The sequence below is a fragment of the Ricinus communis genome, chromosome 5 (genome assembly GCF_019578655.1).
Source record: "Ricinus communis isolate WT05 ecotype wild-type chromosome 5, ASM1957865v1, whole genome shotgun sequence".
Lineage (NCBI taxonomy): Eukaryota > Viridiplantae > Streptophyta > Magnoliopsida > Malpighiales > Euphorbiaceae > Ricinus > Ricinus communis.
In genome coordinates this window covers 21722207-21866385 of record NC_063260.1, presented here as the reverse complement: position 1 = coordinate 21866385, position 144179 = coordinate 21722207, and the positions used below count along the sequence as shown (strand labels likewise).

Below are 144179 nucleotides of genomic sequence, written 5' to 3'. Positions count from 1 at the left end.
AAAGAAATTATTGTAAGGCCCACGTTGCTGCTGTTGTGATTGATTTTATCGATTGTTATGCTTTCTTGTGTTGTTGAGGACCCATGTGCCATCTTTATATTTGCAGCGATCCTTTGTATGACCTTTCTTTTCACAAAATTTACAATAGAATTTAAGAGTTATATAATTCTCAATTGTATGGCCATCTTTATTACAGTGATCACAGTACTTATTTTTAGAGTTGTTTGAGTTATTTGTTCGACCTTGAACTGCAGCTGCAATGGAAAAAATTTCAGTTGATTCTGAAGTCATTTGTCATTGTGTTTTAGGATATTTGACGTACATCAGGCAATGGTGACATTATTAGGATATTTGTACGAACAGTGTTGTAAGCATCATTCAGTCCCATAACGAATTGCATTAATCGATCTTCCTCTCTCTGATCATTATGTGCTTTCATCTGGTTGCAGGCGGTAAGCTTTTGGTAAGCCTCCAATTCATCCCAAAGGCCTTTAATTTTTGTGAAATATGCCGAAATTGTCATGGAACCCTGTGAGAGAGAGGCTAAAATTTTTTGGATTTTATATACTGTAGGTGCATTCTTCTGTGAAAATTGATCTTTGAAATCTTCCCATACTTGTTAAGCTGATTTGGCATGAATAATTTCTTTGGCTAGATCAAGTTCAATGGCATGAGTTAACCATGATAAGATCAGGCTATTGCATTGATTCCATATAGCATATTCTGCAGGTTTATCAATTTCTGAGTGTGGTTGAATGGATCCATTAATGAAGCCAAATTTGTTTTCAGTTGTGAGAGCATGAATCATAGATTTACTCCATGATGAATAATTCAAGCCATTTAATTTTTTCGGAACAAGTATATGGCCAGGTTGATCAGATGGATGAATAAAGAATGAGTTTGATGTGTCTATCGTAGAATTCATATTTTTAGTGTTTGGATGGATTTTGGAAGATTCTGATGATGTCTCAAGTCATATTGTCTATTGATATATTAAAGAATGAATAATTAGGTGCTAGAATATTGCTCTGATACCATGCTAAAATAAAGAATTTGAAGAGAGAATGATAGATTGAAGGTTTCTGTATATTGATAACAATGATAATACAAAGAATATATAGAGTTGTACAAGTCTATATAGGAAAAAAAAAACATAGCTAATTCTTAGCCTACTAAAACGAGATTCTCCTATGTTAGAGGGATTACAACATAAGCTATCTAAGGAAAGTCAACTAAATGTTACAACAATATTTCTTAATAGTTATGTCATCTATTATATATGGTTTCTGATATTCTTTATTTTTTTGACTATTATATTAGATTTTCTTTAAAATGTAACATTTAAATGTTATAATTTTATGCGAGATATTTTTAGATAAATTCTAATTTCACTAGTCTAAACCGAGTTTATGCTATTATTGAGTTATTTATCTAATGGCACAACTTAATTAATTCCAGTATCTATTATATTATTGTTCAAGGATAGAAGTTAAAGGAAAAACAGCATTTGGCAATCTAAAGAACCTTAACATTTTCCCTCTTTTTTTTTTGTTCAGTAGAGAACCTTAATTTTGATAACTTATTATAGCCAAAACTATAACTAGCTGGAATATATAGATATGATCTAATATAACTGCCCGATTAATAGGCAAAGAATTTAAGATATATACAAATATAGAACAAGGGATGCTCCAGTTCCCTTTGATGTGCAGAATGATATAACCTTCAGTTTCCTATTCATAATGTCTCTATTATTATTCTAATAAGATTGGTGGCCGTTGCAGCCAAAACCATGCAATTGGAGACAGATTGTATATGCTCCATACATTATACTCTAGAACGTCTCCACTATATATTAATCAATGTTCATTTAGGACAAATATAGAGAAAGAGACAAAAGATTGCTTGTAAGTTGTAATAATCTTTAAAAAATTGAAATTCGATTAAGAAATGAATAATTTCATTAAAAATGCTGGCTTTTGTTATAATATAAAGTTAACAACATAGACAGACTTGTGCTCAAATGCTTGTTAATTAACCATAAGACAACAAAGAGATCCAATATTTTAACTAGAAGTTTAAATCCTTGCTTTTTGGGGACACCAGATTATACCGATCGACATAAAAGTTAAGGGCAAGCATCATTAAATGTAATCTAAAATGAACTATTTTGAGCCACTGGTTTTGGAACTGATTTAAGCTTAGAGCTTGTTTTATGAAAGTTTTGGAAGAAGTTTTTAAGGCCAACAACTTTCTTACAATTGAGAAGACTCAAGTCTTGTTACGAAGTCAGATGGGATTTTGAGTAAGAAATGATTATCTTCTGATCCTTTAAATAGCTAGATATTAACAATGCAAATCAAATATTACACGTTGCATTTTCTCAGGTTTGAAATTGAACCTATAACCTCAAGTCATGGAGCTTCATCACTTAAGTTAATTGGTTTGCGCCTAATTTGCAAATATGAAACTAATAAACTATTCTTCTTTCAAATTTGAAGATGGTATATCTACCCATAGGCAATGCAGCATTAAAAAGGAAAAGGAAAAAACTAAAATTTCAAAGATGGTCTAAAGGGAATTAACTATTTAGGAAGTAAAAACGAGGGAAAAAAGGGGATTTGAATATTGAATTAACAAGGGTTCAAGAAGGTAAAACAAATTCACTGGGAATGGCAGATATTAGTACAAATAAGAGAGTACTAAAGTTCAGGGCAGCTGCATTTGTCTCAAGTGGAAAGGCTGCAAGTGAAGGGAGGGCATATTTTATATCATCATCATATCATATACTGCCACAAGTAGAAAAAGAACCATAAAGAATACATACATACATATATTTATATAGTGTCAGAGCATGTGACCTACGGCCACTAGCAATATGGGAGACAAAGTGAAACCAAACGAGAGGCCCGTGAACACTGCATATGCTATTTTTTTTCCTTGTTTTCTTTTTTACTCAGCATCCCTTCTCCATTTCTCACTAGTGACTGACTCAAACATCACTGTATCCTCTGACTCTGATCACCTTCGCCAACAGCTATCCGTTTCCCACATCCATTCCCATGCAAGAATTTTGCAAACTCTACAATCAATAGGACAACTACTACCAATATCATGATGCACTTCATTTGCAGACTTTTATTTTTGCTTTCTTTGTTTATTTCATTGGCATTTCTCGTTTCAAGTTCATTACGTACGTTCATCCTCTAAACTGAGTTGATAGTTTGTCTCCTAAATCGACGTCTTTGCTCAGGTATTACATTAACAGTTGTTTAAAAATTTACTAAATGTTCATAAAATAAAAATAGGTGTGTCTGAAGTGATAATATATATGATTCACGAGAAAATTAGAATGTACTCTGTATAATAATTATTACACAATTATCATTCTATTTTAATTTCAGAAAGTACCAATAGTGTTACGTCATTTCAGTTCCAAAAAGGAATTTTGTGAAAAAGGAAAATGCCTATGCAGTAAAGGGTAATAGAGCACTAGGCATTCTTGTTTTTTCATTTTTTTTTTTTTTTTAACTTTTACCATTTCCTTTGCTGTTTCAGTTCCCAATTTCGTATGAGACAAGAAGATAGTAGCTTTGTCAATCCAAGATCCCAACACATGACCGCTTAACCCCTCCCATTCCCATGCTATAAAAGGGCCCAACTTCCTCTGTCCTAAATCTCACTAAGCATTTAATAAACAAACACATAGCTAGAGGAAAAGAAAAACAGATAGAAAGAGAGAACAAGAGAAAGATGGTGTCTGGAGTGCAAAGAAGAATGGTATTGCGCAACAAGCTTCACATTCTAAGAACCCTTACATGCTCCAAATCTGTAATATGCAAAAACTGTACTCTCTTCTAATTGCAACAGTAACATGCACCCAAGTTTTTGATACTGATTGACTCCTTCGTTGTTTGTGAAGGTGAAAAGAAATTGTATTATTGCAGATGCTGTTCTATATATTTACAAGCTCAGTCTCAAGGTGGAGGCAATTAAAAGAGAACTTTCAAACTTGAATGCTATCAAAAGTGAATACTTGCGCCTGATGAAGCAAGTCCAGTGCTTGCCCAAGGTATCTACTTTCTTTTTCTCTCTGCGCGCCCTTGTCAAAAATATTTTTCATTTTTCTTCTCCGTGCCCCTATCAAACTTTATATTTTCATTTCTTTCTTTTCTTTTTTTGTGCATGTATAAATGCAGAGGGAAGTGAAGGTAGAGAAAGCAGGGAAAGGGTTTCTTGTGAGGGTGATTTGCGAAAAGGGAGGAGGTAAGCTGGTGCCAATACTAGAGGCTTTTGAGAAAATGGGTTTAATTGTGCTGAATGCTAAAGTGTCATGCAACTTTTATTTTGGCTTGGAAGCCATTGTTGTAGCTGAAGAACAGCATGCTCTAGATGTAAATAATGTTACTCAAGAAATTCTTGAGGCCATAGATAGGTAAAGGGAACATAGAGAGAACCACATAAAGTTTCCTGTGTAGTTAATTAATGACTTTTTCAAGTAATCTTATTGTTCAAGTCATTGATGTTGCCTTGACGCACTTTCTCCTTTGTTTGTCAGTTTCGTTTAAAAAGGAACTGAAGTACTTTCGATGTCTTTTTCTCAAACTTTTTCTTTTCCTAATAGTCTAGTTGAATATTTTCATGTTTCAAGAACTGATCTCTTGAGGGTTGGATATGAATTCTTGTGTGTAAGAGAAAATTTCTGAATATATGGATCGAGTGCGTCCGAGTTTGCTATAAAATTCTCCTGATTACTAAATCATAGGGGGAAAAATGTATCTGGGTTTTGCCCAATTAGGCGAATTTTTTTATTTCTTCGGTTGTCCTTTTCTTTTTCTTCTTTTTTTATTTTAAGTATTTGGTGAAAATGTTAGAACTAAATTGAGATTTTTTTTTTTTTTAAAAGAGAGAAATGGCTATCCTTTATAACCCAATTAAGGTCACAATAAACAAATTAAGTTTTATTGGAAAAGAAGAGCATGAATGCTTAAGCAGTCAAGTCCGAACGATATTTTCAGTCATAACCTAGAAGAACTAATTAAATTGCGTATCTACTGAACAAAAGTGGCAGCAAAAATGTAGAATAATATTAATCTTTTGCAAAATTCTTTGTTTAGTTTTTGTATATATACTATAATTAATAAAAAATAATATTTATAGATGAATATTTTAGATATTAATATTAAATAATTGGCACATCACAAAGAAGCGCAGGAGAAGAGCCCTCCTAACAGACCTGATCAGGCAGAGAAGCATCAACTCGAGCTAGTCTACGAGCTACGTGACTCGCTGATCGACCAACAAAAGAAAACTTACAATTTTATAAATCCATGGCGAGGATTTTACAATCTGAAACAACTAAATTAAAGTATGTTAAATCTGCAACTGGGCTTTGAAGAGCAGCAATCAGTAACTGGGAATCAAATTCAACTTAAATAAAGACAGCAAGAAAATTCTTTAGCCAACTAAAAGCTTCACGCATACTAAGACCTTCAGCAACATGAGGAGGATGCAGACCCTCAAAACTATCATGCATAACAGCCAACATACATCAACTGGAATATCCGAGAACACGTTCATATCTAGTATTATCTATTAGTCTCGTGTATACATTGAGATATACAATAAACTTAGATAAAAATTATTCTAAATTTCTTATCTTTCATTTCAAATGATATATATATATAAAATTTTCATACACGTACTTTGTACATAAAATATTATATTTTGTGGCTCGTTATAATTAAATGTCATTAAAGACCTTTTTTTATTATTTAAACTTATTTTATATTATTATTATTTGTTATTAAATAATAATGTTTCAATCCCTCATTACTTCACATATCATATGAGATTTATTTATTATCTCAGTCCTATAAACGTTATTCTTAGTGATATATATTTCTGTGATATAATAAAATAGATTTTTAATTATATATTAAAAAACATGAATCATTATATATTTACTCATACTAATTTTATTAATAATTTCATATCTTACTCGATTTTTTTTGTATTGATGAATAAATTATCATGTATGCTATTAATAATTTTTAATTATTAATAGTTATTACTGAGTAATCTTTTAATTTTTCTTGTTCTGTTAAATATAATACAAAAGTATAGAAAAGGTAACCAAATCTCAAATTCATATCCATATATTCTTGACTAATCAAGTTATTTTAATTAATATACTTGCATTATTAAATTTTTTGCAAAATAAAAAAAAAAGGATATAAGAATCATGTATTATACCCTAATCCAAGAATTTCAAGTACATTGTGATTATTATTATTATTAACTACCTGAATTTATAAATTGATTAATTAGGTAGAGTTAATCATGATATAAAATTCATATGTAACATTTTCATTTTGTTATTCTAACTAAATCTTTTTTTTTTAATCTTAATTGCAGTATATAGCAGTTAAATATATTTAAAACATGTGAAGATTCTATTTGAAATGAATAATTAGTAAGAGCTTGTTATTAAATGAAATATCCATATTTTTCCTCTTTATGCGTATATTCAAATATATGAGAGTTTGGATACCACAGCATGCACTAACTGAAGAATGGCCATCAAGAAACCAAGTTAGAAGAGTTGTTTCTGTTGGGTATATGTCAACTAAATTAGAAACACAAGAAACTGGAAAATGTTTTCCATGAAAGTTTATTTACAATGGTCGACATTGGGCCTTATTGTCAGCCTGAATAGGGCTACACTTGCTACCATCCGACATCCATAGAGTGAAACAGAAGGGAAGAGAAAAATGACTTTTGGTGGGTTTCTGCTGCGACAGAATGACATTCTATTATATGATCATCTAATTTTATTTTATTTTTAACTGGCATTATACAGTTAAATGTGTGTCGTACCTGCCCTAGACTCTTTAAATGCCAGTTAACTTTAGATATAGCTCCCAAGTTTTAATTAAAATTAGACCCCTTTTGTTTTTCTCCAAAAAAATAGAAAAAATAAATAGACCCTTTATGTGACAAAATTGAAAATTGAAATTAAACAAAGGATAGTATAACATTTTTAAATATGATATTCATTTTCTGGATTGGTTTGATTAACTGCAAATACTGAAATAAGTATTACATATAAAGTAAAATCAGGTAAATACTGTGAGAGTGTATTGGATTGAGAAAATTAAAGACTTTATGAAATTTAAAAGTTATGGTGTATTTAATAATAATTTTAAAATATTTTTTATGAGTTATGGAGTGTTCAATATTAATTTTTAAAGATCTTAGAAAAGTTTATCGAAATTAGAGGTATTTAATTACGACTTTTATAAAGTTTATGAAAATAAATTAGTATTTAAAAAGTTATTGAATTTAATTACGACTTTTATAAAGTCTATGAAAATAAATTAGTATTTAAAAAGTTATTATTTTTTATAGACATAAACTTTTATATATTTTGAATAATTATTTATGCATTGGTATAAATAAAAAAAATTTAAAATTATTTTCTTTACTTTTCCTCAATATCTCAATAGACTTTTTATTTAAAAAAAAAATTAATTTTTCTTCCTTTCAAATTCTCCCATATTATTGTCAAGAGATTATATGCAACTCAAAAGTTAAAAATTATTTATTAATAATATTCTTTTATACTCATAAATAAATAAATAAAACTAATCAAATTTTTTTAGTTTAATTCTAAGACGATCCCTTATAAAATATGTAAATTTCAAATGAATAGTGGTGATTTTTGAAGGATTGTTTCGTGCAAACAACTTCACCACAAACTTCTAGATTTTATTAAGAATATCATTTTGATAATTGTTTCAATTTGTAAGCATGATTTATGTACTTATCAAATAGATAAGGAGCAAAATATAGCAAGTTGACATGAGTTTAGTGGTTTGATTAGAGAAAATCATGATATGATAATATTTTTGAAAAGAAAATTATTGTCTTGAAAAAAATAGTGTTCATATTGTGAGATAGAAAATTTAGTATGAAAACACAACAATGAAATGAAATACTTAAAAATAATATTATATGGAATAATACTTGAAGTAAATGTATAAAAAGAAGAAGAAGAAGAAAATAATAAAAAATTAAATTAAATAATTAATTTTATTTTTAAATAATGAACATTTTTTTTTTTGGGAAATTAAATAATGAACAATAGAGAATAATAATGTGTGAACATCAATAAAATAAAAGTCCAATCAGTGTCTAAATTTTTATAAATAAAATCGGTAAAAATCATTTATAAATTCATTAACTCTATAAGATTTATTAAAATATCCTATATGTTCTTTAAAAAATAATTGACTTAAAAAAATTTAAAAAATTCTTTAAAAATCTTAATTAAATACTCTTCAAACCCTTGGATTAAAGATTTTACAATTCATATATAAGCAATTTTTTCTTTCTAGAATTTCAATTCGAATTTTACAGCTCATATATACAGTAACAAAAGACTCATACCACTTGATTTTTTTATTGAAAAGTCAAACGTAATTAGGAATTCAAATTAAACTTTTTGAACTAGCTTAAGTTTGAATACGAATTGAAATCTTATAATAATAATTTTTAAAATAAATAGTCCAATTTGTAAAATATCGGAATTAAATATTGCAATACTTCAGTGCTATACAATTCAATATTAAATCACTTAGAACTAATAAAGCTTTTAAACGAAATCGAAGTATTAGTCATAATAATGAATATTTAATTATTAACAGAGGAGATAATAGCATATAGCCTGGGGCTAGATGATTAATTAAGAAGTGGTCCAATGCATCAAAAATATCATGAAGAAAAATTATTTTCCAAAATTAAAAGTCTATTTTTAGATGATCTTTACCGTCCATTATTATAGTTTAAACCTTAATCTGATAAGGAAATTATGAATTTCGTTTTCCTATGAGAAAAATGGGATTGAAGGGGACCCATAATCTATAATCTAACATTAAACATTCACCACCGACTTCTAATATATAAACTCAATTATTCTTACGCATGTATCAGATAAACGACCTCAATAAATTATGTATCTTAATTAAATTTGTTATATTATTATAGCATAGTTTTTATTATATTTCAGATTTTTTTTACTATTGCAGAAAATTTAAATTTTAAAAATAATTCTCATTTTATAGTAACTGTCAGTTTTTAATTAAAAAAAAAATTATTATTTATCATTTTTATATATTCAATGTTGCATTAATTTTTTTTATTTTATTATTCTATTAAAATGATTATAATAAATTTTAAAATATTTATAGAAGGATAAATTAGTCTAATTCAACTAATTAAATATAAAATCTTTAATTTTTTCTTAAACAACTTCTTTTTTTTTTTTTCTTTCAGGAGGGTAAGTGAGTCCTTTAAGGAATAAAGAAAAAGTTAAAAGCATTGCCTTCAACACCGTCGAAACCCATTTCTTCTGATTCTATTTCATTATTTTCAGATTAAATAAAAAAGAAAAAAGAAAAAAAGAGTAAGAAGATTGGAAAAGAAAAAAAGAAAGAGAGAATTTTTTGTTTTTGCTTAATCTATGGAAGCACCTCACTACGAGCGCCACTATCTTTTCCATCACTAGCATCACCAATTACGGTGAGTATAGGATCAACGGGCTAGAACTATACAGCTTCATTGTCAGTACAATCAAAAATAATCTTTGATTTTCAAATGACATTGCATGTATGGTAATGGTGGTCAGATAATGGTTATGATGACAGTGGCGGTGATTTTCTAATTTGATTAAGAAGGAGGATGATAAAGAGGGGGTTAAGAGGAATTTACTTTGAATTTGAATTTGACGTAGTTTGAGCTTGACGAAAATAAGGAGAAGACAAAGGAATATAATACCCAGGGATAAAAAAAAAAAAAAAATAGAGAAAAGAAAGAAAGAAAAGTTAAGAAGGTAGTTTATTTGATGTGCAATAATCTGCTTTTATTATATATGTTTTAGTTAAAATACAATGCTTTGAGTAATTAAAATTAAAATTTACTCTTACATTACTATTTTTTTAATTATTTGTATATAAGGTTTTTATAAAAAAAAAGAATAAAATTTGTCTTTTTAAATAAAACAGATAAACAATTGACCTATATTTATGGATGACGGTCATTTCCTAAAATGGAGACTATATTAATACATAATTGTCCTTTTCTATGATGGGAGGTGGAAGTATCATGAATGATATTTGATAATCATTTGTAATACAACGAGGGACTTTTAATTTAGGAACCGTTCCAACTTTTGCCTAATCTAATTTTTTAATAATTTAAAAATGGTAAAAATTAGAAGAGTAGAGAATAGATGATAGCCATGGAGCTGTTAAGAGTATATATTTTAAGGAATCAACACATTTTATTAAACCTGATATATGCAGGTGATGTATGTATGTGATGCTTTGGCCTCTAACTCATAAGAAAGGTGTACTTCGTTTATTCTGAATATAAGAAGTGGAATGTGATTTATATATACAAACTAATTTCATATTATATATATAGTTCTTTTCATTTGTATATTACAGTTGCTAAAATGGCAGTTCTCGAATAACATTTATTTGGCAGCCAAGTAGAAGCGGCAACAACTAGCCAGTCACTAGAGATATTTGGCCACCCAAAGTTGAATTTTTCCTTGGATTTTATTTTCCTTCCTCTTCTCATCATATGTATTTGAATAATACGATAGAAGAAAATGAGCAAATAAACAATTCTTCTAGAAATCTGACAAATTCCATAATATTTCACATCACATATAGTCTAAGAATACCAACTCATGCGAATCATAACTTGGGAATACTTGAATCTAGGGGAATGCAATTAATCAAGAAAACTCTCATTGCATACACATACATTTAGCGAATGAACAGTCCACTCCTACAACATGCTACACAAGCTCTTCATTTGAGCTTTTGGAGGATTATAGCACATTAGCCATATATATGTTTTGCACTATTTAATTCGATTTTTTTTAGTTAAAGATTTTCACATATTTCTTTCCGTTCTAAAAATAATATTTTCTATGTCTTAAAAAAATAGTTCACTTTTAATCTACACACAGATTAAGATTTATTGGTTTGTTTAGTTAATAACATTAATTTAGTAATTATTTACTAAATTAACAGTTAAAATATGTAATTTTCATAATTCGTTAGCCAAGGTGAAACTAATTCTAGAACCACGGTTATCTTTCAAGAATAAGATTTTATTGACAGTTTTCTTGGTAGAAATTAAAAAGAAAAAACACTCATTTTGCAGAGACCCATATCAGAATTTTCACATTTGTTCTTTCTAAGAAACTCAATGTATTTGTATTATTGTTGTTTTTGTACTTCTTTTATTTTTCTACCTGGTTCTATGATTGAAGGAAATGTCGATAAAGGATATCCATTTTAACAATATCCATGACTTTGCATAAATTGATGATATAAGAATTTGGTGGTGTAGGTGGGTTTTGTTTTTGGATGCATTTAGAAGAGCGTAAACAGAAAAAGAAAGTTAAAACGGTGTGTTTTAAGGTAATAAAATAAAGAGTTTTAGTTCTAGATTAGTAAAATATATAGTTTCTGACTATATCCTACATAAAGCCTATGCGTTTAAATAAACTCAGCTTCGGTTGCCATCTTAGATTAATTGCACTACAGTCTAGCTATCTATATTGAATTATTAAATTCTAAGAGTTTTAAAAACAGTGTATGAAATTGCTACCATTAAAATGACATTATGATCAAATTAAAAAATTATTAACGAGTTTCTTTTATTAAGTCAGTCCAAAAAAACAATATAACCATAATAAATGAGTTGATAAATCTAATAAAATTAATGAAAATAGTTGTCACCTAAAATATCTAATAAAATATTTAAAGATGAATAAAAATTAGTTATATCAAAAGTATTTTTGAATTTATGTCTAAATTGAAAAAGGAGTATTTTTTAAACGAAATGAGTACTACATTTTCATAATTTATTTTCGTGACGGTGGTTTATCATTTTATTCCGCACACTTCCAATATTTTAGCGCACACTGTGGCTAAACAAATGTTCTCCTTCTTCTTCCCTCTGTAATTCTCCTGTTTGCTTCCTTTCTATGTGGAAAGGAAAATATTTATGTTTCACATAATTTAATTATATATATATATAAAAGAGTAATGATAACAAGTAATAAGAGAATCATCAGTGATTCATGTCTTATATAAAAAGCATACCTAGCTATTGGAGGGAGGGAGTTTCAAGATATATATATATATATATATATTCTATAATATATAAATAGTGAAACAGGAAGCCATGAGGAAGTTCCAGTTCCTTGCAAATGCAGTAGTAAGGATATATTTGTTTAGAAAAGAAAAGGATTAAATATACAAATATATAGAGAAAGGCCATGAAAGTTGCCGTGGTTAATGGAAAGTCAGAGATGGAAACAATTTTTATAGACTTTGATTATTATTAATTAATGAAAGCCTCAGTAGCAGTAGAGAAATTGTCGTAATCACATTACTTCACGCACCAATTATTTAATTAATTAATGTAATCTATAGAATATTGAATTTCAGATTTTATTTTGATATTTTTGATGTAACAAACTCGCCAATCAGCTATTGTCCATCATTTTCCCATTGGCGGGAGACATAAACAGTAATAACGGACTGAGTCAACAATGGAGGATAACATTCCACTTGTTATATCATACAATAATATCTAGAATCATGCCACAAGTTCAAGAATTTTGAAACCAATTTTGATAAATTAATCTGTGGTGATTATTTTTATTAGAATATCAAGTCAAAACATAAAGTCCCTGCAAATATTTTAGGGTGTTCTAATCTTAGGCATCATCATTATCATCGTTAAACAAGTGATTCCAACAAACTATATAATATGTGAATTTTTCTGTCAATTTTATCAAGAAAAAAGATAATTAAATCTAGCCATAATTGTGCTTTTAAATCTTCCAATTTATTGATGGAATAAGAACCACGCCCACTACAGCCATAATAAACTTACTGCAATTTTTGTTTTCTTTGATAAAAGATTGCTAAGGCACTTTAATTGAACTTTAAGTATATCGCCTAAATTATGTTATAGTGGTTCTTGGAAATTCTCATGAAAGGAACTGCATTGATGCAAATCAGTTCGATCAAAAGGGAGATTAAGATAGGTTGTATTTTATTTTTATTCTTTTTAAAAAGAAATAAGAGTATTATATATTAATGAGAAATAATAAATATATATATATATATATATATATATATAAACATATTAAATATTAAAAAATATTTATAAAAGTATTTATTTCAATAATTATCAACGGTGTTAATAGAATGTAAATTATAAATTTACGAAAAATATGATGCAGACAAAAAGTTAATCTTATAAATATCAAATTTCATTATTTAATGGTCGGATATAATTTTTATATTTTTTTCACCACTTTCATAGACAAAAAGCCTAACGTCCATATCATTATTTTCATAAAAAAGAATTTCACGTCTCATAGTAAAGTAACTTTATAGTTTTTTACAAAATACTAATATTTAAAAATTTTTAATATAAAATTAAAGGAAAAAAAAACTACCCAATTTGAAAGGTAATCAATATTAGGTCAAAAGACGAATTTTTAATGAAAACAGGAAAAAAAAAAAGGGAGAGAAAAGCGGCTAGGGATTTTAGATTTGTCACTTTTGACTTTTATGTTGGTTAAATTAGAAAGAGGAGTAGTTAATTATCAAAGATGGAAAAGCCATGGGGAGTAAAGTGGAATTGAATGAAGGCAAAAACAAGGACAAGGCCAAATTAGATATATCCTATTAGGATGTAATCTGTCTACTAAATGTTTAATTAAGGAATCGGATAAAACCTTACCATATCTTTCTTTTTCCGCTTCATGAAGCAAAATATCATGTGCACTAACATCAAAAATACTTCTTCTTGAACAGAAGGCACATATTGCGTTGGTTTCTTTTATTTGAAACATGAATTGAACTATATTAATTTGTTAATAAGGTTTTCTTTAAGCATTTATAAAATTCTAGTGTTATGTTTGATTAAAATCCTTTAAGAAATTTATTTCATTTGAAGAAAATATATGAGAGAAATAATAAAGTTGAAGGAGGTATTTTGATGTTACAGAATAAACTAATATGAAATTTATTTAAATATTTTATATATTTTTAGTAGAATTTAGTTTAGTTATAACCAATCTCACACAAACTTGAATGTTTTGATTCAAAGCACGTGACCTTTGAATTTGTAAATAAATTTTATAAATTTATAAATTTCAACCAAACATAATGACGAGAATTAAATTTTCGCCGGCTGCTATAATTTAATGATAACATTTTGAATATTTAGATAGCAATTTTGAAAATTTATAAAAGGAGAGATTGTCTTATATATGTAAGAACTGATCATTATAAAAAACGTTATAATTTAATCATAACATATCGAATATTTAGATAGTAAGCTTGGAAAATTCTTTAACATTTATAAAAAGAGAGATTGTCTTATATATTACAAAAAATGTAAAAACTATTTAAAATCATTGTTGAATGTTAAAATATTAGGTTTATATTTTTTTTGTCAAATTTATTCTTAAAAAATTAATGATTTAATCCTTTTTCAAATATTTTTCAGAAAACAATTAAATAGGTAGCGCAAATCAGTCTAAAGCCTCAGTCAAATGTTAGTGATTTTGCTCTTTAGCATATTGATTATTTTTATGTTTCAATTCTAAAAACACATTATAGAAAGACATTGTTTTTCTTTGTCTTTTTGGTTATGTGAATTCTTTACTCATGGTATGAATGACCTATTTTAAACCTATTGAAAAAAGATTCCATAAAATACACGAAAATTAACTCATTGTACACATCATCAACTGCTAAAAGAACTTGTAATAAAAATTAAACTGCTAAAGCCAATTTAATTATTTAGGAAATCAATCGGTGGGCTTAGGATAATTAATATAAAAAATAAATTGAGGAGGTCGTTTTCAAATTGCAATATATTAAAACTTGTTTGGGATTATATTCACATTAGCTTGCACGTCCTCAATAAACTAACAACAAAAGCTCATCTGTCAACATGGCGGCCAATTTTTAAAGGACCACCCCTCTCTTTCTCCACCTTCTCCCATCTCTTCCTCTTCTTCTTCTTCTCACATCACCAACCTAATCCTCCATTTTTATCTCCCTCTCTTCTCTTTTTCTACCCTATTATCGACGTCGTCGTCATCTCCGCCGGCAACACTGATCAAGAGGGACGGACTGTCATCCTCCATCAATATTATTAGCTTCGGATTTTTGCAGACCCTAAGTTTTTAGGCAAGTATAAATAGTAATTATGGACGGTAAGTACAATAACAGCGCACTAATCACTGATCAAGAAGAGAACGATAATAGTACAGAAAGTGGTCCTGAATCACCCCATTCTTCTAGCTTGCTTAACGATATGAAGATGAGTTCTACTTCTTCCCCTAAAAGAAGGTATAATTAGGCTCTTCTATTGTTTTTTCCTTTTCTTCCCGCAATTACAGAACATAGAGCTGGGTAAAGATTACAGAATTTTATAAGCTTTCCTTCACAAATAACCCTATTGTTAAATTATCAGCAAACGAGCAACACAAAAAAGAGTAATATCAGTGCCAATCAAAGACATAGAAGGCTCAAGGCTGAAGGGAGAAAATGCTCCTCCACCATCCGATTCTTGGGCCTGGAGAAAATATGGCCAGAAACCCATCAAAGGCTCACCTTACCCCAGGTAATTGTCTAACCTTCTAAATGCATTTCATTATCAACAATTTAATTAACATAGAATTCAAGTAACCTATTAATGAGATTGTTGTATTAAACTATTAGTCTTTTCTTTCCTTTTGAAGTTCTTACTCCAAATACTATATATAGCATGCCTAATAACAAAAACACGTTTCATGTGTGAACTGTTACATAAACAAGAAAGACAAACATAAGCTATAGATCAAAGACAGTTACTGATATCAGTTGTTGTTTTCGTCTATATATGTATACAGAGGATACTACAGGTGTAGCAGTTCAAAGGGCTGTCCAGCAAGAAAACAAGTAGAAAGAAGCCGTGTGGACCCCTCAATGTTGGTGGTCACTTATTCTTGTGAACACAACCACCCTTGGCCACCACCTTCAAAGAATCACCATCACCACCACCACAATAACACCAAACCCAACTCTACATTAATCAAGCCCGAAATATCCACACCCAGAAAAGAACCAGAAAACCCAGAACAACCCGAGCCTGAAGAGAGGTTCACTGATCTCGGAGACGGGTCACTTATAAGTACAGATGAGTTCAGCTGGTTTGGAGAAATGCAAACAACTTCTTCTACCATTCTTGAAAGCCCGATTTTTGCGGACGACAGGAGTAGGGCAGAAGAAGTTGAGCCGGCAATTTCTTACCCTATAAAAGAAGAAGACGAGTCACTTTTTGCCGATCTTGGCGAGTTGCCGGAGTGCTCGTCGGTGTTCAGGCACCACCGTGGAGTGGGGCCACAAGTCCAGATCTGTTGATGGGTCATCAAAGGTGGGCGTATCATATGCACCATAAGATAACAAAACAAGAAATTACAAGCATTTTTATTTTATTTTATAATTTTGAATTTCTGTTTAAAATTTTAATTTTTATTCTTGTTTTTAGCTTTAATTTTGCCTTGATTTCAGTGTAGTAATAAGTGAATAAATAGGAAAGGGTCCATTTCTGAAGTCTGTCGCGATCTTGTTGTAATTATGAAGAATTTGCCGTCTCAGAATGGATTATTTTCATTCAATTTAAATATCCAAGAAAAAGAAAAATAACAAATCGCATTTTCAGATTTTTCCGTTGATAACAAGGTAACTTCTGATTGTGCATTTTCTCAGCAATTAAAATTAATCTTATCCTTTTCATTCCATATTAAAAATTACCCCTTTCCATGTGAAATACATATATTTATTATTTATTATATACTTTAATATTTTCATGCAACAATGCTCGGATAAAATTAAGTTAAAAATTAAATAAATTATATTTTTAATTAGAGAAAAGGGAAATCTTAGCAGAAGGTGAGTGAAGCAATAGCTGAAATTAATTGCTCAACGTGAGAATGGGATTGTATTATTAGTTAGACATCTGTATTTAATTGGTCAATGATAGAGACAACTTTCTTGTCACCAATAATGCACTGAAAAAAAAAAAAGAAAAAAAAAAAGAACAGTTGCCTTGCCTTTGTTATAGCAGTGGTATTTATTTGATATTGAGAAGAGATGGACAATAATTTAAGGCATAGTAGGCTTTCTCATAGTATTTCTTATGTGGAAAACGTGTATTCCATATCAATGCTGTGCATGTGAAAGCAAAGCAGCCACAAATTGAGGTGCTTTCTTATTTCACCCGGAAAATGTGCATCCATTTTCTAAAGCAGCAGCCGCAGGGCAATGCATGCTTTTGGCTTTTGTTTTGCGACCAATTTATCATTAAAGTGAAAATAAAATTGGTAAAAATCTATTCTAGTTTATTATTATTATTATGCTTCTTCTCTTTTGGACGAAATAACTTTATTTCAAAGATTTATATATATAAAAAAAAAAAAAAACTTTATGAATACACTAAATATTAAAAATATTTTCCTAGAAAAGTAAAAAATAAAAAAGACTTTACATCAAATAAATTAAACACATTAAATACAGTGTTTCTAGTTGCGAGAATCTTTGAAAGATGACTTTTAGGCTTTATCATTTGCTCTAATACAAATAGATAAAGTATTATAGAAGAGATACAACTTATATATATGCACAATGTAATTTCACAGAGAGAGACCAAAAATAGAAGAAAAAGAAAACAATTCTTTCAATCTAATGGACTGAAGAAACTCAATGTAATTAGTTATAAATGATTGGAAGCTTGCCTGCCACTTATACAATAAATTGCATAAGACTGTGGTGCCAGTTTGGTATGGCAGTGGATGAAAGCACCTTTGAAAAAATTATAATTTTAGAATTTGAGACTTACTTTTAAATTAAGTAGATTTATACTTTTTTAAAAAAGAAATTTACAAAATATTTTTAAAAAATAATATACTTGATTGAAATTTATTCTTTTAACTCCCAATAATTCTTCTAAATATGCAATTAATATCTTAACAAAACCCTAATTTGGTAGGTACTTTTCCAGGCAAAGTTTTGTGTTTTCTAATTAGAAAGACATCAAATCAGAAAAGGATACATAGAACAATTGGTGAGGCTGGCTTTGGCAATTGCTTTTATTTCATGTCATGCACGTTGAAACAACTCTTCCCCTATTAACAGCTTACTTACAACTTGGGAGGGCAACCCTGATTCTGATTTTTCTTTTTGTTTTTTGGATTAGATCCAAATGATTGGCTCTTGAAAGCTAAGATTTCAAATGCAAGTATCAAAAAAGTTTTGACTTTTAGGTGAATCATATAGCTGGATAATATTCCACAAGCTGCACCTCTATGTTAGTCCTTTGATTTTTATTTATGTTCAATCAAAGGCAACTTAATTAATATTATATTATTATTCGTTCGCACATGATTTGATTTAAATTGCTTATTTTTATATCGGCTTAAAACAAGACATTAAGAGAAAAATAAAATATGCAGAATATTAGGAGTGGGTAAGGATTAGTCGAATGTGGGACCAACTGGACATTTAATTACGAAACCTGTCATAAATAAATTATTAATGCTCCCTTTGACGATCACACAAGAAAAAATATTAAATTATCAGAAACTGTCCTAATTTTGTTAAAGGGAAAAGCGAGATTACTTGTTTAATTAGTTTATACACAATAATCAGTAAAGGATGATAAATATAAATATTGCTAATGTGTATTATGGTAAATTTATTATTTTAGAGATTTTGTTTATTTGCGATGATTGACACGTGCACGGCACAGCGTCACCGTAACGTCATTTAAAATGAGAGGCTGGCGTTGTTAAATTAAATTAAAGGGAAATGATCCATAACACCATGAGCATGACATAGGGATGCGTGATTACAGCTTAGCTTAGAGATTAAGATTTTTTTTAAAAGATTTTACTACTAACATTTAACGGAAGCAAGCAACCCTCCAAGCTCTAATATTATGCTTTCAATTAAAATATTAAACCAACACCAACACATTTTCGTGTCTGTCTGTATCTGCAATTGTATATTTCAGGAATCTCTCTCTCTCTCTCTTTTTTCTTTTACAGCCTGAAGCTGCTATTATTATTCTCGAATCAAACAAATTAAACCGCGGAGCTTCCAAGAGGCCATCCTACGGAAGAACTACCCACCAATCATTGCACTCAGAACTTAAACTCCATAATCAACAAAACAGATGGATCGGAATCACAAAGTTGCATAAGATCTGGACCATTCTTATTTGTTTCTTCTAATTTACAGAAAGTAGATACCAAAGCAAGCAGAAGAAACGACCTTGTGGTATCAGAATCACTAGATTTTCATTTGCTTTAAATATATATGTGGATGCCAAATATTCTGCTCAAAAATCTAAACTTCCGATCTTATTTTAGTCTCCCAATGAAACAAACACCATGCTAACAGCTGAAAAAATGAGAAGCCCACATCATCGACCTCAAAATGATAGATAGCTCCAGTGCATGAGATAAATTGATTTTTTTCTTTTTTCGAAAGAGAGTTGAATTACCTATCAATCTGATGCAGGACATATAATCCCAAACATGAATACAACTGAATAGATATAACTTGATGGACACTTGGACTTCACCCAGAACCATTTTAAAAGCAATAGTGTAATACCTTGTTCCTAATTAAGCTCTCTGTCGGCTAAAATAGCAGTCGATGGAAAAGAAAACTTTAAAAATCAATCCCCACCTCTCCTACTGTTGGCATCTTTAAGAAAATTTTACACAATAATGGTGTACATAAAGATAGATGCAGCAAAACAAACTGGCTCCATCCTCTGCGTCAATTCTGACTAAACTCCTAGCTAGAGCAGCATCCTACTCTCTTCATTGCAGAAACATCTTTACTGACATCAATTTTCTCTCCCTTGGAAGGAACAGCCGAGGCAGCACCTTCATCGCCAGTCTCCATAGCCTTCTTGCTTACAATTCGGTAGATCTGTGTAAGCACTTCAGCAAATGCATTGTCTACATTAGTAGCTTCCAGAGCAGAAGTTTCCATGAAGTAGAGAGACTCCCTCTCGGCAAATGACTTGCCATCCTCAGTTGAGACAGCCACAAGGTGGCGAAGATCTGATTTGTTGCCTATGAGCATGACCACAATGTTGGGATCTGTGTGGTCCCTCAATTCCCTTAACCACCTTTCGACGTTTTCAAATGTTGAGTGGCGGGTGACATCGTAGACAAGCAGGGCACCTACTGCTCCTCGGTAGTATGCACTAGTAATGGCACGGTACCTAAAGAACAGAAAAGAAAGTTCAAATAACAATTCAGAACATTGAGAAATAAAATTGCAAATGGATGATTGAGTACAATTTGAGTATACAGAGTTGCAAAAGCAACGGCATATGTAAATGAACAACACCGTAAATTCAAATGGTGACATAAAATCAGTAAATCAGCTAAAATAATTCTGCACCATATAGCAAATATATCTAAATATACAGTTAGAACAGCCAGCGCTTCCGTTGTCTTGCTGTATATCAGTCAATTAAGTATCAGTAGTCCGCAAAAGATTGTTCCCCATGACGGCAGCACATTTTCAGCTTTCCGGGCCACAAAAGTTGATACTCAGAGAGTATATAAAATGACAATGTTAATTTGCTAAATCATCCAGTAACCTTCTGTCAAGTCATGCCAGGTCCCACGCCTTGTGCTCTTCAGTTGAATTATTTACCAAGAACCCAATAAATCATCCTTAACAGAACAAATTTTTGGCTTTGTAAAGAGCCCAGTTACTGTGAGAGCACCATACTGTACAATTATCCTTAAAACAGTCCATTAGGACATAAATCATGCACATGAATTATGAATGCCATTGAAAAGAAAGTACGAGCTGATTTCAGTGACTTCTCATTCAGATACCTGTTCCCAACCCCCTGTGAATCTATGCATCTGCAATCTAATGAGCCTGCCAAATCAAATAACCTACTGAGCCATCTTAGGTTCTGACATGCACAATTTGGCATCAAAATCATGTGTCAGCAAAATCTACCGCAGTTTAATCCAATGGTAATACCAGCAAGAAATTAAGAAATCGTACTTGCTATATGAATAAAAGGCATGGTATTGAATAATTGTGACAAATTATATTGAGAGACCGCTGTAGATTAGAAGCTCAACAACCAATTATGTAAGCCTACTCTCAAAGATTTTGATAACAGACCCATAAATTGTCTTAAAATTTAATTGGTAGAAGAAACCCATCATCAGATAAAAGAAAAAGTTTTCAGATGATTAGCATACTAAGTCTACAAGCAGGAGGAGGAAAGAGGATAGAGAGAGAGAGAGAGAGAGAGAGAGAGAGAGAAGACAGGTTGCCGTGCAACAGTCCTTCCTGGGATTTCTGTGTAGGTTAACCCCTTCCAAAGTATAAAACTACAGGCAGAAGCTGTAGATTTCAAAGTGTATATTGAAAATAGAGTTTACAGGTAGGTGACCAGGTATCTGCAAGATTTTCCACCTCCCATTTCCCCACAATAATCGTCTTAGTAGCATCCAACCACTCCAAACTCACTAACTTCAAAATAGTATTAAAGACGATTAGATACCAAGGAACTCTCCTGCATTAATACTTCCAGAGATCAAGATTCACACTGTCAAAAAGTTGGGAAGCAAATGGAAAACTAAACCAGGTTAAAATGAAAATATAGCTTCAACCTCGAAGCCATAGATGTCAAAGTCTTAAATGTGCATCAATTCAAAGTATATATAAATGTATATACACAATATCTGATTCCCCAAACTAAATACTTGACAGTCTAGCTAAAGGAGAAATTTGAAACCAGCTCGGAATTTCTTTCCAACAGATCATATCCAAAAGTGTAATCTACCATCTTCAGTATAAAATGAGCAGCAGTAGTGAAAGTATGAAAATTTACCACCATAATTTTCTACTTGGCCACATTCTGATAGTACCAGCCCTCTATCACTAGTACTCTTGTAGACTTTCATTTCTTTGATACTCTTTTTGGTCTTCCAATGTTACCACCAAAGCATCACCGGCAAAATTCAGTATAATAATGACAATATTGCCTCAAAGACAACTCAATCTGTGCTTCCTCGTCTAGTATTTGAGTGCATCATTACCACCGTTGCATTAATAGTCAATATCTTCTGATTAACAAATGCAAAAGTAGGATTGCAATTGGAGCAGATAAAGAGAAATGAAACTGGTTAGCTAAAACTGCTGGAGCTGATTTTTGAATATAGGCAGGTAGCTGAATTGGGCTGACAAGCAAGTTGGGACCTACTAATCTGTGATAGTTAAGGAAAAGGTAAGCTGAGCTAACAAGCTGGGAAATAAATGCTGTTAGGCTTTAGTAGAAAGTTAGAGGAGGCCTATGAGCTATTGCTGTATTAAAGAAAAAAATTCCATAACAAATCCATTAATTCCTCAACTACTCTCTCTTACTCTCTGCTTCTATATTCTTCTATCTCTTCCCTCAGCTCATTTTTTCTCCACCTCTCTCTTCCCTAACAGCCTATTAATCTTCAATAAATGCAGGCCATGAACACAGCAGCGAACCAGCTTCACCAGTTGCTCTGATCTCACTAATGTATTGCACAAAGGCATCACATGCATGCTGGCCATGGATATGCCAAAGAAAGTATAGCTTGGGGATCTTGATGTATGTAAGGCGATGTGTGATAAAAGAATTCACAGAAATGAAAAATTGAAGCAATGATGACATAACATATCATAAATTCTATTTTATCGAAGATCACCAACACCAGGGGGATGATAAATGTGTATCATCTCTATATCTCTGTTAACCCGGCTACTAAACATGGACCAGCAGAGAGGATATTGCATATTGGGTTTTCAGCAAAATCTAAAGGCTGGACCTGTCAAAAATTATATGAAAAGATTCATGTCTTATAATCTTCAGAAGTCAAATAGGCTGAAAGAAAACTTATAGCAGCAATGAGTTACTGTCAGCTAGTTAGTGGTTGGGATGCAAAGATAATACTAAAGATCCTAGAAAATCTTGAACATCTTGAACTAAGGTCTATAGTTCCACCTCTACTAAACTGTACAAGCAACTCATCATCATCTTCCAAAGACTCATTTGGTTTCCCTTTCTTGTTCGCACTTGCAATGAGAAGCATATGAAGTTGTGAACTTGACCAGAATCACTAGATTCTCTGTACCCTTAAACCTAGGCTTCATGTCTAAAACGATCTATAATAATCATCACAAACGATCCATATAAGCGCCCCCAATATTATAAATAACTTCCTCTGGTAATGAGATTACCTCAAAATTGATGGGCTGAAATTTCAGCCTGACATGAAGGAAAACATTCTAAAGAGTGAAAGCTAAAAGCTATTCTTATAACTGCAAGAGGTAAACCATATGAGTACTATACTTAAGACTGCATAAGGAAAATAAAATAGTTCTAACTAAATCAATTAATGTGATCAAGTATATGATAATATTTAACAGGGGGTATATATGCCAGGAAATAAGTCCAGATACCAAAAGAGAAAAGTACATCCATTATTTTTGTAGAAAAATCAATATTGATGATCCATATAAACTAATTCTTTTAAGTAAAAAAGCAAAAGAATGGAAGAAAAGTTATGACTATATTGCAAATATCCTAGATGAAATCAACTGTATGTTTTATACAGAACGATACAAGGTATAAGAAACGGGAAAGGAAGGAGTCATGTCCAAATATTAACAATCTTACATAAATAACCAGAAACGAACTAGCAGGGATTGGAGAAAAGGTGCTGATGATGACCTAGATGTAGCGTCATCTGGTGACAAATCAGACGATATTATTCAATGATGCATAAGAAACTATCAGCTAAACCAATTAATTGTAATTATGCAGTAAGATGCATGCTAACATAACAATAGGAAGTATCTGTATTAAGAACTCTATAAGCTGCAAGCAAGAAGTTATAACCACTGGTAAGGCTAAAGATATATAGACACTGCTAAAATAGTTTAACTTAAAACACATACAATAGCTAATTCATGAAGATACTAGAACCCACCAACCATATGATAGTTGTACGTAAAATATAAGAAAATACAGATAAATTCAACAGCAAGGGTGATGCATTCAATTCATACCCCCCACACCTTGAATCACATGCCGCAGAAAAGAGCAGCAAGTTTACACACATACATACACGCAAAAACCCACATTTGTAAAGATATAAAGCGTCTATACATAAAAGTGTACCTAAGTAAGACCAAAGGATCCTCCCAACTCTAACCCTCCCATCTATTTCCTACTTGGCAGTTTGCACACTAATTTTAGAAGAAAAGTGCTAGAAAGCTCAGAAAGCACGATCCAACACTAAATTCAGAAATCCTACCATCGATTTATTTAACATCGAGGCTATATGCTGTGAATCTAATTTATCTTAGCATTTCTAATGCCAAATGAAAGTTAAATTCGAAATGAAGGAGATCCTATTTTTACAGCATTTATGGATTACAAAATGATAGTAGTCAGTTGAATGGATGGGCTACATAATGAAGATGGGTGCCTGTGATAAACCCTCAAGGCACCATGCATTGTTTGAACAAGATACCCATCCATGGCACAAGACCAGGAGAGTATATAGCTGGCACCCACATAATTTAGCACAAATAACATAATGCAAAAGCAACTCCACCTAAAACTTAAGACCTCAGCCTATGTATTAGCAAACAAAATCCAAAGTGCAACAGCTATAACAATTAACAAGTCCAATCCAGCTTTGCAGGCACCTGCTGACATTCATTACCAAAATTCCAGAAACCTAAGTACCTGAAAGAAATTCAATAATTTTACTTCATCCCCAACTCAGTGCGGAACTAGTCATACAGCAAGCAACATAGACATGCAAACTGCATATACAAACTAGAGAATGTCAAGATCTACCAGTTTCTGTAATAAATCTTAATCCGGACCTCCTAAACCCAAGAAAATTATAGTAAAACCTACTGAATACACAAATCTACAACCTCAGCATCAACCCAGAGCATCCAAGATCCAATTTTCTTAAATTATCCCCAGTTTCCGCCTCAAGCAACCAATCAAACTCTTAATTAATTATGACTCAGATCAAAAAAGGATAATACTGTGCCAAATAAGTAGAAAAAAAAAAAAAAGACCAGGGAGCAATTTGAAAGCTCAAGAAAGATCTCAATGAACAAGAAGCGCCCAGATCATATCTTTCAGAACCAATGAAAACCCAGATCACAAAACCCAAAAAAAATATAAGAATAAAAAAGACATAGCAGAAACACAGACCTTTCTTGACCAGCAGTATCCCAAATCTGGGCCTTGATAACCTTGCCATCGACGTTTAAGCTACGAGTAGCGAACTCAACTCCAATAGTGGACTTAGACTCCAAGCTAAACTCATTACGAGTAAACCTAGAAAGCAGATTAGACTTGCCTACACCTGAATCACCGATCAGGACCACCTTGAATAGGTAATCGTAGTCATCTTCTGCTCTATACCCTGCCATTTTTCACTTCTCTTATTTCTTGCTTTCAAACAAAGTAAGAGAAGTTCGAATCCAAAAGCTTTAATATAGTAATGTGTTCTTTTGACCCTTTTGCTAGGGGAGTGAGCTGGAAATGGGCGAGACCGCTGTCTGCACTCCAGTGAAAGAGAAAACAATTAGAGAAAAGTGGGAGTGATCTTTTCGAAGGGAAGTGTGAATCACTTTAATGCCCTTGAGTCTTTAGGTGCTGCGAGTGTTGTCTTTTAAGGGTAGATTAGTCTTTGTAGTAAATTAATTGGTTTGTTCGAACCCGCTAATGAAATTAGTAAAGAAAATACGATATGCCGAATAGTTTTATGAATTATGCATTTTTTTTTTACCATTTGTATTATGTTCCAAGTAATGAGGAGCAAGCTATTCAAAAAAATATATACTATATCCGCAGGAAGTAAGTATAGCAATGTAATAAATATACTTTGGTTTGGTTTACATCAAAGATCAAATGGCCTGTATGTTAGCTTCATGCAAACTTTGATTTATATATTATTTTGTATTAATTGTATTTACATATTTAGAAATTATATTTTTCATGTTGGTTATAATAACAAATAAAGAATAACTAATTTACCTATTATTTTCTAATAAAGCTAATATTTTCTATTAGATATATTTTACTCATTAGTTCTTTTTATTTCTGAATGAGTAGAAAATGACTTATAATTAAAAAAATTATTTAATTAAATTAAATTTTTATTTAAAAATAATAAAATTCTCATAAAAGAATATATTAGTACAATCCATTTAATAACAACTAAAATAAACATAGGCTGAATATAGATAATTTAAAATTATAAGAATAAAAAATAAATTAAACACAAATGAGATAAAATGATAACTCTTGGTCTAGCTACCTAAAAGGCATAACTACTTTATTGTTGATATTTAGGGATTTGTGTCTCTCCCACATTGTTAAGTTATTAATTTTTGAGGAGTATTTCTCCCACATTACTAAGTTAACAATCTTGATGTACCTTCCAAGCCTATATAATAAAAGTCTCAACTTGTTATTCAATCATCCGAAAAATAAGAGAAAAATATTAGAGAGTTAAGCAATTATTTTTCTCCTATTATAAAGAGAGAATTTTAATGTTTTCTCCTTTATAAATAGAGAGTTTGTAACTCATATTATTTTCTTTTCTTGTAGTAAAATTCTTTTATTCTTACATGTGGTTTTTACCTTAATTTGTTTAAGGGTTTTCTACGTAAATCTGTGTGTTCTATTGTGTATTTTGTCTTACTTTATCTTTATTTTTTCAAATTATTAAGTGCCGTTGAATTTTTAATGAAAAATTGGGTTGTTAGATCCAACTAAATTTTATCATTGTCGATTTTCCAGTGTTGTTGGTCCTTGTTCTGGATTGATCTCGATCTGTTCATAAATCAGACATCGCAAGTCCTCTGAACAATGAATGGGCCATCTTCCAACCAGTGTTTGGTTGGATCTCATGTTAAGAGAAATAAATCATATTAACATAAATTAATTTTGTTGGGTCACACCTCTCAATGCTTACGATCAAACAAATCCCTAGCATTTTTCTATCTATTTTGAAAATTGACGTGGCAAAACCATTAAGAAACAAATATTATAAAAAATTAAAATTTAATCTTCTATTAATTTATTAGTTTACATATGGGTGTTATATAAATAGAAATCAAAATTCAATTGAATTAAAAGAATATTAAAGAATTAGAGAATAAAAATTTTAAAATATCCTATTCTTGCTTACATAGTCATTTATAGAATTCATAATATAACTTATAAATTTATTTATAGAATTCATAGTGTAAAATTAATTTAATAAAATTTAAAAGTCTTAGATGATATTTTATCAAATTTAATAATCTTAAGATGTAACTTTTATCGTTAATGTCTCTTACATCATCGTTTTAAAAATTTCAAAGTTTGCTACTCTGCATCAGTCTCTATGGAGCAGATAAATTTCAACCTCAAATTACCAACTGTATTATTATTTAAAGAATCGCCATGAAAGGAAATTAAATATTTCACGTTAAACTATCTGCAATGCCAATATGTCTATGACTAGCCAGCTTAAGTCGATAAATATTGGAATTGATTTTTTCAGTAACCTCCGTAGGGCCAATCTTTATTGCTGACAATTTATTATAATCTCCAACTAAAAAGCAATCATTGGTCAGAACTGCCCACACCAAATCACCTATCTCAATTTCCACATGCCTACATAACTCCTCATCAAACTAAGCTAAAGATAACATAATAGAATTAGTCTCTGCAGGTGTAGCCTTTCCTATTGATTTGCTAGATATTAACACAATGTTGACACCATCAACCACAAATAACTATATGGCTCGCCCTTCATAAACCACTCTTTTATCTACTCCGAAGGTTTGCCCAAAAGCATATGATATATATATCCATGGCCACCACATTACATTAGACAACATCTCTATATTTCATACTAATAAAAAATAAAATAAAAACGTTTTTTGAAACTGTTACTTCACCACATTTTTTAAGCCATCCTAGATAAGGTCTGTCTTAATATTTAATTTATGTATTGCCTCCTATGAAATTATATTCTAACAGCTGCATATATCAATCACAAAAGGATAGACCTTATCTAGGATGGTGCATGTAGATTGAAAAATATTGCTCATAGGCTAGTCTTTTTCATTTATAGTTTTAGTGTCAAGCAGGATCTTCTAATAATTAATACAGTCCCAATATTTTCTTCAATAACCTTCTTGTTGACTGCTTCTTTATCATCAAAATTGGTTGACAATTAATTATTACATCATTCTCATGACCATCATATGTATCAGCGAACAAAGCTCTCTTGCCAATCTTTTTACCTTTAGACTGTTTGTATTGGCAATCTCACTACACCTAAAGCACTTTAAGGTGTGATTGCTACTACTAGCCCCTTTAATAAATTAAGTACTAATCGCATTATTACCATTCCCTCTTGCATAATCCATATTGCTACCAACATAATTGGTATTATCGCATGCATTAAAGCAATTACCAAAAACACTACCACTTGTACTATGTGTCAGTTTTTCAACTAGCAAAGCTCTCGGATGAGCAGCTGAAATAGATACATGATCAAATAGGTTGACAGTCTCTTGAATTTGATCCCGACTGCCACCTATGCATTATGCCACCAGTTGATCTTTTATCTCATGAATCTCATTCATTGCTATCGACTGGTAGAATTTAGTTGTATATTTGTCAACAGATTTGGTTCTTTGCCTTAGATTCTGTAAATGTTGGACTGATGCAGTTTGACAAAAAAGTAGTTGATGGACTAATACCAAACAATAAGTCTTGGAGTTTTTGAAACGATGAGATAGGAGACATTAATGACAAATGTTAGATTTTAATGGTCATTAGTGTTGGAGGTTATTAAACTTGATAAAATATCATAAAATACTTTAGATTTTATTAAGTTAACTTATGATGTTAATATTGTATTTATCTTATAACTTTTACTTTTATTTATTAAGTCTAAAGATTAAAATTATATTATAAATCCTATAAATACCTATGTAAGTAAAGCTAATAGGATTAAGTTATTATTAAATAAAATTATTTAAGAGATAGATTTGTCTTTATTCTCCAATTTTTGTATTCTTTTGAATAAATGAATTTTGATATTTATTTATCCAGCATCCATGTGTGAATCAATAGACTAACAGAAAATTGAATTGTAACTTTCCATGATATCTTTTTCATTACTTGTTCCATCCTTAATATATGTTTTGAGTTTAATAAGCCATCTTAAGCATTTCTATTCGTATAAATCATATCAATATGAATTGTTAACTTAATTAATAATAAACTATATATATGCTGTTAAGATTGAAACTATAAATTTTTGAAAAAAATTCAAATTAACATGAGATATAGAGAAAACTCTTAATATTATTATATGAAAATTTCATATAAGTCGCATAAAAAAACAATGAAAGTAGCATAAAAAGAAATTTACTTATTCAAGAGATTTGAAGAATGTGAATTTGAGTATAAATACACGAAATATAATAATACAACATATAAGAGTATTTTTAGAATTTTCTAAAATATTTTGAATAAAAAAATACTATACAAGTAAAATATAGTTCTCTTATTTAGAAATATTTTAAAATATATGAGAAGAAAAAGAAGATTATACAATAAAAATATAATTCTTTTATAAGAGTTGAAATTCTTTATATTTAATCAATTTTAACTTATAAAAGGGAACTGCGATTGAATTATTCTTCTCCTATTCCGTAAACAGAATAGGTAATAATTTCTATATTGTATTCGTTATAATAATATATATCACATGCATAGAATATCACACATATATAAATTTGATCGGATATTGTCTCATGTAAATATAAATTATAAATTATAGGCATTTGCATTCTCTATTTCTTTATTTGTAATAGAAAATGACTTGTTTGATCTAACATAAGTATACTTCATTAATTTTCCTAAAGACCCTTTCTCTCTCTATTTTTCTCTTTCTAAAATTCCCTGTCCATTCAGTACCCTTATCTAGAGTTTCAATTTGAGGGAAAGAGCCTCCAATGGCTTTGGCCATTGGAGGTTTATCCTCTTTTTGCTTCTATTTTGCTATCTATTTGTAAATATTTGGCATGCATATGTGCTTCTTGAGTTTCTCTTTCTTGTTTTGTTGTTTAACTATGGTCGATATGTTGGCTTTTTGGTGTTGTTTTTTATGGTTGTTTATCAGTCCCCCTCTTATACGGCGACGTCCCGCTTTTCCATATCCTTGGTCCTATGGGATTTTGTTGTTTGACAAAAGTTGATAAGGGAGGGGAACGTTGGTTGGTGGTGATGATACATCTATGGTGTTTGGATCTTGTTTATGTGTTTTGTATCTTCAAAGGTAAAAGCGGTGATTTTTGGATAATGATCCTATGCCTTTGTATTTGGATTCCTTCTTGTTGGGTGTGGATAATAGTTCTTCAATACAAGATTATTTGTGTGGGCTTGGTCTTTCTTCTTCTACTATTTATGTTGAATCTACGGTTGAAATCCTTGATATTGGTGGCAGCAGTAGGGTTGAGGAGAAAAGAAATGCAGAAGGAGTTTGATAGTAATTTTAACTTTGCTGTAGGCCTTTGGGCCGAGTCATTGATGGACTCTTAAGTTCATTGTTTGGGTTTGATGGATTATATTCCATCTTTATAAACCCTTTTAAAATTGTAATTTATTAGGGCTTTTAGCTCAGTTTGTGGGTTGTAGATTATGCCTACCTTTGATTTTTTTTTGGTACTGTTTGGGCTTTTGCCTCAATTAATAGAATAATAATAATAATAAAAATACTAATAATTTTTCTTTTCATTTTTAATGTATGAAAATATTAAAAATATAAATTTTTTTATTTTTTTAGAAATATAATTTTGGTTGTTTTTTAGTTTTTCTTTGCATTAAAAAAAAGATTAAAAAAAACTTACACAATAAAAATGAAGATTTTAAAATATTTCTAAAAAATTTCCTAATTAATGCCGGTCAGTCATTGTAATTATTAAAAAAAAAATAAAAAAATCTAACATGAGTAATAATAGTGAAGTCAAATTGATAGTTTGATTCCATGCTTCCAGAAAAAGGTACTCTGCTTCGTGTTGCTATATTGCAAAATATAGGAAATCTCGCACAAGCATCCGCCCCATAATTGATCCATCATAATAATTTCTTGGATTCTCTTTGACAGACTTTAGATATAGGAATGAATATCGTCCGCCAAAATTAAATGTGTAACGCCAAGATCCCTCCCTCTCTTGATACAGGGGATACAGTGATGTCACTTCCGGTTTCTGGTGTGAACTGTTGATTTTATTAGATGCTGCAGCAGCCTACGACTTTCACTCACGTAACGTTGAGTCATGTGCAGCTTTGGCCCTATAAATAAGAATTTAATGGCTTTGGTACCAATTGTTGCAGCTGATGCCGACAATTTGCTGCTGTTTCTCCCTTTTTCTGTTTTCCCCGCCTCATGCTTTTAACCTTAGCTTATGATGGGTTTATCCATGAAAATCAGCTTACCATGTGAGCACATAATTACCAGAACAAAGTGCTTTTTATCTTTGCAATGTCTACCTTAAATTATCACCACCCAGAGGAGATTTAAAATTTTGAGCTGTATTGCACAGTTTCATGCTAAAGTTATGAAATCATTGCTGGTGAGAGTGGTTATGATTTTCAAATCAAATTCGAATTTCAGTGAAAAAGAGATTCAGTTTTTCTTTTTTCTAGTAATGACCAAAAATGAGAAGAAAGAATTCAAGTACAGGCAACGTCCATTTTAGGCGAATTAAATTAACAACTAAAATAAACTTAATGACTTTTGTCTTTGTCCTGTAATGGTGTCATATATGCAAATGCCAATAAGATTTGATATAATTTTCTAGAATAAACAGCAGCGAAAAGGAAAGGAAGATTGGGTAATTTATATAGACGATGAAAATGACGTGACCCAGGAATTTTCATCAACTGTTGAGCTATACCCTATAAAAAAGAAATAGAAAAAGCCATAATATTGGAGATATGTCTACATTACATTTAATTAGAAAGTTTAATATATAAATATATATATATATATAGCTGTAGAGCCTAAGAAACAGATAGTCAGATGGGATAACATACAAAGACAATTTATGTTTGCATCCCTAAACACCAATAGAATCTGCCAACACCAGCCAGCAACTAGCTTAAGTAGCTGCTAACATCAAAAAAACCTGGTTAAAATTGTAGTTGCCATGTGCATGGCCAGCTCAATAATGAAAAACTTATATGATCACGTTCAAGTCATCAATTCTTCAATGCTCTTTTATAAATAATATTTATATGAAGTCAAAGCAAGCCCAAACAATGGTATATATGTTTTGAAGTGGAGGGTGAGTGGATAGTCTGTAGTGGTGGAGACGCCATAGCTTAGGTGGTACTGCCAGCCAACAACCAGCCTAATGCATCCAAAGAATATAACATTTGTAGCCAGAGGTACCCAAATGATCTTTGGGTGATATAATAGTAAGAAACTGCCCATGCCAAATCATTATCGTTCTTAAACGTTGGTTTTGGGTGAGTTTTACATGATTACGAACTAATCATTTTCTTTGAAGAATTAATTCAAAAACTTGGGTCTGTGTTTTCCAAAAACTATATGGGGATCGAATCCCGAATAATAGACCACTAGAAATACACATAATACTCTAATCCAATCAATTGTATGTTGGGATCTTCTGCACCAACCATTGACCTGAATCCTATATCAAAAATGATTGCAATAGGGTCCACGGAAACAATTTCTACCTCATGCCCACAAAATAAATTTATCGCTTATGTGTTTGGCTTCTATTGGGTAAAGCATTTTTTTAAAAACAAAATATATATGTAATAATTTCTTTAAATTATTAGAACTGTTTTGGAGATAACCGCATATAATAAACTATATAAACAATTTTAAATTATTAAATTTTAAACTGGTGTTTATTTTAATAATGCTAAACCAGTTTTTTTAACATCCACCTTAGCAGTCTCCAACAACCTAAACTAATAAGCCTTTTTTTTTTTTTTAATGTTTTTGCATCAAAATGTAACCAATCCAAGATAGTTGACGTTGCTCTTTTAAAGACTTAAAGAATCTAAATATACTTAAGGCACAAAAATATGAAACACCTTTAGTTATGCTAGCCCATGACCTTTCTCTATGATTGCATACAGCCATACACGTCTTTATCATAGTTCCCACCTTCACTATCACTGGCCTCTCTAAAAATGGTGTCTCCTTCTAATCAGCTTCATCAATCTAAAACATACTTCTTCTATTATCTTGTTTCTCTTTCTTGAGCATCTGTATCTTCTTCAACTTAAACCTTTTTTTTTTTTTTTTTTTCTTCTCTTCGATGTCAGCCTCTGAAGCCTCATCTTCGTTCTCTCCACAAAAAATTCAACTAGTTTCTAAGTCTGTATCGGACCGACTTCTTGATAAATTCTTCGATGTTAGTGAATTTGATTTTGATTATCAACAAAGTGGAATATGGTCTCCTCCGATAAAAAGAAGTGCGTACTTGAGCTCGCCTGGTCAGATTTTCACCGAAGAAGAAATGCTCAAAAAGCTTAGAAATATAATGGATGAACGTCGTGGTAGAAGACATAAAGCTTTCCGCAATGTATGGTAACCATTCTTGAATTTCTTTCCTTACAGTTTCATTAATTTTTCTTGGAGGAATGAACTTTATATTGTCCCGTGGTGTTTTCTTCAGGCAGTGTGTTGCTTTTGAAGAGAAATAGTAAATGTTGAGTCTCCATACACAACTTTACCTTATCTTCATGAAGAAGGGGTCGGTTATATTTCAAGGTTATGCAGGGAGACAAGAAGCAGCAGAAGAACTCGTAACTTTTCTTTTCTTTTTTTGTTCCGAGTAAAGGCTTCTCTTCAAGATGTAAATGCCTTAATCTAAAGATTAATAATTTAAAACAGAATACCAATATTTGCATGCAAATTTTCTTTTTCTTCTTTACTTAATTTTTTTTTAAAATTTTCTTCTAATTCTAAGTAAATTACTTCTCAGCAATTGTCGCAAGAAGACCTGCAACCAAATTCATCGCTCGTATTGCCCTGTCATTTGTCACTTTAATGGACTATCCGGAATCCAATGAAAGTGATGCAAATTTAATTCTGAGTTCTTTTGGAGGGAGTAGCTGCGGGTGGGGTTTCAAAAAATTAAAAAACTGAAGAAAAAATATGATATATTTAGCACGTGAGTTACTGTATAGAGCACAAGTGACTCATAGGGATATATAAAACTCACTGATAGTTTTATGGAGTAAAAGTATTAGTTTAATTTTTAGAGTGTCACTATCTAGAATTAAATGCAAACACAAACTTACAAGTTTTGTTTTAAATATGTATATAAATATATACCTTTTGTAGCAAAATTGTACTACCATAAACAGAGTAGAGCAGGTAAAATGGTAAAAATATTCATGCCTTTCAAGAATAGAAAAAATTGTTTTATATAAATATATGGTGTGATGCTTCAAAATGGTGGGATGATCCATGAATCATTACAAAGCATGCATAAACCATAATACAATTTATTGGACATTTTTCTCCCTCATCACAAGCCTATCACGTTCCCATAACGTGCTAATCACGTGACAGGAAGAAAAGGAGCCGCCAGTCACGTGGATATCACGTGAAAATCTAGGTTAGAACCAAAAAAAAGAAAAACAACATAAATACCCAAAAAGAAAAATAAATAAATATCACTGCATGCAATGCTAAATAGACAAAGTGGGTCCAAGGAGTGGAACCTTTTCATGCAATGAGTATAACAGGCTGACGTAAAACTGATACAGATTGAAAGATCTGCAATCTTTAAATGCTTATATAATCTGCCAATATTCAACAACTCTGCTATTTCATATTCACTTGGCAGGTTTTTCAAGTTTTCTACTTCATCCAAACCTTCACATTTTAATTTAAAAGAATGGAGCTTCTAGTTTGTAATAGTTCAGCTGAATTGAATATCTATGCTCATAATACATCTCTTCCCACTGGCAGAAAAAGCAGGAAAAGATTCTCCTGATTAAGTAAACTTTGATGAGATTAAAAAGCTTGTATTTTACAATCTCTTTTTTCTTTCCCGTTTGGTTATCCTTACAAACTGTTGCTTTCTTTCCCATTGGAATTCTATAGTGTAAGAATTCTATCAAAGATGCTCTATCCTGTGTCGTTTCCCGTCTTCCTTTGTTTTTATCTTTGTCACTTGCATACTGTATGCTGCTCTTTAAAATTCTTGTTGTAACGTATGTTGTACTTGTACAGATTCCTTTCCATGAAAAAACATACTTTCAGAACACGTCATTGTACATAGGAAAAGGAATTAACATTAGCATACCAAAGAAGGATAACTTTATTGATAACTGTTGACAAGATTTTCAGTAAAAGCAGTAAGCTGAGGCCAGCAAGTTTGAAAACACTTGCTCCCTGATTAACATAAACTCCTTTGTCATCAATTTTTCAAACATCCATGTCCAATCAATCTGTCATGTTAAGCATGCCAATCAATAGAAAGAACAGAAGACAAAAAGAACCATTTGGCTTACCAAAAAACAAACAAGTGCAGAGAGGAAACAGACTTGCCCGAAAGATTACATTGTGAGGTTAAATGGTGCAAGAAATTTGTTTTATATATGCAGCTTACAGTGTGAAGAAACTGTGTTTTCTTTTTTTCTTTTTTTAAAGCTTTTGCAGGTAGTTTAAATCCATTAGCCACTATAGAATTTACATATTTAAATAGCTCGAACTTCTATTCCTTGCATCAGTATATCTTTCGTTGCTAGGTCTCCTAATGATATCTCTACAAGCATCTGCTTCATTGTTTTGTAGACTATCATCTGCAAGAACAAAATACATAAAATATATTTTGTAGGAAGGATCAAGGTTGATGCAAAATTTTAGTTCTTAAAATTATTTTTATTTGATTAATTAACACTGTAAGCTTTTACTTCCTAACTTTACTTATCATTGTAATTTCTCAGCAAGGAGACCATCTTTGGGAAGTTCGGACTTTGGACTACTTAACTAGGTAATTCAGCAACTTTATAGGAAAATGGGGGACTTAAGGAGTAGATATAATTTTCTGTTCAAGTTTTCAGGACTGTTTCTAGATTAGCAGGTTAGGAGAATATCTTGTCAAAGAGTAGTCTTTTATTCTGTTTTTTCAGCGACTGCTCGTTGCTGTCATCTTATGTTCATATATGTAGGTGAAACCAAAGTATGATAATCTGATCACATCTATCAGACTAGCAGCGCCAATACAAGAATCACACACCTGTTATCTTGGGGCATTAGACTGAAACAGGACTACGTTCTAGGTATTCTTTCCCTGTAATGCCATCCTTCAAAGTTTTAAAATACTCATTATAATCCTTCTCTGGAGGTGGATTCTCTGGGTCAATTGTAAATGGCTCACTGAATGGAATCACACTTTTAACCTGCAAAAGAAACTCTAATACATAATGTTGTACAATCTGAAATCTGGTAAGAATACGCCTGCATATTGAGGTGAATCATTCACGTATAAAATAAATATATGAATTCACGAGGCCGCTGAGAAATCAAGTGAATGCATATCAATTTCCATTGCATATTTGAAAGAACCTTCGTCTCATTTTCAAAACTTATTCAAAATTCTTTTCTCCATCCTTTTCTGAAGTGCAATTGGGATCCATTCATAACCAAATTGGAGGATTTCTCTTTATCCCAACTCCAGCAGCTTGCTACTGGAGGAATAGGGGAGAAACTACAAAAAGATAATTCCAAAAATCTTCTATGCTAGAAAGAAGTTGCTAGAGCATTATTTTAACACGGGTCAAAATTTCTGCATGATTTCTGATATACATCATTATTTGCTCAATTGTGATGCTAATACTTGTTAAAATATTTATGTTGTATGAACCAGTGATGGAGGAACTGTGACAATACTGACACTACATTTTTCATTTGGTAATTTTCCCATTTATATTAATAGAACTACTAAACTTAAGTCTAATAAAAAACCACAACAGATGCAACATCAAAAATTAATACCTCAAATGTCCTGTCATGTGCATATGGACTTTCTAGAGCAGAAATACAAATCCGAGCAACCTCTTCCCTTGAAATTTTACCCTGCATATATCAAACAATGGTTAGGGATAATGGATTATAACATTCAACTGTCCTAAACTAAATTTCATAGAGAGAATTCCAGCCAACAAAGAATATGCACTGTGACATCTACTAGATCCTATTCAATTTTAGACATATATAAACAAGAACAAACAGGAAGAGAAATGTTAAAACTTCCATATAGTGCTAACCGTTATATTGTCTCCTTGGTCAAAAATCAGATCGGCTCCTGCAGGCTCCTCAGTTAAAGCACAAGGCCTTACAATCGCATATGGAATACCACTTTCACGTATCAAATCTTCTCCCTGTCATAAAGCTAGCAAGTCAAAACAAAATCTGAAATAGTCCAGAACCAGCTAGATGATAGGACAAAGAGTGAAATTATTTATTGACATTCTATTGTCTGAGGCATTTACTCAATTTTGAAGTCTATCAGTTCAACCATTCCTTGGTCATATTCAGCAAAGAGAGCTGACTAAATCCAACCAACCAATAAATAGGTTAGGAAACCTGCAATCTACTGCATATTGATATCTGTGATTGTTTTGTTTCGTGTGTGCCTATATTGTCCACACATGGTGGTTTAGCGGGCAAGTAAGATGTTAAAAGTTCCACTTGCACTTGCACTTCATAAACTGCAGGCCAGTCCTAAATATCACAGGAATACTAAGATTTGTCAAGTTAAAGGAATTTATTGACTGATATAAATGGCTTGTAAATAAATATTAACCGACCTTTAACTTAAATGTGAGGATAAAATCCAATTCCTTGTTCAAGCGTACAGCAGGAGGTTGTTTACTGAGATCAAGGCCAGGCCTGTCTGGTCGGGTTACTCCTGCAGAGCTCACATGTACAAGCCTACAAGAGAGATAACCCGAAGCCAGAATGGAATTTTTTTTCCATCAGATCAACTAAATTCAGAAAGTTAAACAAAACAAACCAAATAATTGCTGAACCTGGGAGTTATAGGATCCTTTATGAATGCCTTTATGCTTGATACTGGAAGCTGAAATGGACCCTCCACAAAAGTTGGATTCAGTTTTCCATCATACTCAAACTTGCTGAACATGAGCTGAAAGTATGTTGGGTTAATAAGTCAGAAGCAAGAAGCTAGTGAAGCAGAACATAAACAATAGTTGGCAGAGATGGCATGCCTGCAATGAGATAATATTGCTTGGATCAAATGCAGGAGCATCTGATACAGTCCGAGCTCGAAATATTGGCCTAAGCGTAGAAAATGGCAAACGTATCTGGAAAAAGTAGTTCCGCTTTTAGAATATGAATCTTCACCACAGCCAACAAAATGGAGGTTATACTATAACTTACTGATTGCCATTGCCCTGCAACAGTGTCAAAGCTTGCTGTATAGCCAACAGTGTCCCAGTCACTGCTAGTACGAACAATAAGTTTATACCTACGACCATCACCTTTCAGGCGCAGTTCTAAACCATCATACGCAGAAAGGTCCTCAGGCACTGAAAAATTCTGAAAACAAATTTAAGTGGATTTACATTATTTAGTAGGATTTGCAAAATTTAAGCAGTACTTCCACTATAATTTCCATACTGATGTAGTCAGTTTAATTATGATTGATTTTAGTGAATAGCTAGAAGGCAGAACGATATTGGTGCTTCGTATAGACAAAACATCTAAGTTTTGAAACATTTCAAGGCTGCACCTTCCAAACACATTCTGACCCTAAAAATATTTGTTAATTGACTATATTCAATATAATACAATTTTCGTATTCCACCTCATGCAACAATGAGTAAAATATTAGAGGCTGTTTACGAACAGCAAACCATGTCTTGCACAAGCAAAGTAAGTCGAGCTAAAATACTGCAAATTACCCTAGTTCTGACACTAGTGAAGCCACCATTATTTGCAGTGGAAACAACACCTGACAAGAATCAAACACACAAAAGACAAGCACATAAACAGAAAGTACATTTGATTAAGGAAACTACATATACAACAGATTCTGAATGGAATGAACCTTTGAAAATCCCAGCTGGTCCACTATTTTCCCCACCGGTTGTGTCAATTTGAAACGTGCTTGCACTAACACCTCCCATTACAACATCATCTAAAGCACCCCATGGTAGATCTTTAAAACTATTGTCTGTAAGATGCATGTTGGAGAAAGTCATTTAATTGGACTGAATTTCATCTCAGTAAAGGTTATAGTTGGCAGAAGAAATCCAGCTTTTCTTTTCATAAATTCAAAGTTGTTAAGCGTTCTGCAGAAACAACTTTCTGAGCACTTAATTTCTTTTGCTGTTTATATAATCAAATATGGATTATAAAGTTTTTGTTTGTTTCAAAAAAGTTGTACCTTCACATCCAAATAAGAGCTTCCCATTTTCAAGTCCAACACTCCCCTTCACAGCATTAATCAAATTTTTCATCCCAATGTATTCCACCATTTCAGGTGAATCACCTTTAATCTGCCTCCATCAATCAAACAAACCTCACATTCATTAACAACTAAGTTCGATGTTTCCAAAGAGTTAAAGACAAGTAAATAGAAGTCTAAATGAACTTAGTAGGAAAGTCTAATTTAACTCAAAAATCACAAGACAAACAATCATTTGCATACCTCTGGTTCAAAGAACTTGATTCCCTGCACATCATAATTAAAATTCAGATGCCTAACGTAGAAAGAAATAGAATCTAAAGGGACAATAAATTCAGGAATAATTTAGTTATAGACATTCATGTAAATGATGTGTTCAACCCTACTTGGCTATACTTCGCCCTCTCCGGAGTATCACCTTCCTTGGGACCAACAATGACAGAAGCAGCATTTATAACTTTTCTCACCCCCTTGAAGTACTCAGGGACCAACGTGTTTTCTTTAGTGATATCTCCAACTACCTGACAAGTAAACGATGAGAAAGAGAATCCATGTACTGAAACATGCTTAGACTTTTACAAACTAAATCTGATTATTTGCATTTCAATAGTGAAAATACTCTGACTTGATGATAAGGAAAATTAGTGAAATCTTCCATAACAGGTAAAAGAAAGCACCACATAGATACACAATGTCTTCACCATAAAACAAACATGCGTCAAATAAACAGAATGCGAAATCCCATGGAATTTTACTTGATGCTGCCACCATCGGATGCTTATGCAAAGCAATTATTTTCTTAGAAGAAAAATTGCCAAGACGAGGAAAATAAACTACTTTCACAGATGTATGCACGACTTGCTAGAACTCAAATATCAGTTTCCCTCCAAAGTTGAGGGTAAATGTCTAAAACAACAGATCAGAACTCAGATTTCATGTTGTGAAAATCAAGAACAAAGCCGAGCACCATTTTCTGAAGCAACACTATATGAAAGGAGCAGAAAGCTTCGTGAACTAGAAAACAAAGGAAGCATTGTAGCATAATTCTATTATTGTACTTATCACTATTTTGTGAATGCAAAATGGCGGCCAGCTTACCAAGTCAATATCTGAGCCCAACAGTTTTCTTGCCTTCTCAGCATTTCTGACCTGAGAAATGTTTAATAAAAAACACAATTAAGTGAAGGAAGCAAGCAGTGTTTCTTCTCCTTAAATATTAACATATCTCTTCAACATATTGCCATTAGTTACAAGAGAGGTAAACAATGCTTGAAGAAGGTAAGAGAATATACCAATACTCGAACTGGTGATCCTTTCTTCCTTAAGATGTCAACCACTCTTTTGCCAACTCCACCTGTAGCTCCAACTACCAGAACAATACCAGAACCTTCCATTGCGTTTTTTGGCTCGCTAGGTGATGAACTGGATAGTTTCTCAATTAAAAACTCAAAGAACTACATGAATAGTAACTTACAGTCAGTTAGATATTTAAACAATTTTCTGGTTGATGAGGTAACAGTCCATTGCAAACTATGTCCCACCTTGGCAGGAGATGGTGGTCCATTGAAGAAATATAATGTTTTCACAAATCTGCCAAAATCCCAACCTTGCTTTCCAGCTTCTGCTAATATAGGCCCTCTGTATGTTTTCAAAGCAAAAGGAGCTGATTTTTCTTGATATTGCAGTTTTTGCGTGTCATTAATTTGAAGAAATGGTTTTGGAAGTGGAGGGGACAACAGCCGACGATGATTTGAATTTCTGAATAATCTACTGCCAACAGGGGATGAAGAAACCTGCATTGGTAGTTGATTCACTTACAAAGATCATACTAATTAAACCAGGAAATTGTATCGTTTCTTATGCATCAAGTTCCAGTTCAATAGTTATGAAATAGATGTCTAATATAAAGTTACAGGCTTTCAAATTGAATACCAATTTCACATTAACAATATGGAAAATGACTTCAAGCATTAACTAATTCAGCAAGAGAATGAACAGTGGAATACATTTCAGTAATAACCAAACTAATTAATAACTGTTTGGTGTTTAAAAACCTTACTGTGCCGCAGACATCATAAGCTCAAAAATTGGCAGTATAAATTAGATCGGTATTGCCATTTCAAGAGCACGTCTGTCAATTAAGTTCAGTCTCAGTGCTTCTGCTGGATTATTGAATATGCAATAACCATTGATGACCCATGCAAAGACAAAATATTTAATCCCAAAATAAAATAAAAAATCAGAAACCCAAATTGCTAACAGCTTCAAACAATAAATCCCAACTTGAAAAAGAATGTATCACAAGCAGTTTACTAAGAGTAGTTACTCTTCTGTATATACCTTCAAAAGGCATGCCAACAAGAAGTGATGAAAAATAAAACAGTGGAGTAAAACAACATCATCAATAGAATATGAAGTGGCAGAAAAGAGACGCATGCATACATGCATGCAAATATATTAACATACCTGAAGATTTAGGATAAAAGAGGGATATGGTGATGATAATTTAGAAGAGTAATAACAACACTCCATTTCTTTCTTTCTTTTTTCTTTTTTAATCTCACCAGATAGTTATTTTATTAATGGAGAGAAAGATATGGCAGCAGTAACTATAAAGACATGGTGTTGTTGATATTATGTTTTACAGGTCTTAACACTGGCCACACACGTACTCTCAGTCTGACCCCAGAAGAATTTCTATTGTCAGCTCTGCGAGTAGTGAATTTTATGCCCATGGGCTGGACTCTTGACTTATGACCTGTGATTAAGATTGGGCTAAAACTGATAGATTAGATTCTTTAAAACATCCTCTGTTATGACTTGCGACCCAAATGTATTGACTAATTATTTTTTATTAATTTTAGAATATTTCTGCAAAATTTTCTAAAACAAATATAATAATTAATAGGAAGTCCTTTACAAAACGTAAAATAAATTAAATAAAAACACTACAGGAAGTCATTTCAAAAGTTGCCATTAGTTCAAGATTTCCACAGTATTAAATCTAACATTATAAAATTTTGGCAAAAATCTTTTGATAATTATGCATAATTAAACAGTAGTTTGTTAAGAGAATTGAGAATTTTTTAATTTTATTTTTCTTAATAGATATGTTTTTTAAATTAATTATATGCACAATGATGTGAATCATTCTTATTATGTAAAAATTGGTTTTTCTTAATTTTAACCTCGAACTTAATATAATATGCAAAAATTAAAATTCTTGAAAATAAGTTTGCTTCGAGCTTCTTTAGGTTAATAGTCAAGTGAAGAACCATATATTTTAGTACACATAAGTATTTGTGTGTTGTGGTAATTATAAGGGCAGGGACAAGAGTTAAATCATGTTCCATGGCAGATGGTGAACGAAACCAGTCAAAAGTATCTAGCAGACATAAATTTTGCCCATGAAAGCTTTCTTCTTTACTGTTGGACCATCGCGCACCGACAAGGTTACACAGTGCCCTCTCTTTTCCTTTGCACTAAAAATAGTAATTTAATTTTATATTGGCATTTACTATGTTCAGTAATGTGTGAATATCAAGTCAACAATGTCGACCGATGTTTTAGCTTTTATCATGTGAAGCTTCCAAAGTTGTTAGCGATTAGCAGTCGGCATATACCAATAATATATAGTTTTCTCCGGTACAGACAAAATACAAAGTCACAAGCCAAACACTTTAATATATCTTCTTTTTTTGTAAATAAAAAAAAAGAATAAAAATTCTTGGTGCTTTTCTTTTTCTTTCTTTAGATTTTGACTTATTATTAAACAATAATTTATTTCTTGCTCTCCAAAGGCCCCTCATGTATAGATGAAATGAGGTAAAGAATTATGAAACCAATCCAGGCTACTTAAATCGTGAAACATATCTTGTAATCCTAAATATTACAGATTGAAAGAGATAAGGAATCAAAGCCCAAATGAGAGAGTCTCCAAATCATATGGGCAAAGATCACAATGAAAGAAAAGGTGAACAAAGGTCCCAGATTGTCCACACCGAGGGCATAGCTCAAATTTTCCTAACAACCTACCATTAGGGATCTAACAGAAAGCGTATTGAAAAGAAGCTTCCACTTGGAGACTGAGTAGTATTTCTGAATTGTGAAATAAGATATTCAAAACTAATAGTATAGCCACCTGGATGATGAAAATGCCCAATTTATTCGTCCGTATTAGTAACATTTAGATGTATTTGAAGAATCGCTTTGGCTTGATTTGGTGAAAAGGTATGTTATGCTAAGGGCAGTCTTCATTCTTTTAGAACAGGGTCAATGTAATTTGCAACTGAATGATCCGAAACATATGGACCTCTAGAGAAAATAGCTCTAAAAGGAGCTTGGGTAGGGGTTCAAGAATTTTGAACTGTTGACATTGAGCGACCGTTCTCAATGTGCCAGCGAAGACCATGAAGAAGAAGAGGTTTTCTTGTCATTGAACTTCTTCATGCCCAAGAAGGATTAGAGCCTAAGGTGCCTTGCCGAATATATGATCTAACAGAGTACTTTCCACGAAGCACTGGAGCTAATAAAGAGTCTGGTCTGGAATAGATACTCCAATTGCTTCGCCAGCAAAGCGAAGTTGAAACCATGGAGATTTTTGAAACCTAGATCATCGATCAAACTACTACAAATAAAGATTAGACTAGGAAGTCTAATGCATCTGTTGCTTTGAGTTCTTTTGCCTACACCAAGAGTTGGACAAGGGACTACTAATTGCCTGACATACACTTAACAAAGGGAATAGAATACAACCTATCAAGAAAACTAGAAGTGCACATGCTACTGCTTTAACTAATATCTCCTTGCCAACTGGTGACAGAAGTCGTTCTTTCCAACCTTGAACTTCCGGTCACTTTTTGCAATCAGGTTTAAAAATAGTTATCTCTTGGAACGACCTATAATAGTTGGCAAACCAAGATATCAGTCTTGTCTACCAATATAAATAGCATAAAAAGTACATGCAATATGAGTAGTGGGACTAAAGAAAGAGCTGACTTCAATGGGTCAACTAGGCTTATTGCTAATAGAAGCATAAATATGGAGAATATGTTGAAGATGAGTGACTGCCTCATAGGTGCCTTTACATAAGAAAAGTGAGTCATCTGCAAATAGGAGATGGTTGAGATAATGATATCTGAAGCCTTTTTAAAAATCTCAACATTTGAGCTTTAGTATAAAGATTAGGCAATTCTTATGCACATAAAAGAAAATTCATATCCGATAAGGGATTCCCATGTTGCAATCCACAATTAAGCTTAAAGAATTCAAGGCAGAGCTATTTAGATTGATTGAATAGGAAACAATGGAGGTGCATTCCATAACGAGAAAATCCATACTATCAAATGTAAAAGATATATAGGATATAAACCCATTCAATCTTATCACAAACCTTTGCTATATCAACTTTAAGAGCTAAACCACCATTTTATCGTGACTTATGAAATTTAAATAAGTGCATTATTTTATGACCAATTAATGTATTATGAGCTATAGATCGCCTTTTTGCAAAGGCACTTTGAGTTTGACCAATGATAACTAGCATGAATTACTGAAGCTGACAAAACTAAATCTTTCAAAATGAATTTATAGGATATTGTACATAAACTGAGTAGTGCCACTGTTGCATTGAGGATGGATCTTGGATTTTTTTGAATAAGAAAGATAATATTATGATTAGCACCAGGGAGTAAATGACCTCCCTCAAGAAACCGAGAAATTTAATGGCATATGTCCTGCTGAATGGCTTCCCAGTGCTAATGAAAGAAACGGCTAAGTCCATCCCAAACAAGGGTGGATCGGAAAAGATGATGATCTAGTTTTTGAATTAATAACTAGTTTGATAAGGGCTTGATTAATATTCTCATCTATGTAATTTGTGACTGCTTCAAAGTTGATTGAAAAGAGTAGTAAACAGAGACTAAAAATATGAAATTGCAATGTTAGCAATCTTCTCTGGATTAGTTTGTCGAGCCCCTTGAGAATCATCTAATTCTAGAATAAGATTAGGCTTGCGTCCCTGAATAGTGGATGTATGAAAGAATCCGGTAATTGAGTTTTAGAAAGAAAAGGGAGCAAAAAGTAGTAATTAAAAACAAGTAAATTAGACCTACAAGGAAAAGGAGGCAACAGGGTCCTACAGAAGCACACGATACAGTCACATGAAAAGGGAAATCTCAGAAGAAAGGCAGACCATAAGAATTGATTTTGTCACAAGAAATCAGATACAATTCTTTTTGTTATCTTTTAATTGATTTGGTTGAAGGGAGCAATAAGTGGTTGATGACTTTCTCTATAAAATTACAAAATCTTACATTTTGAGCTCAAATTAATTAACAAATATATCATTGTGCAATTCGTGACCAAACATGTTCGGCGTGGGAGACAAATTAATTATTCTCAAGAAAACAAAATTTTATTTATTTTACAAGCCAGACATTCAAGTCTGGGTTCCATGCCTTTAAATTTTTTCTTTCTTTCTTTTTTCTTCTTCTAATTCTATATTACTAATTTGTTATCAAGAGTTTATGGTAGCATGAAATCCATGTCTTTTAATTAACTTTTCTGATTTTCAAACAGAAAAGGGAAAATTTTCAGATTTCAATTTTTTTTTATTTTCTTAAATTAAACAAGAAATACTTAATTAGGGGACTAATAATCGATTCGACAGCAGAAAACTGTCGATTACCAATCCTCCAATACCATGCCTGCATAAGTTAAAGTAATAAGGGAATGCTCTTGTAATACCCTCTATTTTGTGGAAAGAACATGAAGCGAAGAGAATCCTCAAGTCAAATAGTTCTTTTAATTCTTTCACTACATTTTAACAATCTTTAATATCTAAAATAATTATCCAAGTTCGTCACAAGTAATCATAATATAACCCAATTCTAATCCGAATACTTCATAAAAAAAAGACTAACCTAAACTGAGTAAAATATTTTTATAGTAATATATTTTGGACTAAATAAAAATTTATGACTATAAAAAAAAGAAATTTGAATACTAATTTTTTTAACTTAATTTTATTAATAAAATGATAACAATCAAAAATAAGATGAATTAATATATTGTTATATCATACAAGTAAGATTACTAAGATAACACAATCATACAATAGAAAAAACATAGTGTATATATATAAATATATTATTATATAAGGAAATATTTTCTTAAGACAGAATTTAAAAATTACATAACTTATTACAATAGAGTTTATTCTTATTTACAACTGGCTTAAATTAGAACCAAAGTTTTTAAAACTATGTAGAGATTATCCCTGCATACAGTATCACTCGTGAGAAGTTCTATTATGTATTCTAATAAAACAAATGCTTTTGACTTAATTTATAGATTAAGGCTTAGGCTTTAGTTGCTTTATATAGTTAAGTACGACAGTCAACATTCATGCATACGGTTCATATTGACTTTTGGATATTATGAATTAGGAAAACTCAACAAGGGTCCATTGTTCCTTTAAATTAATAGTTTTTAGTATTATTTAAATTGGCCGTTGCAATAATCCGTGTAAACTATGGTAAGAACAGTAAGACAAACATTAGAAGAAGAAAACAACATGCATAATTTCTCAATAATGCATTGTATTTCAAGTGTTAGAAGAGTTGGTAGATGTATTTTGTTTCTGTATACGCGTTTAAGAAAACAATATATATTTGCACATTGTGCCTCTTACCAATTGTAATTATGAAACGCTGGCTGTTGGGCTAAGAAATTCATAGTTTATATATAATTATATATGTATGACTAATGCTAATTAATTAGTAATAGCATATTTGAAGTTGACATTGCTATTTGACTTTAATATGATATTTGTCTGTTATTATATTAGCAAGTATATATTATATGATGCATATTCAATCAAGTATAGGAAAAAGTGTTAAACACATTAAAAAAAAAAAGTTAAACTAAATTACAGTGTAACATTTACGTGGTTCACCATCTATCTAGGATGATATCCATGATAACACACTATCAATTAATGAACTGCATCAACTAAGAATTAATTAAACCAATTCTATCTTTGGATCTTTCATGAAACTTACAAATATATAGAATAAATGATGCAGTCGTAATTAAATTATGTTTTACAGTCATCAATTTATTGTACAACTACTAACAAACAGGATAATCTGTAAGGACGAGGATATTCTCGAATAGTTTGAGTTCAAAACTTCTCTATTGAACTTCGAGAATATTGCCAAGCCAATATATACATACATAGAAGGGGAAAAATTGTTTGGTTTATTGAATAGTTAATGAATAGAAAATGTGTTGATGTCAATTAGATTAAAAAGGCAAGAATATTAAGAATGCAAGGCATGAAGACACATGAAGCAAATACCAAGTCGAAAGTGGCTAGTTGTTTCCAGAAGTGTAAAATTTTATATTAGGCAATTTTGGGTAATTGAGCAGTGACGGCAGCGTATGGACTCCTATAACGTGCTAAATGCTAACAACAAATTGCGAGAGATCCGACCACTCCCTGTCTATATGGGCTTTTCTTGTTTATGTTATCATTAAGTTAATCGCATAATATTCTCCTTTTCTGAAGACATAATCCCATAAGATTTTCAACGTCTTCTCTTTGCTCCAACTCACAAATATGTCTACATCTCCAAACTTAACAAACAAAATTATTGTACTAGTGAATTTTATGTTTTGCAAGTTTATAATTTGAACGCAAGTTAAACAATGTAATAAAACCAATTTCGTTCATATTATGAAACTAATTAATTACAGATCAAACTGTTATTTTAATCTAATAATAAAGTGAGGTTACTTAAAATGGATGTAAATAGAATTATAAATTGAATATACATTTTATGATTACCTTTATTTTTGTTTCGATTTTATTGTATGACAATATGAAATTAAATCTCAACATCCTGCGGTGGTTACTTGAAAAGTAAGATTTACTTTATAAATGCAAATTGCAATTGAATTTTTTTGAAGTTTACCAGCAAAGTAACTAAGAGGAATGGGAACCTAATATTGCTCGAAAGAAAAAAAGAAAAGAAAACAACACCGAAAACAATGCCATGTGACAGTGTTCGACACCACTAAATATGATAAGTCACATCTCCATTGTTGTTCGAGATTGAAATAAGAACTTGGCTTTATCGGAATACCTTCCGTTGCCATAAAAGAACATAAAATTCGATATTTAACAAATGTCAGGGACCCATCATAGCCATATTCTTCATTACAAGTTTTGACTCTGTTGAGTGCCGATACCCATTCACAGCTTATTTGGCTTAGAACAACCCACCAAAGCTTGGCTTCTCAAGGAAGTGTCAGATTGAAAAGCACACCTTATCTGACCCAGCAACTGAAGGGAGAGATTGCTCCAGCAAACCTTAGCTAATTGAATGGAAAAGAAAAAGAAAACTAATCCCATCAGCACATTCCAAAAACTCTCTTCAAAATCTATGTTACAGTTGTAGATCACCCGTGCCTCCCTGATACTAACTGATTTTTCAAATTAAAGTTTAGATAAAATTCTGCAAAACATGGAATAGGAGAAACCCCCATCTCTCTTCTCAATGAGTAAAAAGAAATCAAAGTACCAATTACAAGCAAAAGGAAGCTCCAAATAGTCCAAAAGAAACAAAGTAGATGTAAATTATATGTAATGTTATGTTTAGTTGAAATTTATAAAAAAATTCATTTCATTTAAGAAAAAGACATTAAAAATAAGATAAAATAAAAATAATAAAATTGAAAGAAATATTTTAATGTTATAAGATGTATTGACTTATTAATATAGAATTCATTTGAAAATTCTATCTATTTTATTAGAATTTAGTTTAGCTATAATCAATTTCATCTAAATTTAATTATGTATAATATTAAATTAATTTTTACTTCATTTAGAGCACATAAATTTTAAATTTATAAATGAGTTTCATAAATTTTATAAATTACAATTAAATACTGTGTAAAAGAGAAAAAGAAAAAGAAAAAAAAAAGTTAGTGGTGTCATCGGCTAAAAATGGCCGACAACATTCTTAGCTGATCTTCAGATGTGAGTCGATACTTCGTAGCTTAATTATGTGGAAAATAAAGCCCTATAAAAATTCTTTTTTTTTTTGGTAAGACGGCAGCTCATTTGCCACTTGATAGGCTGAAAGACTTTAGCTACTACATTTCTTTCTTTTTTCTTTTTTCATTTTAGCATGTTTGAGATCACATAAGAAGCCATTTGGCAACGAGTCATTACCATACCAAAACTTGACTTTTGAGGGTCCACCATTATTCCTTCATTCAGAGAGAAAAATGGAAAATACTGAATCTTGTGACCAGGAAAAAAAAAAAAAAGAGATTGAATCAGTTGAATATAGAGCAAACGCACCTACCAATTTCTGCCTAATTCTTGCCAGCTATTGATGCTACTGAATTGACATCTTACGCATATACCGTGTATGCAAAGAACAAATGAAGAATCTTAGAATTCTTATTTACTATGATTTTGAACTGAATAGAAATATTGAGATATATATATTAAAATTTCATATGATATATACTTTGAAAAACCAAGACTGAGTAAGCGGTGGTGCTTGTAAATTACCAAGAAATGGTAGCCGGCAGCTCTTTTGATCCCTTTCAGATCTCACTTAATCTAATATGTTTGCCTCCACGCGGTGTTTTTTTTTTCTCTTTGATATCTTTCACTTCTAAATTCAAGAAAATATAAAACCCAAATAAATAAATAAAGAAACACAACAATCACTAACATGACTTAATTACTTGCATGACTCTCTCACTCTCTTAATCTTTGACTTGGCCCATCCCTAACTCTCTCTCTCTCTCGCCGTCACAAGGTAGCATTAGTGCATGAATTTCTCTCTCTATAACTCTGTATATAAAAACACACCAAACCCTCCAAAAGCAACACTCTAAAATCAACAAAGCCATCTCCTTTTTGCATTATCTCTCCAACAACAAAACCCATATACAATTCTCTCTCTTTTCAATCTTTCCGCAAAATCTATGGCTCGTTCTACTGCTCTGGCTCTCATATTCTTACTGGCTTTTACTACATTTGTTTCTAATATACAGGGAAGGAAGTTGTTGATGATGACTAGTGATGCAGAAGGTACTAGCAGTACAAGTACCGTCCCCTCTATGTTTGCGAGTCTGGTTTTCAGTGCCCTTCCAAAAAGTACAGTGCGATCTTCTTCTCCTAGCAGGAAGGGTCATGCTACCCTAGATAACGAGGAGCTCTTTCGAAGACATCTTGCTAGCATTGATCGGATTCTACAGTCTGTTCCAAGCCCTGGCGTTGGCCATTAGAATTTCTCAACATATCTTGTTCTTGGATACTATTTGTTTAATTAGTTATAATTTTGTCCATACAATTTTGATAAAAAAAATTTATTTTTATTTTTCTTTTACGGTGGGTTAGTTGCATACAGAAGTGTATGCTGTATAGATACGTACTAAGGATGTAGTTCTCTTTCATTTCCCTTTTTCTGTTAAAAGGAATTAATTTACATGCATCCTCTTCATATGAATCAAAGAGAAATTTCTTGGAAATAGAAACAATTAATTTAATTATGACCAGAGGAAAACGTATGTGATAATGTTTATTTTTCTTTTTAATCCTTTTTCTTTTCACTGTTCTTGGAAAGGACATTGATCATTACTAATAAAAAGATTTGAGATTCATTTCTCGGCAATGTACTTGGAGATCTTTCTACATTCCATGCCTTTTTCCTTTTTACCATTTTGAGACGCCATGTAAAGAGCCTTTCGCTCAAATTTTTAAATAGAGAAATCTTAAAAGTGCATACAAATGATGAAGGAAATGGTCCAGTTGATGAAGTCTACTTTGTCAAGAAATGGAATACCACTAGGCTCTGCTCAAGAGAAGAAAAAACTTTTAGAACAGTAAAGCTCAGACTCATTAAAGATATGTAATCTTATTATATGAATAGTAATGTAATAGCTATTTAAATAATTACTTATTTTTGTTTTTGATCTTTACATAAAATTGAAAAAGAAAGCAAAAGTTTTCAGTATTTGACTTGAGTATTGATGAATTTAATTTAAAAAAATTATATAAATAATTATGTAATAATTAATTAAATCATTATTATTTCATAAATTATGCTATCATTATCTCGCTCACTTTTTGTACAAAACAAAAAAGAATATATATTATTTATCGTGGAGATGATTCACCGTGTGCATCTCTATGAAGTAAATTTCTCGGTGTTTTTATATAAAACTGTAACTAAAGCAAATTAATTTAGAGGTGCTTGTGATTCTTTCATTTCTTTAGATATTCTTTTAATAATAATATTTTAAGGATTAAGTGATTAAAAAGATTATGATAGCGTAATGCATCATCTATGCAAAATTTTCTAGAGACATTATTGTCGTTGAGGCTCACTTTACCATATAGATTTATGGAGTATTATTCTTGGCAACGACTTATCGTATCAAATGTTTTATTTTTAATTATTTGATAAGTTGATATATATTATAAGTATTTCAATTATATTTTAATAATAAACATTCATTTAAAGATTAGATGTACTGTAGATGATAATACTTTTATGATAATTCATCTAAGATGATTGTTTCCTTTTGATGAATTACTAATTACTAATTAACTTCAGTCATTTATTAATTAATTAATTAATTAAACATAAAATCTAATGGATATTTGCTTAACTATTTGTTATTATATTATATTCTATGAATGAATGATAAAAATAAAAAAGTTACAAAAGACGAAATATTTGAAAAGCTTAGTCATAGTCTAACTGTAAGAAGAACAAAAAAGAAATGACAAAACTCTCAACCAACATTTTAATAGCAAACAGAGAAAAGAGAAAAATAAAAAATGTCCGGTCTCTGGATTTATATAGAAACCTAATGAATAGAACCGTCTCATGATTATTTCTTTTCACAACTTGTTAGACTTTACACTGTTAAATATGCAATTCCCCTTCCCCATTACATGGCAAGCTAGTAACACCAGGCCTGTGGAAAGGAAATCACGGGTGCCCGTTTGGGTTTCAGATGAAAACTAAGCATCATTAGGTAAATCATCAGATAGATAGAGAGTAAAAGTAGTAAGAGATATGAATGAAGAAACAAAATGGGAGCAAATTAAAGAGGAAAGGCAGCTAAGCCATAGATATATGCCTTATCTCAGGCAACACAAGGGCTCCACAAACCGCCCCATAGCTTTGCGGAAATCTTCAACCAAGAAACATTTTGCATGTGTTGGTGGTTCCGTCGGTATAAATGGCACATTGCATCTCTTTATCCATGACATTAGCATTGTTGACAATTACACCATTATAATTCCCTCTTTAGACCAGCGATTTATTGTTATTATTATTATTATTGATTTGCAAAAAAACTAGTAGGGTCTTCATGTGCCCGTACTCATATGTGATAAACAAGAACCGGATATGTCAGCATCAACAAAGATACATTTCTGTTTTCCTATTCGTTAATGGGCACTCAATTTACATCCCTTAGTTGTTTATCCAAGTAACTTCTCAAATATAAATATCATAACAAGGGGACGCTGGATATGGCACATTCTTTTTTTATCAAAAGGAGGTCTTTGCTTTCAGCCTCTCCCTCTATAATTATGAAAAAAGAAAAATCTTTATCAATCTTTTTTTTTCTAAATTAATTAATATTATGACGTCGGATAAAATTTATATAGACGATAAAATATTCTTTTTAAATTTTTTAATACACCTATATAATTCAAAAGTTTAATTAAATTAAAAAAAAATAGTTTTATGTTATTAAATTATTATATTTAATTTAATAAAATATAAAATGAGAAGATGGAAAACACAGGTCAAAGGTATCACGTGGGTAGTGTACTACAAATCTTTGACAGTTTGACTAGGGGGTAATGAGGTAGGACCACACGTGTGTCATTTTGATCCCAAAAAGTTTCCACACGTGCTTATCATAACTTCTTTGTCTAATTTCAGACCCAAATAAGAAAAAGTAAACTGAAGGATTTGAATTGCGTACTATTCCATTCGCCTAAGACGTGAAGAAACTACATATGCATATGTAAACGCTGATAGAGATATTATTAATTAATTGAATCCAAGGAAAAAGAGAAATCCCATGGGAAGCTGCCTTTTCGAATTCACAGACGCTTTCTACGGACACCAACAATTTTATTCTGTCAATTTAATTTGTTACCCAATTAATGAAAGAGAGGCAAAATTGTCTACAATAATTTCTTCCAACAAATGAAACCAGAAAATGTTTGTGTCCGACTCGTTGAATCGGTCACCCAATCCTTATCTGATTTAATTACTTATTATTTTATCTGAATTTATTCTTAAAAATTGAAATATTTTAAATTTTTGTTTAGTAGGTGTGTATGTTGCGTAATAAAAGAAAAATGTTAATATATAATTCACCCATTACAGTGTAGTTTCAAAAGAATTGGAAATTAGAGAAATTTAAAATTTAAATAAATAAAACTTAATGAAGATATAAATGTCAAAACTATAAAGATAAATATTAAAATCACAGGAATATATATATATATATATATAAATAGTAATTTTACATATATACATCTATAAATATCATCTATTAAACTATAATAATGTATCATCAACAAATATTATATATTACATCTTAAAGAATAAAAAAGAAGTGTAAGGCAAAGAATGAAAAGGAAAAAAAAAAGGTGCAACTCATCGACTTTTTTAAGCTGAGAAAGGGATTTTCAATTTTAATAAATTATAGGGATGGATCCAAAATGTTTGAGAGACATTACGTTTTGGTGAAGTTTTTGTGCGTCACAGTCACAGATTCAGCAATGGCGAAGGTTTGGACTAATTGTTGGATCTAATAACTTAATCTGGTCTCCCCTTGTATGGTTAAGTTTTGATCACTTTCTTTATTTTTAAAGCCCTAAAGTAATCACAGAGGTCAAATCTTTTCTCTTCAATAAAACGCGATCGCATTCGAGTACCAAGAGAAGAATACACTACGTAAAAGAGATGTTTACGATGAAGAAACTAAGGGTATTCATTAATAAATAGTTTCCAGGGCTTGCAACTGAACAAAGGTGATCATTGATTATAGATCTCTTCTCTTGTGATGAAGAGAAAAAGGCCAATTATATCGTCTTCACTATTGATTGATTGCGCAGTGGTCTTTTTAATATATCAGGAATTCGTACAGAATTAAATTAGTTGTCATGCACAAGGAAACCATAAAATGCTTTTGCATTATTTATATCTTCAATGCTTATATGTTTGTCGTAGAGAAACCAAAACACATCTCAGAATTACTAATCAACATATTTGCTTACATATATAATCTTTTTTTAAAGAATTGCTTGTAATGTAAACCCTGTAAGTATATATATATATATTACAATTGTTTTCACATGAGTTTTTCTTTTTTCAATAAAGTAATATAGCTACTGGGACACAGGTAACTTGGACTCGTCCATAATATGAAGTCCAAACTCAATACAAGAAAAAAATGAAAATTCTATGCTGTTTTTCTTGTGTCTTGCAGGAAAAAAAAGAAAAAAAGCTGAATATGTCATGAACTGAACAAATTAGTTACCAATTCCAGGGCTTGGAACTGAGTAGAACTTGTGGAAATTAGGCGTAATATTACCTCTGTGACTTGGACCAGAAGGTATAATCTTACGACCCTTCAATAATGCTACATAAAAAGCATTCAAGTTTAGCTGCCTGTCCGATGCAATGGTGTCAAATGCTGCTTCTCCACCGCCCTGAGTTAATAGCCTCGGCCGCAAAGATGAGTAGATTCGGGCTGCAGAGTTTGTGTCTGCCATGAACATAAGAATCAAGATCGAAAGGGTGTAGAAGAAAGTGATCTTTTGATTCAACGAAACCATGATACTTTTGTAAGTTGTGCCTGATCGACAGTTGAGAGAAGTCTTGACAAATAAATGTCTTTCTTCTTATGTTTCTTTGTCACTGAGTACCATACACAGAGTCTGGTGGTGGCCTTTTATATCTGAAACCCAAAGCAGGATTAATATTAAGTGATACATTTTTACTTTTCCTTAACTCGTGCCGCGTATTTATGGGCAATAGACAAAGCTCACGGAATTAGATGAAACTGACTAAAAACCAGAGAGTGGTTGGTGGGGCGATAGATCATAGAAAAATATAATTAACTCATTACTTACATAATTAAAAAAAAAGTATATAACATGAAAAATTATTACTCTATTTATCTCACACCACTGTGCAGATTATAATTTCAACAAAGAAAGACACAAAATAATATTTAAAAAGCAAAAAGTTTTATAAGTAAACTCAGTCTACTATATCCATAGACTAAATCAATTGCATAATAATATGTAATTTTATTTATTAATTATTACATTTCTATTGAATTTTAATTATGATTTGTTAATGGTAATAAATAACTCAACCAATGAAAATGCGATAATAATAAATAAAATTACATATTATCATATAATTGATTTAGTCTACGAATGACGTGATAGACTAAGTCTATCTAAAATGCACCCAAAAAAGAAAAATAACATGACACGCCTTTGCACTTCACCATTTATATATTTATATATAATAGAATAAATATAATTTAAAAGGTCTCATATAACTCTTTAAGTTTAAAAAAATCGAAAATTTAATTTAATGGGCTAGGGAGGAGAAGAGTTATAAATTGTCGTAGCTATTAAATTCTATAAATAATATAAAACTTAAAATATTAAAATATTGTTTTCTTCTTGGCAAATTCTTTCACATAGATAGGTATATAAATCAATATATATTTATTATTTGAGATATAAAATGTTAAAGATAATTCTTTTTTATATATTTCTAAGTATATAATTTAGTTTTATCAATTCATTATTTTTTAAAAAATTTAATAATAATAATAATAATAATAATAATAATAATAGAAACAACAAAAAAAAACCGACTACGTCCCTCTTAAACTCTTAAATTAATATTGTTTTGATCTCAAATTGTTTACTCTGCAGGATACATGCATGTATATAAGAATAAAATAAGAATGTTTGCTATTAATAATCATACTGCGGATATGAAGAATTAAGATAATTAGTGTATACTTGTGATACGCGTTTTAAGACATAACTGATATGACGTATGTGCCTGATTCGTTTGTTGACTTTTAGCATATGTATTGAGTTTAATTAATTGACTTTCTGCTAAAGAAAGATGATCATTTTAGTAGAGGATAGAAAGAACAAATAGAGAGAATAAAACAATATACATGGCACTTGCAAGCATATGATATATTATACAAGCAAGAAGACAAAGACTTTTTGTGAAATAAGGGTTTTGAGAAACCTCACTGACCCACATTCTAAACGTTTCTTTATTTATTAGTCCAGTTACATTTATCACCATGATGCAGTAGCAGATTCTGAATGGCCCTTTCAATTTTGAGATTCTTCCTGATATAAAAAACTCACTCATTAGCACGACCATGTTTAACTAAACCCATGACATTCACGAAAATGTAAAGGTAGCGTTTTAATCATAAAAAACAAGCTCATCCTAATATATATATTTATATAAATTTTATAGCACAATTCGTTTAATTATAAAATATAATCCACGAAGAGCATCCAAAAAAATATTGAGTGCTGAAGTTTGAAAGGTACCTGACGTCGACAGCATAGTATTATGTGGGTTGGTGGGGCTTTTAATTGAATTCTGTGCTAATCTCAAATCTGATCCAATCTCAAAGCAACTATGTACCTGACTGAGGTAAGAAGGGATAGCCGAGGTAACAGGGCTAATTCTTTTTACAAGTTTTGATGTCTTTTAATCTCTGTACTCTGTTCTCTCTCAACTCTCAAATATTTTATCTGTTACTGTAATTATGATGTCAAAATTGGAAGATCAAGGCACTACATAGGATGGTGAGTGTATGGAAGCAGAGAAGATCACATAAGCAATTCCACAACAAAATACTATGGTTAGCATCCATCCACAAATGAACTTCATTAGAAGTTTCCAATTCACGTTCTGCATCAAGAAATAGAAATTAGCCTCGACAAAAGATAAAAACAGGACATTTAGCGTCCTATGGTACATAAATTTGTAAGAATATCTTACCCGAAGGTCATCAGCCATTCCAACTCCTAATAAAGACCCAATAAAAGCATGGACACTTGAAACAGGAAGATTCAATTTAGTGACTATGATGATTGCCGCCACTGAGGAAAGCTGTGACACCAAACCTCTTGAGTTACTTATGTAGGTGAACTTCCCACCTAGGCAATTAGTCAGTCGCCACCCGCATAGAAAAAATCCCATTGCAGTAACAAATCCACCAATTGCCCTGAACCACCATTTCACATGTACATTATCCTGATAGTATCATATGCAAGGTCAGTGTTGGATAAAGAACAAGAAATTACAGGTACTAGCTCGAACTATGGCTAAAATATTAAGAATCGTTATTTCTGGATTTGAGTGTCACTGTTATAGACCATGGAGAAATTATTGTGCTAATCTTACCACATTTTGTCCATTTCCGGAATATTTAGCTCTATGCTCAAACACATCAAGAATGGCTCCGTATGGACTCACCACAGCTGAAACCTCAGTAACAGATTGGATGAACCTGCAATTGTATCAAAGAAAAATGATGAGTTTCATAAAAGACATGGCGCAAATATAAATATGAGATCCGAGGATTTTAGATACAAGAATCAGCATACACGAATAGACACGAAGCAAGAAGATGTGGAAAACTGAAGTAGTCTTCTATCTCATCATATTTTTCAGCTAAAGCGTGTCGAATTAGAGTTAGTCTGTCATACTCCAAGTCCTATATTCCATTTTGAAAATAAAAAACTCAGATCGACTTCAAGCTTACGTACCATTGCAACTTATAACTCAAATGTCATATAAAAGAAATAATCTGAAGAATGCATGATAGCAGACTTACTGGCCATACAATGGATTTTGCCAGTTCTCTGATGCACCTAGAGGCATTTGCAACTAAAGATGGTTTTTCAATTCTTTGAAAGTTTCTTGTCTGAACCAATCTATTTGGTGTAGACTCAAGCAGCTGCTTGAATGGTGCTGATTGACTTGTAGTTGCGGTGGTAAATTCAGAAAGTGATTGTGTCTGCTCAGAGTTTTGGGCTATATCCGGCGAGGCCCAGCTTCTCTCTTCCTCTTCATAGACTGTCTCAAGAATTCTCATCTGCATAAACTCTTTCAATACATCTTCAGGATCTTCTTCTGTCTTTTCTTCTTCTTTTCCGACGTTTCTTTGGTCCTGATTTTCTTTGTACTGTTGATCCATGGATCCATTTTGTTTTTCGGACTTGTAATTTGGGACGGTATTGAGCTTTTTCATTGCTAGAGGAACCATCAGAACCTATTGTCAAGCCACAATTCACTCTTAGACAAATAGAATGGAGAAAGAAAGATAATAGTAATAATAAAAGATTGCTTCAGGAAACATGAATTATGACTAACTAAGAATTTAGTGTACATAAGTTTACCGAAGACAAGACCACTCCAATGCATACGGCCACTGAAACAGAAATTATCGCAACCCATCTATTGACAGATACAATCTTTCCTATGATCTGTTGTTCAATTAAAAGAGCCAAGCAAGTAATTAGGGGAATCAAAATCAAATTGGAATTAATACCTAAAGGCATGAGAGAATTAAACCTGAAACATTACAAAAAGGCAAAGGAGTCCTGCTGATATTCCATAGTCAATAAGAAGGAAAATGAAAATCCTTTTCTCTGCATTTTCCTGACGAAGCAGAAATGCCTTCAAGAGAGTGAAGAAAAGGTATGAACATAAGCAGGCTACCAATGGGGCAACAGTCCATTCAAGTAATACCCAGACCAGTCCGCCACCATTAAAACTGTGTCTGCCATTCTGCATTAGACTATCACTTAAATTGTTAAGTAGAACAAAAAAGGGGAAAACAATTCCATCAGTTCATTCATTTGACAGAAATTTGTTAGGTGTTTGATCTTATATTGAGAGATAAATGTTCATGTTCTCTTACCTTATTCCACATTGGAACGTAGCTAAATCCTTCGTTAACTAGAAGGATACCTAACAGAGCACCATGTATCGACTGCAGAGATGAGACTGGCAGCTCCAAATATGTTGATAGTGCAAGCCAGATTGCTGCACAATTCAGAGGCTAATAGAAGTCAGATAAGATAAACAAATGTATGAGATGTAACCTTAATCTATTTGAAACTGGCCTAACCATTTTTCTTCATTGCTACATCAACGTAGGATATTGACGTGATAAAACTGAACTAGGGTTGGGACTTGGGTACTCACCTGTAGTGGCAAGAACAACTACCATACTCCACATAAGAAAACCTTCATTTGGTTGATTTTCTTTAACAAACTGCATTGAAACAATTTATTTTTGGCGCGAATAGACATAACAGCAAGAATGACGACAAGTAATATATAGGAAAGGAAAGCCGGTTACTAAATCTTGTGTAGGGAATATCAAGTACATCAGAGATTAAGGCATTAACAATGTGGTTGCCTGCAAATGCTGCCGCAGGGGCATAAATTAGACAAGCCATAATTAAGGCCTTGAAAAGGCTCAGTGCTCCTGATCCTATCGGTGTCGAGAACTGCAAGTTCAAACAAGATGAATTTTCATAAGTGGGGATGTGAATTCTTACAAACGAACCAAGTGCATCTTTGGTATAACATGATTGAGTTTAATTACAGAAAAATTCAAGCAGAACAATTAACTGAAACACCACTAGAGCTTTAACCAAACAGACTCTTATCAACTATCAAGCATAAAGATCACATATAAATACAGACCGGCGCAGGCAGATTGTTGGCACCAGTCGAAAATGCCACAGCAACTGCAGCAAACGCTCCGAATATTGGTATCCATGAATATGTCTCTTTCCACTTTCCGATGACTCGGATGGCCAATTCTATCGGAATTTTATCATTGTTTGAAGGCATCATATAATGCTGAAGTCTATGTTAGTTCTATAACTAGAGTTTATAAGTACGAGGAACAATAAATAATTAGAAGGGACTAACAATTAAAAACTTGCATTGTTCGTAACTAATGAACATTTTCAGGTTTTTGTTTGTACTAATTCATTCCTTGTCTCTTGTTTTGTGCATTTGGCGATATTATTAACTGAGTACATGATTCATTGTTTTCCCCGTAAATTCGGTTATATAATATATATATATACACACACACACTTTTCTTGTACATACTTCTTGGTCATTGAGAACTACAAAATTTAGGTTTGGACAAGAATGATTGCAGAAAGAAGATTAGTTAGCTGATTCATAACTTTGTTGATTATAGTTTTTCACATACTTCCCATGTTAAAAAATGCACATTGGCTGACCCAAAAATCGTCGTTCTTGAAGGTGATGAGCTATCAACCATTAATTAAAAAGACAAAAGAAAAAGATGCGATTCAATTATTTTAGCTGGTAAACATAACAGTCGGCCATCTGCATAGGTACTTACAATTAGCTGTCCAGAAAAGCTATGAAATGTAATATTGTACTGTATGATATGATAACTATATATAACTATATATGTATTGAAGAGTCATTTTTATACCGTACAACTCAGGGGATAAAAGTTATTAGATACATTTAAGAATGCACATGATGAATATTAAATAAAATATTAATTTTTGATACATCAGAGTGTGCTGAATAATTTCTTACAACAGAATCTATATAAACTTTTTTCTTTTTAATTTTTTGAGTTATAATCTTAAGACTTCACTTCTAATCACGATCTCATCTCATCTTACTATTACATTAAGACACAATTACTATTAGACTAAGACACAAGACAATTTTGTATAGCCCTGTTTGGTTTCACATGTTGGCAACATTAAATGGCATGTATGCATATGAAGAGTGTTTGGTAGAATTTATGTTCTTCTCCCTCTCGGGGTGCATTATAAGGCAAAACTTATTTCCCAAAGGACGAAAAGACTGTTTGCCTGAAGGATAGGCAGTGGGGGACCAAACCCTAAATGTACAATAGTTTTTGTAATGTCTCTGTTACTCCGGACACCAAGACATGCATGCCATAATTTATACTCACTTATAATCATGCCACTGAAATTGTACTAGCTCATTCCATTTTATATAAAAATAAAAATCATAAAGCTGTCACATTTTTGTGAAAATCGAGCTACCATTGATCCATTCTGCATATCTTTATATAACTCAAACGATATCATTACATAATAAAGGATAGATTTTATGGGTTTTTTCTAAGAAAAGCTTGAATAGGTTAATAATAAATTAATTTTAATTTGGATTTTATAATTAAATATAATTTAAATTAAATTAATAAATTTTTATTTTTTATATTATAAATTCATTTATATTTTTATATATATTCGACATGGAAGAATTTTGAGGCCTCAACCATGAAAAAACAAGAAAGCATAAATAAAATAATATGGGACCAACTAATCCATTTTATACGTGGAAAGGAGACGTAGATGGCTAAGCATAAAAGAAGATTCCATCACTACCAAACCAGACGGCTGCAACTTGGAGATTCTTTAATGTGTAAATTAACTATGCTTAAAACTTAATTCAACCGAACATTTCATCTTTTTGGCATATTAATCGTATATATTATGTTTATCATATTGCTTTCTGACTCATTAGGAAAAGAAAACTTTTATATCTTCTTGGTTTGTCAATTTAGTGTATCATATACATCCATAAATCACTGATATGGAATTACCGCGCATTAGCAACTTTATTCGATTATATAACTACTCGTTGTTGTAACAATATCGATTCATCTTTTTATTTTTCTCAAATAAAGCCTCCTTTCATATATCATAATAAAAAGAAGACAAATCAATCTATGCACATGCAAAATATTATCTATTGTATATTCATATAAATAGAGATATTTATCATATATCTAAATAAAAATATATTATAAAAATAATAATGAAAAAAGTATTATTATAATTGTAGAATTATTTTTCGTTCTAAATTATTTTAACTTGGTTGACTCGTTATTATTATTACGATTATAAACTCAAGTTGATAGATATAATTTAATAAAAATTTAAAATTTAATATAATTAAAAATATTTTAAAAATAATAATAAATTAACTATTATTAAATTTTTTTTGATTTTTTTAAAATTTTAAAATTTTATTAATATAATAACATTTTAAACATATTTATTAATTAATTAATTTTAGTATTATATGAATTAAGACTATCAATATAATTAATATCTTTAATTTTATTTTATAATAAAAATTAATTTATTATTGAATAATAATATTAAAAATATTATTTTAAATATTATTCTCTAGAATTAAAATTATTATTTGATTAAAAATGAATTTATTAGTTAATATAATATTAAAATATAATTAATATACTAATTTTTAAAATAAAATAAATATTATTATCTAATTAAAATTATTTATTAGTTAATATAATATTAAAATAAAATTAGTATTTTATTTTTTAAGATTAGACTAAGTATTAATTAAAAATGTTACTTATTAATCAATAAATTAATAAAAAATTATAAAATCACATATCAGTTTGAATCTCGAATGTCAAAAATAAATATACATATTAAAATAAAAAATTTATCTAACATACATTAAATAGATATACATTAAAAAAAATTATAATTTTAAAAATTAGTATATATATTAATATTATATATATAAATTAATTCTAGGTATTATATATTAATAAAAAATCTATAAATAAAGAAAAAGCCCTAATGGACACCATCTTCTTCAACGCAGCTCCAGCGTCGGATAAATTAGGTAAGGAAGAGAGCATCATTAGTCAAACTACGCGCGCCAATCTGGTCACAGGCAAAACAATTCTAATTACCATTAAACCTTCAAGCCTCCAAAATAACTACAAAATCGCCCACTTAAAAATAAAATCTAGTAGTACTGCTACAAGGCCCATAACCATAAAGGATGAAAATGACATTTCCTTGTATGTGTGTGTGGTAAATCCCCAGCCAAAGAATGCGCACATGCTGCCACTGCCACCAACACACTAACCCATTACCCACAGCTTGGAGCACACCGTGTCCCTCCACGTGCCACCTTGCTGATCTCATTGATGACGTCATCATCAGGCCATGTCATCATCAACTGTTTTGCCTTATCCGCAAAAGAAACTCTCAATTCCACGTGGCAAAATCATGTAGAGGGGTGTGGTTGCTTCCTGGTCCCACCTTGGGTATATTCATGCACCGCTTGGACCACAATAACGCACAGGGGATATGCTTTTTTTTTTTTTTTCCCTTTTCTTCTTCTATTATTATTGTTATTTTTATTATTATTATAAAAAAATTAAGAAAGGAATTTCGAATTTAAGGGATATACTTGTTTATCCTTCCATTTCTTTTCCTTTACCAATCTTTTCTATTTATTTGTACATCAAAAATATTAATTTTATAAATTGACCTATTATTAAGATTCAAAATAAAAATTTCCATCTTTTTTTAGATCACTATAAATTTAATATTATTTTCTATGTTGATTCCTTAATTATATAATAAAATAATAATAAATTTAAAAATCTCAAAATAATATTAATATATCTTTCTCAGTAAAATGATAAAATTTACTGAAAATATAGAATTTTAATTATATGACATTTTATTATTATAAAAATTATTGGTTAGTTTTTATTATTTATTATTTTTTAATATAAAAATTATTTATGAATATTAACTTTTATTGATCTGATTGATAATTATTTTAGTTCTAATATTTTTAAAGTATTTGAATCTTCAAATATATTGCTAGCTTGAGATATTTTTACTTATGTGTATAGTGATATACTTCAAATAAAAAATTAATTTATATTTATTAATATTATTATAAATAATTAATTATGCATTATAAAGAGTTTATCAAAGAAAATATATCAATTATTAAAAAATATAATCATTTAATATTAACTAATGAATTTTATCTTTTGTGAAGGAAAATGATTAGGAACATCTAGCATAAAAGAATAAAAATTATTATTATATAATTTCTTGAAATGTCACTAAATAAGTTTTCATTAATAATTAGACAATTTGTTTCATTACTTGGAGGGACATAAAACCTCGTAAAGCTCTAAAAACCGGTATATATATAATATAATCAAGTAATCAATGAAACAAAAATATGAAAAAGAAAACTTTAATATACGGTTTTATTGGTGAAAATTGAAGACTAATAATCTAATGTTGGTACGACAAAAACATGATTGGTTAAATGTAACGAGCCTACGAAAAGAAGCATGTGATCTTTTCGCTGAATGACGTGTGGGACCAGAAGACACCTGGTTTATCGACACGTGTCAAAACTGACTTACTTACACATACGCACCTGCCTCAGCAGAAGGGAGTAGCGGCGCGTGACACAAAAGACTCAACAACGCCAGCTGGCATTGCTGGGTAGTCTACTGGCCGACCTTATCGTCTTATTTTTTTAGATAAAAATAAACATTTTTATTCTATGGTTTTTGAAAAAATAAAAAGGAAACGAATTGTATGGAAAGAGAAATTGTTATTGCGACTCTTGAGAAATAGAGAGGACCAAAACCTAAAAAGTGAAACCCTAGATTTCTTTCTTGTGCAGATAGAGAATTACCCAATTCTTTTATTTGATTTTTTTATTTTTCAGATCCAAAGAGAAAGACACAAGCTTCCTTTCATTTCCAAGCTGAGGTTAGTTCTTTTTTTTTCTCTTTTTAATTGGGTTCTCAATATTTTTTAATCTGTTTCTGTTTCATTTGATGTCATATATTATTTGCAGTTTGTGTTGATTCAGTTTTTAATGTTAAGCTATGGTTTTTTCCTTCTATTTTCTTTATTTTCCTTTTTAAAGATTTTGCGTGTATCATTTGGATCTTATTTCTTGATCGGATATTGTCTTATTGGAGATAGTCATTGATTATTGTGTGATATTTTAATTTTCTTTCACATGATGACGTTTATTTTTATACCCTTTTCAGATCCTGCCCTGTTATTGTTATTTCAAGGGGAAAGCAATATTCAGTTCTGTTTGTAAGCTTGCGATCTTGTGATAGATTTTGCGAGCGAGTTGTAAAGGGTTGTTTTAAAATAAGATTGTGAAAATGATGTCAAGATCATATACCAATCTCTTAGATCTAGCCTCCGGAAACTTTCCCGTAATGGGTCAACCCCGTGAAAAGAAGAGATTACCTCGTGTGATGACTGTTCCTGGGGTCATTTCTGAGCTTGATGATGATCAGGCCAATAGCGTGGCCTCAGATGTACCCTCTTCGTTGGTTCAGGACCGTATAATCATTGTGGCTAATCAGCTACCGGTAAAAGCTAAGCGCAGACCGGATAATAAAGGATGGAGTTTTAGCTGGGATGATGACTCTTTGTTATTGCAGTTAAAAGATGGTTTGCCTGAAGATATGGAGGTTATATATGTTGGTTCTTTGCGAGTTGAAGTTGATATGAGTGAACAAGATGATGTGTCGCAGCTATTGCTGGATAGATTTAAGTGTGTCCCAGCATTTTTGCCTCCTGATATTTTGTCCAAGTTTTATCATGGGTTCTGTAAGCAACATTTATGGCCACTTTTTCATTACATGCTTCCATTTTCGGCTAACCATGGTGGAAGGTTCGATCGATCTTTGTGGGAGGCATATGTGGCGGCAAATAAGATCTTTTCACAAAGGGTCATTGAGGTTATAAACCCAGAGGATGACTATGTCTGGATTCACGACTATCATTTAATGGTGCTGCCGACATTTTTGAGAAGAAGATTTAATAGATTGAGAATGGGTTTCTTTCTTCATAGTCCATTCCCTTCATCTGAGATATATAGGACGTTACCTGTGAGGGAAGAGATCCTTAAGGCACTACTGAATTCAGATCTTATTGGTTTTCACACTTTTGATTATGCACGTCATTTCCTCTCTTGCTGCAGTCGAATGTTAGGTTTAGAGTATCAGTCAAAGAGAGGTTATATAGGGTTGGAGTATTATGGAAGGACGGTGGGAATAAAGATCATGCCTGTGGGGATTCACATGGGTCAGATTCAGTCTGTGTTGAAACTTGCAGATAAGGAATGGAGAGTAGGAGAGCTTAAACAGCAGTTTGAAGGGAAGACTGTTTTACTTGGGGTTGATGATATGGACATTTTTAAAGGTGTCAATTTGAAGCTTTTGGCAATGGAACAGATGCTGAAGCAGCATCCAAAGTGGCAGGGCAGGGCAGTTTTGGTACAGATTGCTAACCCTGCAAGAGGAAAAGGGAAAGATTTGTTGGAGATACAGGCTGAGATACAGGCAAGCTGCAAGAGGATTAATGAGTCCTTCGGTCAACCTGGCTATGAACCAATTGTGTTCATTGATAGGCCAGTCTCTCTGAGTGAAAGAGCTGCGTATTACACCATTGCTGAGTGTGTTGTAGTGGCTGCTGTGAGGGATGGGATGAATCTTACTCCTTATGAGTACATAGTGTGCAGACAAGGCGTCTCTGGGTCAGAATCTAGTTCAGAATCCAATGGACCTAAGAAGAGCATGCTGGCAGTATCAGAGTTCATTGGTTGTTCTCCTTCACTCAGTGGTGCGATTCGTGTCAATCCATGGAACATTGAAGCAACTGCTGAGGCAATGAATGAGGCTATTTCAATGTCTGATTCGGAGAAGCAATTGCGCCATGAGAAACATTACAGGTATGTTAGCACACATGATGTTGCGTACTGGGCAAGAAGCTTCTTCCAAGACATGGAAAGGACCTGCAGAGACCATTTCAGAAGACGCTGTTGGGGGATTGGCTTAAGCTTTGGTTTCAGAGTTGTTGCACTTGATCCCAATTTCCGAAAGTTGTCAATTGATGCCATTGTCTCTGCATATTTAAGGTCCAAAAACAGGGCTATATTATTGGACTATGATGGAACTGTAATGCCTCAAACATCCATCAACAAGAGCCCGAGTCAAGAGGTCATTTCTATTATAGATACTCTCTGCAGTGATGCAAAAAACACTGTGTTTGTTGTCAGTGGAAGAGGTAGGGACAGTTTAGGCAAGTGGTTTTCTCCTTGCAGGAAGCTTGGAATTGCAGCTGAGCATGGGTATTTCATGAGGTATGGTATTTAATCCTGTTACAGCCTCAATTTGATACTAGTTTACTCTTTCCACTTTTGTCTCAATAGCATGATGTGCCAGGTGGTCTGCGGATCGGCAGTGGGAGACTTGTGGGCAGACGACTGATTTTGGATGGATACAGATGGCAGAGCCTGTCATGAAATTGTATACAGAGTCAACTGATGGCTCTTCTATTGAGACCAAAGAGAGTGCCTTAGTATGGCATCATAGGGATGCTGATCCAGGTTTTGGTGCCAGCCAGGCCAAGGAGATGTTGGACCATCTCGAAAGTGTGCTAGCAAATGAACCTGTTGCTGTAAAAAGTGGTCAGTTTATCGTGGAAGTGAAGCCACAGGTAAATATATCTGCTCCACTTGCAATTAGCAAACTGCATCTGACTTTGTCTATATCAAGTCTCTGGTGGTAACATATAGTTCTAGCTGCAAACTTCTAATTCTGTAAAAGAATTACATTTGCTTTTTCTTTTTTTAAACTGCATTTTTGCACAATAGCAATGTATTTACTGCCAAATCAAAGATTTCAATCTCATCTTTCTATGGTCAAATAAATGAATTTGCTTGTTTGCCCCATGTAGTAAAGGGATGGAATTGGGTTATGTGCATAGACAGTTTTTGGGGTGCATGGGGTTGGAGAAAGTCAGGAAGTGAGAAACCAATGAATGTGGCATGATTATTTGCTGTCAGTGTTTATAGAAAATATGCATTAACTAAGTAACCCAGATTAATAGATTGTTTATGAAAATGGTTAAAATTCTGTGCCTCTAATTTTAGATTACGCTGTATTTCAAAATGCGATCAATTTTAACATCTTTAGATTCACATATTATGGGTTAGTTAGTTGAATAGTTGAAAATCTGCATAGGTTCAAATCCTGTTCCTTAAACATGCTTTCTTATTTATTTAGATTAAACTATTGTTTTACTGTGAATATTAATGTTTGTAAAATTCCTGTTCTATAGTTTGATTAGTTAAACGATAAGAGCTTCAATAAGAAAGCGTGCTTATGTCCACTCAATTGAGGAAGCTCATAGATTATATGACATCTTGCTTGCCATGACTGACAGACAGCTGGTCTTTCCAAACAGTCTGCCATCAGCTTGAAAATAAATGAATTACTAATCAAAGAATGTCATTTTCATAAGCTCTTTTTGCAACTAATACCACAAGGGTTTGGATAATTTTGCCGTGTTGCCTAAGAGACCCACATGCTGCTTTTCTATGCAGTTATATCAATTTTAACTTCCCTTGAATAAAGGGTCAACCTAATTGTTGACATCTAGGTGTGGATATATATTTCATAGGTCCTATTTTAAGTACTTCAATGTGGCTTGAATTAGGAGTAGATAATTGAAGGGGACGTTTTGATTATGGTATTTAATGCAGGGAATTTTAGTTTCTGTATCTGACACAATTGGACTTTTTTTTTTTTTCAGGGAATCAGTAAAGGTTTTGTTGCAGAAAAGATCTTTACATCGATGGCTGAAAATGGAAGGCAAGCTGATTTTGTGTTGTGCATCGGTGACGACAGATCAGATGAGGACATGTTTGAAATAATTGGCAATGCAATATCAAGTGGGGTCCTTTCTTCAAGCACGTCTGTTTTTGCCTGTACTGTTGGACAAAAACCAAGCAAAGCCAAGTACTATGTGGATGACACAGGTGAGGTTATAAACATGCTTGAAGCTCTTGCTGAAGCTTCGAGTCCATCCCCCTCTCCACCAAATTCCCCTTGAGATCTTCTTTGCCGCGGTATAAGGTCGCAGCTCCCTTAGCCAATCGGGGAAAGTAAACCAAGCTGGCGTGTGATTAAGGTGACGAATCATTTTGTGCTCTTGTTGGAAGCGACATTGCATGGCCTTCTGGTTAATTATCGAGGCCAGTTGATAGAGATGGGGTTTGCTTGGATTGTGAATGACATAAACAGTGAATAGTTGGAAACAGCATTGTTGCCTTAGAAAAGAAAGAAATATTATTTTTTTGAACTCGAGCAACTGGGGTTGAGGAGACGGTGAATTCATATGTGAAGACTGACTTGGAAATGAAACAAAATTCAAAATAAAGGAGCATGTCTGGAGGCCACCTTTTGTAGGATGACATACGCGGTGGGGCATGAAAATTCAATTGCAATCTTGCCAGGAAGTAATTCTGATGGTGGGAAGTTGAACTTTTGGTGGTAGCATAAGCAGAATATCAGCTGGTTTTAAGTTGCCCTGTTGAACAAATGATATACTGGTACCAATTTTATTTTATTTTTCTTTCTTAAAAAAAAAAAAGGGAACTTCGGAGTGAATTTTTTTTTCTTACCTTTTTCTTTTTACTTCTATTAATTGCATTGCTAGTTAAATCTGTAAATCTATAGTAAAATTGGCAATTTTAGTGGTCTTTTTGCAACCACTGTTCTGAACGATCGTACTGTGATAATTTGTGTTCAAAGTTATCAGCATATGTTGGCATTGTTTGTTGGAGAATTGTAAAGAGTAGTTAATGCAGTACGGAAGAAATGTATTTTACGAGTTATTATCAGCATTAATTTGTGTAATCCTAATGTGGTGGTCGTGGCAGAGACTTTTAAAGGGAAGAATCCCTCGTTCTACCAAAAAGCATTTCCAAGATAATATTTTCCATAGAGTCTTTGAACTGAAGAAAGAAAGGAGAGGGAATCGGACAGCTAAACATATAAATATATTACAGTAGGCGACCAAAGTGAACTGAAGAAAGTAAGGAGAGCAACTAAAATGTTGGAGCCATGGGGTAGGAATGAGCCTTCCTTTAATCTTATTTATAATGGCATATTAATTTTGTTACATGAATGTATGACATGTAGTTGCAGTTGTCCAGATTGGAATTATTGATTGGAATTCTAATTCTAATGTGGCCCTGCCCAAGTAATTTAAGACTTTGTCTCATTCATGTGTCAATTCCCCTTGTCTGCGACTGTGTCAGCCATATCTCCCATGTGGTTCTTCTGTAAAATCTTGTTCCCAAAAACACATAATATTTAACATCGCCAATAAATGTATCTCTCAATTTAGACACCTCCTTCCAAAGTAACAACACAAATATCTTCCGAGGAAATACAGTGTCACTAAATAACTGAGTTACAAATATAAAACCTAAAGCGTATGTATGATCACACTATAATACAAAACGACAATCATGTTTGATCGACACTTTTTATTTATTTAATATTGGACCTTGATTGCGATGTAGGTTTTGATGAGTTAATTTGTATACTCTAATCGCACTAACCATCTATTCCAATAAGAATTATTTGGATCATATGCATTAAATAAATAAAGGAAAACTAGAAATTTGTAGCATGTATTAAGTAAAATTGAAATCCCATAAATGTTGGGCAAAAAACTAAAACTTGTGCAGCATGCAGGCATCTAGCTCGTGATAAATGCCAGGAATTTCCAGATACTGCCTAAACCCACCTTATTCAAAAAACTATATTTGCATGGTACAATTTCAATAATGATATCTACTAGAATGCTCCCTTTGCCAGTTTCTCCCAAGCTGTAACCCAAATTACAACATATACGACATCAGTACCTTATACACCACTGTCACGCACTTTTACATATCAATATTCTTCAATGAAAACCACAAAAAAAAAAAGATAAAAATAAAACACTTTTCTCTTTTGTTTTGAATAATTGAACTGAAGGTCAAACTTCAATTCAAGCTAATATATATTATAGAGGAAAAATACACATTATTTAATATTCTGCAATTCATTATGCACATTTTGATATTTAAATTTACTTAATTAATTATTTTAACACCTTCATTTTTCTTTATATAATCCAACAAACACCTTACCTTATTTCTTCATGATACTTGAATACTTTTTTATAATATTTACGTTTATTATACAGAATGATTTAAATATTAATACAATATAAGATCTAATTATTTATTAAAAGAAATTAAGAGTTAAATGTGATTATTTATTTACTAAAACGCAAGTGTATATATGCAATTTGCCAATTGTTTGTCTGTGTAAAACGTTCAAATCTCTTTGCAGTTTCTTTTGGTTATGAATGTCCTTCGAAACACTTAAAATTAATTACTATAAGAAAAATATCATTAAATTTACTCTCTTGTAAAACATTAATTGATCAGTGAATTACTTTTTTTACCTTAAGTTATAACTTTTAGCTTTACCTTTGTTTATATTGTATATTGCGATTTTCAATTTGTGTAGGTAATATCTTACAAATTAATCATTAATTCTTTTTTGTTAATTAAAGCCGATGGATCATAAAAAAGGAATCATAAAAATTCTAGCTTGCATAAAAATAAATAAATGAAAGATGTAATAGATGTGAAAGAATATAACTTATAAAAAATTTCAGTAAATTATAATGCAATTTAACATATTTTCACACTAGGATTTATAGTTTATTTTTATCATTTTTTATTTTATTATATTTATATCAAATTGTATAATATAATTAGCAAGTGCTCACGTTTTAACAGTTAAATTTACAAGATATTAAAATAAATAAATAAATAAAAATTTTAAAATAAAAATACGATAAATCACAAATTAATTTAATAAAATCTTTTCTAAAATTTACATTATGAAAAGTACTTCCTTCAAAATATATTTTGAATGCAATAATAATAATAATAATAACAAAAGGGTAAAATTAAATAAAAAAATTTGATGATATTACAATTATATAATTAAACAATTTCTTTTGCTTCTTTATTCAATCACATGCAATTATTTTTATTCCTTTTAAAAATAATATTTTTCTACTTTTAATAGATTATATCATCATTCTATTTATTGCAATGATATTGCTCTTACTTTAGCAATATTTGGAATAAAATTCAAGAGAAAAAAGCAAATGACCAAAATATTATATGATAAAATTTTTCCCTCCACACCATTTCTTTTTGTGTGATAATACAAAGACACCAGCTTCTGTCCCCACTGCCTGGTCACCCTCTGCCCACTTTCACGTGTGGGTCCTGCCGCCAGTGCCAGTATTCCTCCCATATATCAAAGTACATTCATCATCCTACAGTCTCACGCTCCACCCCACGCGCCACCGCATACTAACCAACTGCACCTTTCAAGTGCAAAAATTTAACCATCCCACCCCACTTGAAAACCGCAGTTAGCTACTTTGCCTACTCATTGAGCGCGAGCATATTACTTCATTTTTCTCAATCTACTATTAATATTATTTTTAATATATTACAAGATTATACAAAAACAAAAGTTCAAGAACATTTAAAACGAAAAAGAAAAATCAAGAACTCACCGGAGAAACTGCCGGTGATAAATAAACCTGACTTTGTATCACAGTTTTGCCAATCTTAAACCCTGGAACCACCGTGAAACCCACCCGAAGGTCAGCATCAACACCGTCTGTATCTAGTACAGATTCATGAGTTACACTCTCCATGTAAACCTCTGAGAATCTTGAATTCTTGCTCACTTGAAAAATGCTAACACTTTCACTAAACGAAAATGCTAAAAGATTTAAACACCATACTCTCCTGGCCATCTCAAGAAATGCTGTAAAGAAAGCAGATTCTGGTAAACCACCGGAATTCACTAGCTTCCTCTGGTTCAAGTTGCCAAATAAAGAACACTCCATCTTTGCATGGACAAGTTGGAGATACTTGGCTCTAGTAAATCTTGCAAAAGACGAGGTTGGGTTTTGGGTCAAGTAAGGTTTTGGGTTTGCTGATTTTAGTTTCTTGAACTTATTGAAGTAGTGTTCGCTGTGGTAATGGTTGTTCTGTGGTGGAGTTTCATTTGGAAGCATAAAGTTAGGATGATTGAAGCCTTCAAACATTGTTTTGCTAACGAATGACTCGAACACAAAACAACGATGTGTTGGTTTTGAGAATGAAGAATCAGGTTCGATTGCATTTGTAGCAGCTTCAATATCCCAACGCGCTATCTCCATTTCACGGACCATCATTTTAACAAAACTCCTCATGGATCTTAGAGCAGAATGCAAGAATTGAACAAAATGAGTTGGGTTTAGAACCGAGAATTGAATATTATCAAACATTGATAACGGTCCACTTGCATTTAGTGTCTTCTCTAAAGACTTGTTGTATGCAATGGACTCGTCAAGCTTTTTCTTGAGTAAAGAAATGTCTGAAACTTTAACCTCTGTTTCAGATTCCAGTTTCTTGATTGTTATCTCATAAGTCTTCATCATGCTCTGCTGTTCTTGAATCTCTGCTAGCATAACAGTAACCTGTGGAGAAAGATGATCTAGGTCATTCTTGAAAAAGCTTCGTTTAAGTTCTGACAGTAACTTGAGCTCCTCCACAACAGCCCGATCTGCAGCTTGTATAGCATCACTGCTATAAGGATTCTGAGCCATTTGTAGCTCAGCATAAGCTGCTTTAATGGTGGTGATACCTGCAAAGAGCTTGGCAACTAAAGCATCCAAAACTGCTCTGCGCTTGGCTTTAGCATCATCTTTGTGCTTGTCACTATTATGGGTTTTGTAGATAGTGGCAGGATCATGATCTTGATCAAATTTGTTCTGTGAAGTGAGCATGCAAATCCCAATTCCATTATTAGAAGCAATTTTTGTTGCAGTCTTGAGATTGATCACTTTCTGAAATGTTCTTGCTATCTTGCTCTTGTTGCTTGGGATTGATCTACATTTGATTGACTCCATCGAATCAAGAATCTTTAAGATGTGGAAATGAAGATGATGTCTGTGGTTTTGATCATAAAAGAAAAAAAGAAAACTTATTGAAAAAAATTGTAAGCGACTTTTTCTTTTGGGGGTTAAGAAGAGAGGTTTTGTTTAAGAAGAAAGATTTTGGAGATAGAAAGTGACTGTTATGTGATGAGAAAAAGCAGAGACAAATTTTGACTGGCAGATTGGAGCCGGAGATAGAGGCAGGATAAAGAAGACAAATTTAATTCTTTTTTTTTTTTTTTCTTAATGAACACACAGAAAAAGAAGAAAAGGTTAGATTTAAAGCGCGGGAAAGCAAAAAAAAAAAAAAAAAGAGAAAGAGGATTAAGATTTTTCTCTTTCCTCCCCCTCTTTATTTTTCTCCTATAGGCGGTGGAGATAATACTATTTTCTTCCATTATTTCAGGCCTTATGGAGATGGACCGTCTTGTTAGAAACAATTTTTAAAAAATTGTGAACAACTCTTGGTTCTACTAAAACTAGCAATTTCATTGTCCTATTGCACGAGTATTTTATTTTATTTTATATATTACATATGACTTAATTTATAATTATATTAATATTAGTATTTTTATAATACACTTTATAGAATTTATATATTTATTAAATATTAAAATAAATATACATGAAAAGTATATATATTTATCAATTTTTATTTTTTAGTAAATTTTTATGTATATGATAATTATTTTTAATAAATCATATGTTAAAATTTCTATTTATTGTTGTTTTTGATATTATATATATATTTTTAAATTTTATTTATTTATTTTATTATTATTTTTGATATTATTTATATTTTTTAAATTTTTTTATCCATTTTATTATACCAATAAATTTTCTAACATGTCAAACATTTTTATTAACTATTTTTATATTTTAAATCTAATACTTTTATATTTTTACTATTTTATTATTATTATTATTATTTACATATATGAATTTAAATATATACTTTTTATTATAAAAAAAAAACTTATTATTAAGATGTAGTAGTTAAAACAATTACTATACTTATTGTAATATTTTATAATAGTATAACAGTTTTATATTTAAATAAATCATAATTTTTATTATATTTATTATTAGTATCTAAGATTATATTTAACTTCTTATAAATATTTATAATTGACATTTTTATGAATATTTCATATTTTCTTATTGAAAACGACATAATATAGTTTTATAAAAGAATTTCAAATAGAAACTTATGAGAAAATCTGACATTATATATATATATATATGCATATATTATTAATAAATAAATATTTAAATTTAATTATATTAATAATTGATGCATATTTAATATGTAAGTCAAGATATAGATGTAGAATAAATAAAATCCCTTCCAGATTTTTAATAATATTTATAAAAGATAGTAAAAACCAAAAAATATAGAACTTTCTAAAATAAAAGTGAGAATACAAATGAAGTTACTCCATAATTTACAGATAGAATTCGTGATAATATATATAGATATATGATTTGCCTTAAAAGGACTTATATCCTATGGTCTTAGTATTACTATAATTGGTATCATGTTTATAGAATTCAGGATTCTTTTTTATGAATTGACATATCATAGCAGTGTCTATTTTAATTAATAAAAGAGAATAAGAATCCTAACTAATTATTTAATTAAAAAAAAGAGAATAAGAATCCTAAAGTTTGAAATATTCGTATAAACTTATGAAGTATTGACTCTCTTTTTTTTTATATAGGGAATCATATAATCTTTAATGATAAAATTAAAATGTCCGTGATGTTTTTACAGACTTTAAAATCGGCTAGTAGATGAAAATTGTATTTCAAAGATATTTATAATGGTTAGATCAAAAGGGTTAGTATCATTATGAATGCTAACTAATTATATTTCATATATATAAAATGTATAAGAAATTAAGATAAAGCAGGGTCAGGAATAACAAATCTGAAAAATAAGTAATTCAACTTTGGTTATATATCGGATGTACCTCCAGTGAAGTATTGCAAAAAAGAATGTATAAACTTACTGCAATGGTGTCAATTTCGAAGATTTATATTTACAATCGAAGCTAGAGATTTTTACAAAGAAATTATTTTGGTACCTGTTAATAATGATTGTGTATATGACTTACGAGTCCCAGCATCAAATCCTTAGAGTGCAGGAACCAAGAACTAGAAACAATAGCCTCAATTGTTGATGTTTGAATATCTGAATACATGACTAACGACCCATGATGCATCATAGTCTATGTATTTATATAATTCAAGTGGCCAACAAAAATAATCCGATAGGCAGCATGCCAGATTTGTACTGTATAAAATAATACAGAGTTTGTGAAATAAATAAACAAACATTATGTAATCATATAATTATAAAACAAACACTATATACATGTAAAACATTAAATTTGAATGAAAGAAGTAATAATTACAATGTAGATAGATTGGTGGGGCAACTTGACAGAACATTGCGATCCTAAGCATCACAGTCAAAGGTCGAGTGATTTGTCATATTTAGAATCTTAATATAAAGCATCATCAATTGAAGCTGCCGGTGAGAATTGAGCTGTGAGGCAAACTGATCACTGCTGACTGTAACTATAAGCTTTATGTTGTTGGCATATTCCTTCAACGAGGTTCTTTGTTAGAATGTTCCCTACTCTTTTTGCTTAATTAGTACAAAGTCCTTGCTTAATGCGAAACACATATGATTTTATATAGCCTTTTTCGAGCTATCATAAATAGGGTAATTAAGTCAATTTATTTGCTTCACTATCAAGAAATATACCTTAAATAATCAAGTTTTACACTACAATTATTTATATAAGTCTGAACAGACAGTTTCCCCATTAACTTTATTCAAATAACCTCTATAACCATTGAACTTTTATTTTTAACGCGTAGCACACTTCAACTTTTACATTTTGATCTTTTCACCCTTATAACTTTTTATTATTATTACTATACTACTGTTATTATGATTATTATTGTTATAATTGTGACAAGCATTTTCAAAGTGGCCGGCAGTGCATGTGTTACTATCATGCATAAGTACGTGAGAAGCCAAAATCAAGCTAATACAACATATTAAGTTAAAGATTTCAATACTTTTAACGTCTTTTTTTTTCTCTCTCTATATATATAGTATTCAATTTGATTTTTTTCCCTCTCTAATTTCACTCTTCTTTCTCCTTTTATCTTTCTATTTTTTTTATTTAACCTTCTTTATAGTCTTTCAAAACCAATTTTGATTATACTGTCATTCATTATCGACTTATCTATTCCATTGTCTTATAAATTAAAATGTTTATACTGTAGATAACTTTTGATGCTATATATAAAATAAAGTTCGAAATTTGCAAGATAAGAAATATGAGATCAGCAAAGACAAAAGAATTGAAGTTTGCAATGGGTTAAGCAAAAATCACGAGGGTGTAAAAGGTAAAAAGAAAAAGAAATACTATAGGATGTAATGGGCTAAAATAAAAGTTTAGGAATGCAATAGACAATTTAAATAGAGTTCAGGGGTGAAATGATATATATTTTCTGAGAGGAAAACACCATGAAAGCTCATCCGTAGCTGGCAATTATCATGCACTGAGAAGTAGCAGACTTAAAGCTATTCAGTTTTTGGAATTATGCAAAACCAGCAATGAATAGTAACCCGAACCCAAATAAGCAATTTATTTTATGGGGCATTGAATAGAAAAATAAATAATTGCTGCAGGAAGAAGCTAAATATTTATAATTGTACAAATAATAAAGAATGAAGGGAAACACGTACATACAGCTAACCTCATTAAGATCATGTACCATATATACATACATGCCTTCCTTGTGAAATTATTTAATTCGCTGTCAGAAATCTTGGATTTTAAAACTCTTTGCATGTACAGTTTTAGAGACATTCAGTATCTATTAATAATATATTAAATTTAACTTTTTTATAGAGTGCACATTGGGCTTTTTTTAATATTATTATTTCTTTATTAAATTAATTACTGGAAATCATCAAATAGAGAGGTTTCATATAGAAGTGTGCTGTTCATGAAAGAAAAGAATTACTAGCAAAATAAAATGAAACTCTACGGAGAAGATGCATGCATAAATTGTATACAATAGAAAAGTGAAGGACAGAAGAAAATGGTGCAATAAGAGACAAGACCGAAAGAAGAAAGTGACGAAATATAGTTTTGAAATGCGGGACAACCTCACAACCACGTCTGTATTCAAACTGGAAGTGGAACAAAATATAATATTATTTATTTATATCAATAGCATGAGAAAAATAAAAATAAAAATAAAAATAATTGTATCTTACACAGCTATCATATTATATATTATTGTCAACCGCTCCCAATCCTTCCTTTATGTATAATTATAATTAATTTCTCTTAGAACACATTTATTGCAATAGATTCTTCTGGTTGTTTAAAATTCATCTTTCACTAGAATAAACTGTCTTGCTTAGACTACGATTGGGTTAAATTATTTTTATTTTTAAGTTAGTAGTGGTTAAAATTAAAAAAAATTCAAATAATTAAAAATTTAAGAGTTGGAAGACCAAAATGAGAAAAAAGAATCTAAAATATACATAAATAATTTTACAATATTGAAATTCATGTAAAAGAATTTTTTTTTTTAAAAAGCAGAAGTTGTTGAGGTCAGAATAAAAAACAAATAAATGGTGGCAACTAATGTTTTTTCTTATATATAAAACAAACTAAATTTTGGTTCGGGAGGGGGAACGACAGTGCCAGCTCAGTTCCAGATTTTATCGTGTATTTATTACATAATAAATAATAACTTTATTTACTCCAGCATGGCTTATACTCTTTTCATTTAAAAAAAGAAGAAGAAAAAAGCAGTTCATTTCCAATTAATATACAGATTAAAAAAGAAAAAATAGTATCTTTTCTAAAATGAAGAATTTTAATTGCTGTATATTCTTATTAAACTTTCTATAAAAACTGCAATTTCAAAATATAAAATGTAAAAACTAATGGCCGTGTGATATCATTTACATTGACTAACGAAAGACATATTTGACAATTATTTAGTAAACTGATATTTAAAGAAAACGTGGAGGACAAAAAAAGAAAAGACATTATCTTCTTAAAAGGGATGGATTAGATTATAAGCAAATACAATACTTAAAGGCAAGAAAATGTAAGACCTCATATTGGTGAGTAGGATTTTGGAATTGGGAGACAAGCTACTTTGGTAGTCTTAGGTTAAGATAATTGACCAGGCATTACTGGATAAAGACTCAACCTTAGGATATAAAAAAGGTGGTGGAGATCATTAGGCCTCATAATTAATAGTTGTCATGTTTCTTATGGGCATAAAACAAAATTAGGGGTCGATGGTGTGGCTCGTTATCATCATATTGGCAGACAATAAGACATTAAAATAGATGCGGGCAGGGCCATTAGAAAGGTGGCTTAATTATTGGGAATCAATAAATGTGACTCTTAAGCCAATCCCATATTGTTAAGGATCATCAATTTGTCTGCTATACGTTTCATTCTCTCCACTTTTCTCTGTCTGCTGCAACATATCAGGAAGATAAGTGAACTTTTTAGTTAAGGATCGTCACTCACAGCAATATCTAAATTTAGCAAAAATATTTGGGATTGTAAATCTAATTAAGAAATTAGACCAAACCTACTATAATATCATATTAGAAATTAAATTGATAAAGTGAAATTAAGTTAATGAGCGCTCTAGAAATAATTGGAGTTGGATCCACCCAATATCAATATATAATTCGATGTAAATTATGCTAACTACCATCAAATCTGGCTGAACACTGTTTAAGCTCTATTACTAGATCCTAACTAGATGAGACCTAGCTAGGTAAATCTCTGAACTAAGAGAACCGCAAGCACTATGTTCATGGTTTGCTTCAGTTGAATTCTCATATAACCTGTAAACTACACTAAACACCATAAGAAGCCAATCACAACAAGAAAGTAGATGCATATGTATGTGTCAACCTTTCTTTCTATTTCACGCAATTAATTTATTTCGCTTTCTGAAGTATTATTCGAACGAGACACTTAGCTAGGTACTTGCTTCATCTCCAAACTTTGGTATAACTACATGCAATTATTACCAACTACATCCAACATTACATTTACATTGATTATTTGGTCGTTAAACAAGTGATGATGATCCCCTCCAAAAAACAACTGTTCAACTGCTCAATTATTCAGTATTTTGCATTTCGTACAAGGCATGAACTTCTACCATCCAGCTACATGGCAAAGGCAAGTTTCGTATATTTGGAGAACGTAATTATATACCAGCAATGATTTATTATAATAATTTCCTCACTCGATCTTTCAGCTATAAGTAACCATCGGGGGAGCTTCTCGTTTGTATGGAGGAATGTTAGAGTTCAATAAATAAATTTAGAGTTTGGGTTCAATTGATACCAAAATAATTAGAATTAACCATTTGATTTATTAGTGTTTTTTTATTTTTTAACAATGTGAAATCTCTAATACACCAAAAGATAAATTCCATAATAATCTTTTTGAATGTACTAGGTCATATTCTGACAAATGTATTTCTTCTCTAATCAGGACTTGTGGCTGAATTGATCTAGAAAATAAAATACTTGATGATAAAGTTGCATGCGAGAAAAGAAAGGGAAAACATATGCTTAATACTATATATTTATTTCTATGTGCATGGATTGAATGTATCATTATTTTTGAAGGAATGAATGTTTAACAATACATATCACTGAATCTCTCCCAATTATGTTGGAAATTTGCGGTAGATGTGGTTTTAGTGGTCCCCCACTTTGATGTAAATAATTGCGGCAAAGCCCTTCATAAAGAATCATTGTTTCAATTTCTATTCACTTCACTACCATAATTTAGTTTTATTTATATATTATATATATATATATATATATATATTTCCCTTCATGTGTGCATGGTGTTCTCTCTTATCAATAGACCCATAATCAATTCTAAAGCCAGAGGTTGAAAAGATGGGTGTATTCTTATTTTTTATTTTTCAAGTTAAGAATGATAAATTCTAAAAAGGAAAAGTTAAAAGTAAATAGAAAAAAATGTAACTTTTTCTATAAAGAAAAATTAAGGGCTAAAGTAAAAGAAAATTAAAATACATCAAAACGATTGTACAAATTTAGAAATTTTACAGTGTGGTTGTTGTATTTCAGTTCAATTTTAAATTTCAGAGGAAGTTATTAATTTTAAATAACAATAAAACGTCATTAATAAATTTCAATAGTCCTCGAGAAAGAATGTTAGAGATTTTATATTGTTAAAAAGCAAAAAACATAACTATCTTATAACTAATCAAAGGGATAGTCTAGTTATTTTAGGATTTAATTAAATCAAATTGAATTTTTTCAATGAGCTTTACAATTTATTATTCACTTAATTCTCACGTAATCGGCATGCGATTATATTGGAGCGTGTCTTCTGAGCTTTTTTTATTAAATCAACTGGAGTAGAAATAAGTAAACATAGACTTGCGAAAGCAATCACTTGTTGGATCAACAATTTGTAATTAACAAGCTTTATAAGGTTCTTTCCTGCTATAGGAAAGTGACAAATGTATTCCTTCAGAAGTTAAAAAGAAAAGTTGGGAGCATTGGGGAAACTCTATCCTACATTGAAAATAGGGTAAATTTTTAATATACATTTTGGGTTTTACTACTATTTTTAATCTATTTTGTATCAGGATGTGTTCGAGTATAGTATAGATAGGACTTGCACTGTACTCTGGGAGCAGGACAACAATTTCCGTCAGCTCAGTAGTTCACACTTTCTATCTTTTCTGAGATTACCCTACCACTACAAAAATGAGGAAACACTGAGCAAAAGGAGAAAGATTCAACTCCTTCATGAAAGAAATCTACTGTATCCATGAGAGGAGAGCCAGTGTATATATAATTGATAGTGGAACTGCAAACTCGCAATTGGGAAATTAAAACTGAAAGCACATTATAGTATAGCATCCAAGGCACAGGCGAGTGGGACTTACTGTGGAGCCTTCAACAATCAATCTACCCTTTAAAAGATACAATCAATAACCACATCTATGAAATTTAAATCTGCAATTGATGTAAGAGGACCATCTTTGTTTTTACTAGCTATCTACTTTGTTGGTACCACCAGCTTTTTCAGCTTTGGCATTGGCAAGCACAAAGGTCTAATCACGGATCGATAATTCAATCCAACGGCTATTATGGATCGTGGGACCCAACTGGGCGGCTGCGGTGTCTGTCTAGTGGTCTAAATTTGTGCTGAGAAATTCGTATAATCGTACGATTTATTGCTGGTCATTAATAAGGTCACGCAGGACATAATTTTAATATAGAGCCACGAGTCAACACACTATCCTGACTCTAATTGTTTGTTTGAAATTCTCTATTCTATCTTTATATATCAAAAGATTAAGTACAGTGCCGAAAATAGGGAAGATTTTCTTTCTTTTTTGTTTTTTCCTTTTTCTCTCGTTAGGAGGTTCAGAAATGCTTGAGCTGGCATTGCATATGTGGTCAAACAACACAGCATGACTTTGATTATAAACTCTAATAACTACTCTTTACTTTCGATGCAATTGGCAAAAGCTCGATTCCCATTTTATGGTCTACTGCAAACTGCATTTTACAAGAGCTAACATGCTGCAAGACTCGTAGAGCAGTATATTTGTATACGTATATGAATACAATATGGCTACAGCTTCCAAAGCCCAAATGCCCAGAACAGTAAATGACAATATTGAAGGGAGCCCACCTCCTGAGAGAATATTAGACTTTCTTCTGCGCTCTTAAAATATTCAAGTATCTCATCTGGTAGATGCTCTGAACAAACACAAAGAATAAAGGTCCGGTCACATCTATATATATATATATATATATATATGTACCAAGATCAAGGAAATAAAGAGAAGAAAAAATGATATATCATGGTAATTGCTATTAAAGAGAGTTTCGAATCAAGTTATCTTAAGAACTTACTAAGCAGGCACTTTTAGACCATCTATAATTATTAATTATTCTTTACCACTTTCACTTTTCTAAATGCGCCTTGTTTCTTTGACTTAAATTAAGTAACAGAATAGTTGTTGGACTAAAATAACTAAGAAACATCTGATGATATTGCTAGAAAATATCACCACATCCCCAAAAATATAATAATTCTGTTTTATTTGTGAAAATAAAAACTATATATTATTCGTAGACCGAAAATATAGAAGCTGGCAATAATTATCAAGAGTTCCTTAGCGGGGCCACTACTTTGAGTCCAACAGTATGCATTGAGGTTTGATTTCTAAATGTATAATTTCTTCTTACATAATCTATATGGTGAGACGGTTCCCTACAGAAAATCCATCTATCTATGAATGAATTCATACACCGAAAGCCTTTGGAATTTTTTTTGTATGGCCCCTAATTGGCCTTATGAGGTTTGTTGAGTTGGTTTTGAATTGAATAAAGACTTAGTAAAACAGTAGACGTTAACAAAACGTTTTTACCTATTCTATAGGTGCTGAGGTATCGTAGAGAACTGTTAGGATTTGTATTTGAATTTTTCTTGCTGTAAACTTGGCTATATATTAGTCAATCATTCACATGAATAATTGTGTGGTTATTTGCTCATCTGTTAGCTGTATTTGTCTGCAAATATTCTAACATTTGGTATCAAAGCACTTTTCTTTCGAAGGCCTGACCAAGTTCAAGTTACAAATTTGAGTGTGAGTGAAACACTACAGGTTAAGCATCTTCAGTTATTCATAGAGTCCAACTCAAACAAGGAGAACAACTGGAGATGCAGAATGAAGGAGGGAGTAGTTTTGCTCAGCCGTGTATTCCACGGTTTAATAGTGACTATGAACACTAGAGTCTCCTCATGGTGAACTTGCTGCGATCGAAGGAGTATTGTTGTGTCGTGGAAATTGAGATTCCATCCGACAACGACGAAGTACTGTCAGCAACCAATCGTAAAGCAGTGGAGGAATTGCGTCTAAAGGACTTGAAGGCCAAAAATTACCTATTCTCGGCCATTGACAAGTCCACCTTGAAGACTATCACCAAACGTGATACTGCCAAGCAGCTTTGGGATACTATGAAGATTAAGTTTCAGGGAGATGAACGAGTAAGAAGGGCTCAGCTGAATCGTCTCAAAGGTTCGTTTGAAATGCTGGCGATGAAACTCGGTGAGAGCATTACTGACTACTTCACTCAAACTATGGTAATTGCTAATGAAATGCGTAGTTATGGTGAGGACATGGAAGTTGTGAAGATTGTAGAGAAGATACTACGGTCTCTTACCGAGAAGTGGAACTATATAGTGTGTTCCATTGGAGAGTCTAAAAACACTTCTTGTCTATCGGTGGACTCACTTCAAAGTTCTTTGCTTGTACATGAGCAAAAGTTCAAGAAAGAGAAGGATGGAGATGATGAGCAGGCACTCAAGGCCACACACGATGACAAGGCAGGAGGCAGAGGTCGAGGACGATTTGCAGCCAAAGGCAGAGGCCGTGGCCAAAGTAGAATAAGCCATTACAAAGAGAATATTGAGTGCTACAAGTGTCACAAGTTTGGTCGCTTTCAATCTGAATGTCTTGATTGGAAACATGAATCAAATTATGTTGAAGAAGAGGTGGAAGAACTGCTACTTATGGCTATTACTGATCAGCAGAAAATAGCAAAAGAAGAAAAGCTACTGTCGATAGCTCCAGCAGTAGCAGATTCAACAGAAGCAATGGTTTCAACCATCATACACTGTGGTTCAACACAATATGATTCTGGGATGATGCTCATGACACTTACTCAAGCTGGCAGAAAGGATGATGCATGGTTTCTAGACTCAGGCTGCTCTAATAATATGTATGGGGATAGAAAATGGTTTTCAAGGCTGGATACCACCTTCAACACATCTGTTAAGCTTGGGAACAATACACGAAAGAGAGTTATAGGCAAAGGTAACATTCGTGTTAAACTCAATGGTAAGCTGTATACAATCTGTGATGTTTACTTTATTCCTGAGCTTAGAAATAACCTCTGAAGTCTTGGTCAATTTCAAGAGCGAGGACTCACTGTATTGATTAAGGAAGGTTCTTGCAAGATTTTCCATCCAATAAGGGTGCTAATAGTTGAAACTTCCATGAGTGCAAACATGATGTTTCTTATATTTCCAGAAGTGCTTAATGCTAAAGAAGGTGAAAGATGTTTCTTTACTACAAACAATATGTCTGTTACTTCATTATGGCATAAGAGGTATGGACATCTCAACCATGCAACACTTAAGGCTTTAGAAGCAAAGAAAATGGTGCATGGCTTACCTATGCTGGAGCAAACCTCGGTGACGTGCAAAAAATGTCTTTTGGGAAAGCACCACAGACAAGCATTTCCTCAGAAAAGTACATGGAGGGCTGCACAAGTACTAGAACTAGTCCATGCCAATTTATGTGGAGCAATCAAACCTGTAAGTACTAGTGGTAAGAAGTATATATTATGCTTGATTGATGACTATAGTAGGAAGTCATGGGTATATTTTTTAGTAGAAAAGTCAGAAACATTACACTATTTCAAATGCTTTTTAAGAATGGTGGAAAAAGAAACAGGTAAAGGTGTTAAATGCTTGAGAACCGATCGTGGTGGTGAGTTCAATTCCAACGAGTTTTGATAATTTTGTGAAGAACAAGGAGTGAGACGTCAACTCACCACTGCATATACCCCTCAGCAAAATGGCGTAACTGAATGCAAGAATCGTACTATCCTTAATATGGTGCGATCCATACTCTTAGAAAAGAAGATGCCAAAGATGTTTTAGGCCGAAGCAGTCAATTGGAGCAATCATGTGCTCAATCGATGTCCCAGCACTGCCCTCAAGCATGTTACACCTGAGCAAGCATAGTGTGGACGAGTTCTATCTGTTGCATATTTCAGAGTTTTTGGCTGCATTGCCTATGCCCATATACCTAAAGAGAAACGCACAAAGCTTGATGAACGCAGCACAGAGTATGTATTCATTGGCTTCAGCGATGAGTCAAAGGGGTACAAATTGTTCAATCCAACCACCAATAAAACCATACTGAGCAGAGATGTTGTGTTTGACGAAGATCGACATTGGGATTGGACAACAACACATGCAATAGAGGACTTGATGCAGTTCGACTGGGAGACAACTGATACAATTGATGATGTATTGTCTGAAAAAACTTCAAAGCAAGGGAGGGAAGAAAGAGAAGTTAGTAGAAGTACTACAGTCGAAGAAAGCATCAATGGAACAAGTCTGGGTAGTACCACTACTTTGGGCAGTGCTAGTGTGGCTGATTTGGGCAGTTCTGCCTCATCCGCTGCCTTGAATGAAGCTGCAGCAACCCACTCCCTTGTTGCCCTAAATGCTCCTACAGCAAGCACAATTACTGCTGCCTCACAGAGTGAACTCCAAACCAGAAGTGGTAGAATCAGTCGCACTCCAGCATGGCTTGGTGATTATATGAGTGGAGAAGAGATGAATGTGACAACTGCAGACATGGTCATGATGGTCATATCCAACGACCCTAACAGTTTTGAGGAAGCTGTAAAGGAAAAACATTGGATCAATGCAATGCAGAAAGAGATTGAATCCATTGAGAAGAACAAAACATGGAGCCTAGTTGACTTGCCGAATGGAGCAAAGGTGATAGGTGTCAAGTGGATTTATAAAATAAAACTTGATGCAGGTGGTGCCTTAGAGAAACACAAGGCAAGGTTGGTGGCAAAAGGATATTCACAGAATTATGGAGTTGACTATGGTGAAGTGTATGCACCAGTTGCAAGGATTGAAACAGTGAGAACCATAGTGGCGTTAGCAGCCCCAAGGAGGTGGAAAATTCTTCAATTAGATGTTAAATCTGCGTTCCTTCATGAGAAATCCGAAGAAGATGTCTATGTAGAGTAACCACAGGGATTTAAGGCGAAAGGCTCATATAGGAAGGTACTCAAGCTACATAAAGCACTTTATGGATTAAAGCAGGCACCAAGGGCTTGGTTTAGCAGAATGAAGAGATACTTTATTAAAAAAGGCTTCGACAAATGCCAAAATGAACAAACTCTCTTCACAAAGTGGAGCAGCTCAGGTAACTTACTTATTGTAAGTGTATATGTTGATGATCTAATTTATACAAGTGAGAGTGAGTACATGTTGGAAGAATTCAAAGAATCCATGATGAAGACATTCGAGATGACGGACCTGGGACTCATGAAATACTTTCTTGGGATAGAAGTGACGCAAACATTGCATGGGAACTTCATATGCTAAAAGAAGTATGCTAAGGAGATTCTGCAGAGATTTGGCATGGAAGGATGCCAATCGGTAATGACACCGATTGTTCCTGGAACTAGGCTACACAAAGACACGAAGGGAGTTGCAGTATGCGAGACAAACTTCAAACAGATTATAGGTAGTCTCATGTACCTTACTGTTATAAGACCTGACTTAATGTTTGGTGTAAGTCTTATTAGCATATACATGATTAAACCAACAACTCTACATCTTCAAGCAACAAAGAGGATACTAAGGTACATAAAAGGCACAATTGATTATGGCATTATGTACAAGAGGTATGGTGGAGGACTTGTTGGCTTCACCGACAGTGATTATGTCGGTGATTTAGATGATCGACGAAGCACCTCGGGGTATGTCTTTACGATTGGTGGAGGGGTAGTTTCTTGGTTGTCCAAAAGCAACCGATTGTTACACTATCAAGCACTGAAGCGGAATTTGTAGCAGCTGCTGGATGCTCAAGCCAAGCAGTCTGGTTTAGGAGAATATGCGAGCAGCTTGGTTGTACACATGAAGAAGGAATAGTCATATTTTGTGACAACAGTTCAACTATCAAGCTCTCTAAGAATCCAGTAATGCAAGAAAGAAGTCGGCACATCGATGTTCGTTATTACTTTTTAAGGGAGCTAGTTCAAAATGGAATAATTAAACTGGAATTCTGTGGCACCAAGGATCAAATTGCAGATTTGATGATTAAACCTTTGCAGACAGAAGCCTTCATCAAGTTCAGGAGTCAGCTGGAAGTTCAAAAGGAAGTTGATAAAGCTAACTTGTGTTCCACAGTTAGCTTAAGGGAGGGATTATTGAGTTAGTTTTGAATTGAATAAAGACTTAGTAAAACAGTAGACGTTGACAAAATGTCTTTACCTATTCTATAAGTGCTGAGATATCGCAGGGAACTGTTAGGATTTGTATTTGAATTTTTCTTGCTGTAAACTTGGCTGTATATTAGTCAATCATTCACATGAATAATTGTGTGGTTATTTGCTCATCTGTTAGCTGTGTTTGTCTACAAATATTCTAACAAGGTTGAGACGTTGGATCCTCCCTAAAGTCTTGACCTCAGCTAAGAATTCCTTCTTCCTGTCTACGCGCTCCACTGCAATTTTCTCTCTAATATCTATGTTTGTAATTTGTTTCCTTCATAAACTGACCCAAATACCGAATTGCTATTTCCAGCTCCTGGCAAGAGAATCTTGAAATCTGGGTAATATTCCATTCTTTCTTATTCATTCAATGCTTAATTATAAAGTAATAAATTATTAGAAACACATAAAGAAGGCTTCAATTGTTGGTCCTGCTAAAAGAATTATGATATTGGAAGGAGTAACACTCGAATAATGCTCTTTAGTATTCAGATCGTCAGCTTTTGACATTTTGATGAAGGCCTCTGATTTAAACCTATTCGTTCCGTCAGTTGACAGTGAAAGGACTTGTGACCGTATTTAGCATTTCCCCTCCAAATTAGAGCCAACATTATACCGAAATAGAGCAGCTTTAAAAACAAAAAAAAAAGTAGTTGGCGCACAAATTCATGCAGCTATCCACCTCTGTAATGCTTCACTAGGATTTAGAAATTTGAAATTACAGGTGTCTTTAAAGGGAGGAAGAAAAACGGTTAGCTCAGAATATTCACATGGGTTTAGACCTGGATTAATCTCTGAACTACTGAATGCAACATCTGAATCTTTTCCAAATCCTGATGGACGAGCATTTTCCATCTGCGCAAAGTCCATAATTACGACGAGTAGTTGGATGATCACATTCCTCCAAATAATTTTTCAACACATCAACTGCCTTTATTCCTATCGTCATAAAACCTGAGATGCCCGCGGTGATCAATCTCATTATAAAGAGTGCTTCGCAGCTAGAAGGACTAGTGAAAAATGACAAGGAAAGATTACACTCTGACAATACATTCAAAGAGAAATACATGATGGCTCCAATCCAGTCCAGGTCTGTCTAGAGGGTGTGCGGTCCTGAAATGCAAAGCAAAGGGTCAAGATGGCCCATGGACTTTGTGTCTAAAGGCTCTCCAAGGGTCAAAATTAGTGGTCTAATTATACTTAACCGTGGGAGAGAAGATGACATTTAGAGGGAAAAAATTATCCTTCACGCCCAAGAAGAAGGCAAACTAAACAATTCTGTTATACCTGTGTTGTAATTTAGCGTAGATATTCCTCGTAGATTTGGTGATATCCTTTAAGATCTTAATGAAGTTTTACATTATTTTATTTTGATGTCTTAAGAGGCTAAATGGCAATACTGAAACTAATTAAACCTGCAAAAGACACTTCGTCTGTATGGGTAGACCAAACTAAAGTTTCATCCCCATGTCTCAGCAACAAATTCCCATCACCAATAGGCCTATTTCTGTTTGCTTGCCATGTTTACATTGCTGTGATGGCTTTATAGTACTGTGGTGAATTACATATATCTTCCAATATTAAGTGTTTAAAATGTTTGGATACTGTTTTCAATTTGCAGCAAAATAAAATCTTCTCCCGTAATTCGTAAAATTACATTACCAATTTAATGGCTGAATAAAAGAACTCACATTATTCTTGGGAAAAAATTCAAAAACTCTTAAGAGGAGGTTTTGTAGATGACTAGAATTCCGATGCCAATATTTTGATGTTTCTTGGAATAGAATAGTGAGGAAATAATTTTATGACCAAAGATTTACTGACTGAAGAAGAAAATTTGCCACGAAAGACTGGAGGCGAAGAGATTCTTGATGAGGAAAACTTCGTCAGGAATGGAATTAATGAGACATTTTGGTTTTGTGTAGTGATGAAGGGCAGCTAGTCTCCAAGAGTTACAATGATAGATTGTGTTTCGTCAAAAAAGGTTTCCTGATAACTTAAATTTGGAGAGGATGAATATCATTGCTAAAATCTGCTGATAATTGCTATATTATTTTCTTTATTGTTCGGGAACATTTCCCTTTTGACTATTTCCTTTTTTCCCGTATCGGCTTCATCCATTAAAAAGACCTGACCATTTTAAATCGCTTCCAGAAAAAAAAATCTTCCTTGCCAACTGAACGTGTTAATATTATTAGTATCAGAAGTCCCTCGTCTTTCCCGCTCTCTACCTCTCTCGCGCTTAGCCTCATCAATTCTTGCTCACGAATCTCGCCACCTTCTACAAGCTCAATAAAATCGGAATAATCTGCAATCAAAATAAAAAAAATCACAGCCATGGCCGCCTCTAAGCTGCTGACTAAAATTCGAGCAATTCAAAATCTTCAAATCGGACCAAACCCTAACCAACGACTGCTCAATGCCACCATAAGGCATTTCTCTCACCAGCCAATTTCTGCTCCTCCTCCTCCATATGACAACAATAATAGGAAGACTGCTGACAATAAACATCAAAAGGCGTCGTCTCTGAAGGATATCGAACTTGCTAAATTCTCAGCCATTGCTGATACTTGGTTAGTTTTGGCTTTTCTTTTACTTAATTTTCTGTTGCTTTTATTCTAATATTCTTGAATTTTTAGTGAACATATCCAATGGGGTAAAATTACTAGATTAAGATAATTTAGTTAGGCGGTATTAATGATATCTGCAATAGTTCTCCTCCGTATTTATCAAAATCTGATATATACTGGATTGTACTTAACTTTAATGTTAAGAGTAAGATATGGAACTTGAATATTATTGTTGGTTGTTTCCAAGTCTGCTATGGAGTATCAAATAACAAAATTACAGAATACAATTTGATATATGGGAATGGTTTTGCGATTTATTAATTTTCTTAAATCATTAGGTGGGATTCCGAAGGGCCATTTAAACCATTGCATGCGATGAATCCCACAAGACTCGCTTTCATTCGCTCCACACTTTGTCGACATTTCCGGTATGTTGTTTTTATTGTATATTTGCTCCTTTCCTTCTTGCTTCATATTCTGTTACTTCTTGCGTGGCTTGAATCTTGAGCGTGATTTCCTTTGACATTGCAGTTGTATAGTGGGTAACCATGCTTGTGTTATCATGTTTTTGGGAATTGCTAGGCATCATGTGGTATTTGTCTTGCAATACAGTGTATGACTTTGTTCCTATAAAATGATGGTTTTAAGAGTAGTACTGCCATGCTTCTTTTAGATAATAGATCTTCAAAAACCTGAGATTTTGATAGGCTTGTTTCCTGATTTTTACTTCTATTTGGTTTACGCTTGAAAAGATGTTAGACTTGTTTCTAAGTTATTCAGGAAGCTCAGCAATTTCAATGAAGTTTTTTCTGTTTGTCTTTTTGACATGCAAGATCTGATAATAACAACACAATTTCCGATATTTAATGTGGTTATAGTTTCTAACTTGATGCACTGCTTCATTTTCCATTCTGCATACAAGATTGCTACATGTTACAACGTAATATCTTTTCATATATCCTTCCCAAAATCTTTTTCTTGGTTGTGCAATTATCATGAATGTAATCCTTTGTCACTGCTCAACACTGACAAGAATAAAGCATAAAGGCATTGTAAGAGTTTCAAATTAGTAACCCTTCAGCTTAGTTAACTTTACAATTGCATTGTGCTTGTAGTCCTGCATCTCTATCTCTACCACCTTGCTTCTGTTTATGGGCAATTCCCTATTTTCGTATCACCTAATTTCAAATATCACCAAGTGTAGGTTAATTTATTTCTATTTTATGAACACCACCTTGAGAAGAAGGCTACAATTTAGCAAGAGATTCTATATCTTTTATTGGAATAACCAGTAACAGTGTTTGGGAAAATAAATTTGAAATTTTGGGCTTTTGGCAATGTGCTGTTGGCCTGTTTTTTATGTGAGACAACACATTTTTCTGGCTCCTCCGTGCATTCTTACTAGTTTTTATTATTTCAGAAAGAATCAAAGCTCAGCTAGGCCTTTTGACGGATTAAAAATTATTGACGTTGGTTGTGGTGGAGGAATTCTTTCTGAGGTATCTTATTCTTCTAAGTTAGATAATTATCAAGTTTCTACTCTGTTCTGCAGCCAGATATCTAGTTTGCCAGAAGGATTTCTTTTGCTCAGTCAATGATTCCGTGAAGTTTACACTGTGATGCCTTTTCAAGATGCACTCGCTCAAAGCAGCACGGCCTACTATTTATGGTCTAATTTCAAAATTTAAAAGATAGCTACCTGGATTATGCATTAATTCTTTGATTTCTGAAGCCCTTCATCTTCAAATGTTACCAAACATGAAAATTCCAACTAGCTGGACCATTTCTTCCAGCCTTGATTCTCCATGTCTTGGCCTCGTCTTTTACTTGTGGTGCTTCTAGTTTTTATCAAATTACTCTTTTGTCTATATCTCTGTGGAGAATTCTATAATAATGGTTGACAAATCCTTATAGAATGTATCAGCGTTTTTTGATGGGTAAAATCATCTAAATATCCTGCTTACAGCTATACAATATATTGGCTCAAGAATTAACAAGTGCAATCATATTTACATGAATTGGAATTAGTGCATGTAGATGCACTTCTCAGTTGGCAGTAAATAAATTAAATTGTTTCAATATGAAATTTATGGTGATACATAATAGCTGTTTGTTGCTTCCGAACCTTGCTAATATCTAACTATTATTCTTCTTTCTTGTGCTTCTTCAGCCTTTAGCTCGAATGGGAGCAACTGTAACAGGAGTTGATGCTGTGGAGAAAAATATCAAGATTGCATGCCTTCATGCCGTATGGTTATTTTGTATTTTAAGCTAAACTGCATCAGTATATGTGTGTCTATTTCTGCTAGAGTTTACACCAGACACAACTCCTGACATAACTAGCTGGTAGGAAGAATCCAGGTTAAGGTTGTGTCATTTACTGGAGTTTCCATGTGCCAACACCTTTAGAAAGAGACCTACAGTTTCCTCTTTAATTGAGAAACTAGGGAAAAAACATCTTCTGTTTTTGTCTTGCATTCTGTGTTCTCTTTTCATATATACTGACAATTCAATTACTAATTTATTGATCATGAGTTACTGGTTGGCTAGTAATTTTTGAATTCCAAGCTTGTCATTCCATTTATCAGATTTATGCTATTGATTCAAGTGAATCATTTGTGATCAAGCATATTCATAGTGAAGCTGCTCATGTACTTTATCAGATTTATTTTGTACTTTTTTTTTTTTTCAGTTTAGAAACTTGGATTTTAACTCCTCAACTCTTTTTCTGTTTTCACAGGATTTGGACCCATTGACTTCAACAATTGAATACTGTTGCACAACAGCTGGTACATGTAATTTTTGCTCATCCCTAGTGTATGTTAAGCTTTCCAATAATCTTGCTCCTGCTATACGTTGAAGTTGGCATTCTATCTCGTGACTATGTTTCATCTGTAAGAATCAATGGTGGCATCCTCTTGACAATTAGAGTCAGTAGTCAACTCCAATTGTTTTGCTCCGCATATGTTTAGTTTGCTTGAGAGAGATGCACCTAAATTGCCACCACTTAGAGCAGCTGTTTGTTTTTGTGTCATCTCTACTTGATGCATCTGCTGATTCTATTGTGGTTATTATAAGTTAGAGTGGTTGCTTGTGTGTGCATATGCAATTAATAGATGGCATAACTTTCTTGGAAGTTCCTTACGGTGATCAACATTTCCTATGTGTGAAGATGAGTTACTTTTCCATTTTGTTCAAACCTTTGATATGATTTAATGTTATGTGAATTCTTCTATTCTTTGCCTGCTGCATTTATTTCCTCCTTGATGATCTCAGTAATTTTTATGTTCCCAGCAGTGTTTCTTTCCTATGACTTTTAAAAACCTTGGAAAGATTTTACTTGAATGCAATTTTATGCACAGAAAAGCTAGTTGAGGAGCAGAGGAAGTTTGATGCTGTGATTGCACTTGAGGTAAACATGCGGATCATGATCAACTTACTCTATTGATTCTTTCACATTGTTTTGCATGTTTGTCTTGGGATTGTCAGTTGTGATGATTTGTCTAGGTTAGCAATTGATCAGCCTGCCCGAAATGCATGAGATGTGAGATAAGTTAAATTGTAGGGCTTCAGCTTTGAAATGGTTTAATAAAACTACTTTAACTCTATAAAAGAACATATACTTGGGTGCTGAATATGTGTTTTTGTCCTTGCCATTAGAGCATATCCAATTTGTTTGTTAATTGATTACTTTCCACTTAAGGTAATTGAGCATGTAGCGGATCCTGCTGAATTTTGCAAGTCTCTGGCAGCGTTAACTTGTCCTGGTGGAGCTATTGTTGTTTCAACAGTTAATCGATCCTTGAGATCTTATGCGACTGCCATTGTTGCCGCAGAATATCTTCTCCATTGGGTATGATTCCTTCTTGTAATTCTGCAGTTGGTTATGTCAATTTCTTCTCTGTGGGGACTTGGCTTACCTATAGATCATTTTCCTTACCAGTGTGTTTATTACTGCTTCAGAATGTCTCTTATGTAAGAACTCCAGTATCTCTTAGATACTTCGATAATCTCCTCCATCTGTTTGCTATCCTCAAATTCACTACTGTACAGTTGCTTGCACTCATTTTTGATACTCCAGGCTTGCTACTGGAAGGACATTTTTTTCCTGGTATAATGCTTGTTAATATTTAATATTAGATTACCTCAAAAACTTTCCAGGACATAGTTGTTGTCGCATTGGTTGGTCCTTGTAGCTCTGGTGTATTCACTTGACACAAACTTGATCCGCTTTGTGTTGGGTTAATGCTTTCGCACACTAGCAGGCTGTTTATGAAATGTATCAGATTCATGTAGGACAGACTTGCATTAGAAGTTTTATACAGATATGAGAAACCTAATTTGGAAAAACACAAAATAAGCAAAAATAGCTCTGCACTCTTGAAATCTGTTCGTTGCCATTTTCTCTCCCTTTCCTTTTGCCCACTTTTCTGGAGTATATAACACTGTTATTTCTGAGGTTAACAATATCCAAATATCTTTTGGCATTCATGTTTAGTAAATTATAGTGATACATTGTCACTGTTGAGGCTACAGGGCTGCATATCTGCTTAGATATTGGAAAGAGTAAAGTTTGAACATGTTGCTTTGCATATCTTACAGCTTCCAAAAGGTACCCACCAATGGTCAAGTTTCCTCACTCCCGAAGAGCTGGTACTGATCCTTAAGCGTGGCTCTATCGATGTAAGAGAGATGTTCTCTTTTTGTTCATTTCTCGTGCCACTGATCCATCTTTTAATTTTAATTTTGTTTTGCGATTGGGTCTTTCCAGGTTAAAGAAATGGCTGGATTTGTGTACAATCCCCTGACTGCGCGGTGGTCATTATCAGACGACATAAGTGTGAACTTCATCATCTTCGGTACTAAAAATGGCCAATAAAGACACGATTGATGTAGGAATTTATGGTGGTAATTAGAGCAAAAATTTCATTCACCATGACAAATGTGTACATTTTCTAATTCATATATTCATGGCAAGCAAACGACAATGATTATGATTAGTTTTTGAAAGTTTAATTTTCCCACATGTTTTAGCGACAAAATGATTAAATTGCTACCAAATCTATGAACCAGTTTTAATGATCACAAGTAAGCAAGACACTATTGATTTGCAAACACCGTAGAATACTTTAAAGATGTAAGATTAGTAATGAAATAGAGGCCTAAAACTATCAAAAAAATATAATTAATTAACATCTGTAGCCAAAATAAAAATCGCTCCTCACTATCTATCTAAAATTAAAATACTTTTGGATCATGTCTTCTCTTTCTTGTAGATTTTAGGAGATACAAGACTCTCTGCATACGTCGCCACACTGAACTCCTGATCAGAAATCAAAACATTCTTATATTCCTTTCTACTAGGGGAATATATAACTAGAGTCATCCAATCTATACTCATTACGACTCGATCCTTGTTTATAAATTCATGTGGTATTAAGCGATACAGAAATGGCATTTCAGGTGGTTCAGGAAAAGAGATGTTCAATTTAATCCAAGATTTTCCCACACCATATTCTCTCATTATCCACACCATCCATATTTCTCGAGAATCGGCATCTCCCATACAAAGGTACCCATATAGAGTAGAAATATAAGTTGAAGCTTTTATGGCCGCAGGTAGAGGTACCTCCTTGAATTTCTCTTCCACCACATCAAACGATAACAGAACCACACTTGCGTAATTAACCCGCCTTAGCACAAGCCAATGGGGGATTCCATTCGCTAGAGTAGTCCCTGGTTGATAATAATATACCTTGTAGGGGAAGTCATAGTTTTTTATCTCCCAGCAGCGCTCCTTGAGGTTATAGACATTAATGACGGCTTCTCCTGGTCTTTTAAAAGACACATCTACAATCTTGTAATTATCATTAAACTCGTCGTAACCAAGCCCGACAATATTGGTAAGAGGACTGTAATAATTGCAGCTAATCTTTTCATGCTCTCTAGTAGAAGGATTCCACAATAAAAATTCCCTTGACCTCCTATCACGATGAATGAGACATACAAGTAACAATCCATTACAAGAACCAAGGACCTCAGCACGAATATAGGTGCTGTGATACACTTCACCAAAAGGATTTTGAATGTCGACTAGATCATGATCGCGATCGACATCTTCTGCTGCGGTGTCGAAGCTGCTTCGAAGTGAAAGGCATGGGTATGCGGTGTGTCTGTTGCGAATTTGTATAACTCCGTGTTTATGGAAGCATGCTCTTTCATGATGGAGATGTCTAAAAGAAAACTCGGGACTTGAAATCAAAGAAAGCCAGGAGCTATGCACGGCTTTGAATCTTATGATTGACTTTACGGGTAGTCTTAAAAGAATGCTGAGTATTATATCATGTGGAATGTACGGCCTTCCGGCAGCTTCCCTCTTTGTTTTACCCTTCAACAACCTGTTGAATAGAGATATCGTCATGGTTGCCTCAAAACTTTGGAAAAACCTTTAAATCTACCAATGCTACTTGTATCTATATATATATGTTTTCTCTTTGCAGAAAATTAAGAAGCTTCATGTATGCTTCTTCTTTTAGTTGGATTAGGAACACGTCTGAGACTGAGATTGTGCAATTTCGTTCTTTTTTTTAACATGGATTAGGAGACTTTTAACTTAAACGTACTGCTATTGTGTATTTTACATACATGTAGGTACTTAATCCTAAACAAAATATAATAGCTTATATGTTTTTGTATGCTTTATAATACCCTTTTTGGAATTCATAGGTCTCCTCTTCTTCTTCTTCTTTTTTTCTTTTTTTAAAAAGGGGATTTTATAAGTCTCTTAGATTCATTAATATATATTTGCTTCAAAGCATGTAATTTAAATAAAACTAATACAACCTAAAATCTTATATTGACACATAATATTGGACCTTTCAGAAAAATGTATGAAATCTCTTAAAACATATAATTCAAAAATGAAATTATAATTGATTTGAAATTTAATGTTTAAATGCGGCCAAATAATTTGAAGTTTTAAAAAAATGTATCCCAATTAAATAATAATTTCCTTTTTTAAGAAAATAACATCCGACTAAATGATGATTTTTTCTTAAAGAAATAATAGATTTTAATTAAATAATTAGGAAAATGACAATAATATTCTTTAAGATAAGCCAGATAATGAAAATGTGATGTCTTAAATTTAGTATTCGTAAGTGTACGAATCGAATGTTAGTATGAAAAAGTTCACTACGGCATCAATTTCACAAGAAACTAGAGAACATATATTATAAAAACCAACTATCACATAAAAATACTAAAATAAATCTAAATGCTCTAAGTCAATATTTAAGAATAGTTTTAAAGTTTATAAAAGAAATTAAATAAACTAGAAAATAAATCTGTAAATGAAATATTTAATGTAAACTATATGAGAAATAGCTTTTAGCCTAGCTTATACTTAGTAGTCCCCTTATTTTTCTTTAAGTCTAAATCTAATAAACGAGACGGTGATGTGTCTTTTTTCTAAGTCACTCAAACTAATGATGCAACCTAAGTTTCTTATACCAACATAGATTAAAATAAAGATGTTGTTTCTAATATTTTTAACTTAAAGATTTTCATAACAAATATTATTATTAAATTAATATGATGGTCAATCAACAATAATAAATGAAACTAATACATGTATGAAGGTAAAGAAATCATTCATTAAACTCATAATAAATAAGATTTATACATAAGTAAAAAAGTCAAACTAAACACTTATGAAACTTAGATTGATATATTTAATCCAACAGTCATTGTAATTAAATAGAAAGACATAAGAAATATAAAATAAAAAATTAAAGCTCTCTCAAAATCCAGAAGTTCTTCAAGGGACAAATATGATTAGTTATCACTCTCCACGTCTTAAAAATCATCTTTTATCTTTGATAGAATAATGCAAAATTAAGTGTTTGTAGAAGATGAACTCTAGAAAATTCACAGAGAGAAGAATAATAGATCCCCTATTTTAATTGATCTCCACTGCTTATAGAAATTTCTTTTTCAAAATCTTTCTCTAAGCACAATACTGTTATAGTTATACTCTTAATTATCCTAAACAAAATAAACAACTTAAAAGATAATTATCTTTAATTATATTATAACTATTTTTTTTTGTGGGCTTTTATAAATTCGGTTAGGCCTGCAATACTGATAATCCACTTGTGCAACAATAGTTCAATTAAAATTCATTTATGTATTTTTGGCTCTTATTCTCTTTCTTTGGCCAATATCATATGAAATTAGATAATAAGGCTGAATTAAGATAATAAACACATATTTCTACATATTATGTATATAAAATACACCAATAAATCACTAAAATACCTTAATTATATATATATATATATAAATGAAGCTATCACAACGCTCGTCTTAAAATGTTATATATTTTTGAATGAAGAATGATAATGTTACAAATTTTCTCCAAATTTTAGTCCATCTAAGTAACACATAAACGACCATTCAATAACCTTGTCACTTTAACATTCTATTAATCTTCTTCAACGAAATTCTTAATCCCTAATTTTCAATTAACCAATTTTTCTCAATCTACAATTTTAACTTCAAATTAGTGTTTCACTCTCAATTCTTAATATTTGCTTTAAAAGAATTTCTGAATATCTTTCCTTTCCTATAAAGATTTCATCGGAGAAAAATGATTAAAAAGAATAGACGAAGAATGAAAAGCGAAGGAAAAAGAAAACAAAAACAATCAATCACATTCGCTCTTAGTTAATTATACTGCAATATCCAACACCTGTAACTCGTACATGTTTGAGTCAATGGTTCATGAGTTGTGGCCTTAATTTTGTAAAAGAAGAAGAAGAAGAAGAAGAACAAGTTATTTTGGATTCCCAATTTAATTGGTAAATCATGACTTCCGGATCTTAGCTGTGAATATCATTATTGCTTTCCGAATTGTGAGGCATCATTACCCTTAAAACTCCGCAGTTGCCCAACCTCAAAAAGGCGTCAATTTACTTTATACTACAACACCTTGGAACATTTTAATTTTTGTAATTAAAAAAGTATAATTTTAAAATTATAATAATAATATAGTGTTTTTTAATAATTTCTATGTAAAAATCATCTTAAAAAATATTTAAATATAAAGAATAAAGTACTTTATTCAAATGTATGTGTATTTTTTATATTTTTAGTTTTACTTATAGAAAAAATAAGAATTAGAAATATAAATTCATCAAGTACATATAAATTTATAGTGTATTTATTAAATAAAAAATAGAAAATAAAGTTTGACTCTTCGTGTATGTCGAGAGTCAAATCAACTTTCTATTGTATATCTAAAGAATTAAAAATACATTCAAGAGTAAATTTTAATTTCTATCAAATCTGATGACTATAAATTTTATTTCAAATTTTTCTTTTATAATTTTATATCATCTCTTATTCATTAAATAACTATATATTTCAATTTATTATTAGTTATATGTTTTAATTCACTATCTAATTATTATAAAAATCTCCTTTTCTATTAGATATATAATTTATTCTAATATTATAAATATAAAAAAAATAAAAAAAATCAATACGAGGAAATTTAAACTTGAGCGATAATATTTTCAACAGTAAAAAATAACAGCAATGTTCAAAATGTCAATGTTTTACGGACAAGATTTTTAATATTATATATATATATATATATATATATATATATATATATATTAATTTCCATGTTCTCTGTTGTTCTTGTTTTGTCATTATTTCTTCTGTCATTTATTATTGTTTTAAAATTTAGTTTCTTTCTTTTTTCCCTTTTATATGGTTTCTTTCTTTTCCTCTTTTTTTTGTTATTTTTTATCAATAGTGATTGGTTGCTTTTATTTAGTTAATAGATCTTTCTTTCCTTAGAAGAGAAGAATTTCTGCTGTTATCTTTTAAGTTTGCTTTTATGTTTTACTGTAGGAAATGTTATCGCTCAACCTTAAATTTTCTCATATAGATTTTCTTAGGTTTTTTTCAATATTTATAATATTAGGATAAATTGTATATTTGATAGATGGAAAGTGAATTAAAATATATAATTATTTAATGAATAAGAGAGAATATAAAATTTAAAAAGATAAATATGAAACAAAATATATATCAGATTTGATGGAAATCATTGGTGGAGAGATTATGTAAAATTAAATAATTTTACACATATATAAGTGGATCTCATCACAAATTAATTAAGTGTATAAGAATTTATAATATAATTATTAAATATAAAATAGAGAGTGAAATTTAATTTTTTTTATATGTAGAGAGTCAAATTAACTCTATACTTTATATTTAGAAAATAAATAATGCATTAAAATATTATATTATTATGTGACTTTTTATTAAAATAAAAAAAGTTACATATATAAGAATGTATTAGAAACGTTATAATATATAGGTAGACTACGTTTTTCTATAAAGAAGATGGAAGTAAATAGGTAAATGTGCTCATTGGTAAGCCATGATAAAATAAATTCTTGATACTTGGTTGATAATATTTCTACTAAGCAATTAGCTTTTAAATGAATTTTTTAGTACTTTTTAATTATTTTGTGTAGATTTAGACTATGAAGGATATTGTATGATAAATTGCTAGCAAAAATTCCAAAAGAGCTATTTAAAATTAACCTTTTAATTCATAAAAATATTACATTCACAAAAATAAATTAAATAATTGGAAGATATCAATTGACACAAATGTTAAATAACAACTGATCAATGCCCCCCAAAAATGGCAGGATGAAGCTACCATCGATCTAAACAACTAACAGAAAAGAAAAGATAGTAGATAAATTTTATAACAAATGCATGCCTATCAAAACGATAATAATTAACATCCATAGCCAGAAAAAAGAAACTCATTAACTATATAAACTAAAATATCAATGGGTTCTATCTTCTCTTTTGTTGTAGGTTTTAGGAGATACAAGACTCTCCACATAAGTAGCCACACTCCATCCCTTTGGACCACCAGAAAGCAAAACAGGCTTATATGTATTTTTACTGGGGCAATATGTAGCTATGCCCTTGTGGTCTAAACTCATTATAAATTCATCCTTTTTGGTAAATTCAAGGGGTGTAAATTGACAAAGAAGTCCCATTTTGGGTGCTGTTTCAGGAAAAGAGATGTTCAATTTAATCCAAGATTCTTCCGCTCCATATTCTCTCATCACGCATACCTTCCATTCGAATATCTTTTGAGAATTAAGGCTGCCCACACAAAGGTACCCATGTAGATTAGAAATAAAAACTGGATCATTTAAGGATGCAGGTAGAGGCACTTCCTTGAATTTCTCTTCTCCCAAATCAAAAGAAATAACTACTTTCTCGTTATTAACCCGTCTTCGGACAATCCAATGTGGCACACCATTCGCTAGAGTAGTCCCTGGTCGATGCCAAAGAAATTTGTAGGGGAATTGACTGTCTTTTCTCTCCCAGCAACGCTCCTTAAGATTATAAACATCAACTGAAGTCTCTTCTGATGCTAGCGATGAAGACACTTCCACGAGTTTGTAATTATCATTAAAGTGGTCGTAGCCAAACCCAAATATATAGGTAAAAGGTTGGTCCGAAAGCCTATCTTTTCTAATCTTCTCATGCTCTCTAGTAGACGGATTCCATAAGATGAATTCTCTTATTAACCCCTTGTTATATCTAAAGACAGATATAAGTAACAATCCATTACATGAACCAATGATCTCCGTACGAATATATGGTTTGTGATTCACTTTGCCGAAAGGATTCTGAATGTCTATTACTTCATGATCAGCATCTTCAGCTACCGGCTTCTTCAAACTGCAAAGTGAGAGGCATGGATTTCCGAAGTGTATATTACGAACCTCTACAATTCCGTGTTTAAGAGAGCGCGCTCTAGCATGATTGAGATGTTTAAGAGTAAACTCAGGACTTGAAGTCAAAGAAAACCAGGAGCTGTGCACGGCTCTGAATCTTATGATCGACTTCACCGGTAATCTTAAGAGGATGTCAAGTAATATATCTTGTGACATAGACAGCCTTCCGGCAGCTTCTTTTTTTCCCTTATCCTTAAACAAGCTGCTGAATACAGACATCATCATGTTCGCTTCAAAACTTTACAGTTCCTAGTGCTGCAGTTTGTATTGTAGAGACAGAAGAAAACTTACTTATCCTTATAATTAATCAGTTATCCTATTCTAATTCTATACAAATTAGTTCAACTTCCCAATCCTTATAAAATTAAATAGTCATTAATCTCCTAATCCTAATAGAATTAATCTAATTTAATTCTAATTTTTTTATAAATATATAAGAAATTAATGACTTAGTATATATATATATATATATATTTATAATAGAATTTAAAATTTTAATACAGATTTTTATAAAAATTGAAAATAAAAAGTCATAAAACAATATATGATATTCTTAATTTTAATTTATTGACAAACATTAATTTATGTCGTTTTATTATTATAATTCTTATAAGTTATACTAATTTATGTAGTAATAGAGCAATGCTAATATTATATTAAGGAATTTGAGATAGATTTCTTCTTCTAATTGGATTAGGAACATGCTGAGTCGGAGATATGCGATAGGATACGTATTCCTATGGGTCTAAGAAATCTTAACGAATTGGGAAAGAATAAACATAAAAACATAGAAAATTGAATTAACATGACAGAACAAAAATGCAACAAAGGGATTCGATCAGCCAATTGTTATACTTAATGATTCGCCATTAACCGGGACTATGGATCATAGTTGGGGCTACAATAATTTAAAGTTAATTGATTAATTAAAAAGGTAAAAGAGTTATGAATTTAAAATCATTGCAAGGTAGATGATTATTATACTACTTTTACGTTCTTGTTTTAATTCTTTATTTTGTATTATATTATCACTAATAATTTATTACTATATACTTTTTATATTTTTGGTATTTTTTTTTTACTACAATAGTAAATTTATTTTTTAATAATATATCATTTTATAGTATATCCTTGTTTATTTTTGTACAAAATGAAATGTTAACTTGTTAATAATTAATTTGTTCAACTGTCACTGTAAATATGTATGCAATTATATTCAGTAAATTATTTATATCGAAGGTGAATGTTTTATTTTTAGCAAATGAATACTAATAAATTCTTTTGAATACTAGTTTAAAAATGTGATGATACTTTTTGAATTTTTTAAATACTGATTTATTTGTTTTATACACATTATTATTTATTTTGTATATATATTGGATATCATAAACACATCCGAGTACATTTTAATTATTGAAGATGAATAAATTATATTTAACTAATACACATTTTAACCAAATGCTTATTGGATGATATATATTTTTTAATTATAATAATGAAATATTCATTGTTAAATTGTATGTTCAATTATTCTATTGTTATTCATGCAACTATATAATATTTGTTTCATGCAATGAACGTTACAATTTTGCATAATCAACATTTACATTTAACCAATGAATATTAGTTAGATCTTTTACATAAAGGAATATCCTATATTATTCTTTGTTCTATATTCCATAATCCAAATTTTCTCTTCATCAATATCAATATGAAACTCTATAAAAGCTTACAAACCAGTTCACATTTCAAGTTTTGAGTACCATTTATTTTCTTCCCCTATATTTTCTTTTAATTCAACCTTGGAACAAATGAGTTTTTGTCAACCATTATCCATCTTGCTTTATACATTTCCTTACTCTCTTCCCAAAAGTTCATTCCGAATCCATAATTATTATATGGATCGTAAATTTCATTACTAGATTTCATAAATGGACAAAAGTATATTTTTAGAGTATTAACTACTAAAAAAGTAAAAGTAATGAATATTATAGCAAGACTTAATGACGCTAAAATCCAGTCCTTTACATACAATTGTAAATTTAGTCAATCTTTTTAATTTTCATTTAAATGATCAGATTTTAATAGTTGATTGCAATTATAACTAAATTAAAATTTTAATCAAAATAGAGTGACTTGGCAAATGACGTGTCATTATTATCAACAACTTATACATCATTGCCACATATATTTACACATCGCATATGAGTTACTAATATTAAGTTACAAATGAATAAGAAAGTGAATGATAAGTGAAAATCATAGATCAAGAAAAAAAATAAATAGTGAAGTCATTTCTCTCTCCACTCTCGTCGTGATTTTATATATTTTCTAAAAGAGACAAACAAGATTGGTAAAATAAAAAGATATTAGTATCTAAGATTAAGAGGGTAGTATCTAATTTTGACCAAGATTTTAATTTGATTATAATTACAATAAATTAGCCAAATTGGACCATTTAAATAAAAATTTAAAAAATGGGTCAAATTTATAAAAAAAGATAAATTTTTAAAATTTTTTATATCATTAAGCCTTATAACAACATTATATGAATATTAAACGTACATGTAATAAACATTTTGACTATAAGTGATAAACATAAAACCATAATGAAATATTTTTACTAATAATGAAAAAGTTGATATGTATGAATTTTTAAAAAGTAATTAAAAAATAATTATAGAATCAAATTAAATCAGAATTTTGAATATTTAGAGAGAATAAAAGTAGGAAGTAAAAAGAATTAAGGATCTGAAAGATTTTTTGAATTAATTCCTTATTTTGAAATCCAATCCCGCATTTGTGAAATATAAATAACCATTCTAAGGGTGTCTTTGGATTCGGTTGACTGTTGAAAACACATATTTATATGTTTCTTAATTTAATATTTTAATTTTCTTAATCTTTTTTATGAATCACTTTTCTCAAATTTACCTTTGGAAAAAAAATATTAATTCACCTATTTTTTTGTAAAAATAATTTTTAAAAAAAATAATATAAAATAAGAATTGAGGTTAGAAAAGTATTTTTTTTTTTTTTTAATTTCAATATCAAACACACCCTATAGCACATAACAAAGTTGCATTTTGAACCTTTAGACCATATTGCTACACAATTCGGGTCCATGGACCAAAATTATAGATGGCAACTGCAAAATTAAATTACCTTGATTCATCATTATTTTGGTAACACGATGAATCAATTTTAGTTTGTTGAACATAGATTCGATATGAAGAATTGTACATTTACCACTTCTCACTGTCATAATACTTTTTTATCCATGCATATCTCTGCCAGTTGCATAAAGGGGAAAAAAACTGGTAATATGTGAAGGGGCATTTAAAGCGATCCACTAACACGTACTTGTAAGAGCAACAAGTCTAAAATCAGTAAGCTTATGTTTGGAATTGAAGGATGTAATGAAGTCATTATATAATAATAAATACATCAGTAATTAATTATTTTTAATTTGATATAATGTTTCATGTACTAAAAAACTTATGTAATTATGATTTTTTAATTTTTTATCTTTTATTTTCTTATTCATATAATTTAAACACCTTTAACCACTAACAATTATAGTTATCCGGTAATCCACAACCAGATTTCGACGACCTACAAACAAATTTATGATTGGATTCGGCGACTGACGATTAAATTCTGGCAATGTATAACCGAATTCCAGTGATTGGCGGTGAGATTTCGACGACTGATATTATTTTTTAAATTAATTTTATATTATTTTTAAATAGTTTATTTTAATATTTTATTTTTATAAAAATTATTATAAAATAAATTAAATATTAATAAAGTATGTTGAACAAAAAATTATTCATTAAATATAAAAATAGCAATGTTCATACATAAGTAAAAATGCTAACTAAATATTAAAGAAAAACTAACTTAACATCTCTAATCCTATAGTTATGGTAATTAAATAGTTAAACATGAAACGAAATAAGAAAATAAGAACTCCTATGGATCCATAATATCTTTAGGACAAGAAGATGATTGATCCTCACTCTTCTATTACTAAAAGCTTTCTTAATCTTGAAAGAATAATTAAAAACTAAAAACTAAATGTTTATAATGAAGAACAGTAAAGAAAACTACAGAAGTAAGAATTATGGATAGATACTAATGGAAGAAGTGTAGTTGAGATCTGCCTCTAAATTTCTTAAAATCTAAATCTGTAGAGATTTTTTCTTTTGGGAGTCCTCCTCCAAGAATAAATCTTTCTAAAGACTATTTTTATCATAACTCTTAATTATCCTCAAATAAATAACTAATAAAATTTATAAATAATAGAAAGACTAATTTGCCCTCAGGTCATGTAATTTTCGGTTAGCCCTTGAAAAAATAAGTTCACGCGCCTCTATATCAAGTCTCGATACAAAGACATCCTATCAAGCTCATTTTTTAATATTTTGCTCCATAATTTATTTTTTGGTTAATATTATCTAAAAAAAGACAATTAAGTTTAAATAAAGTTTAAACACTTTTACTTTATTATTATATATAAAAAAAATTATCATTAATGTTCTAAAATATCCTAAATAATATATATAATATCGACCTATACTAAGATGCTTGCAATTATATTATGCAATATTGAAAGCAAGTTTCTTTAAACTGAATTTATACTCTTAAATTTATTAGAGAACTCTGCAAACTCAAATTTTATTTCCAAGCACTTCATGCATTTTTAACACAATCGACACTAATCCATTTAAACATTTACTTCACACATTCGTATTTTCATTTTTAAACATTAAAAATCTCAAATTGATATCAACATGTAAAATTTGAGCTAGACATACATGGAAATCATTACAATTTAGCATCTAAAATTGAATATTATTAATATTTAATATACAGAACCAGTCACCTATATAAAGAAGGCGTAGTCCGTAGTTAGTCATCCTACTTCATTGTGGGCTAAGATTGTAAAGGCAGTTCATTTTCCATATGGTACTTTCTGGGAAGCTAAGGAGGGGTACAAGCCTTCATGGGGGTGGAGAAGTATCCTAACGGCTATTAAAGTGCTTGAACTGGAGACTCTTAGGATGATTGGAAATGGGGAGTCAACATACATATATGGGAAGATCCTTGGATTGTCAACCTGCCAAACTGTAAGCCTTTCTCACCCAAGCCAACGAACTGTGCCTTGCATAGAGTTTCTGAACTGAATAGAAATGGTAGCTAGGATACAAACTTACTTTCAATTGTGTTGACTAACTATGAAATCAATACTATCAAGAGGATACAAGTGGGGCCTATAGCTAAATAGGATAAGTGGATATGGAGGTTCAATCGTAATGGGAAGTGTACAATCAAGTCTGTTTATTGGATATTGCAACAACACAGCTCTAATACATGATCTTTGGCTTCCTCGTCATATGGGCCTAGCAATTCTTTGTTCTATAAGGCATTATGAAAAGTCAACCTTCCTCCAAAAATTAATGATTTTGTATGGCATGCCACTAAACAAATTCTCCATGTTGGAACCATACTAGCTAAGAGGTTGATAGATAGGGATAAGATCTGCGCTTTATGCTTCTAGAAGGAATAGTCAATTGAGCACATCTTTCTATTATGCCCTAGGGCTAGACAAGTTTGGTTTGCCTCTTGTTTATCCTATAGCCCTCAAATAAATGAAAATTCAACCTTTGCAGATTGATGGGAGATCATGATGAGAACATGGCAATGAGTTAAAGGCTGAAGACATTCTTATTCAGCTAGAATTTATATTATGGGCCATTTGGAGAGAAAGAAATGAGCTAATTTTTGAAAGAAAATCCTTTGAACCTGTTAGGATTGCTACAATTAGAGATCTCCTTACTGAAAAGTACTTAAAAATCCCAAAAATAAAATATAATTTGTTGTACAGCTTATTGATAATATACATATTAATAATACACATGTAAACCAGAAGCATAATAGAAAAACGTGTTTTATCTAATTGTTTTTAAAATCAGTTGTATTGTTTATGCTTTTATCTAATTGTTTTCAGGTTGATTACTTGATTGGGAGATAGCTAATGCCGTGGACCAAGCAAGGGAGAAACTCCAATCCTTTAAGTTGGTCAGGTGGTTTGTTGTCTCTAAGTCTAGAGAAGCAAACCGGCTAGATGGTTAGCAAAGAGTCTGTTAAAGGGAGTCTCCCTCGTGCTTCCGTGTCTTGCCCTCCCCCTGAGTTATCCTTTCTGCTTGCGATCTGACCTTTTCTTCCATTAATGGATTTATCTTTTCGACCAAAAAACAGAAAAAAAATTGGTATTCCAAGCTTGAATGAATTCTTGACAGCTACTTGATAACATTTCCAGTGCCAATTATCTTGTCAGACGTACATACTTAAAATATAAACGTACTGAAAATTCAAGAAATAACATATTTGTAACTAAGCAAAAATTGTCATTCATCTGACTCACTACGCTTTTTAACACAATTCTACAATCAAGTAAAAGATGTAAGAAGCCATAGGGTGTGTTAACAAGGTGGTGGCGCCTCGAGCCTTTCGCAAGAGCAGCTGCTAGTGATATCCATGACCACCTACCATATCCTAAAACAGGCTACTGGACTTAAAAGCCAAAGAAGCCAAGTTCACTGGCTCTTTCCTTCTCAAATGTCTCGAAGTATTGATAGATGATGGTAACAGCAAGCAAAATTCCGGTTCCTGAGCCGATTGCTCCCATGAAATCTGCCAGTACTGTCAGTGCACCAATGCATATTCCTCCAAAGGCAGCTGCTGTCGGTATGTAACGGTTCAATTCTTTCTGTAAATTTGAATCACGATGTCCTGGCATCACCATTTGTTGTTCCTGCATAACCAGAATAGAATATGTTTACCACTGTGCGAACAAATACAATTTATTACTAATCACTGCATCAAAATCAACAACAGAACTCCATTACTCATTAAAGAACTTGTTTCAACAGAATTCATTAATTACACATGCCACCCATATGTTGCCTTTTGGTGCAAACACTTTAGAATAAGTTTACGGATCACAAGCAAGCAAAATACTTGATTTGGAAAAACACAAGAAGAATATTAAAGTAACAAGACCAATTCATAAAAGAATAAATTAAGAGAACAAAAAAAAAAAAACATTCTTATTGATATACCTTAAGCTGCTTAGCAACATCTCTGGCAGAAGACCCTGAAACCTCAATCCAAGTTTTTGAAAAGAGTGCACATGCAGAAAGCATGAAAACCAAATAGAAGAGAGCATGGAAAGGATTGGCTGCCATATCCGCCAAACTGCATTTAAGAAGATCAATAGACACAGCATCAGTGCGAGAAAAAAAATAACTGTAGCCAAAAAAGATGCAATCCCAAAAACTATGACAACATAAGATACATAAAGAACATCGAAGAAATGAATGCTTTGCTTCACCTTGCTGGAGCAGTGACATAGTAAGCAAGACCACCAACTGGAATAAACTGACCACCTGAATATTCAGACTCCTTCCATTTACCCAACAGATTGACAAGGAAATTTCCACTGTATTTCCTGTATAGCAACTGCACATAGATGCAATGTTACTCTCTTAGCAACATTAAAACGGGCATTGAATCAATGCATAAGTAACTCATTATGTACCTGAGAGATGAAGTATAGATTGGAAACAAGTGCAGATTGCAGAATAATTGGCATATTAGAGGTGTAAAAAAGCTTGATAGGATAAGAGCCTTGTTGTCCACGGGCATTCTTGGACCTCACAGGCAAAACCACACGGAAACCTTGGAAATAAATCACGATAAGGAAGATCAAGACAGTAGCAAGTAAATTGGTGACATTTGGAAGGTTCTGCCGATAAAAAGCTTCGCGAAGAGCACGAACTTTGTCTGATCTAGTGATTAGTAGATGGAACAGAGCAATAACAGCACCTTCAAATTCAGCTCCTCTACCGCTGTTAATTGTTGTGGGGCTAAAAGCTTTCCATATGATATTTTCACTGCATGCACACCAAGAGGAAATTAAAAATTGAAAGATACCAGCAGTTGCTAGATGACTTGTGAGGGAATATAAAGGAAGTATGTACTCTTACCAGATATTGGTAGCAATAAATAGGGAGATGCCAGAGCCGAGACCATATCCTTTTTGGAGAAGCTCATCAAGGCAAATAACAATAATACCAGCAAAACAGAGTTGAATGATGATAAGTATAGCATTCCCAGCTCCAAGTTGGCTAACGCTACCATACATCCCAGAGAGCACATAAGCAACAGCTTCACCAACGGCAATCAGAATCCCCAGCAGTTTTTGTGCTCCATTGCTGCGAAAATAGGCCAAAGAAAATACAACCACATAAAAGCTTTAAAACAGCACCCAAAGCTATTATAAACTAATTTATAGTAGAAAGGCACCACATGCCACCTAAACTGTAGACCAACTGCTAATGCACACGTAATAATGTTTCGAAAGGCTTCTACTGGCTAATGACCATTCTAACTTCATATCAACAAACATCACAACCTTTCAACCATGAGCTCACAGGCCTTGTTTGGATTAGATCATGTGCAGGAGTTCATTTCTTCCAAAAACATGTTATAGCAGGATCATTTCTTCCAGAATACCTAGGTTCTTTTTCTAGCAACTAACAGATTTCAAAACCTGAGGATTGACTAACTAGAACAGAATCCTTGCTAATTAAAAATCAGGCTGAGAACTAATAAGAAATCTAAAACACAACATAAATTATAGTTTCGAAAATCCAAAGTTATGCTAATAAATAATGGAAATAAAAATCGTGAAGGAGGGACTTACAGAAGGGCACGATCCTCTCGGACATTATTATCGACTTCAATAATTTTAGAACCAGCCAACAATTGCATAACCAAACCAGAGGTTACGATTGGAGTAATACCAAGTTCCATAACAGTACCACGATTAGATGCCAGAATTACACGCATCCAATAAAACGGATCTGCACCTGTTGTTGAATGTATACCATATAGGGGTAGCTGACTGCATACCAGAAATATAAAGAGAGATATCACAGTATATATCACTTTCTCTCTAAATGGAATCTTTCGGTCCGCATTTTGAACTTCTGGGAGAACCGACAGGAACGGTTTCACCAGATGTAAAACTCTAAATCCTCCGCCCATCTCTCAAAATTCAAACGACCTGCAAATGATCATTATATGAAATAAAACTCTGAGGTCCGATCTAATTAAATCTAACTCAAATCTATAAAAGAAACAGGAAGATCTAGATCTAAGATCGTCAATCGTAAAGCCAAAAAAAAAAAATTTAAAAAAAAAAAGAAAAAGAAATTGAGAGATGGAGACTTACAAGTTTATATGAGATAAATGGAATTAGGGTTGAAATTGAAATCTTGATTTTATTTAAAGGGGGCGAAAAGATCGAGAGACCACCCACTTGTTGAAGGAGCGTTCAAAAGAAGGAGATGGCTTATTTTGGATTTTGTACTCTGAAAATATAACTGATATTTTGGCCTGTGTGTCGTGGCATAGAGTGGTAGGGGCTGCCACGATGATCCAGCTAATGGAATATCGACGCGTGTGCGAGAAGTCCGGGTTGTGGTAGAGAGTGGTACGATAGATGGGTTTGGGCCGGTAAAAAGAGACTGTTCCATACATTACACGTTTTGTTCAACTTGAATTGGGAAGTATTATAACATGTGGCCCACTAAACGCAAGGTAGATAAGCAACAATCAGCATTCAAGCACTTGTTCTTAAAAGCTCTGGTGAGCTAATTTAATTTAACTGTCTAATTATGTGATATTAACCGATAATGATTACTGTACGCGTTAAAATTCTTGTCTGCAATAACAATAACATAGACTTGGTCATTTTTATAGACTTGGTCATTTTTACATGATAGTAAAAGACCTAATCAACCATCATCAAAGTGTTGCTTTTACCTTGAAGAATAATAGCTAATGAACTCCATTTTCTTGCAAGCTGTATAATCGGAAATGAAGCAAGCATTCTATCAGTGGTTAAGATAAAGCTTTTGTTTTGTTTTATCAATAAAGCATTCAACAAGGAAGAAGGAAACTACTTTGCAAGAATAAAGAAATGTAACTAATTACTCTAGGAACACTGGTGAATTTGAGACTCTATCTGCAGTGCATCTAAGTATCATGTTGGTCAAAATCTACATTTTCACCGCCCAAATAGCATTCTTGACACATACAGATTAATCTGAAGGCTTCTGGTACAATTAAAATTAGCACCTCATAACGACATGGGCAGCGATAAATGCCTATGACATTGCGAACCCTAAGACAACCGATCTTATCAACATTTATGGGAATTGATCCCAACTCAAAACTATTGTAAAATATCCTCTTTTCATCCAATCAAAATCAGCCGGACCAAAGGGTATACTAGCCGCCTTTATACAACCTTAGCTTAAGCATGAAACTTTAATATACTGGTGCCGGGCTCAAGCTGGCAGCTGAAGCTTTGCATTGTTTTTCCAGCTGGGAGGAAAAAAGAAAAAGAAAAGAACATAATCATCATACTACGAAGAGAAGAAAGCAAGCACGAGGGACAAAGACGAAGTTTACTAGGAGTGTTCTTCTACCTGATAAAGTAGTAGTAGAAGAAATCTGCATACAGAGCTGTCTGGACAAGACCAGAGATGCAAGCTGAGAAATTATCAAAAGTCGATGAAAGTCAGAATAGATCTATCCAAAGCATTAACTCAGTCAAAAAAAATATCCTAATAAACTTACATATCCATCGACTGAAATGTGTCTCTGTAAAATAACGGTAAATCCAGTTGAGGATGTAGAGAGCACGATACGCCCTGTAGATTCAATATCTTGGCTAAGTACATTGCATAATGGAACCAAATGAACAGACAAAATGATACACAGGTTAAAGAAATAATAGTTCAAGTATATCAAGAAGTTTAATTCCACTGAGCCACATGCATATGACATTCTTGCTCATTTATCATACAGTGCCGACTGAAGCCAAGTGAGATTCAATTCTACATTACATGCATCTTAAAGACATTTTCCCACACAACTTGTGTTAAAGGATGTTATTACACTTCTATACTAGGTATCAACATACCAAAACCCTCCATTATCTGGATTTTGAAGTGACCAGAGATGGATACGTATACTAAGCACAGTGCATGCTGAGTGAAGATAAATTTCCAAATCATCTTTAAAAAGAATGGAAGAGTCCTCTTCCAATTCGAAGGGATTAGTTCAATAACCACACCCAGCTCCTGCCGTTAACAAAGCTAAGAGGTTCTCCCTAAATATTCTCCCACATAAAAGAGTTTTAACTTATTGATAGTTTATAAGCCCAGCATAACATCCAAGCTATAAAGCTAAATAATTCATTGTATGCAATATGGGATTGTAAAAGAAAACGAATTTTTGTGGAAGTTCGCCTCGCGGCTCAAGAAAAGGTCCTTACTACAGAATTACAACATTTGCTGATGCCAAGGACAGAAAAAGGGAAAAAGGAAAAAGAAAACGAGAGAGAACTTGAGCATGCACCACATTTTCCAAGATGTAACAAAACTCAAGATGAGAAACATGATCTAACCACGTTACACAAAAAGAATTGAAGACATGAGCACTTTAAATAAGACAGAGTCAACATGTTTATGCATTTATCGGTACAAAAATAAAAACTGTATCAAGCATAAAATCTAATACAAAAGCATTGATATCGAAGGCTTCAAAATCTGTGATAACAATACTTCAAATGAGTCAGATCTTCATGTTAACATATTACTATTTTCCATGATTGATCAGCAACCATATAGACAAGTTTACAATTCAAAAGGAAACAAGATGTAGCACGATATTTAATAGACAATAGATACAGTACATATAGAACTTCTTGCATCAAAAAAATAATAAAAAATAAAAACCTTGAGCATCCAGCTGCTACATGATAAATTATGTATATACATACCCAAGAAAGAAAACATATTGCCCTGTCAAATTATCCACATTCCCACTTCGCTGGAGCAGCACTAACTGCGGAAGAATAGCCACTGCCTCCAAGTAAATAGAAAACGCCCAAAAGATCTGCAACAACTTAGATGACAGCAAGAAAAAGTAAGGCAGGTGATAAATGTGATTTAAGAATGCAGGAGAGAAATAGAACAGTAGAGTACTTAATGTTATAGAGTCGGTGAAAAATGAAAAGAATATGCATTAAAAATTACAGAAGCATGACTGACAAGTTATTGATCCTATTGTTACAGCCACTTTTCCAACGAAGCATGGAACTGGTAAAGCTACTTCACCCATAAAGTTTTTAATCATCTAAATGAAGTATAACTAGTTAGATTGTGTAGCTCTGGAAAAAATTATACTAGTTAGATTATATAGACATTTTTCTTGATACATAACTCTGCAAACAATTTCATTTATTTGGTTTAGTTTCCTGATTTCAAGATTTCATAGTATTAATTATAATAACTGAACAACGACAAAACCATAACTAATTAATTATCTCATTACTCCAAAAAACAAAAAAGAAAAAGAAATAAGTAGAAGTTAGATAGAGAAAAGTTGACCTCGCGAAAAGTGAACTTCTCGTGAACAAAAAGAGCCAGAACAAAGCAAGCAGCAACAAGGAAGTAATGTCGAAACGTATCGAGCTCTTTATCATAAGAGCGTTTGACAACACGGTGCCGTCTCATACACCAAACAATTGCAAGAGAGCTTGCAATGAACACCACTTTCATTACATAATTATACAGAGATATAAAGTCCGTGAACAGATCCAAGTATCGCGTTAAAAACACCAAAGCATATAGCTCTTGCGTCTTCAGCGAAATCCCTAAAAAAGAAAAGAACGCATCACACAAAAACAAAACAAAACAAACAAATTCAATACTAAAACTGTTGAAATGCGAAAATGAAGGGTTTATTTTTTACCTGAGCAAGATTTGGTGGCGTAGATTTTGAGAAGGAGAATGAGTATACTGATTAAATGAGTCATATCGCCGAAGAATCTGAAGATATTCATTGTGAGAGTGTGAAAGTGAGAGCCTAGATTTTGGTGCCCTAATTTAGTACAGAGTATTCAATTGGAATGGGAGAGGTTTTGATTTGTGGTTTTATTTTTTGACTTAATTTTCGTGAAAGTGTGTAATAAAAGAGAAAGGGAGCTGACGTGGCACTTGGAAATGGCTTTTGTCATTTAGAAAGCCATGTGGAAGGAAACGGTGTTTAGAAAGCCATTAGAGGTTTACGGTTTTTTTTTTTTTTGGGGGGGCTAATTAGAGGTTAATGTTACTCGCTGTAGTCTGTAGACTCTTGAGCACTTATCAGATCCGTCCCTTTTGTATTTCTGATCAGAAATAATTCCAAATTTAGTTTTTAATGTTTTAAATTTTTTATTTTAATATTCGAATTATTTGATTAAATATTAAATTTATTAATTTATATATATTATAGTACTTTTTATAAATCTTAAAAGTTAAAATAATAATATAACTCATCTTACATTTTTTATTTTTTATAATTTTTATTTTTATTTTTTCTAATTTCATAATTTTATTCTACTTTTTATTAAATTTTGAGCACTAAAGAAAATATCAGACTAAATAATTTAATATATATTTTTAGAAAATAAATTTATATTATCTTTTTATTTTCAAAAGTTATTATTTTTAAAATATTTAATATTTTTTATTTTTTGAGATGAAAAAGATATAATTTATTTTTATTTTTTAAAAATAAATAGATGAAAATATAAGAATAAGAAATAATTTTAATTTATAAATTTTTATCTAGATAAATAAAAAAATAAATTTTTTAATTTTTTAAGAATATATGAAATCTAAAATTTAGTGCTGAAAATAAATAAAAATTTAATATTATTTAAAAAATATTTAAATCAATTTATTATCAACATAAGATAAATAAGAATTTTAATCTTTAAGTCGGCTAAAATAATTATATTAAATATTTTTAATAAATATAATATTTAATTAAAAATCAGACAATTTAAATATTAAAATAAAAAATAAAAATAGTTACACAATTTAATAATTTTATTTTTTAGTTATTTCGAAAAATAAATATCCATTAATTAGTTGTGAGTTTAATTTGAACTTACCATACTTAACTTTAGGATGAATAAAAAAATTGGAACTAATTATTAATTACTCTTATACTCAATGGTTATGCAACTATTTTTATTATCTTAATTATAATAATAATATAAAGGTATCACTAAAATTTTAACAGATATTTTAATATAGTCAACTTAATAAATAATAATAATTTAAAATTGTCATAAATATTTTTATTGGTAAGACTTTCAACAGTCCTACTAATATAATAAATATAAAATTTATATTAAAATATTAATAATTTATCAATTTTATATATTAATATATACTAAAAAATATAATTTTAATATTGCAAATTATTTTATAATTAGGAATAATTTATTAATTACTAAATAATAAATATAATTAATATTACCTTCCAAAATTGGATATTATTTACGAAAAAGTATAATTTTTGTTTATAAAATATTTATATATCAAATTTATAAACACATGTCATAATTATTTTTTTCTATCATTATCATTATTTTGATGTGTCAAATCATTAATATATACTAAAAGAATTTTATATTTCAATATATTATATTTGTCAACAACTTCACGTACTGTTGATATAACTTTAATTATAAATATAAATATATTTAATTCATAAAATTTAGACTGAATTTTTAAGAAAAATATGTATGTGTATGAAATTTAAATAATAGTAAATTGAATTTATATAATCAAAATCCAACAAAATACATAATTGATGATAATAACATATAAATGAGAGATTTTGTTAATTTATTAAATTAATATATTAATTACATCTATTTAAAATTATATGCAAATATGATTATTATACTATTTTAAGACTAGGAATCATTATTAATTAAGAAAGTTATTTAATCAAGTTTCACGTAAAATGCAAGTACATTAGTTATTATATGAATTCTATTCGTAAAACAATTACAAAATTCTCATTATATTATTTTTTTAATTTATTATATTTATATTGACTAGTATTTTAATTATAGTTGCCAATGATAATCAACTAATATAATATAATATATGTTACATATTATCATTACAGTCGAAAGCTTATAATTATATGTGGTTAATTTATAATTCATTATTTTATGAAAACCGGCTACCCACTATTGTAATAATTAATAAAAGTATATTCTAAAATTATATACTTTTAAAAAAAATTAAATATTTATAAAAGTTTTTTTTTTAATAGATGACCATATTATATTATGGATGAATCTATTTCTATGATCTAAAATAGTCCTAATAAGATATGTGTAAAAATAGCATCTACCTTTATTATTTTTAATAAATAAAAAAATATTTACATCCTTTTCATTTTAAAATTTTAAAATAAGTTTTATATTACTTTTATATTTTTACATAAAATGTCATTATTAAATTATTAATTTATAGATGGAGGATGTAAATTGTAACGAGATTGATAGATTAGAATTTGAGATTCATACTAAACCAAGATTATTTAGGATTTGTATAATTAGAAATGAGAGAATATATTTGAGAATTTTTTAATTATCTCTTACATACCGTAACACCCTTAGTTGTAATAATAATAATTTTATATATATATATAAAAAAAAAAAACTCTCTCTTTTTCCCCTCCCCCTCCTCCTTTTCCTTCCTCCCTTCCTTCTCCCTCTCCCGATTGCCTTCTTCCCCGACCGCCACGTGCCGCCGCCGCCTTCCTCCCTTTCCGCCCTACAGCTCTCCTTCCCTTTCCTCCTTTCCGTCGGCGTTGTCAAGAACAAGGGGCCGCCGCCTTCTTGGCGTGTTTTCGGAGATCTGGCATCGGAAACGAGTTCCTCACCCCCGAAAACCCCGGAAGCAACCCTCCTCCGTCGGAAAATCCTTGCCGGCAGCCTTGGAAAGTGTCGCGTGAGCAGCGACTTTCCGGCCCCGATCCGGCCGCCCTTCCCGGCCAAAACTCTTGTACTTCCGGACTCCCATAACTTGAAGCTTGGCGTAGGCGCTTCCAGATTTGAATTTCGACATTGGCGGGGCCCGGACCCCGGTGTTTTCCGGACGCTGGAATATTTTAATTTTTAACTCGGTATAATTTTATTAGACTCTGAAAAATTTTGTTATAATATTAGAAAGTTATTGTGGTTTGGAGTCGGGAAAATATTAGTGCAGTTCTTGTGGCCCGGCTCCTGTTATTAAATTCCAGCATGTCTGATATGTTTTTGGCAGGTCCCGGACCCGTTTACGGGGGTAAATATCCGTAATTTAGGGAGGTTCACAAATTTTCAGTAATCCTCGAGTCCAATTTAATTCTAGGTAGTCGACCTTCGGGTCTAAGTTTAGGAAAATTTTTCGAATGTCTATTAATTGTATGTCTTTTGTTATTAGATAATTCAGCCTTCCCGCCAGCTCCACCCGAGGCGTAGGAGCGGATCGCGAACGCGTTAGATCAGTGAGTTAAAGTCATTTAATCATTGCACTATTGCTAAGTCTGATTTAATATGCTATTTTGAAAGTTCATGCATAATATGATTATTAGTATCGCAAAATAAATGATTTCACTTGATTATTAATATTTGAAGTAATATAAATATTATTATTAGTATGTTATAATAAGATAAACGTTATTATTTTTCCCTCACAAATTTCACGTTGTTTTACCTTAAATCTTTAATCTTTATTTCCGATATGTGTTGGTTGAGTTCATCGGATAATAATATTTATTATATGTGATGATTGCGAATTGGGAAATGTGGCTTGTAGAACATGCCACTTTGATGGGTTACATCGGGACGCGTCGCACCGGTAATGATCATGGATATAAGGTTATTATGAATTTGTCCGCCTGATTGAGCTTGCTCTGGCCGAGTTCGATTGATTCACGGAGTTAAGGTCCCCGATCGAGCAATGCTCTCCGGGCGGCTTATTTGGAATTCAAGTGTTCAGTCGGAAGTAAGGACCCCCGATCGAGCTTGCTCTCTGGGGCGCCAGACTGTTGGATTAAGAGAGCCGAAAGGCTACTAGAATTTGGGGTTTAGGGTTCTACCGAGCCACTCGTCCTGAATAGAAAAGAAACAAAGATATTTTTTATTTATTTATTTATTTACTTATTTATTTCATTATGGTATGATGACATCATGATTTCTGTTTATGTTCAGGGTTTGATATATGGATTCGAATAATTAATATTTCCTGTGAAGACTGCAATAGTCTCTGGATTATTTGATTTTATCTCACTCTAGACCGATACCCCGCTTGTAATTTTTTTCAGGTGATAGTTAAAGACCTTCGCCATCGCACATTCGACAGTCCGACTTCTTCTTCTTCGGACTTTTGTAATTATCTTGTACTTATATACTTGTCATTTTTACTCTAGAGTATCCGCAGTAGGAAATTTTAAAATTTATATAACTATTCTGACTCCTGTTGGTAGTATGATGATGTATTATGCAAGATAATTATGACTACTTTATATTTGGTTAATTGTATATATGGATTTGCGGGTTGGTAAGGCTTACTACGGGTTTCGGTGGCCTTAAGCCTACCCATTCCCTAGTGCCGGTCACGGGCCCCAAAGTGGGTCGTGACACATACTATTTGGTTAAAATTTATAAAATTTATTTGTAAATCTAAAGTTTTATGTATTTTAAATAATGTGAAATTTAGTTTAAGATTCTATATAATTAAATTTATATAGAATTAATTACAACTAAACTAAGTTCTAACAAAATATATAGAATTTTAAAATGATTTACATATTAGTTTGTCAATATATTCCATAACATTATTTTTTTCAATTTTATTATTTATATTTTACTTTATCTCTCGTGTATTCTTTTCAAACGAAATACATTTCTTAATGTATTTTAACTAAACATAGATAGCATTAAATTATTTTGCTAAGGGATAATTGCAAATTCAGTGTCTTAATTTTTCAATTATTTTAGTTTTTAAATTATTTTTTATTGAATCAAGTGTCTGAACCTGTTAATTTATATATATTGTGATGTCTTTTACAAGTTTTATGGGTTTACTTAATAATGTAACTCATTTTATATATGAAATGACACAAATATCCTTATTCTTCCTTACAATTTTTGTATTTATTTCTTGATTTTTTTAACCTTTGTTTTATTTTTTATTAAATTTTCTTTTAGGACTAAAGAAAATATTGAGTTAAATTATTTTAATTTTTATTCATTTAAGAAAAATAAATTTACTCATAATCGTTTTATTTCTAAAAATTATCTTTTAGAACATTTAATATATTTTTTATTTTTTTATTGTTTTAAAATGAAAGTATTTTTTGAAATGAACATGTGAAAATAAAAGAATCAGTAAATAATATTTATTTTTTAATGTTTATTTAAATGAATTTCATCTTTTATAAAAAAATAAAATTTTAAAAATAGTGTTGAAAGTAGATAAAAAAATACAATATTATTTTAAAGAAATACACTTAAATAAATTTACTATTTAAATTAAGTCAAATAAGCATGTTAAACTCTAAAATCGATTAGAGATATTATATTAAATATTTTTAGTAGCTTTAAATATTTAATTAAATAAAAAACTAAATATTAAAATTAAAAAATTATAATTTATTGTTTATTATTGAAACTTAAAAAGTAATTTTTACATACGCATGAGAGCTCTGTGAATAATGTTTAGTATGCTAAATGACATAATATTAAAAAAACTACTAACAAACGTGAAAATGATTCGCCTCCGTGAAAGTTCTTTCACTAGCTGAGAGGTCTCAATTTTTTTATTTCTTTTATTTTTTGCAGTTGAAATGGGCGATTTTCCTAAAAGGAATTGAAAGAAAAGAAAAGAAATAATAAGCATTCAAATTACCTATGCTATTATTATTTTATTATTATAGTTACTACTACTTTTAAAATCTTTTAGAAAAAAAGTCAAACTGCTTTGTAGATAATCTTTTATTTGAAAAATTCTAATAAGGCCTTTTATAAAATTATTATAATTGAATGAAATTCATTATTTGAGTTGAGAGGCAGGTAAATTTTATAAAATTTTATTTTATAAGTGGGAGCACGATAGACACTATTTATGCATAAAAATCATTTATCTTTTGTGAAATTAAAATGGAAGACCACGGCAATGCACGAACGCATAGAGAGAGAAAACTAATTGAAAAATAAGGGATGCAAAAAATTCTAAAGGGAGGAACAAAAAGAATGGCAAACATGGACGTATAGAGAAGCAAGAATGATTTAGAGTTTGCAAAGTTTAGGAGTGTTGTGTGAGCAGTGGAGGAAGGAGAAATGATTATGAGAGAAGAAGAGGGTTTTTATTTGCCTCTGACCTTTTGGGTTGATGGAGGTGTGATAACACATAAGCCAATACTTTTGGCAAAATTTACCAATAGGCCTGGTGAAACAGGGCATAGACTCGTCGTTCTGCATCTGTCTTCAGGGGCTTTTGTGGAAGCACATTATAAATCCAATTCTCTATGCGTGTCTGCATCTGTCCGACGTTATTTCATTCACAGATTTTTTTTAAAAAATATACATACTTATTTGCAGTGTTGGTAGAAAACGACATCTTTTTCTTTAAACACAGGAAGCGAGGCCAGGACAATGCTTCACGAAATTTACAAGATTGCTTTTAAAATTAAATTTGAATCGGTATGGTTTATAGACGGATAAGACTCTTATTGCATTGTACTAAATTTTATTTTATTATATAGTATAATTTATCTGTCTCTTAACTCAAATAAAATTATAAAATAAATAAGACAAATGGACTCCACCTTTCTTCTGAATGAAATGGACAGAGAGAAAGTGATGACAAAGACATGAAAGTGGTCTCCCACTCTCCTTTTCCTATACTAAAGTTTATGGATTATGGATTTATAAAACTATATTATTGGTGCTTGAATTACATAAGACTTTTAGAATTGTAATTTAATATTTTATTTACAAATTAACAAAATCAATAGGTATAAATTATAATATTAATAGATAAATATATTAATATAATCAAATAATATAAAAATTACAATAAACATAATTTATGAATACTCAGAATGCATTTAAAAATAGATTAAGTAAAAATGCCGAATAACAAGGCAAAATTAGAATTAGAATTAACCGGCTCAGTTGAAGTACCAAATTCAAATTCCAGGTTGTCAAACAGTAACTTATCATTCACGGAATAACATTAACATTTGTTCACTAACACTGATGAGCAGGGATGACATTCCATCCCTGTTCTCACCTTTTCCTTCTTCTACCTCTTTCTTTACCTGCCCTTCTTTTTATTCATCCTTTTCTTTTGAAATTATTTTATTATTATTTAATAAAGAAAGTTATATAAACACCCGCATAACAGAGTGCTGGCAGCAGCCATTTTACATCACTTTCGAGCTACCTTTCTTCTTCTTTTTTTTTTTTTTCTTTTTTTCTTTTCCATCTAAATCTAATCTAATCTACTGCTGCTTTCAAAACTTTGCTTCTCTTTTCAAATTCTGAAATGGGTTGTTCTGGATCCTCTCGAGCCAAAGGAGACGGTAAAGATTTGATCTTTCTTGTTATTCCTCTTTTCTTGAATTCCAGTTCTTTACTAATATAAACATTGAGCTCCTGCCTTATTATCTGCTATCTCTCTTTCTTTCTTTCTTTTTTCTTTATGCTATTGGTAGATGATTCAGTGGTGATGATGATATGTCAGATTCTCTTTTTAGTTGTTTAGATAGAGGCATTTTAGTTATTCAAGATTGATTTTATTTTTCTTTCTTTAAATCTATATGAAGTGGTGGTCACTGGTCTTTTGAGCTCGATGTTTCAATTTAGAACCTGCTTTTAACAGTTCAGGCAGTTGCAAATTGTGAATTTATGATTGTATTTATGGGTCTCCTCTCCCTTCCTAGAAAATTTGAGGGGACCACAGATATAATGAAGTTAGTCATTTAGTCGAAATTCTTAACTCCACAATTTGCTTTGTGGATTTAACATTATTTGAATTGAGGCCAAGTCGTGAATATGATTTTTTTTTTTCTTTGAGACAAGCCTGCAGAAAGGGGTTTCTTCTGGGTAAATCTGAACAAAGAAAACTACAATTATATTACTTGAAATCGGTGACATGCTATTAAAACATAGAAAGTTTCATGGTTGGACTTTACATTAAGCTGTCATGGCATGAATTAGAAAGGTTTTCTTCAAAAAGTTATTGTCCAGTTGACACGTTTGTATCATATTTCAGAGTTTGGATTTTCACACATGTTCTAACCTCGATCACTAGAATTGCACATTGATTTTATGAGACTGGTGGATTTGAACTTGTAGCTGAACATTAGTAATGAAACTTTGCTGTTGCTTATTTTTGTCCAAAGACCATTCAAAGAAAATCCGGAAGCCAAAACCATGGAAGCATTCCGAGCCAATTACAAGGACACAACTCCTGCAGATGCGTGATGAGTTTTGGGATACTGCTCCTCATTATGGGGGACGGAAGGGTACTGTCTCATTTAAACCAGTTCACTGTCAACAGTAATTGCTAGTAAAGTATTTCTTTCTCTTGACACAGTTGGGTGAATCCACATTTTCTATTCTAGTTGCCGGCCTTGAATGACATTTCCTGGTTCATCTATCCATTAAACTGAAGTTCTGATCTTGTTTTCTCACCATTTATATCATAAAACAAGGTTCAGAAACATATGTGCACTATGCACGTGCAAATGCAAGTATTTACTAAGCATATGATGTTCCAATGTGACCTCCATACACAGGGTATACTGTTTGTCTGTTATTCTTCAAACAGAATCAGTTAAATGGGAAAAAAAGTTACCTTATTAAAATTAAGAAAGGATGAGGTTAAAAGCACTCTTAACAGTCTTGACTAAACAATGTGTTCGAATGAGAATGCGGTTTGCCTGTTATCTTTGTGTAACTTTTTTTATTCTGTGTTAGATGTCATAGTGCTTGGTGGTCTGGATTATCTGTAATTTTTGTTCTTTGTTCTCTTCAAGAAATAACTTGATGTTTTGAGATACAACTAACATTCCCAAGAATACTTTCTCCTATCAGAGATATGGGATGCACTTCATGCTGCTGCTGAAGCTGATTTAACTCTTGCACAAGCTATTGTGGATAGTGCTGGTGTGATTGTTCAAAGTGAAGACATGACAATCTGTTATGATGAAAGAGGTGCCAAATCTGTTCCGTGTTTTCTCCTCTCCATCTTTTTTGTTTCCTCCAAAACATATCTGTGCATGTCTACATATGCATATTTGTTTATCTAAATATAGGTTACATCTTGTGCCCCAGAATTTAATCCTGCGTTAAATTTCTGCAGGTGCAAAGTATGAACTTCCTAAGTATGTCTTAAGTGAGCCAACCAATTTGGTTCGAGATGATTGAAAATAGGGTAAAGAATATGATTAATTTTTGGGCTGATTACCTAAAATTTCCCAACTTTGGACGTTTTAACAATTTTAACTAATATTTGCAACCTTTTTTCAAAAATCACCAAAGTTTAATTTTTTTTTTCCCCAAAATACAATCCGACAACCTTTTGTGGTGGTTTTGGTAACTGGGTATTTAATTGAGAAAAAAAAGAAAAAAGAGAAATGAGTCAACAAGTGTTGCTGACTCATCCAATTAGTGAAATGGTGCATATGGAGGAACCCATCTTCCCCAATTTGTAGCTTCAAAAATAACAAAATTCCATTACTGTGAAGATCGAGTGAGATTTCTTTTCCGTTGAAATCAGGAAGCTGCAATGCAAGAGCTAACCATTCAACTCAAATTTCAACTTCATGCTAAACAGGGAAATAATAAGAAGAAAAATGTTGCTGAAGTTCTAGGCTGCATTGCAAAAGGAATTGGTAAGTGGTGGGAAGTGTTCAAAGAAAAGCAACAGAGAGAGCAGAAGGAAAAGAACATACATCTTAGTTTTTTTTTTTTTTTTTTCACAGTGTCTCTTCTTCTTTTCATCTAACAATATTGTTCCTGCCTTTATTCAAGAACGCTTTATTTTCGTCCGTGAAACTTCTTATAATGCTTACAGAGCGTCTTCTTACACCATTGCTGGTCTTATAACATACTGTCCTTTTCTTGCACTTCAATCTGGTGTCTATGTTGGCATTGTTTGGAAAGCCTTGAAGCTTCGCTGACCGTTCTACTATTTCTTGCTTGTTCTCTATGTTTCTCTTCTTTCAACCAACTCATTTGTGGTGTTTGTTAGCTCAATTGTGCCAAATTACATTCTAGATTATGCAACAGTCATTGCCTTCACTGCACTATTTTTCTTGTTTTGTGGCTACTTCTTGAATAGCCATAACATATCCACATATTGGAAGTGGATGAACATGATTTCCACAATGGCATATCCTTATGCAGGGCTCTTGATGAATGAGTATCAGACATAAGATGTTTTTGGGTCTACTCCTGTTAGTGACCCTATAAATGGCACCACCATCTTAGGTTCACTCAACATTAGTACAAATGAATCGAAGAAATGGGAGAAGCTGCTCGTGAAAGAGCGCCCTGTTCCAGCATTTGTCATGGCCACTTCCAATTGAGGCTTTCTTCGTACAGATCCACCTGCACCAACTTTGCTTCCCCTATGTGGCTTTCTACTTCTAGCAATATTCCGCTCTCAGGCCATCCTCTCTTCGACAATGGCAGCACCACCTCTGATTCTTGGAACAAAGAATACCTACTTAGATAGATACGTAGAAACGTGATAAATTTATTGCATTTGTGACTTTGATGCTTTACTGCCGGCGCTGCTGCTGCTCCTCCTCCTCCTCATCTATCGTTTGAATATGGTTTACAAGATGAGGAAGAGCTCTCTAACCCTGCAAGAGAAGCTACATATTGGGGAAGATGGGTTCTTTGCTGGCTGATTTTTTTTTTTTCTCAATTAAATATCCAGTCAGCAAAAACCACTGCAGAAAGTTGGCGGATTGTATTTTAGAAAAAAATAAAATTAAACTTTGATGCTTTTTGAGAAAAAGTTGTAAATTTTAGTTAAAATTGTTAAAACATCAAAAGTTGGAGAAATTTTTAGATGATTAGGCCTTATTTTTTAAACTGTAAATTTTGTACAACTTATCTCATTTTTCTTCTATTTCTGGAATGTAATTCAGTTGAAGTTTTTAGTAGCCACCATACTCATAATTTCAAAAGCTCAGTCAAAAGTTATGACTTTGTGGCTCAAACAAAATGGATATCTAGCTACTTCTGCACATTGGTGGGGCTATTCCAAGCAATATGTGACAGTTCCCAAAGGAGATGTAATAGAATAACAGTTGATATCACTGAAATTCTGTTATTTCAAGCATGTATATTGGTATTACAATGTGACTTAAAAAGACAAAGTGGACCGAAGAATTTTAGAAATGCAGTGTGCATTGCTGAAACTGTTATTATTTGTTAACCCTACTGCTCTATGAAAATCCTGATTTGTCAGTTAAGACGATACTAGCTAAACATTATTGCCCTATCACAGTCATATGTTAAATGTTGAACATGCATTCTGTTTTAAGTTGCTGAGAGAAAACAGTTCTTGATTGGGTTATCGTGTTTATTTGTTCTTCTTGCTTCATAGAATATGCAATATTATTGCAGTTGGTATTTAATAAATCTTCGTTTGGTCTTTAATTTATCCGTATTTTCCAGGTCTGTGTACTTTAGCATTTTTCTTTTTCTTAGCTATAGCCAACGGGCTATGAATGTCTATAAAATATTACTGGATCACTTTCAACTCACTGACTTGGGGACATGAGTGCAGGCCTGCAACCACAGACAATGCCTTCATTATTGAGATTTTTGTCTTAGTTGATTACTAGGGTGCCAATTGAGGCCCTTCAGGTTGTTGCCTGCTTGGGTGACATTAGTTTATAAAAGAGATTTCCATGTCTTAGCATGGTTCTGTTTTCCTCTTCATCTGCATTGCACTAATAACAAAGCAATAAACCAGTGTCCCTCTGAGAGAACCTTTTAGCAAACTCTAGATGTAAGGATTTGTATAAAAGAATCTTGCATTAAATAAATCCATACTGCAATACAAGATCATGGACAAGACGAGTATTATTGTTCAGGTACTTGTTGATGGATATGTCATTGTTAGCTGTACTGTCGTATTTCTTGGACCTTATTTCCTTTGGGCCCAATCTTAAGCCCATGTTTGAAATTCTCGACAGCTTAGCTTAAGACGAGACGCAAGTACACTTGCCGAACTACTTTTTGAAAGGAAATCAGCTAATTTATTTGTGTATATATATATTTCTTTTGGTAAAAAAGATAAAAAGGAAAAGCCAATGTAAATACAAAGCATAGGTTTAAGCAGCTTGGTTGCCCTAATAAGCCCTATCTAGTAGCAGCAATAAAGGAATGTGTGATATCGCCGTAAAGAAGAAGAAAGGCACGTGAATAACTAGTTTCACTACAAAACAAAATGCCGAGTGTTTTAAACGACTACTTTTTCTTAAGATTGGGGATTATTATTATTATTATTATTATTACATTATCCAATAAATACAAAAATGAAGAGATTAGAGCGGAGCACACACAGAACCAAGCTTTTGTCTCTTCGGAACTAGACATATTACAAAGTTTCCAATGAATAAAAATGATGGTATCCACACCCTCTAATCTTTATATAATATAAAGGTCAAAATTATTAAAGTACTAAACATTATTAGCTTACATGTAATCGATTAAGATGTTATGCTTATGCAAATCAAAAGATTTGGGCACTATTCAACTTTCACTTCCAGCTCCCCAACCACAAGGACAAGAAAAAAGAGAGAGCTTGGTCATCACCTTTTCCTTTTTGCTAATATTTTCAAGTCTTAATTTATAGGCAACTATAGAATTATATTATTTTTATTTTGAGATGGGGTTACCCTAATCATATTGCATTGGAGGAAGTTCATATCTTGTGGATTGCATTTCCATAATTAAACGCAATTATATATGCTTTTTAAGTCATTGACACAGCACTAAGTTATTTCTAAAAGAAAACGAAAAATCTATTATTCAAAGACTCAATAATGCGCAACCTTTTATCTTTTTCTTCATGTTCTTTGAAGATGCAGCTAGTTTTGCTTTCCTTTCAAATTGTTTCGACCTTTTAGGTAGTTGGACGAATGATTCGGAAATCGACCCCATCCATCTATGCAAATGATAAATTATTATATAGAAAGCACACATGATCAACTCCCTCCCTCCTGGTTTAGCTATGAATACACGTCTTTCAATGGTCAGTTCACAAATAATTTATTGTACCTAAATCCGTTGTACATTTACGCTATCTACCCTTCTGTTGGTACCCCATGAGGATCAAACTTCTCATGCGACACACAAAACTACTCTAGGATTGATGATAATCTGTACATTGATATAAACTGAGGAACAATTACCTTTTACCTCTATGATTCTTTTTAAAATTTTTTAGCATGATTTCTCTAAACATTTGATGAACTTATTCTTTGCGGATTAGATATATAATATGGGATGTTTTTGAAAGGCTTATATAATTATCTCCACGCCCTATAATCGATCTCTATTGCAATGTTAATTTCATTGAGATTGTTGGTGGAGGCAGTGGTCAAACGACCATGCAAATTAAATCAATATTACTGCTACGATTAATGTGCAATACGGATATAAGGGTACAAAGAAAATACATAACGACAGCGAACATTAAATATTGTTGTCTATAGGTGCAAACCAAAATTTTACTATTTACTAGCACAGCAATAATGTTCCAGAGTACAGTGTTAGTTGCATATTCAATATATAAACATATGATTCTGACCTTATTGTTATAGGGTCAGTAGGTCTCCGAAAATTAGCTATTGTACAAAACATAAGGTTGGCTTGTACTAGGTTCAATCATATTGACAATGCACCAAAAAGAGTATTCCCAAGCTCACCCACCAAAATAAAATGAAATAACATTGTTTTTCTTGGCTATGGTCCCTTAAAAAAGAAGAAAAAAAAAAAAGCATACTCATACATAGTAGTAATTGCACTAAAAATGTTCTTAGAAATTGGCTATCTCACATAGGTTTTAGGTCATTCTTAGAAACTAATTGTTAAAAGCGTAGAAATTTATTCTTGTCAATTAGATTGAAGCCAGGCTCTCCTTTCTCTCAGCTATAACTTGTACCACAGTGCTGCTGAGCATGATATTTGACTGGAGGTAGTTTTTAGGCATTTGAGTAATGAAATCAATTTGTTAAAGAAAAAAATAATAATAATAAAGGTAGAGGGTCTAGTTTCCAGCACATGGTTCTTTAGGTAAAGAACGTAACATTACATCTTTTATCTTCCACTCGAAATATGCATTTAATGATTAGGTTATTGGAACTTATGTAAAATTTGTATGTATGCTGGTAGCTGTATAAAGTGGAAACTTATAATAAAATGCAAGAAATTATTTCACTATACTCCATTCTTTGTTTTCTCCTTTTCTTTTTTTCAAATCAGTATTTCATATAATGGGATTGTTTATTTTTATTTGATGGACAATCAATTTTCACATTTGACGTTTGTCAAATTGCCAAAGATATTATGTGATCGGATCTAGCTTCTATGGATTATTGCTTTATTATGAGTGGCCAACATCATTGAGGTATGAGGTATCAACATCAAAATCAAGATATGATATAGTATTTATTTCACACTCTTTTGCTACCCATATATAATAAGATTCAAAATTCTAACCAATATTCCCAAAGACTAACTTCTATATATATATATATATATATTGACCTTGTCGCTAAGTTTTTATTCAAATTGAAACAGTGGTATCATGGTTTCCTTGGCATTTTTCATTGAAGGGAAAAATTTGAAAAATTCAAAACAATATGTGCACAAAGTCTTGTAGAGGTTAACAAGAAATTCTTGATGACTGGTGGTGATGCACATGCACTAACTAGCCAACAAAAACCTGTGGACCACCTCAACCATTATTCATGTTCATGAGAATCCAAGAAGATCCACATCAATTGACTTTTACTAAGCTCTATATAGGATATAGGGTTTGGATATCGGGATAACAAAATCCAAGTTATTCACTTGTTATAAAGGGTGTAAAGAGTTTACCCATTGTGAATCCCAGTGGCAACTGGCAAAGACTAGTGGTTTACATGTCCTGGTTTAGAAGTACGTACAGAAATGGGGACCCTTTTGGACCTAAATTCTTATGGGTAGCGTTATGCGGGTTGGCAGTTGGAATTGGCCGTGGCATGACATCTCGTGCATGAATATGAACGCCCTTTTGCCGGATGTGCCCCACTTGTAGTTGATAAGCCGGACACTTAACTTGGTTGTTTTCTCTTGCTCGGATCATATATTTATTTATCCTTTTCACAGTCTAACAGAGCTCTACAGGACTCTCCCTTGCATATTCATTTGAGAAGAATAGCAGATATTAGTTTGGAATTATTTATGAATGGACATTTAACTTCATGTCTTAGAACAAGACTTGCATTCCCTTACTGGTATTATACAAGTCATATCCAACTAAATAAGCAGTTTGGACTACCCACTTTGAAAATTGCAGTGTATCTGTGAAGCATATAGAAAACATATTTAATGCAGGAATCATTGGCAATATCTTACTTTTTTAGTGAGAATGAGAGCCCACATCCAACCTTCTTCCACACCCACACACACACACACGAGAGAGAGAGAGAGAGAGGGAGAGAGGGAGAGAGAGAGAGATTCCTATTACAAAATTGAGAATTTATTGTATGGGACTTCACATTAAAATGAAATACATGTATACATACATATACACACACATATGTATATATGTATATAATATATTATCGTTTCAAATGACAAAATTAAATTCAGGAATATAAGATTTTACTAATAAATCTTCAAAATATATTTTAAGAGGATTGGGTCTTGATTGATAAAAAAAGGAAAGTATGTTTCTCTACTAATTAGACTAATAACCCCTTTTCAGTAGCTGTTTGCAAAATTCCATGTTTAATACATAATAAGATCTTAATTTATAAGTAGACATGTTCTAATTACATTGTAAAGCAACCACCTCAAATCTCAACAATAAATATAGATAAGGGTAATTCAACTCTTCCAGTGAGCAAGAATCAAGATTTTATAGATCTTCTCGTAAAATTTAGGGAAAAGAGAGAGAGAGAGAGAGAGAGAGAGAGAGAGAGAGAGACAACAAAGAAACGAAACCAACATTATGGCAGGCGTAAGATGCTGGGGAAAAATTCCCTCCCCTTTCTGATTGGATGGAGAGAAAGTGAAAGTGAAAGTAAATGAGAGGAGGTTTTGATGGTCAATGAATAATGGACCAAACTCATTTGTCATAGTAAATGGAATCAGTAGCATCATCCGAATCAGGAACATCATTGAAGGATGGGTCATCATTCATCATCGTCTCACTCCCCTGCACGTGACTGTCACACTCCTTATCATAGCCCTATAAACTCCTTTCTTTACTTTATTCCAAAAGAATCCCCGATTTTTATTTATTTATTTTGGCTCAAATTAAGGTTCAGTGATACATAACCACCACCCCTTAGTCCCATAACTGCCAACTTTCTAAAACTAAGTAGCATTTAGGCATGGAATCCCCTTCCTTAATAGCGTATTTGGGAGACAGAATAGGAAATGAATTCAAAAGACGACACCTTGCTTATACTATATATATGTTGTAGCTGTATTTTGCCCAATGGTTTCGTAATCATTTAATCTTGCTTTATTGGTTTTCTTTCTCTAGAACCATAGGTTAGATATTTATTCAGAATGTATGGTTCTAAATAATCATTTTGCTCTCTTACATGTACTTTTTCTTTCATAACTGCATGTGAACTCATTTCACCTAATTTTCTGGACATGGACATGGACATGGACATGGACATGGACAAGGACAAGGACAAGGACAAGGGGTTATTATTTTCATGTGTAATTCAGAGAAATCCTTGAGAATACATCAAACTTTTCTCAACTGAAGAAAACATTCAAAGGAAGTTTTTTGTTTTTTTCCTTTTGCAAGTTAAATTGAAGCACAGTTTCAAGAAACTTATTATGTACTTGTGCTTCAACAAAAACATTCGGAGCAAAGCGCATTGGTTTTAAGCACCAAAGCACCTCACTCTAATTTGACATTAAACCCTTATAAAACACCAATCTTAATAGCTGTTTAATTCATCTAAAGTGAAAGGGGAAAAAAACTAGAAAAGGGAAAGAGAAACATGATTTCTTGCATAAAAATGGAAAACAGATAACACAGAGGTTACAGGTTGTAAATTCTTGTCTTGATCTGATAACAAAGCTAAAAGAAACTTGTGGAAAATGCGAAGCCAAACCAAGTCAAGATTCTTATCCATCTAATTTGAAATTTACATGTTTGAATTAAAACACCAAATGGATCATATGAAAGAACTTTCACTTATGAAAAAAAAAGAACAAGAAGTAGAAGACTGAAATAAAATTCCAAAACTGTGGAACTTATTTTAGGTCCCCCACCAGCAGTTTAGTCTTAATTATAAAGAGCCGAAAATAGTTTCAAATGTGGCCTCATAGACCAAACCAAAAGAGTACCCAAAAAACGGCTATATTAACAGAAACAGATTACAGAACGGACTCTTTCTCTCTTGGATCAAAAATCAATGGTCCCCCATTTCAAAAATCTCAGTTATTCAATTGTTTTCTTCCTTTTACCTTTTTTGACTATAACAAACAGCATTATATACAATTCCAAAAATATAAAAAAATATTTATATTATTATAAAGTATACAATCCTTTAATCTTTTATGTATTTTATCAAATCAATGAACAAGAATATTTAACAATTATTCTTTTGCACTTGCATGCTCAAACATACGGACACGCCGCTTTATGGCTATGTTAAGAGTGCCCTGTTTTTCTTTACAGATCTCATCTTTCTCACTAAACACTCCTCCAGGCAGAAGATGCTCAGTCTTTGCCTATCTCTAAGTTTTTCATTCTAGAGCTTGTTGTTTCTCTATAACTAGCTCCGTTGCTTAATGGGTTTTTCTTGGACTCTCGTTTTCTGTGAAAAGGAACTCCTTTTTTCTCGTGAAGTACATGTGAAGTTGGTGGCTGAGACAGAGGGGGAGAGATAGAAAGATAAAGATCTAATCTTGGTGGCGTTAATGATCCAAACGGATCATTTTTGCTTTTTTGGAATTTTCAGGTGAATGTGGTGTTTCCCTTTTGTTGCTTTCTTTGGGTTTATAGTTATCTCTTTCAATCTAAATCTTCTATTTTCTTCCATTATTTCGTCTAAAAGTTTGCTCTTTCATGCTTTAAGATAAAAAAGACAAGACTTTATTTACTGGGTCTGCAACAGCTGTGCGTATCCAATGTGATTTTTCATGTTGAAGTGAAGGGTTTTCTGTCTTAAATCTTATGCAATGAAGCTGGGTGGTTAAATATGGGGCTGTTAATGTGGAGTGATAATGCGCGATTGGGGCTTTGATAATAAGCTTTGAAGGTTTGAAGTTTGATGGGTTTGGGGCAGTGCTACTTTTTCTTTAGTTGGGTAGTGAAGGGTGTGTGCCATTTGGGGTTAAATAATAATAGTTGTGGAGAACTTTTTTACTTGGGGGGATTTCGTGAATTTTTGGTGTAATCGTTGTAAGAAGGATTGTCACTCTCGCAAATAAATGTTATATGTTTGATAGGGGATCTTTGATAGCTTGAATCTTGCCTTTTTCTTCGGGCTATGTCATTCAATTTATGGTTAGTTGCCTGATTTAAGATTTGCGAGATTATAGATTCGGGAGGAAATGCAATATAGTTTGATAGGTTTTCTTAACCTGCAAGAGATTCTGCCATCATATGCATTTGCTTTCTGATCATGACCAAGGCAGTCCGTAATAGGATTCTCAAGGATGCAAATGGTCATATCAGTGATCATCTTCGCAACCATATCCATTTAACCAATTGCATTCATCTGAAAAACCATATGCACAAGCAAAGCCCCATACTGGCTGATAGGTCACTAATGAGGGACCTCATTGTTCTTCAGAGGTCCCGATCACTGAGAGACCCTTCTGCCAGTCCTCCTTCATGGCACTCACCTTCTGTTGTTGATTTGCTTCCTAAGAAAGGAGACAAGGATGCTGCAGTTACAGAGGGTAGAAGGTCAATTGGCATTGAGCGTCGAAGGGAAGGTAGAAGGTTATCAGGTGGCTCACCACCCTTCGCAAATTTGGCTCCATCAAAGGTTGTTCCTGGTGAGCTAAGTGGGGGATATGAGGGGGTAGCAGCAGCTGTCAGTGACCGTAGTAGCAAGAGTGGAGCTAGGGATGGAAGGAGAATTAAGAGAGAAGAATCTAGTCGGAAGAGCAATAGGGCTGATCTTTTGGGTGGTGATGAGGACCTTTCACACAATCAAGAGGTTAATGGTTTGGTTAATGATGATGTTTCAGGGAATTCAGAATCTAAATCTAGAAAGAGTAAACACAAGGGTAAGCACAGTCAAGATTTTCATATTAAGACCCTCTCTGACCAGTTGAATGAGATTCCAATGGACAGTGATGTAGCAGCTTCTTCTAACGTCCATCTACACGGAAGACGGTCTCAACAGGACAAAACTGGAGAAGAACGTGAGACCAGCATTCGTGGTTATAGTGGAATAAATAGAACAAAAAGGCGGAAGTTTCGAGGTGCTAGAAGAACTAGGGCGACTCCTGCTAGAGATGTTGAGGGTCAGAATGAAATGTCTGTCGCTTCTAATTCATTGAATCAAGGTTCAGTAAGACCAAGGTATTGCATAGAGGAAGAAGAATATGGTGACTCAAATGTCACAAGAGCTCCTAGAAATGGATGTGGGATTCCATGGAATTGGTCAAGGATTCATCATAGAGGTAAAACATTTCTTGACATGGCTGGTAGGAGTTTGTCTTGTGGTCTGTCCGACTCAAGGTTGAGGAAAGGTGGCATGGCTTCCCATGACAGAGATGCTCCTAATATGCCCGTGGCATCTGATTATTCATGTTCATCTACTAAATCTGATGCAGAGGCATTGCCTCTATTAGTTGAAGCTTCTTTATCCCAAGAAAGCACAGATAATGCTGGCTGGGTGCACGATTACTCTGGAGAGCTAGGCATATATGCTGATCATTTACTGAAAAATGATGTCGATTCTGACCTTGCTTCAGAAGCTAGATCTGGTGGTCAACATAAGCTCAGGCGGAACCACAATAGCAGGCATCAAAATTTTACTCAAAAATACATGCCAAGAACTTTCCGAGATCTGGTGGGACAGAATCTGGTAGCACAAGCTCTTTCCAATGCTGTTGTCAGAAGGAAGGTTGGTTTGCTGTATGTTTTCTATGGGCCTCATGGTACTGGAAAAACCTCATGTGCTCGCATATTTGCCAGGGCTTTAAATTGTCAATCTTTGGAGCATCCCAAACCTTGTGGTTACTGCAATTCCTGCATTGCACATGATATGGGTAAGAGTCGAAATATAAGGGAAGTTGGTCCAGTCAGTAATTTTGATTTTGGAAACATTGTGGATCTGCTTGACAACATGATTATTTCCCACCTGCCATCACAGTACAGAGTTTTTATATTTGATGGCTGTGATACTCTGTCTTCTGATTGCTGGAGTGCCATATCAAAAGTCATTGATCGAGCACCCAGACGTGTAGTTTTTGTCCTTGTCAGCTCAAGTCTTGATGTTTTACCCCATATAATCATATCCAGGTGCCAGAAATTCTTTTTCCCAAAGCTGAAAGATGCAGATATTATATACACTCTGCAGTGGATTGCATCCAAAGAAGATATAGATATTGATAAGGATGCATTAAAACTTATTGCATCTCGATCAGATGGATCATTGAGGGATGCTCAGATGACTCTAGAACAACTAAGCTTGCTTGGTCTTAAGATATCTGTCCCGCTGGTTCAGGAATTGGTAAGGTCTTTCTCATTTTGTGACCAGAATTTTGTTATGCTGTTTAGTTTTTCCTGCTATGAATGTATGGTGTAACATAAATTCTGTGTGGCTAGACAATCTTTATTACAATGTTTTTGTAGTTTCTGATTCTGGGTTGTTTCTTACTCGAATTGCAATTTTATCAATTCTCTATTTTTGCATATTAATGCTTCTCTTAATACCGTTATTATGAGCTTCTCAGGATTACCCTTATTGTTACTCTGGATCATTATCTTGTGTTTTATCATTTGGACTTTATAGTGAATAGAGTTTTATAATGTTTTTGGTCTACCGGCTGTCTGTTCTCTGGCCAATTAAAGGCCCTTTCCTGCATAAATGGAGGGCATCATCTTTGTTCACAGTGATGGCCATGTTTCCACTTACCATTGTCACATTGGTAGTTCACTCTAGCCAAATTAGACATTTCAGATAAGGAAATTCGACATCTTTTGAAACTTCTGATTAGTGGGGTACTCTGCTGAAAGTTTAAGAAAATAGGGAAGTCTTATATCTAGTTTTTGGACTTGGATTATAACCAACTCCAGGTAAAAGCTCCCCCACCCCTACACACGCACACACACACACACCCCAGTCATGATCGTCCTTTTACTAATGTGGTTTGCTGCTATTTGTTTTCTCTAAAATCTATTGATTGTTTTTCAGGTTGGGCTTATCTCTGATGAAAAGTTGGTGGATCTTCTTGATTTAGCATTATCTGCAGACACAGTGAACACTGTGAAGCATTTGAGAGTCATAATGGAAACTGGTGTGGAGCCATTAGCTTTAATGTCACAGCTTGCTACAGTTATCACTGATATATTAGCTGGTAGTTATAATTTCACAAAAGAAAGGCATAGAAGGAAGTTTTTTCGACGACAACCTTGTGAGTACAAAAATCATCTGTTGCTCTTCTAAATTACCTAGTGGTATATTATTTAATTTTTTTCTTAGGTGTAATAGGTGATATACAGACACATTTCCTCTCCCACCTTAAAAAATTTATGCATACCTCATTTTGGCTTTTAAAAGTATTTAGCTCTTCACCTACTTACTCAATACCTACTCTCAGCCTTCAATCAATACTTGAAATAAAAGGAAAATAGCTGAATTTGTAAATCCGAATACCATCCATTATGAAAAAACTAACATATTTATTGGTCCCAGTGTCTAAAGAAGATATGGAAAAGCTGCGACAGGCCCTGAAAACTTTGTCAGAGGCTGAAAAACAACTTAGGATGTCAAATGACAAATTAACTTGGCTAACAGCTGCATTGCTTCAACTTGCTCCTGATCAGCAGTATATGTTGCCTAGTTCTTCTACGGAAACTAGTTTTAATCATAGTCCTCTGACCGGACGTAACATAAATGGAAGAGATTTAGCCATGAAAGCTGGTGAACATGCTGAGAGGCCTAGTAATGAAAGGGGCTTGTCAACACACATTACTGGAACCCCTTCTGCACCAAATGGTGTTTGTGTGGATAGGAAACGAAGTACAGAAACTGGGGTGGCTCCTCAATGGGCATCTACACTATCTTCTGATACTGTTAGGGTCAATGGCAAGCAGGTTTCAGGAAAGACCCGCAAAGGATATGAGGAAATTTGGTTAGAGGTGATTGGCAAGATTCAGTTTAACAGTATAAAAGAGTTCTTGTATCAAGAAGGAAAACTAATCTCTGTCAGTTTTGGTGCAGGTAATTCTAATATATCTTGTGTACTCTTAGACGAGCCCTGATTCATTCAACCATATCTTTTTTTCTTTTAACTTTGCAAATATTTTGGGACCAAGCTGGATTGTGGAATTGAAATGATTTCTGAAGTTCTCAAATAGTCATCCAAACTATATTATTTATCTCCTTGACACTTTGAAGTTTCTATACTCTTTCAAGCTTACCTGTGTTTGTGTCTTTTCATCTTCTTTCACATCATAATATTTGATTCATGTGATGTCACAGTTCCACAATTTTTTGTGCATTTATGACTAATACATTTTTCTTTGCTCGTCAAGATGACTGAAATCTGTTATATCTGTAGTTTAGAACAACAACAGGACAGAGGTTCACTTTGTGGTTGGACACACAGAGATGCTCCTGTTTCTGCCATGCCTTACTTCCATTGGTGCATAATTGGAATGGCATAAGATGAAGAAATTGGAAGCTCTTAAAAACAGTTAGGACTTAGGAGCTTGATACCACCAGTAAAATTATAGTCCTAACTTAGAATCTTAGAATACGCCTACACTATGGGTTGGAGGCTTGGAGTACATGTGTAAAGTGTGTTAATCTAGTTATTCCACCAACGAAATGTGCTAATGCTAAAATTTATTTAGCATTTGATGAATGCATATGTAGGTGATCCTGCTCTGGATTTTTTGGAGTTGCCATTTTTGACACCAGTGTAACCTGATGCAGTTATGGTTACTTTTGAGTCTTCTGGAATAAGTGAAGGATGAATCCACACGTTTGTCCACATTTCATTTGATTGCAATGTCTATACATATGTTGATAAAGAGCCAAGTGACATGTCAATGTTCAGAAATTCTTCAACAGTTAGGCATCTATTATTACTTTTCCTGAGCAGTCTTTGGATTTGTTTTATGATCCATGGATATTTGACGCTTTTTTTTTGTTTCATATTATATGGAAGTGCTTCATTTATTGATCGTGGATGGTATCTAGAATATATTAAAATTTTTTCTCCCTTTATTTTTCTAATTTGGGTGTTCACCTTATTTGTCACATCAAAACTGTTGTCTTACCAACTGTTCAAATTGATTCTTCCTTCTTTTGCAGCTCCAATTGTGCAACTGATGTTCAGTTCACATCTCACCAAATTGAAAGCGGAGAAGTTTCGGGCTCATATTTTACAAGCATTTGAGTCTGTTTTTGGGTCGCAGATTACACTTGAAATCCGGTGCGAATCAAATAGAGACATGACTGGAGGGTTCCATTTGCCTGCAGGAGAATCTCTTGATGTAGGGAGGAGTGAAATTGTTGAAATACCAGCTTCACCCAGGGAAATCAAGGGTAGTGGGCATGCGGACAACGATGCAGAATCTAGTAAAAGAGCTTTACAGCGTGCTAGGGCTGGAGAATCAGTTTCACATAAAAACTCCAGCATTGGTTCTATGTCGGAAAGAAGGAAACTTGGCGAGCCGAGTCAAAGTAAGAGCCTTGTGAGAAGCAAGGTTTCCCTTGCCCATGTAATTCAGCAAGCAGAAGGATGTACACAGCAAACTGGATGGTCCAAACGTAAAGCAGTTTCTATAGCTGAAAAGCTTGAACAAGAAAATTTGTATGTATTTGCTGTCCCAGTCTCATTTTTACTCAATTTTCTTGGCATCTCTTTCCCCTATGCAAAGTTGAATAGCTTAAGTAGTTAAAGAGGCAACATGTTGCACCAATGCCAAAATATTTAATTAAGAAAATAGCAACAGTGGTGATTATATTATTTACTTCAGGTCACACTACTTGAAAAGCTTCTCTATAGATCTGCTAGTACATTTTGTACTTCTGTGTGTCTCCACAACCTTAATCAACTTTTATGTACTGTAATTTTACAGGAGACTGGAACCTAGATCACGAAGCTTGTTATGCTGGAAAGCATCTAGAGTGACTCGTCGAAAGGTAATAAACAATTCATGTCTACTTGTTATGATGAGCTATAACTTTCTTAAATCTGCCATTTGTACTTGTGAAAAGAGAATAATTATTTCTTACCATGTTCTATTTTCTTTTTTTAAAAAGGCACAAGGATAACATGGGAATAGCAAGATCTAGTTCTTATAAAATTTGGAATCCTAAGAATAACTGCTTCTGCAAATTTGTAAATTCTTTTAACTGTATTGATGTGGAAAGGGGAACACTATTGTTTCTTTCCTATTCTGGGATTAGTGTGTTCATTGGTTATTTATTCTTATTGACAACAGTATGAACTTATTATCCAGTTTAGGGTCACATAATAATCTCACCTAAGAAAAAAAGGCAAGGTACCTGCAGAAATTTGGAAATTCCCATAATGTACATTTCTTTACATAAATTAGTAGCATTGTCTGTTATTGAAATTCCTTAAGATAAACTGTTGTCCTTAAATAAGTAATTTGTGCAACCTGATTTGAAAAGTTGCTAATGCGCCTGTCATGTCCAGCTTTCTCGTTTGAAAATTAGGACGCGGAAACCACATGCCTTGCTGAAGCTCGTCTCTTGTGGAAAATGCATCTCTTCTAAATCTCCAAGGTAGGACAATAAATTTTTTTCAAATGGCTTTTAAGTATCCGGAGCGAAGACTTCATCCTCATTACTTCTGTAATTAGACATTTCTTGCCATTTACTTAAATTAGTAGGTGAAAGTTAGTCAGTCATTTCTTTTTCCTTCAAATAAATGTTGTAGCTGATTCCAATGAGAATGTAGGAGAGAACTGAATAGTGTAGCTTCTTTCAATGATTTTTTTTTTCTTCTTTTTTTACCCTTTTGTTGCCAGCATCACCATCTATCTATGTAGGAGAAAACTGAATAGTGTAGCTTCTTTCAATGATTATTCTGATTCTTGTGATATGTTACAGCCGTACAGCTCTCAATTCTTTTGATTAAAAACTTGTGGAAAACCATCTTTTATTTATCTATTAGATTCTAATGGTGGCATTTACTATTTTGGCTGAGGCATCAGTCAGATGCTTGTTTCTGCTAATTATTTTGGGTTGATTGTATTCTGCCTTCAGTATGCATATGCAAGAGTCTTATCATGCGATAAAGTACTCTAACTATTCACCATAACACCCTAACTACTACCACAATCAAAGTAATAACCATCATTTTCTTTCTTCTTTTCAGTTTCTGTTAAAAAAAAATGAAAATTCTTCAATAATTAGCCGTCATTTTCTTTCTCCTCTCTCTCTTCTTCTTCTTCGTTCATTCCTTATATTGAAGCACCGTTCTTCACAAACAAAACCACTGTTGAAGAAATTACTACAGGTCCTATTACACTCTTTAATTATGTGATTCTTGATGCATGAGATGGAAATTTGAGAAATAAATGTATAAATCAGGAAAACTATACAAGGAAAGCACATCCAGTCAATGAGAGTGCCCGGGAATCCCTAAGCGGAATGACTTTATGGCGGATAATGCGTGGACTTAGCTTTAGTTTTGGTTATGGGTATATGGAGCTGCTATTGTTAGTTTCTTTTATTTTCTTTTTTATTTTAATCAATTATTTTCATTCAGTGAATTTTAATTGTAATAAAAATTAAAATTGAATGATTGAAATGAATAAATTAAAAATTTAGGATTAAAATGAAACTAAATTCATTTTATATTATTATCCCGGAAAAGCTAATAGAAGGGAATTATAATGTAATGTAACACAGTAAATCAAAGAAGAATGTTAACATAATATATGTTTAAAATATTAAGAGGAAAGTGGAATAATGGGTAAAATATTAGTTGGGGGTAATCAATATGTTTTCCCTATCAATATTATGCTTTCTTTGAGCTTCAGCATCAAAGGTTATAATTACTATTGGTCTTTCTCCAAACACATGTATTTTTTTACCTGTGAAGGTGGCAACAGGAACTTGAATCACTTGATTCCTGATTCTAACTCTAACTTGCCTTTGAAGCTAGCAACTAAGTTTATTATTATATGTGAAGTAAGCTTGCTATTTGTTATATTAACAGTTGAAGCTGCTGTATTTGTCCTTGAAGCAAACTGTGAAGTCAACTAAGTGATGGGTACAAAATAATGCAATATTCTTACAGCATAACTTAGGATATTATAAACTGATTAATTTATATAATCACATAAAGTAATAGAATAAAATATTAGCTCACATTAAATTTATTAATGCTAAGAAGAAATAATAATAATAATTAATATATATTTATTAATTCTTTTTATGACTTAATATTTTACAATTCTATATTGATAGGATAAAGTTAACATAAAAAAAAAAAAAATTTAAGATTTTTATTTGATAAATATCAATTAGTTTGTTATTGAAAAATTAATTTAATTATTGAAAAACTAATTACATACGAAAATGTTGGCTAGCTGAATGGTTAACACATTGTAGGCAGGAATTTCAGGGATTGCAAAATTGGTTAATTTCGCATGTTGAGGTGATGTGATGTGGCGGCTCAGCCTCTCAACCGATCCAGGCTATTTGCACGAATATGAAGTGACGTGAAGGTACTTCTAACTAATCTGGATTATCCATGTTAATGGTTGGATCAATTGGGTTCATGGTTAACCGATCGGTTCCTACGAATTACTTTAGTTTTTATTAAAAGCCCTCGTACAGAACAAATTTTTTGATCCGGTCAGTTTCTCGGATTTCTTGGTTGGAGTTAACCATGGCGAACAATATAATCGTTTATTTTTCTGTATCTTTAGTCTGTAAGTCTTGTCCGATGTAATGGCATAGCATAATGAAAATATTACCATCACAAATGCGTAGGCAAGCAACTCAAATTTGTTGAGTTAACCTTTTTGTACTTCCGATTAAAAAGAAAATCACTTGGAATTTTATTTTAAAAGACTTATTTTTAACAGGGAAGTCGACGGAAGAATCAAAAGGTACCATATTGTTCCATCTTTCGCTTGGAACCTTGTGAAAAGAAAATAATCTGAAAGGTTACTTTGAAGATTCAGAATAGAAATGTGAACCCATAGAATCAGAACAAAAAAAACAATAGTGAAAGTCTTTTTTGTCAATGTCAGAATAAGTCCATTTAATTAGCAGGCAAAATGTTGACTTAAGATATAAGAATAAGAGTAATTAGTACTAATAATAACCAACAAGTACAACTCAAAAGACATTTTTGAGAACTCCGTGGTCGGTCTCTTTGATTTTGGAAAGGGATGGAAGAAACTATTCTTCTTTCTTTTATTTTTTTATTTTTTCTTCTTTATATATACTTTGTATAAAGACAATCTATTTTTTTTAATAATAAAAAGAAAAAAAGAAAAGACATTCACTTCTTTTTACCCATTATTCTGGTTTCTGGGTTGGAAGCTTGTTGTTATACCCACAGGTTTT

General features: G+C 32.1%; 15 protein-coding genes across 25 annotated transcripts; 7 read left to right on the top strand and 8 right to left on the bottom strand.

The window, feature by feature from the left end:
- The first annotated feature begins 3561 nt into the window (after positions 1–3561).
- Positions 3562–4611, top strand: LOC8275168. Its single transcript, XM_002522200.4, has 3 exons — positions 3562–3831; positions 3923–4072; positions 4200–4611. Exons 1-3 carry the CDS (start codon positions 3754–3756, stop codon positions 4437–4439), a joined length of 468 nt encoding a protein of 155 aa, XP_002522246.1. The 5' UTR covers positions 3562–3753; the 3' UTR covers positions 4440–4611.
- Positions 4612–15018: 10407 nt separating this feature from the next.
- LOC8275169 (probable WRKY transcription factor 65) lies at positions 15019–16709 on the top strand. Its single transcript, XM_002522201.3, has 3 exons — positions 15019–15464; positions 15589–15738; positions 16007–16709. The coding sequence occupies exons 1-3, from the start codon at positions 15322–15324 to the stop codon at positions 16515–16517; spliced, it is 804 nt and encodes a 267-aa protein (XP_002522247.1). The 5' UTR covers positions 15019–15321; the 3' UTR covers positions 16518–16709.
- A 2973-nt stretch (positions 16710–19682) lies between these two features.
- LOC8275170 (ras-related protein RABA1d) lies at positions 19683–25810 on the bottom strand. The gene is made up of 2 exons (XM_002522202.4): positions 25420–25810; positions 19683–20394 (listed from the first exon to the last, which is right to left on the bottom strand). The coding sequence occupies exons 1-2, from the start codon at positions 25638–25640 to the stop codon at positions 19959–19961; spliced, it is 657 nt and encodes a 218-aa protein (XP_002522248.1). The 5' UTR covers positions 25641–25810; the 3' UTR covers positions 19683–19958.
- Positions 25811–35018: 9208 nt separating this feature from the next.
- LOC8275173 (protein HIGH CHLOROPHYLL FLUORESCENCE PHENOTYPE 173, chloroplastic) lies at positions 35019–42345 on the bottom strand. 4 transcript variants are annotated; one of them, XR_007216070.1, is made up of 18 exons: positions 42177–42343; positions 41252–41503; positions 41003–41164; positions 40809–40859; positions 40097–40231; positions 39954–39977; positions 39690–39801; positions 39351–39476; positions 39205–39254; positions 38681–38839; positions 38509–38604; positions 38311–38426; positions 38089–38212; positions 37546–37659; positions 37274–37354; positions 36516–36678; positions 35970–36078; positions 35019–35510 (listed from the first exon to the last, which is right to left on the bottom strand). XR_007216070.1 is itself a non-coding variant. In XM_015721226.3 (17 exons), exons 1-16 carry the CDS (start codon positions 42240–42242, stop codon positions 36532–36534), a joined length of 1815 nt encoding a protein of 604 aa, XP_015576712.2. In that variant the 5' UTR covers positions 42243–42343; the 3' UTR covers positions 35019–35510; positions 36516–36531. The 4 variants fall into 4 exon arrangements, 3 of the variants coding, with proteins under 3 accessions (XP_015576712.2, XP_025013697.2, XP_015576711.2); XM_015721226.3 differs by lacking the exon at positions 35970–36078; XM_025157929.2 differs by lacking the exons at positions 35019–35510; positions 35970–36078 and adding an exon at positions 35577–35724 and having other exon boundaries at positions 42177–42345.
- An 8196-nt stretch (positions 42346–50541) lies between these two features.
- Positions 50542–51284, top strand: LOC8275174 (precursor of CEP14). The gene has a single exon (XM_015721195.3). The coding sequence runs from the start codon at positions 50721–50723 to the stop codon at positions 51021–51023; it is 303 nt and encodes a 100-aa protein (XP_015576681.2). The 5' UTR covers positions 50542–50720; the 3' UTR covers positions 51024–51284.
- Positions 51285–57741: 6457 nt separating this feature from the next.
- LOC8275176 (sodium-dependent phosphate transporter 1) lies at positions 57742–60744 on the bottom strand. The gene is made up of 11 exons (XM_048373602.1): positions 60560–60744; positions 60238–60360; positions 60053–60122; positions 59766–59890; positions 59417–59521; positions 59242–59328; positions 58677–59114; positions 58447–58556; positions 58244–58349; positions 57792–58093; positions 57742–57748 (listed from the first exon to the last, which is right to left on the bottom strand). Exons 1-11 carry the CDS (start codon positions 60710–60712, stop codon positions 57742–57744), a joined length of 1626 nt encoding a protein of 541 aa, XP_048229559.1. The 5' UTR covers positions 60713–60744.
- A 4495-nt stretch (positions 60745–65239) lies between these two features.
- Positions 65240–70405, top strand: LOC8275177 (probable alpha,alpha-trehalose-phosphate synthase [UDP-forming] 7). Its single transcript, XM_002522209.4, has 4 exons — positions 65240–65469; positions 65757–67867; positions 67950–68223; positions 69322–70405. Exons 2-4 carry the CDS (start codon positions 65880–65882, stop codon positions 69619–69621), a joined length of 2562 nt encoding a protein of 853 aa, XP_002522255.2. The 5' UTR covers positions 65240–65469; positions 65757–65879; the 3' UTR covers positions 69622–70405.
- Positions 70406–71173: 768 nt separating this feature from the next.
- LOC8275178 (protein GRAVITROPIC IN THE LIGHT 1) lies at positions 71174–74873 on the bottom strand. The gene is made up of 2 exons (XM_025157933.2): positions 73171–74873; positions 71174–71407 (listed from the first exon to the last, which is right to left on the bottom strand). The coding sequence occupies exons 1-2, from the start codon at positions 74554–74556 to the stop codon at positions 71360–71362; spliced, it is 1434 nt and encodes a 477-aa protein (XP_025013701.2). The 5' UTR covers positions 74557–74873; the 3' UTR covers positions 71174–71359.
- A 15757-nt stretch (positions 74874–90630) lies between these two features.
- LOC8275179 (ubiquinone biosynthesis O-methyltransferase, mitochondrial) lies at positions 90631–96326 on the top strand. Its single transcript, XM_048374779.1, has 9 exons — positions 90631–91329; positions 91665–91754; positions 92747–92825; positions 93497–93574; positions 94067–94115; positions 94689–94738; positions 95030–95179; positions 95929–96009; positions 96098–96326. The coding sequence occupies exons 1-9, from the start codon at positions 91094–91096 to the stop codon at positions 96203–96205; spliced, it is 921 nt and encodes a 306-aa protein (XP_048230736.1). The 5' UTR covers positions 90631–91093; the 3' UTR covers positions 96206–96326.
- An 8-nt stretch (positions 96327–96334) lies between these two features.
- On the bottom strand, positions 96335–98135 carry LOC8275180 (F-box/kelch-repeat protein At3g23880). Its single transcript, XM_002522212.2, has one exon. The coding sequence runs from the start codon at positions 97745–97747 to the stop codon at positions 96581–96583; it is 1167 nt and encodes a 388-aa protein (XP_002522258.2). The 5' UTR covers positions 97748–98135; the 3' UTR covers positions 96335–96580.
- A 4071-nt stretch (positions 98136–102206) lies between these two features.
- LOC112535344 (F-box/kelch-repeat protein At3g06240) lies at positions 102207–103400 on the bottom strand. The gene has a single exon (XM_025157914.2). The coding sequence runs from the start codon at positions 103398–103400 to the stop codon at positions 102207–102209; it is 1194 nt and encodes a 397-aa protein (XP_025013682.2).
- A 6061-nt stretch (positions 103401–109461) lies between these two features.
- LOC8275182 (protein transport protein Sec61 subunit alpha) lies at positions 109462–112639 on the bottom strand. Its single transcript, XM_002522214.4, has 7 exons — positions 112480–112639; positions 111949–112311; positions 111230–111457; positions 110782–111136; positions 110575–110702; positions 110303–110438; positions 109462–109995 (listed from the first exon to the last, which is right to left on the bottom strand). Exons 2-7 carry the CDS (start codon positions 112290–112292, stop codon positions 109756–109758), a joined length of 1431 nt encoding a protein of 476 aa, XP_002522260.1. The 5' UTR covers positions 112293–112311; positions 112480–112639; the 3' UTR covers positions 109462–109755.
- Positions 112640–113152: 513 nt separating this feature from the next.
- On the bottom strand, positions 113153–116509 carry LOC8275183 (ER lumen protein-retaining receptor A). Its single transcript, XM_002522215.4, has 6 exons — positions 116073–116509; positions 115709–115974; positions 115099–115214; positions 113892–113965; positions 113741–113804; positions 113153–113636 (listed from the first exon to the last, which is right to left on the bottom strand). The coding sequence occupies exons 1-6, from the start codon at positions 116161–116163 to the stop codon at positions 113600–113602; spliced, it is 648 nt and encodes a 215-aa protein (XP_002522261.1). The 5' UTR covers positions 116164–116509; the 3' UTR covers positions 113153–113599.
- Positions 116510–123379: 6870 nt separating this feature from the next.
- On the top strand, positions 123380–127598 carry LOC8275184 (ubiquitin domain-containing protein 1). 7 transcript variants are annotated; one of them, XM_025157930.2, is made up of 5 exons: positions 123387–123743; positions 124566–124688; positions 125260–125379; positions 125528–125599; positions 126574–127276. In XM_025157930.2, exons 1-4 carry the CDS (start codon positions 123707–123709, stop codon positions 125590–125592), a joined length of 345 nt encoding a protein of 114 aa, XP_025013698.1. In that variant the 5' UTR covers positions 123387–123706; the 3' UTR covers positions 125593–125599; positions 126574–127276. The 7 variants fall into 7 exon arrangements, with proteins under 7 accessions (XP_015576709.1, XP_025013698.1, XP_015576706.1 ...); XM_015721220.3 differs by lacking the exon at positions 126574–127276 and adding an exon at positions 125945–126258 and having other exon boundaries at positions 123388–123743; XM_015721221.3 differs by lacking the exon at positions 126574–127276 and adding an exon at positions 127326–127598 and having other exon boundaries at positions 123389–123743.
- A 6254-nt stretch (positions 127599–133852) lies between these two features.
- LOC8275186 (protein STICHEL-like 3) lies at positions 133853–141696 on the top strand. Of its 2 annotated transcripts, XM_015721198.3 has the most exons (7): positions 133858–134390; positions 134508–137123; positions 137808–138027; positions 138309–138836; positions 139935–140436; positions 140705–140768; positions 141289–141696. In XM_015721198.3, the coding sequence occupies exons 2-7, from the start codon at positions 135057–135059 to the stop codon at positions 141379–141381; spliced, it is 3474 nt and encodes a 1157-aa protein (XP_015576684.2). In that variant the 5' UTR covers positions 133858–134390; positions 134508–135056; the 3' UTR covers positions 141382–141696. The 2 variants fall into 2 exon arrangements, with proteins under 2 accessions (XP_048230135.1, XP_015576684.2); XM_048374178.1 differs by lacking the exon at positions 138309–138836 and having other exon boundaries at positions 133853–134390.
- Positions 141697–144179: the final 2483 nt, after the last annotated feature.

Coding starts and splice junctions, on each gene's coding strand:
- LOC8275168 (XM_002522200.4), top strand. CDS start 3,754: ATGGTGTCTGGAGTGCAAAGAAGAATGGTATTGCGCAACAAGCTTCAC. Junction 3,832..3,922: donor CCCTTACATGCTCCAAATCT/GTAATATGCAAA, acceptor TTGTTTGTGAAG/GTGAAAAGAAATTGTATTAT. Junction 4,073..4,199: donor AAGTCCAGTGCTTGCCCAAG/GTATCTACTTTC, acceptor GTATAAATGCAG/AGGGAAGTGAAGGTAGAGAA.
- LOC8275169 (XM_002522201.3), top strand. CDS start 15,322: ATGGACGGTAAGTACAATAACAGCGCACTAATCACTGATCAAGAAGAG. Junction 15,465..15,588: donor ACTTCTTCCCCTAAAAGAAG/GTATAATTAGGC, acceptor TTAAATTATCAG/CAAACGAGCAACACAAAAAA. Junction 15,739..16,006: donor AAAGGCTCACCTTACCCCAG/GTAATTGTCTAA, acceptor ATATGTATACAG/AGGATACTACAGGTGTAGCA.
- LOC8275170 (XM_002522202.4), bottom strand. CDS start 25,640: ATGGCAGGGTATAGAGCAGAAGATGACTACGATTACCTATTCAAGGTG. Junction 20,395..25,419: donor GATACTGCTGGTCAAGAAAG/GTCTGTGTTTCT, acceptor TCTGTTCTTTAG/GTACCGTGCCATTACTAGTG.
- LOC8275173 (XM_025157929.2), bottom strand. CDS start 42,242: ATGGAGTGTTGTTATTACTCTTCTAAATTATCATCACCATATCCCTCT. Junction 39,978..40,096: donor AGAGGGCGAAGTATAGCCAA/GTAGGGTTGAAC, acceptor TATGATGTGCAG/GGAATCAAGTTCTTTGAACC. Junction 39,477..39,689: donor GCTCTTATTTGGATGTGAAG/GTACAACTTTTT, acceptor TGCATCTTACAG/ACAATAGTTTTAAAGATCTA.
- LOC8275174 (XM_015721195.3), top strand. CDS start 50,721: ATGGCTCGTTCTACTGCTCTGGCTCTCATATTCTTACTGGCTTTTACT.
- LOC8275176 (XM_048373602.1), bottom strand. CDS start 60,712: ATGATGCCTTCAAACAATGATAAAATTCCGATAGAATTGGCCATCCGA. Junction 60,123..60,237: donor TTAATGCCTTAATCTCTGAT/GTACTTGATATT, acceptor GTTTCAATGCAG/TTTGTTAAAGAAAATCAACC. Junction 59,522..59,765: donor ACGTTCCAATGTGGAATAAG/GTAAGAGAACAT, acceptor ACTCTCTTGAAG/GCATTTCTGCTTCGTCAGGA.
- LOC8275177 (XM_002522209.4), top strand. CDS start 65,880: ATGATGTCAAGATCATATACCAATCTCTTAGATCTAGCCTCCGGAAAC. Junction 67,868..67,949: donor GAGCATGGGTATTTCATGAG/GTATGGTATTTA, acceptor ATGATGTGCCAG/GTGGTCTGCGGATCGGCAGT. Junction 68,224..69,321: donor TCGTGGAAGTGAAGCCACAG/GTAAATATATCT, acceptor TTTTTTTTTCAG/GGAATCAGTAAAGGTTTTGT.
- LOC8275178 (XM_025157933.2), bottom strand. CDS start 74,556: ATGGAGTCAATCAAATGTAGATCAATCCCAAGCAACAAGAGCAAGATA. Junction 71,408..73,170: donor TATCACCGGCAGTTTCTCCG/GTGAGTTCTTGA, acceptor TTTGGGTTACAG/CTTGGGAGAAACTGGCAAAG.
- LOC8275179 (XM_048374779.1), top strand. CDS start 91,094: ATGGCCGCCTCTAAGCTGCTGACTAAAATTCGAGCAATTCAAAATCTT. Junction 91,755..92,746: donor ACACTTTGTCGACATTTCCG/GTATGTTGTTTT, acceptor TTATTATTTCAG/AAAGAATCAAAGCTCAGCTA. Junction 92,826..93,496: donor GTGGAGGAATTCTTTCTGAG/GTATCTTATTCT, acceptor GTGCTTCTTCAG/CCTTTAGCTCGAATGGGAGC.
- LOC8275180 (XM_002522212.2), bottom strand. CDS start 97,747: ATGACGATATCTCTATTCAACAGGTTGTTGAAGGGTAAAACAAAGAGG.
- LOC112535344 (XM_025157914.2), bottom strand. CDS start 103,400: ATGATGATGTCTGTATTCAGCAGCTTGTTTAAGGATAAGGGAAAAAAA.
- LOC8275182 (XM_002522214.4), bottom strand. CDS start 112,292: ATGGGCGGAGGATTTAGAGTTTTACATCTGGTGAAACCGTTCCTGTCG. Junction 111,137..111,229: donor TTTATTGCTACCAATATCTG/GTAAGAGTACAT, acceptor GTGTGCATGCAG/TGAAAATATCATATGGAAAG. Junction 110,703..110,781: donor ATCTATACTTCATCTCTCAG/GTACATAATGAG, acceptor ATCTATGTGCAG/TTGCTATACAGGAAATACAG.
- LOC8275183 (XM_002522215.4), bottom strand. CDS start 116,163: ATGAATATCTTCAGATTCTTCGGCGATATGACTCATTTAATCAGTATA. Junction 115,975..116,072: donor CGCCACCAAATCTTGCTCAG/GTAAAAAATAAA, acceptor TTTCTTTTTTAG/GGATTTCGCTGAAGACGCAA. Junction 113,966..115,098: donor CAATATGTTTTCTTTCTTGG/GTATGTATATAC, acceptor TTGAATCTACAG/GGCGTATCGTGCTCTCTACA.
- LOC8275184 (XM_015721221.3), top strand. CDS start 123,707: ATGGGTTGTTCTGGATCCTCTCGAGCCAAAGGAGACG. Junction 124,689..125,259: donor TCATTATGGGGGACGGAAGG/GTACTGTCTCAT, acceptor TTCTCCTATCAG/AGATATGGGATGCACTTCAT. Junction 125,380..125,527: donor AATCTGTTATGATGAAAGAG/GTGCCAAATCTG, acceptor AAATTTCTGCAG/GTGCAAAGTATGAACTTCCT.
- LOC8275186 (XM_015721198.3), top strand. CDS start 135,057: ATGACCAAGGCAGTCCGTAATAGGATTCTCAAGGATGCAAATGGTCAT. Junction 138,837..139,934: donor CTCTGTCAGTTTTGGTGCAG/GTAATTCTAATA, acceptor CTTCTTTTGCAG/CTCCAATTGTGCAACTGATG. Junction 140,437..140,704: donor AAGCTTGAACAAGAAAATTT/GTATGTATTTGC, acceptor GTAATTTTACAG/GAGACTGGAACCTAGATCAC.